Source organism: Leucoraja erinacea, chromosome 30 (assembly GCF_028641065.1).
Source record: "Leucoraja erinacea ecotype New England chromosome 30, Leri_hhj_1, whole genome shotgun sequence".
NCBI lineage: Eukaryota > Metazoa > Chordata > Chondrichthyes > Rajiformes > Rajidae > Leucoraja > Leucoraja erinaceus.
In genome coordinates this window covers 11,637,023-11,744,087 of record NC_073406.1, presented here as the reverse complement: position 1 = coordinate 11,744,087, position 107,065 = coordinate 11,637,023, and the positions used below count along the sequence as shown (strand labels likewise).

Sequence of the window (107,065 nt, the reverse complement as noted above, 5' to 3'; positions counted from 1 at the left end):
AAGAATTTTATATATTTCTAAAATATTCCGTCTCATCCTTTTAAATTCCGGTGAATACAACCCCAGTCGACCCATTCTTTCGTCTCCCTGAAATGGAGGCACAGAAGATTGCAGAATGCTAGAATCTTCAGCGGGTCAGGCAGCATCTGTGGCGGTGGGTTGGTGGTTCTGGGGATGTTAAACAGGGATAGGTTTGCCCAGAAAATCAGAAAACAATGGGCAGGAGGCCAGGCATTGTCTTAACTTAGACTCAAATTACATTTAAATAATCCATTTTACAATGAAACCCTTAGAAATGCTTTAAAAACACCTAAATTAATATATGTATTGGAAAGAACTCCAGCATTTTGTGCCTATCTTAAATTAATATATGGTTGGATAGACTTGGAAAGATTAGAATAAGTCTTTATCAACCAACAAGCACTGAGAGGATTTTAAGACATCATTTTAAAATTAACTGGATATTTCAATCTGTTACCTTTACTACCATCACAGACACATAGAGTCACAGACACATAGAGTCACAGACACATACAGTAAGGAAACAGGCCCTTTGGCCCACAGTGTTCACACCGTGTTTCAAATTTTAATTTTGAAAAGGGCATTTTCACTGCCCTTTACATTCAATATCTTCTTATGCTGTTGTTAAACCCACTTAGAGAGCTTGAGACTTAATACGAAGTCTTCGGGTGAATTTAATTTGTAAGCCGTTGGCGAGTAGCCTAAAAATAATGCTTGCCTTGTTGATCTCTGTTAATTTTACCACCAGAAACAGTGCTTACTGAGACAAGCTGCTGAACTGCTGACAGCAATTTCCACAGCAAACCATGCAAGCACAGAAATCTCTGACAATGGTTAACGGTGATAGCTTACTATTCTACGGCAAAATCAACTCCCATGTCAATATTCAATTACTAAATTACTTTTCTAATCCGCTTCTTCCTGATTCCCTCTTCAACCGTAATGATAAAATTCTACCCCAGCAGGTATGAGACTAATGCAACTATATCTGTTTTCAGACCACTGAACGGTCCTTCCATGAACTACGAGATAGTCCCGATCTTCCCGCCTACCTTCATTGCAGACGCTGCACTTTTCCTCTGTAACTGTTGTGCCACAAGGCTGTATGTAACACAACATTCTGCACTCTGGTGATTATCTCTTTGTTCTACCTGTTGTACTTTGTGTATGGCTTCATTGTACTCATAGTACAATCTGATTTAATTGGAGAGCATGCAAGCATAAGTTCGGAACACGTTTAGTGTAGTTTAGAGATACAGCGCAGAAACTTGTTCAACAGCCCACCGAGTCCGCACCGACCAGCAATCCCCATACACTAGCACAACCCTACACACTAGGGACAATTTACAATTTTTACCAAAGGCAATTAACCTTCAAACCTGTACATCTTTGGAATGTGGGAGGAAACCGGAGCACCTGGGGAAAACACACGTGGTCACAGGGCGAACGCACAAACTCCGTACAGACAGCACCCCGTAACCAGGATCAAACCCTTGTCTCTGCAGCTGTTAGGCAACAACTTTACCGCTGCTCCAGCATGATCGATGTGGTGATAATAAAGCATATCGCTACTAATTCCACATCACCTTTCATTTTTCCATTTTCAAAGGAAAAAACTATTTCAACTTTCTGCAGTTTGACGTATATAATATGATTCAAAAATGATTGGAAATGCGGTTTCACTCCCATGTCCATTGCTGTACCTGAATATGGAATAGAAAAGTAGACCTGTTTGGTCTGACCGACTATCGAGACAAGAAAATAGAAGTCTTAGCGTGGGCTAACTGTTGATTGACTGTTGAAAGAGAAGGATTGGCATTAGGTCCAATTCTGCAGAGCCATGTACTAAAGATAATTTAAAAAAGCCACGATTGAAACCAGCATTGACAAATTCAGGCCATCATGTTATAGAATCACACAGCAGTAAAACAGATCATTTGTGCTCCATGCCCACACCGACAATTGAATATGTGGTAAGATTAGTATCAAAAATTAAAATAGAACGTTCATGTCGTCATAAGGAATGGGAGTTAAATTAGGCCATTCAGCCCATCAAGTCTACTCCGCCATTCAATCATGGCTGATCTATCTCTTCCTCCTAACCCCATTCTCCTGTCTTCTCCCCATAACTTCTAACATTCATGTTAATGAAGAATCTATCTATCTCTGCCTTAAAAATATCCACTGAATCTTCCAGTTCTTACTGCTACAATGAAGAGCTGAGCTACAGTTTGTTGGCTGAAAAACCGATGAGAAGGACTTGCGGTGAGGTATTTCTGAGCTGAAAGGATCTGATGGTTTTCATCAGCAGCTTTTTGTATTGCACACCTGCCTACACAAGCCCACAATTGCGAGTGACCCAATGAGACTTTTTAAACTTGCTGACTCTTAACCCAGTGCTGCAGCAAATATTGTAGATGTGTGTAATCCTTGACAGCTGTGACCTCCAGCATCTTGCGGTTAACCACAGTTGTAGTGGCGCAAACTGGGCAACCAGCTACAAGAGACAAAGATTCCCTGACAGGACCAACAGTTGAAAGGTAGATGCGTCAACTGTTCAAGCTGCACTTCATCACACAGAAGGTCTCATACTGGGAATGAACGTTTGTTGCTCACATTATAACTTGTAGATAACCATTTCCCAGAAAGTGCCATTTCTGGTAAGAAGAGGCCGACTCGGTAGGTCCACGCTGCGGAGAGAGTTTCAACCGCCACGGCGCGGGAGTTTCGATCACCCCGACGGTGGCTACGATCGTCGGCTGCGGGAGCTTTGATCGCCCCGACTGCGGATGGCTAGACGTCCCCGACTGCGGATGACTAGACGTCCCCGACCGCGGGAGAACAAAGAGGAAGAAGATTGAACTTTATTGCCTTCCATTACAGTGAGGAATGTGGAATCCACTGTGGTGGATGTTTACGGTAACTTTGATGTGGTTGTGTGTCTTGTTGCTTTTCACTTAGTATGGTAACTCAAATTTCACTGTACCTTAATTGGTTGTCTGCATGTAGAATTTTGCAAACCTTCACTATGTTTTATTGTCCATGAAGTTATGGAGTTCTGATCTTATATCATGAGAGGAATAAATTGGGTAGACACACAAAGTCTCTTGCCCAGAGTAGAGGAATCGAGAACCAGAGGACATAGGTTTAAGGTGAAGGGGGAAAGATTTAATAGGGATCTGAGGCGGAACCTTTTCCCACAAAGGGTGGTGGATGTAAGGAATAAGCTGCCAGATGAGGTAGTCAAGGCAGGGACTATTGCAGCGTTTAAAAAGCAATTAGACAGGTACATGGATAGAACAGGTTTGGGTGGGATAAGGGCCAAACAGAGGCAGTTGGGACAAGTGTAAATGGGATATGTTAGTTGGTGCGGGCAAATTGGGCCAAAGGGTCTTTTTCCACGCTGTATTACTCTATGACTCTCTAAGTTGGATGGCCCACAGAACAACATCAATTGATCTAAATCCCCCCACCCCCTTCCTGCATATCCTCACCCTCACACATCCAGGTCCCGTACCTGCACTGCAGACAGCATTACAGCTCAGACACATCCTTCCATCTGTATCAGGTTGCACTGCCGGTGATCCGGGGTCCTTCCTCACCAAAGTTCTGAGGATATTCTGCAGCACCTGAACTTGCTTCCAGTGAAGCCAACCCCTTGGCCCATTTCACCGCCAGAAGTGAGCATGAATAAGCTTTGATGTACTCAATAGGGACTGTCTGGAATGTGTGGAATGTGGCTCTGGACAGTTTTGGCCATGAAAGCTAATAACTCACACTATGGATCATGCATTGATCCCTGATACTGGTTATAGATTGATAGAGTCATATGGTTGATGTTAATTTATTTTGCTGTGTCTATCAGTTTTGTTGAAATGTTTTACTTTCTGCTCCTTATTTTATGCCTAGAAGAGAAATTCATCCTCTGTTAAATGTGCTAAATGTGTGACGTTGTAACATTAAATTACTGTATGCTCCTCAAATTCGGTTTTACTGATTTCATAGCAACACCTCAGGGCCATTGTCATTTAATCAGGCCGATCCAGTCACTGCAATAGAGGGGAGGGACCAGCAGAAATTGGCTTTGACCTTATAGGAGATGAAGAGGTTGTAATGGACTGGAAACTCAATGGGAAAGACATAAAAATGTCATTAGCAGAACAGTAGGAAATGAACTAGATCTCATTGTACCCCTAATTTACAATCATGATTTAGGGGTTGATAAGTCTCTCACTCTATTAGAGGTCAATAACACCCAAAACGTCACCCATTCCTTCTCTCCAGAGATGCTGCCTGTCCCACTGAGTTACTCCAGCATCTTGTGTACATCTTACCATTATATCACCTCAGTTCTTTTCATCTTCCACATAAAAAGCATTTTATCGGGATGCATCACAGCATGGTTTGGGATCAGCTCCATCCGAGACCGCAAGAAATTGCAGAGAATTGTGGACGCAGCCCAGACCATCACACAAACCATCCTCCCTTCAATTGACACCATCACGCTGCCTTGACAAGGCCACCAGCAAAATCAAGGATGAGTCGCACCCCGGTCACTCCCTCTTCTCATATCTCCCATCAGGCAAGAGGTACAGAAGTGTGAAAACACATACTTCCAAATTCGAAGACAGTTTATTCCTAAGTATTATCTCCAATAGCTTCTTGATGTGAGGCTCAAAATCCTATAATTTCCTGGATTGTTCCTATTCCCTTCTCAAACGAAGAAACAAAATTGTCTGCTCTCTAATCTCCCTCGCCTGTGGTTTCAGATTCAGATTCAGATTCAGAAAACTTTATTGTCTGTCATAACAGAAAATCTTCTTTGACGTGGCTCAACATACAGACAGAACAATGTACTGATAAGCAGTCATACAACACAGATTTCTACGAGCACACACAGTGCATATAGATCTTAAAAGCAAATATAAAAATTAAAAACTGTAAAGATAGACAAGATAAAAGTTGTGGATACGTGTAAAGTGACAATGCTCCAGCAATCTGCTCTCTTGCCTCTCTCAATAATCTGGGATACATCAATACAGGCATGGGGGTTGACTCCACACTTATGTAAGGGACTCAACAGCACTTTCTTGATCTCAAAATGTCCTAATATATCAGTATACCTCACACTGATCTCACTATTGTCTGAAGATAGTGTCTCGTCCTGAAACGTCACCCATTTCTTCTGCCTATCCCACTGAGTTACTCCAGCTTTTTGTGTCTATCTTCACTATCCTACATCTCCTTCGCCTTGATAAACATAATTGAAATGTATGTGTCGGAAGGAACCGCAGATGCTGGTTCACACTGAAGATGGACACCAATTGCTGGGGGGGGTGACTCAGCGGGCGGGACAGGTAATGAAGAAAGAATGGGTGACATTGTGGGTCAAGATCCTTGTTCAGACTGAGAGTCAGGGGAGAGGGAGTCGAGAGCTATGGAGGGGTCAGGTGCAAAAACACAAATCAAAGTAGACAACGATAAGGAAATATAGAGTGGCTCATTGTTAGCTGAGAGGAAGGTGACAAGGAGGCATGCAATCAGTAAAACTAATCAGAAGGACAGTGAAACTAGTTGGATATCTAGGGTGGGGGGAAGGACACAGAGAGAGGGAAACCAAGGGTTACTTGAAGTTAGAGAAATCAATATTAATCTCTGAAAATCTTACACATGCTTCCGATTTCTTTTTGACCAAATTTACAACATATGTCATCATCCAATTTTCCCTTTCCTTGCTATCCCCTTCCCTCCTCTCTACTGGAACATGCAGGGCCTGAACAGCTGGTCTTAATCAACAACAGCTGCTCCTAATTTGCTCACCCTAACTCCTACCTAATACTGGCTCAATGTTGTTTACTCCCAATGTTGTATGTTCCACCAAGATCCAGGCTTATTTTTATTCATAACTATGATAGAATAGTGATTCCTGCTCCCAAAATTCTCTTGCCGGGCTCATTTCCCAATACAAGTCCATTATGGTCCCTCCTCTTGTTGGATTCTCCACATACTCCACATAAAGAAACCATCTTGCATACACCTAACAAATTCTGCCCCGTTCAAAGCTTCAAGGGGATAGACGGCGGCACAATGGCGCAACTGTAGAGTTGTTGCCTTACAGCACTTGCAGCGCCGGAGACCCGGGTTCGATCCTGACTACGGGTGCTCTCTGTACGAAGTTTGTACATTCTCCCCGTGACCTCCGTGGGTTTTCTCCGAGATCTTCGGTTTCCTCCCATACTCCAAAGACGTACAGGTTTGTAGGTTAATTGGTTTGGTGTAAGTGTAAATTGTCACTCATGCCCGTCGGATAGTGTTAAATTGCGGGGATCGCTGGCCGACGCAGACTCGGTGGGCCGAAGGGCTTGTTTCCACGCTGTATCTCTAAACTAAACTAAAGATGAGATGTGGTGAGGGTTTTTGGAGCCCGTGAGAGCTAATCTGCTACAACGCTCCTGCAGTTTCTCACATTAGTTGCCAAATGATTTCTAAGCTGTTTATGAGAAAATGGTAATTGTAGATTTTTGTTTTGGAAATTCCTACGCTCTTGTGGCCAGCACATTCATATGAAACAAATCAGAGTCATCCATTCTGATTCAGCAACATTGAAAATGTTAAGATGATCATTTATAACATCCCGCATGTTGACTTGTCCTTTTCTGAAAGTCCTTTCCTAAACTATGTGCCATGTAAGTTATGGGTCTGGCATTAGATGACAGTTCAATGAGATGTATTGCCTTACATGTTACAGAACAGTGCCCTGATTATGTTCTCTTACATTGGCACGTATGAATTGATCTCATCAATGAAAAGGCTTCATTAAAACAACAGATTATCATATCATATTTTGAGGTAAAGAGACCGTGACAGTCAGAAATGTGGAAACTTTAATTTGTGTAATGAATGTCATCATCCACGACCATCTGCCTCGCTGCAGGTCTCATCTCAGATCTTGAATCATTTAGAAGGGATTCAATTCCTCAGCTTACATGGCAGTCATCTTCTGCACGGATGAGCTGGGTTTCAATGAGGGGTGCAGGGGAGAGCCACAAGGGACCAACCGCATATTTCGAAGCTATAAATTCTCTACTCTTCGAAAGACACTCAAGCTCTTATCCTTCCGAGTCAAGAGCCAAGATGCTCACACTGAACCAAGGTCTTACTTTTCCCACGCAAATACAGAAGGCACTGATTCACACTGAGGCAGAAACGGAGTCAATGGACCACGCTGGTACATGAGGGTAAATAACGAGTGGCCGCAGAGTATTCAGCTGCCAACGCCACCGTTGGTTGATCTAGTCTCTGCGTTTCATCAATGCACATGTTCCAAGGGGGATAAAGTACATCAGTGAGAGCTCGATCAGCCGGAGAATCATAACACGGTGGCGCAGCGGTAGAGTTGCTGCCTTACAGCGGCAGAGACCCGGGTTCCCACCTGACTACGGGTTCTGTCTGTGCAAAGTTTGTACACATGGTCAAGTCTTGACAGCAAAGGTTATCCATCTTACAGTGGATAAGTGTGGAGTAAGTCCCCATGCCTGTTGGGATGTATCCCAGATTATTGAGAGAGTCAAGAGAGCAGATTGCTGGAGCCTTGACAAAGATCATGGTGTCTTGGTACAGAAAATCCCCGTGACCTGCATGGGTTTTCTCAGAGAACTTTGGTTTGCTCCCACACTCCAAAGCCGTAGAGGTTTGCAGGTTAATTGGCTTGGTATAAATGTAAATTGTCCCAAGTGTGTGTAGGATAGTGTTAGTGTGCGGGGATCACTGGTTGGTGTGGACCTGTAAATGTGCTGTATCTCTAAACTAAACCAATTGGAAGGGATCGTCAAACAGGCAAACATTTCATGTGAAACCTACAAGCACCTTTTATTAATACATTTTTCGGTATCAGGCTTTGTTCTCAAGGCCAGCATTGAATGTCCATTCTTAATTGCTTTTGAACTGGGAGGGTTGCTGTACCGTTTAAGGGTCAACTACATTATTGTCCAGAGCCACTTAGAGACTGACTTAAGGGCCTGTCCCATGTGAACGACCTAATCCATGAGTTTAGAAGACCTTAGGTGAGTTGAAAAAAATGTCAAGGTCGTGTTGACTCGCCAAAGTTAAAGACCTCCTACGACTATGTCTGCGACCTCCTACGACTATGTCTGCGATGTCCCACGACCCCCCTCGACCTCAGTCTTCCACACCTAAGGCCAACTATGACTAGCTACGAGTGGAAATGATCACATGATAAAATGATGTCATGTTTGTATTTTTTTTCTCGGGCCAGTTACCGACCTACGACTACCTGCGAGTATAAAGTATCCATTTTTTTCCATGACGACCTCTTTTTTACTCGTGGACATCTTTTATCAGGCTCGAAAAAACGACGCGACCTACTTGAGGCCACGAGTACGCGGAGAAGACTCACGAGCATGAGGAAGAGTTACAAAGACCTCCTACGACCTTCTAAGACCTCGTAGTGACCATACTGCGAGTATGAGTCAACGGCAAACTCGGCAGAGGTTGCCAATTAGGTTGTGAAAGTGGGACAGGGGCTTTAGAGACTGACTGACAATGTGTCAAGTCAAGTCAAGTCAAGACAAGTTTATTTGTCATGGCAGGTCACCGCCTGGCTGGACAGTGGTAGCACTGCAAGATGGTGAAAAGAAAACTATCAATTTAACAGCCATGGTCATCCGCTCAAACTGATCCATACACCATGCAGGTCGTCTTGATATTGGTATTAGTTTATTATTATCACGCACCAAGGTACAGTGAAAATCCTACGTTAATCCCTATTTTTATTTTCTTCACAATCTCATCAATTTTCCCCACATTCTTCCACCCACTTACACACGTTACAGTGATTATTTAAACTACCAACTAACAGGAGTTCGATATGCAAGAGCGCCTGTGGAGGAAACTTGCACAGTCGCAGGGAGAGCATGCAAACTCCACACGGTGAGCGCCAGAGATTGGGATCAAACCCAGGTCTCTGGGGCTGTGTGCCAGCGGCTTCACTAACTGGGTCACTGTACCACCAGAAATACCCTAGATCATTTGATTCATTCGTTCAAACCATCACAAACCTTGCTTCGTTTGCATATGAAGTAAAATCTGCTCAAAAAAATATTTTTAAATGGTGCAGGTAACCTGCGTGGTCTGTTATTATATATTCACGAATGAGGCACTCAGCACCTTTTCTAAAAAAAGGTCGGTAACGCACGGTTTTACTTTGCCATGAATTCAAAGTGCTTTCACGTGCTTTTTTAGATGTTTTATTGCACAGCGGGGATTCACTAACCTTTTGGATTCAGGACTCTACCAAAGCTCATCTGCTTTTTGTTATGCTAATCATTTTAGCATAGCTGCACCGCATGCTTTGAAAAACTATTCTTCCCAGAAATTGTTTTCTATTTCTGGCCTTCTTTTAATATACGTTGCTCCTGCCTTTCCTTCTAGAATTCCCCTTTTCATTCCAAAACATGATAATTTGTGTTCATTTATAACTGTGCTGCATTCACAGTCTTCCAGCAATCCACCTTCAGATAATCCCACTGAACCCGTCTGAAGAAGGGTTTCGGCCCGAAACGTTGCCTATTTCCTTCGCTCCATAGATGCTGCCGCACCGGCTGAGTTTCTCCAGCACTTTTGTCCACCTTCAGATAATCCCACTGAAGTCACAACAGGAAAATGACTGAGAGAGAAAAATCAAAGATCACTCTGCATTTCCAGATGGGTTTAGGAGTTCCAGAGATAGATGGATTACATGTTTGACAGACTGGGTTAACAATTGGGCAAAGCATCTAAAATAAGTTAATTGCTCTTGACTAGGGCCCTGTTTGTGAACATGAACCCCTCACAAACAAAGGGAATGACTAAGGAGCTGCCAATGGCAATGTGATAATGGGACACAATGAAAGCTCAACTGGGGTAGAATTATAAGAACGATGAGCCAACCAAACCACTCTGTTCAACCTGAGAAAACGGTATGGCGTTTCATGCAGTTTTATTTATGGAGATATATTGCGTGGAAACAGGCTCTTTGACACAACAAGTCGATGCTAACCATCGATCACCCGTTCACACTAGATCTATGTTATCCCACTTTTCGCATCCTACACTCCAGGGGTAATGTACAGAAACCAATTAACCCACAAACCTGCACATCTTTTGGAGTGTGGGAGGAAGCCAGAGCACCCATTCCTAATTGCCCCTGCACTGGTGAGGCAGTCAAGACTTGACCATGTGTCAGGTGTAGGCCAAACATGGCTGGAGTCAGGTGTAGGCCAAACATGGCAGGAACAGTAGACGTACTGTTCTAGTTACCACACGATAGAAGGATGTGAGGGGAGAGGAGATTCACCAAGGATGTTGCCTGGGATGGAGCTCCTCAGTTACATGGGGAAACTGGATAGGTTACTTTTCTTTTTGGCTGGAATGGAAAAGACTGATAGGAAACCTGAAATAGTTATAATGGAGGACACATTGGGTCGATAGAAGGCTACGCTTCCAAGTAGCAGAGAGATATCTAAAAATAGAGGGCATGGGGTAAGGAGTTGGGGGTTTAGAGGAAATCCGAAGAAGAACTTTATCAACCAGTGGAAGGTTGGAGCCTGGAACGCACTGCCAAGTAGGTGCTGGAGACTCTCACAACACCTAGGAAGTATCTAGATGAACAGTTCAATCATCAATACAGGGGAGGCTATGGTCCAACTGATGATGAATGATAAATACATTCTTGATGGTGGTGCAAGTGCCATTTTTGTTTCATAGACTTAATGAAGTATATCAGTGAACCAGATTGTCTTGTTTTACCTTAACTTGGTTATTTCATGTTTCTTTTGTGAAACCCATCTATTACTAGGTTTAGATTTTCTTTTAAATTCCAGACAGAATTAATTATTTGAATTTAAATTCCTAGCTGCTATGATGGGATTTGAACTCATGTCTCTGAATCAATGATGTAAATTCTAGCTACCAGTCCAGCAACTTAATTGGAACCCGAACCTAAAAATGCCAATCATTGTTACATGGGTTGGCTACACTTGACTTAAAGTTGTGGCAGTTTCCAATAATGTGTCACGTAACATTCCCACACCAATCATATATAAAGTTGAAAATGACTTATTTTGCCATTGTGCTCTTTTCCATTTTGACATATTAATGTGGGAGAATCTGACAAATCCCATGGTTGTAATGATGTACGAGTCCAACATTCAGTTTTATTCAGATATTAAGGTTGTTGCTGAGAATATCTTTGCTGTAATATAAAACAGAAAATACTGAAAATACTCAGCAGGTCAGGCAGCATCTGTGGAGAGAGAAACACGATTAATGCTTCAGGTCCATGAACTGGGAACTGCTCTTCTTACAAGTTCTAGGAGTAGAATTAGGCCATTTGGCCCATCTAGTCTACTCCGCCATGCAGTCATGGCTGATTTGTCTTTCCTTCTCAACCCCATTCTCCTGCCTTCTCCCCATAACCCCTGACACCCACTCTTGGAGCTTAACTGGGACACCCATCACGATCAACCATCCAAGGGTGGCCTAGAATCTCAATGCTGGTGCATGTAGATTGAAGTATGAGGCCATGGCACATTATGTATAATATATCAGGACGAGAGGGTGTGAGCTATAGGCAAAGGTTGCGCAGGCTGGATCTCTATTCCTTGGGGCACAGGAGGGTGAGGGGTGATCTTATAGAGCTGTATAGATGAGAGGAATAGATGTCTCTTGCCCAGAGTAGGTGAATCGAGGAACAGATGTCATAGGTTTAAGGTGAAGGGGAAAATATTTAAGAGGAATCCGAGGGATAACTTTTTCACACAAAGAGTGGTGGGTGCATGGAACAAGCTGCCGGAGGAGGTAGTTGAGGCAGGGACCATCCCAACATTTAAGAAGCAGTTAGACAGGGACATGGATAGGACAGGTTTGGAGGGATATGGACCATGTGCTGGCAGGTGGGAGTAGTGTAGCTGGGGCTTGTTGGTTGGTGTGAGCAAGCTGGGCCGAAGGGCTTGTTTGCCACATTGTATCACTCTATGATTTTACATTAACACAAGCCTTTTGTTCATTATCACCACTTAATTTAAGGTCTTGCTTCACCACAATTCAATTCTCTGTAATTCTTTGAAATTGCTCCAGTATTATTTGCAGCAGTGAATAAATTGGGGAGAATGATAAACCTGTTCCTATGGTGCTCACATAGAATGTGGATTTATCCTGCAATCAATAGCATCTTCTGCAGCAAAATAAATACAGGCGATCACCGCATTACAGCGATTCGGGTTCAGAAGTTCACCCTTACAAACCACTCCCGGAAACTTTGACATATAGAATATAATTTGCTCTTACAGAATTTTAGTTGAGAAAAGGTAAATGAATAAACACAATATTAAAAATTTCAATTTGCATATCTTGGCACATGTATCGATGACAGTTTAATATTTATGGAATTTTGCAATGCTGACTGTTTTTGCAAGGAATACAACACACCCTCTCCCCATAACACAGGCGCCACCTATAATGGCAAAGTAGCTGAATTTCACATAACCAAACAGCACCTATACAGAAAAACATTGCTACTTCTTCTGTGGAGGGAATGGGCAGCCGACAGCCTTCTTCAGATATAGAGCAGACGTGCCCACAAACAAGTCTGTTCAACATTACCCTGAATCGTTTCCAGCAACAACAATAAAAGGTCTATGGTAAAATGCCCACCTTCAAGAGAATCGCAGACTCCTGGAGAGGAGGAATGGGTGATGTTTCGGGTCTCCAAGGGTCTCGACCCAAAACGTCACCCATTCCTTCTCTCTAGAGATGCTGCCTGTCCCGTTGAGTTACTCCAGCTTTTTGTGTCTATCTTTGAACAGCCTCTTGGTCACCCATGTTAACGTCAACGTCTGTGCTTCCACAGCATTCTGCCAATAGTCCTGAAGAGCATTTTTGGATGATTTGACAAGGTGAAAGGTGCCACCTACATTCAGCATCTTATCCTTGGCTAAAGAACGATAATGGGACAGACCACCCGCCAGTTGGCCCCCACACATTGACAAGGTCTTGTGCACCACAGTGGGATCGTGCAAGAATGTGGGCAGAAGACATAAATAATCTTTGACAGCTGGCTAAGCCATTCACTCCACTCTGCCAGAAATTTTAAAGTTGGCAAAGAACTTAAAACAATCTGGAATGTTTCAGATGCTCAGAAACAACTACAAAGATTAAAACCATTTGGAAATTTTAAGCAAAGATAATTTAAAAAAAAAACGAGTTTTAAAACATTTACACGAATTCAAAACATTAAATAATCTAATTTAAGCCAAGTCTCCCAAGTCTCCACGTCACCCATTCCTTCTCTCCAGAGATGCTGCCTGTTCCGTTGAGTTACTCCAGCTGTTTCTGTCTATCTTTGGTGAAAACCAGCATCTGAAGTTCCTTCGCACACAAATCTCCTTGACTGATCTCCTCCACTCCCTTGGTACCAGTACACGTACAGGGATTCCTCACTGCAAGCAACACAGCAATGTGCTGTAATTTCATGCTCTGATGCACAATCTACAATGGGTCCAGCACCTCATTCAAAGGGTGTTAAAAGGGTGTTTTACAGGCCATCTATAAACATTATGGAGCAATTGAAAGAACTCTTGGGATCTAAGGACCTCAGCGTACAGTCCTGGTACAGGTACATTCATTCGGAGCCAAATATATTTCTCCCCCTCCACAATCAGTCTGAAGAAGGGTCCCAACACAAAACATCACCAATCGATGTTCTTCAGAGATGCTACCCAACCTGTCGTGGTACTCCAGCACTGTGTCCTTTGTATAAACCAGCATCTCCGTTTCCTTGTTTATATTTCTCAGCCACTTGATGGAACATTAAAGGAAAGCAGATTTCAGAACAGATCTATGCATCTAATATTCAAGTTCTCCAATGGGGATTGTAGCACTTCTAATTATTTTGACACACTTGGAGATCATAATTTCTTCTCTCTTGCAAAAGGGTGTCGTTGCTCTTCAGTCAAGACTGAAGGGACAAGTGACCCACGTCATTCCCAGTGCACCTGTCAATAGTAAAGAGGCTTGGTGGTCACCTCCACCTCTTGTCATCCAAAACCTCCACAGTGGGGAAGTCCATATTGAGAGATAGATCCAGTTCATTGTTTCATTGACCAAGATATATATATTTTTTTTTTCAGAAGCAGGCTTGCAGTTCATCTTCACCATGTGGGACCCAGGATACGTTTCTGCTCTCGGGTGGGAACTTGTACGAGAGGTGAAAGAAAGTAGTCTGTGGACCCGATCCAGAACCGTAAACTTAGCCACCCAAAAGGTTCCGCTACACAATCACAGAGAGTTGCTGGTCATAAGGTCATGAGTGATAGGAGCAGAATGAGGCCATTCAGCCCATCAAGTCTACTCTGCCATTCAATCATGGCTGATCTATATCTCTCTCCTAACCCCATTCTCCTGCCTTCTCCACATAGCCCCTGACACCCGTACAAATCAAGAATCTATCTATCTCTGCCTTAAAAATATCCATTGACTTGGCCTCCACAGCCTTCCGTAGCAAACAATTCTACAGATTCACCACCCTCTGGCGGTGGGAGATTGCAACCTTCATGTGGTCCGCTCTGTTTCGACTAATGCAATCAACCCGACGTGCACAAGCAAATAAGATGAAATAGAACAAGTTGACCAACAACCAGGTTGTGCACGCCATACTCAAGAAGAAGACCACCCTCTGACTAAAGAAATTCTTCCTCATCTCCTAAAGGAAGTCCTTTAATCCTATGACCTCTTGGTCCTGGGCTCTCCCACTACCCACTCACCCACTGGTGTCTCATGCATCTTTGGACTGATCCCTCACTCTGTTCTGCTCATCCGGTAAAATGTTATTTTGACTGAGGCAGAATCCACCAGCAGTGCTCCAGCTGTCTAGCCAACCTCCACTTTGGGTGAGATGAGATATTATTAAACTTCTCGAGAACAACAATCTGTCTGGTGCCCATATTACCACCCATGTAATGACATAGAGATGATTCTGCCCCAGACATTAAAACCCAGTACATAATGAGGTGGTAAAAAAATTACATACCAGAGCATTAAAATATGCAAACTCTTGTTATTCATAAAAGTCCCACTGTTGGAAAGTCAGCTTTGAGAGAACGATCCAGTTCATTGCATCAGGGTCCCGGATTTTCTGTTAAAAATCAGACAGATCCTCTTTGATCTGCTTGGGTCTGGATTTAACAGCAGAAGATCAAGATTTTCAATGCCATTTAAGAGCAGATGACATAGAAAAAGGCACAAAATGCTGGAGTAACTCAGCGGGTCAGAACAAAAGGAATATGTGACTTTTTGGGGTCGAGACCCTTCATCACACTGAGAGTCAGGGAGGGGAACACTAGAGATATGGGAAGATACCGAACAAAGCAGAACCTACATTGATGACTCAGGAAAGGTGGAGCCCACAATGGTGCTTTGTTGGCTGGGGACGAGGTGATATCAAAGGAATATAAACGGTGCCATTAGGACTAGGGTGGGGGAGGGATGGAGAGAGGGAGTGAATACAAGGGCTACTTGCTGCTACCTCATGCCGTTGGGGGTTATAAATTGCCAAAGTGAAATATGAGGTGCTCAGAGCAGGGGAATTGGATTTCAACTTGAAGGCTGAAACCTCCCAAACTTCCACCAATAGAATAATACAGAAAGGAGCCAGCACATTAGTGCCACATACATTGAAGGCCCATCCAAGTAATTCCATTCCATCTGTGCTCTCCCCATTCCCGTAATTCTCTCCCCTGCAACTACCTACCCAATTACATTGTCCGCGTTTTTATTATTTTTTTGTCTGTGTTTTTATGTAGTTTTTGTTATTTTATGTCGGGGTGTGTGTGTGGGGGGGTGGGGGTGGGGTGCGAGGGAGGGGGAAACTTTTGAATCTCTCCCTGCACTGGAGACCCGACCTTTTCTCGTCGGGTCTCAGGTGTCGTTTTGGCCGCAACGAGGAGCGGCCTCCAACGGGAAGAAGCCGGGGACTCTGGTGCCGACTCACCGTTGCCGTCGCGGAGCTGGCCGAGACCGGAGCGGGTGGAGCGGTGGAGGAGCGCTGCCGCTGCCGCTGCTGCTGCTGCTGCTGCTGCTGCTGCCGATGCCGCTGCTGCTGCTGAGTCGGAGGCTGCTACTGCGGGTCTGCGGACGGCTCGGACGACCCCGCGCGGCTCCCTGGAGGGAGACTGCTTTTCGGGCTGCTGCAACGGCGAATTCTCCCGCCCGTGTTGCGGGGTCGAAGAGCTCCTGGAGCGGGGCCTGACACCACTGCCCCGCGCGGCTGGAATGGCCGCGGACTCTGCGAGCGCACACCGGGGGCTCCAACACCAAGACCCGGTGTGCGACCTCGCACCACCCGGCGTGGCTTTAATGGCCGCGGGACAATCGCCATCGCCAGCCGGGGGCTATGACTTTGACTCTGACATCGGGGGGGGAGAGAGTGCAGTGGAGAGATAAGTTTTTTTGGCCTTCCATCACAGTTATGTGATGGATGTTTATGTTAAATGTAATTATGTTGTGTCTGGGGTCTATTTGTGTGTAATGTATGGCTGCAGAAACGGCATTTCGTTTGGACCTCCAGGGGTCCAAATGACAATTAAATTGACTCTCTCTCTCTCTTGACTCTCTTGACTCTCTACATGTTGAAGTTTATTATTGAATCTAAAGCAACTGGCACATTGGCACAGCTAGTGGAGCCACTGCCTCACAGCGCCAGGGGCCTGGGTTCGATCCTGACCTCGGGAGCTCTCTGTGTGGAATTTACACATTGTCCCTGTGACCGCGTGGGTTTCCTCCGGGGGCTCCGGCTTCTTCCCACATCCCAAGGATGTGCGGATTTGTAGGTTAATCGGCCTCTGTAAATTACCTCTAGTGTGTTCGCAGTGCATGCGAAAATGAGATAACATAGAACCAGTGTGAGGGGCAGAATGGCCTATTCCTGCTTCCGGTTTTAAATTTTCTTTTCCCCCCCTCTTCCCCCTTCCTACACCCCCTCCCTTTTTTTTTTTTTTTCTTTTTCTTTTTCAAAGACTTTATTCAACACATCAAATAATACAACAGATCAAGTCATACACAAAACGAACTTACATTATCTTGTGTCATTATAGTACAACATTACAATCATTATTCACAATACTCTCAACCCCACGCGGTGACCAGCGCCCATGGAATACCTCCAAAGTCCCCACCCCCTCCCTTTATCTCCCTCTCTGTCTCTCTCTCTCTCTCTCTCTCTCCCTCTTTCCCTCTCTCCCTCCCTCCCTCCCACCCTCTCTTGGAGTGATTCATACATGTTCATAAACACCATAAACAAGATTAAAAAGCACCTTTAAAGTAGCAGCATGTTTCAAGGTACTTCAGACAGATATTTATTGTCAGGCCAGCACGAGAGAAATTAGGGTAGTTGAGCAAAAACGTAACAAAGAGATTGCTTTTCATTAAGGGAGGAGAGTGAGATCACAGTTGATCTTTTCCTCAGTACCACTTTATTCTTGATTCTGTCTGAAATACATGCTGCAACCAAACCTCCACAGCAATTATTGTCAGAGAATTCCAAAGATTTAGCACATTCTGGTTTAAAAATGCCTAGCGAAGGTTCTCCAGAACTTACAGCCCAAGCAGGTGAAGGCAATGTCACCAGGAGTGAAATAATTGATGTTAGATGAGTACAAGAAGCCAAATAGGAACAATTGCAGAGATCTACGGGTTGGGTTGGGTTGGTTTGGAGCAGAAATGGAGATGTTGATCAACAAGAACTGGGATGAAAAGTGCCTGGGACATAAAGAGCAGAATTTTGGATAAACTCGTGCTTGGTAACTTTGGAATGGTCAGGTACAGTGATACCGAAAGCATAGCTGAGGGAGTCATGGGTTTATAAGCTGTAGCAAGGCTGTGGCTGCATGGTGTTGCACAGATGGAAGTACGGAATCATGGCCATAAGGTAGATCAGCCATGAAAGATCACATCAGAGTCAAAAGTCCCAGGGAGAACCTGGTTCAGTTTCAGACGATTGCCATGATGATTTGGCCAGGGAACATGGCGAGAATCAAAATCTCTTTGATGTGCCAGAGAGGTGTCGAGATACCTAGTGTGAGATGTATGAGATAGAGAAAGAGCAGAGACAGGTGATTGTGAAGTAGAGATGGGGTCTGCTCTCTACGTATATGAGCTGGAGCTTCTGAAAGGTCTGCAGATGAGCAGGTAAGTGAGAAATGGAAGGAGATCATGGGTAGATCTTTGTGGATCTTCAGAGGCTGTGGTGGGAGAGAATCAAGCAGAATCTCTGCATATGGACCTGACTGAGAATGGATGAAATATTCCCATCTAGTTGACTTCCAGAAGAGAAGCAAAGACAAAAGATGGATGTTGAAAGATGCACCTGGGTGGAGGAGAGATGAAAAAATATAGAAAGCCATTTGCGACTCTGATATGGTCACCATTAGTATTGTGGGAGCGGCAGTAACTCGAATGGAGAGATTCAGACTTGGAGTTGTCGATAAGAGGTGAGGCTCCAACAGGCAGTGATCAGGGTTACAATGGCCATGGATGGAGTAATTGGGAAGAAGGGTAGTTTAGTTTAGTTTAGATTAGTTTAGTTTAGTTTTAGTTGAGTTGAGTTGAGTTGAGTTGAGTTGAGTTGAGTTGAGTTGAGTTGAGTTGAGTTGAGTTTAGTTTAGTTTAGTTTAGATTAGTTAAGTTTAGTTTAGTTTAGTTTAGTTTAGTTTAGTTTAGTTTACTTTAGAGATACAGCAAAGAAACAGACCCTTTGGCCCATTGAGTCCGCATCAACCAGTGATCGTATGTACACTACTTTCAATCTACACACGAGGGAGACAATTTATCAAAGGCAATTAACCTACAAACCTGCACGTCTCTGGAATGTGGGAGGAAACATACAAACTCCCTAAAGACCATATCCATAGTCAGGATCAAACCCGGGTCTCTGTCGCTGTGAAGCAGCAACTTACCGCACGCCACTGCACCGTCATAAATTACAATAATGGTGCGGCAGGGAGTGGTGGAGGCTACAGCTCTCTCTCTCTCTCCCATATGGACCTAAACCAGATACCGATGGATTTTTGAAAAGAAAAATGGGAACCTGACTTAGCAACGGATTAGCCGTGATGTCATTGAATAGTTCAGCAGGCTAAATGATCTTCCACTGCTGCCTGTTACCCAAGGATAATGAGTGGTTTTGGCAGTGAAGAATAAGCCCCAGCTTTACACGACCCAGACGCCTACATTAATTCAGGTCAACATTCATGAATGGTTGATTTTGCACTTCTGTCCAAGGTCTAAAGTTACATGTCTATCTTGTTAATAAATCTCTTTAACATACTTTCAATTTGGCCTTTGAAGTCTACAATCAATAACTAGAATTTAAATGTGATTTATTTGCAAATAAATCAGCACTGCTAAAAAAATCCATCAGGTTTCTCATTTAAAAATCACAAATTGTGTTGAATCCTCTCAAAATCAGTTAACCCGTAACTAACTGTTACTGATGAATGCTACCAGGACTTTATGTATATTTACAGATCAAATGTCTTTAGGAAAATCTCATGGGATTGCCAGAGGAATCTTTTTGATAACAAATGCCCCTGATGGGAACGTCGGCTAAGTTTGCGGTTACAAAGTACAGCTATCGATGTGGATTCTACATGTTGATCTTGCCAGCAGCTTCAAACCAGGTTAAATCCTGATCATGTTTCTAAGATAATGGTAAAACATGTTTGTAAAGGTTGGATGGACATTGAAGTTTCTCAGTTGGAATTCATTCTGTTTTCAGGAACCCAGGAATCCTTCCCTTTGGATCTTTAGTAAGTTCCTTGTTTTCAGTCTTTCTGCTTCAGTTGTTGTTCCATTCTCTGTCACTGTTGAAGCTGCAAGTGTCATAGAACCAGATGCCCTTGTAACCCGTCGGAGCTGGGGAGGGGATTGGTCAGGAAGGCCCGAAGAAAGGTCCCGACCTGAAACAACGTCAACCCATTACCCTCCACAGATGCTGCCCTGGCAACTGAGTTCCTCCAGCTCAAGATTGCATCATCTGCAGTCTCCTGTGACGCTGGATGGATTGGTCACTGTGTGCGACTGAAAGTACATGGTGCTGATAAGTTCATACGTTCTAGGAGCAGGCCCATCAAGTCTACTCCGCCATTCAATCATGGCTGAACTATCTTTCCCTTTCAACCCCATTCTCCTGCCTCCTCCCCATAACCCCTTCGCTCTTATGGTACTAATCTACTTGCCCTACGCAGCATTTCAGAAACAAAGCCCCAGAACTTTAGGGTGGCACAGTGGCGCAGTGGTAGAGTTACTGCCTTACAGCGCTTGCAGCGCCAGAGACCCGGGTTCAATCCTGACTACGGGTTCTGTCTGTACAGAGTTTGCATGTTCTCTCCATGACCTGCGTGGGTTTTCTCCGAGATCTTCGGTTTCCTCCCACACTCTAAAGACGTACAGGAATGTAAGTTAATTGGCTTGGTGTATGTGGAAAAATTGTCCCGAGTGTGTGTAGGATTGTGTTAATGTGCGAGGATTGATGGTCGGTGTGGACTGTATCTCTAAACTAAACTAAACCTGCACCTGAAGCTAGATGGCAGTGCAGACCCAACCTTGCCTCTTGGGTATGGAAGGTCAGCTTGCTTGGTCCACCGTATGTGGGACAGCTGAGGTGAGGCGAATTCGCTGAGTTTGGGGACGAGACCAGATTCAGGTTTATCCTATCTTAAGGTAGACACAAAAAGCTGGAGTAACTCAGCAAGGCAGGCAGCATCTCTGGAGAGAAGGAACGGGTGACGTTTCGGGTCGAGACCCTTCTTCAGACTGGTTAGAGATAAGGGAAATGAGAGATATGGATGGTGATGTGGAGAGATAAAGAACAATGAATGAAAGATATGCAAAAAAGTAACGATGATAAAGGAAACAGGCCATTGTTAGCTGTTTGTTGGGTGAAAATGAGAAGCTGGTGCTACTTGGGTGGGGAAAGGATGGAGAGAGAGAGAGAGAGAGAGTGCCAGGGCTACCTGAAGTGAGAGAAATCAATATTCATACCACTGGGCTGTAAGCTGCCCAAGCGAAATATGAGATGCTGTTCCTCCAATTTGTATTTAGCCTCACTCTGACAATGGAGGAGTATCGTAAACCTTGCTGAAACAGAATAAGCAGATTCATCTAAAGCCTGAGGAAAATATTTCAAGTCTGTCGGTGTGATGCTCTCCACAACATGAAGGTGTCTTCTGAAGGTACACAAAAAAGCTGGAGAAACTCAGCGGGTGCAGCAGCATCTATGGAGCGAAGGAAATAGGCAACGTTTCGGCCCGAAACGTTGCCTATTTCCTTCGCTCCATAGATGCTGCTGCACCTGCTGAGTTTCTCCAGCTTTTTTGTGTACCTTCGATTCTCCAGCATCTGCGGTTCCTTCTTAAACACATGAAGGTGGCTTCTATTCTACTTCCACCTGTCACAGTGTGACTCTGGCAGTCACCCAGGTACCTCTATGTTTAAGTTTGTAGGAAGGAATTGCAGATGCTGTTTAAATCGAAGATAGACACAAAATGCTGGAGTAACTCAGCGGGACAGACAGCATCTCTGGAGAGAAGGAATGGGTGGTGTTTCAGGTCGCCTCATCCCGAAACGTCACCCATTCCTTCTCTCCAGAGATGCTGCCTGTCCCGCTGAGTTACTCCGGCGTTTTGTATCTACCTCTGCGGTTTAGCAGCCCTTTTGCAGCAGTAACAACACTGTCGTTACTGGAGGATAACTCGGCATTTGACATGATGAAGGGAGCTCCCTCGTGAGTGGAGTGTGGGAAGAGTTCCATCCCACAGACTCTTGCGTTATCAGCTACAATGTTTAGTTTAGCTTTAGTTTAGAGAAACAGCACGGAAATAGGCCCACCAAATCCACACCGACCAGCGACCCCCGCACCTTAACACTATCCTACACGCAATAGGGACAATTTACACTTATACCAAGCCAATTAACCTACAAAACTGTACGCCTTTGGCATGTGGGAGGAAACCGAAGATCTCGGAGAAAACCCACGCGGTTATGGGGAGAACATACGTACTCCTTACAGACAGTGCCTGTGGTCAGGATCGAACCCAGGTCTACTGGCGCTGTAAGGCAGCAACTGCGCCGCTGTGCCACCATGCTACCCACTGAGGAGCAAAGATGACTTTAAAAGAGGAACTCATCCACTTTGTACAGTCAATCGTGGTGAGTTGTAGGTCAGGTGTAGACCAGACGAGGACTCAAATCTTCAGTCCTGTGTAATACTGTTACTTTTCTATTTATTTCCTCTCTCAGCATTTCCCATGAAAGGCACTCAAGAGCTTCCTGGCTGCTTGCATTTACAGCTGGGAATTTCCTGTGCTGCTGCATGGGAATTTCCTGTGCTTTCCGCTATGTCTACAAATGATGCAGTGTTTTTGCACAGTTTTCGTTTTAGAGATACACGGTATGGAAACAGGGCCTTTGGCTCTCCGAGCCCACAGTGAGAATTGATCACCCGTTCACGCTAGTTATCCCACTAAACACAAGGGGCAATTTACAGAGGCCAATTAACCTACAAACCCATGCATCTTTGCTATGTGGGGAGGAAACCAAAGCACCCAGAGGAAACTCACGTGGTCACAGGGAGAACATACAAGCTCCACACAGACAGCACCCGAAGTCAGGATCGAACCCGGGCCTCTGGCGCTGTGAGACAGCGAGTCTACCACTGAGCCACTGTGCCTCTCCTTGCTAAGCTCAGGCCTGACTCCGACTCGCCACCAGTGAGCCTCCACATGTTCCCAACTGCATGATATACGTCCAGAGCCAATAGACAATGTTGCGGGTCAGTGCAGACGTATTCATTCCTTAGAGACTTTCCTTTGACCTAGAGAGACCACACGAACATCCCATCAAGACCAGTTCTTGATCTCAGCTGAGCAAAATTAGGAAAAGCATGATTATTGTTTGTTGATTTTTTTGTTAACTCTTCTTCCAGCAACAGTGTATTACATTGATCTGTAGATTCTCAAAAGGGTGACCTGACCAGGCAAGAATGAGTCATGTATCTCTCCCACTCACTTAAGTAGGTGTAGTCAGAGTCATAGAGTCAACAGCTCCAGTTATCAAGTATCATGCACACCATTCCTACACTAATCTCTGCGTTCACTCACCTACACAATAGAAGCAATTTGTAGTGGCCAATTTACTTACCACTCTGCCTGCCTTTGGGATGTGGGAAGAAACTGGAGCAACTGAAAGAGATCCATATATATGGTTACGGGAAACTCCAGTATCCGGGATGTACCCGGGATCAGGATCAAGCTTCCATTTCTCTTATTGGTGCCATTGTGCCATTCTATTGTGCAATAAAGCCAAGCAGCCCTTTGCCAGATAAATATGAATTAAATGACTTACAGGACGGTCGCTGCAACCAAAACCAACCACAATGTTTAAAGTGATGTATTTCACAAAAATCTAAATGATAGATTGCCTTATTCCCGTCAGCTGTGGCATTGACAATCCTCAGGGGAAAACTCACCTTGGGTGGCAGCTCCAAATGGGCAGTTGTGGCTAGCAGACAGTTTAGACTTTAGACTGTAGAGATACAGCGTAGAAACATGCCCTTCAGCCACCTGGTCCACGTTGACCAGTGATCAACTCTTACACCAGCATTATCCTACGCATTAGGTACAATTTACAATTTAATCGGAGCCAGTAAACCTACAAACCTGATTGTCTTTTGTGTGTGGGTGGAAACCAGTGTACATCTTCATGTGCCTTTGTTATAGTTTTTGCATCTGATGACCCTCGTGTGATGCCCGCCTGGATGTTTCATCATATCTAGCAGGTCAGGTCGGGGGGAGTTCCCCCCACCACGAGTACCATGTGATCCCGTGCGACCTGCTCCATGGTCCGATAGTCGGCGACTAAACCGTCTCCCCCACCTGGTTTTCCAGGTGAGGAGGGGGCAAGACCAAAAACAAGACCTGTCAAAGGGCGGATGAGCTTCTAGCGAGCCAACGGCCATCCGCACTTCAGTTGAAGTTGCGTTCACTGTCATACATAGCATTGTAAGGAACGTCGATAAAGCACACTCACCAAGATCCTATACTTCCAGCGGCGGAAGTCCGCAGGAACTGGAGGACAGAGATGTGTGGTGCGTCCGTCACCGTTCCCGTTGGAAACCAGCACCTCTGCGTCGCTAATGTTTTCAACGATGATGAATGCGGGTGTCAGTGCACCATCGCTAATTGCCTCATCGCTCGTGCTACAGTGCTGCGACTTCCCAAGGGGTCAAGGTTCAACCTGAGCAGTCACAGTGGTTCCCTCAGACGTTGGGTCGGTTTAGAAGATCAGTCTGCTTACGGAGGGAAACTCCGTAAGCAGACTGCTTTCAGCAAGCAAGATCTTGGCAGAGGCAAGGAATGCCTCTCAGTTTCGCCAAGTTAATAACACCGTTCCGAGCCCGCCTGGACAACCCAGATGCAGGCAGCCACGGAGACCTCAGATCTCGGTTCGAGACGAGGACCCCACCTCACAAACTTGACCATTGGCAGACCAATGACCTTTTCCCTCCCCACTGTGATAGTTTATAATTTAGAATTATAGATAATTTAGAAAGGGCGAGAAAACATGCACTGGGATTATAACATGGAATTAAACTATCTCTGTTCCACCCAGTGCCAGATGTGTAAGGCATTCGGAGCTGCCAACACTGCTGGCTTGGTGCATGCTTCAACCTAGGTTGAGCTGAAAGAGGCCATCCCGCTTCTCCAAAAGGGAAAGTTCACTGCTGACACCCAGGAGAGGGGGTGGGGGTGGGAGGTGCAGATGTCTTCATGGTTTGTTGAAGCCATGCGTGATCATGTGTGTTTTCATGTGGAGCCCTGTGGCGTTGGTGCGTGTCGTTGGGAGAAATGCTCCACCAGCAGAGGACACACACATGCACCAGGCATTTTGTCTGATCAACTAGACTATCTGTGCCATCCTACGGCCAAATGTTTCTTGCCTCAAACTTTAGTATCGCTGGCCACTAGCAAGCCCTATACATGTAGGTCTAATTCATTGATATAAATGAGAAGAAATAAGGCATTGAGTACTAAGTTGGTATGGAATCCAGCCTATAGCAGCCTCATAGGCACAAAAATATTCATCACTTTTGGCATTTACCTGGAACTAGCGTGAGTAGGTGATCGATGGCCAGCATGGGCTCGATGGGCCGAAGAGCCCGTTTCCACACAATATCTCTAAACGAAACCAAAATTTGGCCCAAGATAGTGCTGGAGTAACTCAGCAGGTCAGGCAGCATCTCTGGAGAAAATGGATGGGTCACATTTCGGGTCAGTAACTTGGGTCTATCTTCGGTATAAACCAGCATCTGCAGTTCCTTTCTACACAAAATTGGACCTGCCTGCCAACATTTAGTGACAGGTGCGTGAGAACACTTAGGTCCCCCTGTACTTCATTCTCTAGTTTGATCATAATTTGCCTTTTGAATCCTCTTTCCCGTCAGTAGCTTCACATTGGTCCATGTGAAACCCTGTTTGCCATGTTTTCACTCAATCACCCAAACCAATCTCATTGTAGAAGTACAATGTGCTCTTCACAGCATGACCTTCAACCTCTTTCTGTTTATTTTCATTAAACTTGGAAACCTTATATTTTATTCACTCCTCCAGGGTCATTAATATAAATGCGAAACAATTGAACGTCAAGAACTTATCCAAAGTTGTGAGGTCACATTAACCTTCATGTAATACCTGATGCTACTATGCATATCCTTTTCCCTCCACGACGCTTCTACAGTATTCAAATATATTGTGGGTATTGTCTGTACGAAATTTGTATGTTTTCCCCGTGACTGCGTGGGTTTATCCCTGGGTGCTCCGGTTTCCTCCCACACTCCAAAGACGTACAGGTTCGTAAGCTTATTGGCTTCGGTAAAGATTGTAAATTGTCCCTAGTGTGTAGGGTAGTGTTAGTGTGCGGGGATTGGTGCGCTCGGTCAGCCAGGAGGCCAGTGTCTCTGAACTAAACTAAATTGCGTCTGTTTCTGAAACTATATTTTTTCACATCCCACCAGTCGTAAATTTGTCTGTTTTTGCAGGTGGAAATTACTCGCGTTAAAACATTCAACACGTCCGACAGCATTTAAGAAAGAAAATATTAGGATTTCCAGCAGACCCATTCAGTACTGTCCATGCCTGAAACATTAATATTTTCCTTTCTTTTTTTTTTATGCTGTCAGTTTGCTCAATGTTTCCTGTACTTTTTCATGTGCTTTGCATATTTCCAACTTACAATTTTTTTTGTTATTTTTTTCCAATTGATATTCAGGAGTTTATAAATCCCCTAAAGCAGGAACTTGCCTTACCAACCTTAGCCCACTGGAGAGCTAACGGAGAAACAGTATATTGGAAATCTGGTCACAGTTCAAATGCATGAATGGCGTAAATCTGGCGTGTACTCTCTGTAATATAGAGGTTGCAAGACTAATCTAATCAAGATCATTAAAATTGTCAAGGGTCTTCATTTTAACTCTGTTCCATTATGCAGTGAATGCAAAGAAACTACAAAGCACTGGGACCTTTTCCTTCTGCGCTGTTCTGTGCGACTAATTCGTGCACAGAGAACTCTCACAGCCAGCGATCTGATAATCTTTTAATACCAATTAAAAGTACACGCCACGCTGTGTAGAAACGACATCGTTTGCACTTTCCCCAAGGCATATATTTACAATCTGATGTTTTCATCAGTGTCCCAGCATCAAGCTCATCAGTTTGGGAGAAATCATTCTCTCTCCTCATGATTTAAATAGTCATCCTACTAGTTCCGCTGTTAAAAATGCATCCCTGTATCACTCCATTATCACATCTTGCCCAGCCTACAATATACACAATACACAATACAATACACAATACAATTTATTTGTCACTTGAACCTCATAGAGGCTCAAATGAAATGTTGTTTCTGCAGTCATACACACAAGAAAAAAAGACCCAAGGCACAACACAATTTACACAGACATCCATCACAGCGCATCTCCTCCTCGCTGTGATGGAAGGCAAAAAAACTTATCTCTCCCCTGCACTCCCCATTCCCCTCCCGATGTCAGAGTCAAAGCCCCCAGTGGGCGATGGCAATTGTCCCGCGGCCATTAACGCCGCGTTGGGTGATGCAAGGCCCTGCTCCGGCTCTTGTTGTTGGAGTCCCTGGCGGGCGCTAGCAAAGTCCCGCAGCCGTTGAAGCCGCGCCGGGTGATGATGTAAGGCCCCACTCCAGGTACTCCTCAACCCCGCGACTCGGGCGGGTGAAGTCGCCGTTGTGGAAGCCCCGAAAAGCGGTCTCCCACCAGGCACCCACGGGCTCCCGGTGTCACTGTCCACCGGACCAGCGGTAAGCCTCCGAATCCCCGGGGTCGGGTCGCAGCAGCACGCCACCACCGCTCCACCTGCTCCGAACTCGGCCAGCTCCACGATGGTGAATAGGTCCGCAGCTCCGCGACTGGAGCCCTAGGTCGTTCCTGCCGGAGGCCGCTCCACGTTGCAGCCCCAATGACAACGGAGACCCAACAGGGAAAAGGTCGGGTTTTCCGTGCAGGGGAAAGTTTTTAAAAGTTTCCCCCCCACAAACGCACACATACCCCACACACACACACACACACATACCCCATCAAAAAAAATAAAAACTACATTAAAACAGGACAAAAAATAACAAAAAGACAGACGGACTGCAGAGGCCGCTGCGACGTGAATATGCCATTATGGGCTCCACCCTTCCTTGGTCATCTCCTGACTTCATTCAGTCTGAAGAAGGGTTTCGGCCCGAAACATTGCCTATTTCCTTCGCTCCATAGATGCTGCTGCACCCGCTGAGTTTCTCCAGCACTTTTGTCTACCTTCGATTTTCCAGCATCTGCAGTTCCTTCTTAAACACTTTGTCTACTCCACTGCGAAATCTCCTCAAGGTATGCCTACTTTGAAGAAGTTCTCCTGCTCCCTCCGAAGACAGTTTTACAACCATCAGTCTGAAGAAGGGTTTCGGCCCGAAACGTTACCTATTTCCTTTGCTCCATAGATGCTGCTGCACCCGTTGAGTTTTACCAGCACTTTTGTCCACCATCTCCTGACTTCCCTGACTTGTTCTAGCCTTTCCTACCTCCAGTTAACCCCTCCCCCCCTCCTCTCTACTTTCAGTCTGAAGAAGGGTCCCGACTAAAACCTCCTTTATCTCCAGAGATGCTGCCTGACCCGCTGAGTTACTCCAGCACTTTATGTCTATCTTCAAATAGATCATGGCTAGCCCATCCTTGTCTATTCACCCATCACTGATTGCATCCTTGCTAATCCCACCAAACAAATAACTGTGGAATTTCTTCCTGAAAATATCCATTGATCGCTCTGATTAGTCAGCACCTGTTTGTGATTTCATTTCTAAATGGCCCGGCATGATTGTTTGCATCATGGACCTTCGCTTTTCATTGACCACATGAGGAAATAATTTCATAAATTTCATAAGGACATGAGCTCATGAAATATGAAATTTATGAAATTTCCTTATGAAATAATTTTCCTATCAGGCTTCCTCTCCATTTTAAAGATCTTGATTTGATTATAGTTTAAATCAAATTAAATTAAAGGGATTGCATGTTCGATTTATGTGGAGGCACAAGAGACTGCAAGATGCTGGAATGTTGAGCAAATAACAAACCGCAGGGGGATCTCAGTGGGTCAGGCGGCATCTGTGGAGACGAAGATCCCAACCCGAAACGTTGTCCATCCCCTACGATACGATACGATGCGATGCGATACGATATAACTTTACTTATCCCAGGAGGGAAATTGATCTGCCAACAGTCATAAAAATGCAAAATATATGAAATGACGAGTGGAAAAGATTGGGTGTGTGCAAAGATTGGGGAGGGGGTGGAGGGGAGTCAGTCCCAGTCTACCCCACGACAGAGAGGGGAGGAGTTGTACAGTTTGATAGCCACTGGGAAGAAGGGTCTCCTGTGGCGTTTTGTCCTGCATCTTGGTGGAACCAGTCTGTTGCTGAAAGTACTCATTCAGATGCTGCCTGATCATGTATTGTCTTTCCGCTGACTGGTTAGCACGCAACAAAGCTTTTCAATGTACCTCGGTACACATGACAATAAATTAAACTGAGCTGAACTGCTCTGTTGCGTTCCTCCGGTTGTTTGCTTTTGTTCCTCATGTTTATACAGTCTAATTTCACACGTCAAGCACCTTCCTCCCCGTCCGTGGCAGAATCTGTGGCTCCAACATTAGACTCAGCAGCTTCCTCTGAAAAAACAGAACCAGAGTGGAACAAAGCCATCCTTGACCTCAGGGACTGCTTCAGAAGAAGAAGAAATCAAACCAGGTTCGACTCAAGTTATTTTAAAGGCAAGAAGTTAATCTGTACCAGGTGCGTAGGGAAGAACTGCAGATGCTGGTTTAATTCGAAGGTAGACACAAAATGCTTTAGTAACTCAGCGGGTCAGGCAGCATCTCTGGAGAGAAGGAATGAGTGAACTTTCGGGTCAAGACCTTTCAGTCTGAAGAAGGGTCTCGACCCGAAACATCACCAATGCCTTCTCTCCAGAGATGCTGCCTGACCCGCTGAGTTACTCCAGCATTTTGTGTCTACCTTTAATCTGCACCAGGACTGGCAGTGTCAGCAAATAAATAACACAGCATTCATGGTTGATAGGAGAGGTACATGTGCACCAGATGTTGCTGAACAAACACTATATCAGGGCAGATCTTGGCTCCAGTTAAATTCATTGTTCTTACTTATTCATGTTTGTAATGCCAAAGGAAGTAATGTGCATTTCAGTGGGAATGTAAAGAACATTTCCATGTATTGAGCTCTTTGAACCTTTCGACTTTTTTCGACAACAGTTCTCGGTTTTAAGTGACATCCTGCTCATTCCCCTCCAGTTCACCCTCCCCTGACCCTCAGTCTGAAGCAGGGTCTCGACCCAAAATGTCACCCATTCCTTCTCTCCAGAGATGCTGCCTGTCCTGCTGAGTTGCCGCAGCATTTTGTGTCTATCTTCAGTTTAAACCAGCATCGGCAGTTTCTTCCTACACATCCCGTTCATTGTCATCTCTGGAGTTTGAGTCACTTGGTTGTAGGAGAATGGAATAATTATAAGACTCCTTAAAGCTTAGCAACCTTATTCACCACATGCTCATTGCCACGGAAGGCTGTGGAGGCCAAGTCAATGGATATTTTTAAGGCAAAGATAGATAGAGTCTTGATTAGTATGGGTGTCAGGGGTTAAGGGGAGAAGGCAGGAGAATGGGGCTCAGAGGGAAAGATAGATCAGCCACGATTGAATGGCAGAGTAGACTTGATGGGCCAAACGGCCGAATTCTGCTCCTATCATTAATGAACTCCCGGACCTGCTGTGCCAGATGGAACTCTGTCAGAATGGGCATTAAAAACAAAAGTTTCAGAACCAAGGCACAGAGAAGCCGATGCAACTTCAATTGCTTATATCTTTGACTGATCTTTGCATTCAGTGAGTGTGATGCAAGCCAGCCCACTTACACCTCCTCATAATTCCTTCAAATGGAATTGCTCTACGCCGGGTGTAGCTGTCAGCAGTATGTTTTAGAGATGCAGCGTGGAAACAGGCCCTTTGGCCCACCGAGTCCGCGCCGACCATTAATCACCTGTTCACACTAGTTCAAGGCTCAAGAGTCAAGAGTGTTTTATTGCCATATGTCCCAAACCGAACAATGAAATTCTTACTTGCAGCAGCACAACAGAATATGTTATCCAACTTTCTCATCCACTCCCTACACGCTTGGGGCAATTTTGTAGAGGCCAATTAACCTATAAATCCACAGAATTTTGGGTTGTGGGAGACAACCAGAGCACCCGGAGGAAAGCCATGTGCACTCACGTGCAAACTCCACACAGGGCAGCACCAGAGGTCAGGATCGAACCTGGTTCCTCTGGCGCCATGATAATAGCGAAAGCTTCCATGGAAGAGAAAGGGAGTTCAAGTAGGCTTCCTGCCCATTCACCACAAGCAGGATATTAACAAAAAGTAGCTGCTGGTGAAAATGTTTTAATATTGGAAGTACCTCAACAATGTGCACAAATCTCCAGCTCTACGACCACGTTTTAACCCTCGTTGTCACCTTCCCCCTCAGCTAACGGTGACCCATTCTACATTTCCTTGATCATCGTCCCCTTTGATCTGTCTTTTCACACCACACCCTTCCATATTTCTGTGTCTCCCTCTCCCCTGGCTCTCAGTCTGAAGAGGGGTCTCGACTCGAAACGTCACCCATTCCTTCACTCCAGAGATGCTGCCTGTCCCGCTGTTACTCCAGCATTTTGTGTCTATCCTCAGCCTAAACCAACATCTGCAGTTCCTTGTGTTTAAGAGGGAACTGCAGATGCTGGAGAATCGAAGGTTACACAAAAATGCTGGAGAAACTCAGCGGGTGCAGTAGCGTCTATGGAGCGAAGGAAATAGGCAACGTTTCGGCCCGAAACGTTGCCTATTTCCTTCGCTCCATAGATGCTGCTGCACCCGCTGAGTTTCTCCATCTGCAGTTCCTTCCTCCACAGGTTAATCTCGATTTATCCTTCAGTAATCTCACCTTCAGAGGATGCCGTCGTATGATTCACTTCAGGTTGAAAGCACAATGATACTTTGTGGTTGAACACTGCAGAACAGTAAAGGGTTACGTGTTACACAAGGAATCGGGCTTCCCACCAGGTCGGGAGACTTTCACAGTGAAAGGGATTTCATTGTTGAAATGGAAATATGAAAGCCATCGAGCATGGACAGTCAAAATAAAAAATAAAATGTAAATTAACCTGCTGCTGCTGCACAGTGAAAACTGGTCTCAGTGTAGTCAGATGTGTTCACTTGGGAACAAAATTTACTGCAGTGTCAATTAACTCCTTTAAAAACAGCTGGATAAATATCTGGTTAGTACTAGGATTGAGGGTTGTGGGGATAAGCATAGAGGCAGATAATTAAATACTCCTGGCAAACACTGATTCCTTAAACTAAGGATGGTGCCTGGGGGAATATTTCCCATGGAATGCAGCTGTGGGCAGAGGTTTTATTCAACGGATTGTGTAAAATGCAGAATTAGATTCATATTCAGGAATTATATATATGTGTTGAGGAAAATTATTGAGTAGTGGCAATGTGAAAGGAGGCCATTCAGCCCCTGGAGTTCATACCGGCTCTGTGCTTCCACTCAAATACTAACCCAACTCCATTTTCAGCACTAAAATAGAGTCTGCCTCCACTATTCCCCCAGTTCCCCAATCACTCACTGTCATTCCTGCTAACCTCCTTCACTAAGTGACCCTTTATTTCTGTCCTGCTGACAGCACCCGTAGTCAGGATCGAACCCGTGCCTCTGGCATTGTAAAGGGCCTGTCTCACTTACGCAACGTGTTGAAAATTCAGCGGCAACCAGAGAGACGCCACGACTGTTTGGGTGACTGAGGAGATGACACACGACCATACGGGCGACACCCTTGCGACATGTCGCGGGGTGAGGCCTGTGTGGTCGTGACCAGTCGCCCAAAGAGTCGTACCTTGTTCTGGTCGACGCTGGATTTTCAACATGTTGAAAAATTTCGACGACCTGTAACAACCTATGACGGGTGCCGGCAGTCGCCAAAAAAGTTGAGTAAGTGGGACAGGCCCTTAAGGCATCAACTCTACCACTGTGCCACCATTTTGTAAAGTTTCATCATGACTTCCATGCTCTTGTGCTCTTCTCAGGAAGCCCAAGTCGCATATGCATTTTAACCTCGTTTAAAAGCTGCCGTACAACTTTCAATAAGCTATGCATACTGTATATTCCCCCCAATCTCCGCTCTGCGCCTCATTTTTTGACCCATTCGTTTATACTTCCTAATCTCATTTGTCGTACCAAAATATAAGCATTTATCAGCATTACATTTAATTTGCCAGGTCTCTGCCCTGTCTACCAGAAAATCTGTGGCTCTTTGAGGTCTGTTCCTATCCTCCTCACTGTTCAATGGCCTGTTCCTGTACTGTACTATGTTCTGCTTTTGATTGCTCAAAGTGGACTCAACCTGCCACAACCTGTTTGATCATTATCTGTAGAAGGAACTGCAGATGCTGGTTTAAACTGAAGAAACTCAGCAGGTCAGGCAGCATCTGGTGGAGCGAGACACAAAATGCTGGAGTAACTCAGCGAGACAGGCAGCATCTCTGGAGAGAAGGAATGGGTAACGTTTCGGGTCGGGGCGGGTATGAAGAAAGGTCTCGACCGGAAACATCACCCATTCCTCTCTCCAGAGATGCTGCTCGTCCCACTGAGTTACTCTGGCATTTTGGGTCTATGGTCTGTTTGATCATTACCTTCTCCAACTTGTTAAAGAAGGAACTGCAGATGCTGGAAAATCGAAGGTACACAAAAATGCTGGAGAAACTCAGCGGGTGCAGCAGCATCCATAGATGCTGCTGCACCCGCTGAGTTTCTCCAGCATTTTTGAGTACCTTCTCGAACTTACTTCCCACACTGTTTCTTACATGTGGTTTAATGTTCTAATGGCTTTATCAGTTTCCGCTGTACACTAACTTGTCACATTTACCCAAGAATTGTTTAACGTTCCCAGGTCTGTATCAACCTCCCTCTTGAATACTTTCGGAAGACTAGATCCAACGGGAAAACAAGGAAGAAACTTTCACCTTTTAAATCAGCTACTGTCTGCAAATGACAATAGGTGCCAATTTCAAAATAGGACAGTTACCTGTAATGTAACAATGAAACACCATCAAACTATTGGAACAATTATAAATAAGTTTTGAAATATTTACATTATGCAGAAAATCATACGGTAGACGTGATCAGCATGGATTAACCATGAAAGAATTGAAAGTCCAGCCACAAACTTAGTTTTGTGCACTACCCATCTGATGAATTTAATAATTACTGAATAATATGGTGGGAGATTTAATGAATTTCCTGTTTTGAACATGATGCTGGGTTCAAAGATTACTCAAATGCATTCTTGATTCCCCACGAATGCTCTGTTGCATCAAATTCTACCATTAGAAAACCAACTTGTAGTCATGCACAGTTAACATGAAGTTGTGCATTAGCTCGTTCTTTACTTATTTATTTTCCAGGCCACCAGCTTAGCTGGTAAGGCCAGCATTAATTACCCATTCCTAAGTGTCCTTGAGAAAGTGATCATGAGACACCTTGTCGAAATACAGCAGTACTTCTTCAGTTTAGTTTAGTTTTAGAGTTATAGCGCGGAAACAGGCAGTTTGGCCCAGCGAGTCCATGCCGACCAGCGATCCCTGCACACCAACAATCTCCCACAAACACTAGAGACAATGCTCAATTACACCAAGCCAATTAACCTATAAACCTGTACGTCTTTGGAGTGTGGGAGGAAACCGGAGATCCCAGCAAAAACCCATACAGGTCACAGGGAGAACGTACAAACCCTATTCTCATTTGTATGACAGCAGATGGTGGAAAGAGATGGATTAGGAGTGGGCAGGGAGAGTAGGAGCTGGCAGACAGGAGAGGGCTGATGGAGAGGGTGTTGCAGAAGGCATATAGAAACATAGAACATAGAAATTAGGTGCAGGAGTAGGCCATTCGGCCCTTCGAGCCTGCACCGCCATTCAATATGATCATGGCTGATCATCCAACTCAGTATCCCGTACCTGCCTTCGCTCCATACCCTCTGATCCCCTTAGCCACAAGGGTCACATCTAACTCCCTCTTAAATATAGCCAATGAACTGGCCTCGACTACCCTCTGTGGCAGAGAGTTCCAGAGATTCACCACTCTCTTTGTGAAAAAAGTTTTCCTCATCTCGGTTTTAAAGGATTTCCCCCTTATCCTTAAGCTGTGACCCCTTGTCCTGGACTTCCCTAACATCGGGAGCAATCTTCCTGCATATAGCCTGTCCAACCGCTTAAGAATTTTGTAAGTTTCTATAAGATCCCCTCTCAATCTCCTAAATTCTAGAGAGTATAAACCAAGTCTATCCAGTCTTTCTTCATAAGACAGTCCTGACACATCCAGGAATCAGTCTGGTGAACCTTCTCTGCACTCCCCCTCTATGGCAATAATGTCCTTCCTCAGATTTGGAGACCAAAACTGTACGCAATACTCCAGGTGTGGTCTCACCAAGACCCTGTACAACTGCAGTAGAACCTCCCTGCTCCTATACTCAAATCCTTTTGCTATGATATACAGTGCCTAGAATTGCCAGTTGCAAGGTGGGTGATCAGGGTGTCACAGAAGCTGGGAAAATATTCCCACGGCCGCCTTACCTCAGGCCTTCTAACCTTGCATCCCATTAACCTTGGACAACTATTCCCATCTGCTAATAGCTCTAGATCAGCTCCGACCATTGGCACAGCTGCCTGCTGAAGCTTGCATTAGCATCAGGCATAGTCCCAGCGGCCTTTCAGCTGAAAATCAGGAAATACCCAGGAAGTGTGTCGAACAGTCAATCTTTTTGCTAAGTCAACCCCTCACAGATCTAATTACTAAATTGGCTGTAAATTCAGCTTCAGCATTGGTTTGCGGTTAGCTCAGTATCAGACGAACTGATTCAAATCCAACCAGGCTTTCTAAACATCAGAAGCTTTCCCATGTGTTTGCTCAGTGTCTGGGTCACACAGGCACTTCCATTATATCTGCCCTATTTTTCAGCATACTAATATCTAGCCGCTGCTGGTCCAGTACCCAGGGTCACCCTCCCCTGACTCACCACAGCAGTTTCCCAACGCATGCACTTTACATTTACCTGAATGGGCCATTTGTGGATGCTGGTTTCCCACTGTTTTCTTACCAGCATAGAAAGCTTCCCAAAACCCTTGGTGCTGTTGAAAACACAAGGTTAATTTCTGAATCTCTCCCTTTCAGATTTCCAAAACCAAGCAACGCTGACCATGCATTTTAATGGGTAGTTGATAAAGCTGCAATGAAAAGCATAAAGAAACTGGGGGGCCTGGAGAATTATAGGATTAATTTGCCAGACCTCTCCATGGTACAACAGATAGAGCAGCTCCAGGAACCCTAGTCCAATCCTGACATTGGGGGCTGTCTATGTGGAGTTTGCATGTCCCACCTGCGACAGCATGGATTCTCTCTAGGTTTTTCTCCCATGTTCCTAAGGTGTGCGGGTTGCTATGTTAATTGGCCTCTGTGACATGTCCAAAGATATGTAGCGCCATTCGTTAATTAGCTTCTGTAAAAAATTGTAAATTATGCCTTGGTTTTTTTTGTTTTTTGTTTTGTTTTGTTTTTTTTGTTTATTTTATTAGAAGTTAATACAGTACAAAACAGTACAGTGGAACCTAATTTTAGGTGCCAACTATGTCATACCGTAATCCATTCTATGTACAACCTCTAGTTTTATGTTATGCGAAGGAAGTAAGTAAGACAAGAAAAAGAAAACAATAGAAAGAGGAAGAAGTGGAAAAATAGATGGTAGAGAGTAGAAAAACGTGAAGTGTGTATATAAAAAAGAAAAAAGAAGAAGAAAAAGTGGAAAGTAGAAATAGGAGAGAAGGCCCCTTAAAAGAGAATTTTTCAAATCTGTATTTGGAGATGTAGATCTATCCACGTCATGAACTGAAATCAGCAATCTTTACGGTACCGCTGCATCACATGATTCCAAAAAGTCGATGAAAGGAGACCAACTCCTTAAGAATTGGTCATATTTATCTATTAGTCGGAGTCTCATTTCTTCAAGGCGTGCTATGTCCATCATATTCCTAATCCACATTTTAACAGTTGGTATGGTTGTATTTTTCCAAAATTTAAGTATCAATTTCTTTCCAATTATTAACCCATAATTAAAAAAAACATTTTGGTCTTTATTTAAATTGGTATCTTCTCCTATTATTCCAAATATAATCCATTCTGTTTTGGGTTCTATTCTTGACTTGAAAAGCTTTGTAAATATATCAAATATATCACTCCAAAATTTATTCAACTTTGTACATCCTACAAATGAATGTGTTATATTAGCGTTTTGAAACAAACATTTATCGCATCTGGGAGAGACGTTTGGATAAAATTTATTCAACCTCGTTTTTGAATAATATAGTCTATGTAATAATTTGAATTGAATTAAATTATGTCTTGCATTAATAGAACAGTTATGTGTATTCATCAAATACTTTTCCCATCTATCCTTCGAGATCTTTATCATTAGCTCATGTTCCCAATCTTCCCTTAGTGCTTCTGTTGAGGGTGATTCTCTATTTAATATATTATTATAAAAGTATGATATTAATTTTTGTGAATCAGCCTTAATATTCATTGCTTCTTCTAAAGGGTCTAAAAATATAGTTTGAAATCTATGTGTATATTTCTTCATAAAGTCACATACCTGTATATATTTAAAATATTGATTATCATTCAATTTAAATTTTAATTTTAATTGTTGAAATGATAACAGTTTGCCCAATTCATACATATCCCCTACTTTCCTAATCCCCAGTCTATCCCATTGTTGATATGTGTTGTCGATGAGAGAAGGTTTAAATGCAGGGTTGCTCAATAGTGGGGTTAGTACTGATAAATTATTATTTAATTTCAAGGATACTTTTATTTGTTTCCAAATTATCCCTTGTGTGTAGGATAGTGCGAGGTTTGATTATCCTGCAATGTCTTTGGAATGTGGGAGGAACCTGCAGCACACAGAGAAAACCTGCACGGTCTCGGGGAGAATGTACAAACTGTGAGAAGAAACGCAGTGAAGATTCACCAGATTGAATTATGCGGGAAATTAAAGAGACTGGGATTTCAATCTAATTCTGGAATAAGAGGCAGCCTCATTAATGTGCGCAAAATTCTTATCTCACATGGCAGGATAGATGCAAGGATGATCTTTCCCCAGGCTAAGCCGTCTAGAAGCAATAGGAGCTGTCTTGTAATACAGGGTTGGTTATTCAAGACTGAGATAAAACAAAATGTCTTCTCTCAAAGAGGGAAGATTGTTTCAGGACTGGAGGCCTGTGATTGGCAGTGTGCCTCAGGGATCAGTGCTGGGCCCATAGTTGTTTGTCATCTACATCAACAATTTGGATGAGAATGTACAAGGCATGATTAGTAAAGGGCCTGCCCCACTTTCACAACCTAATTCTTTCATCCCAACCATTTTTTTGCTCGTGGACATTTTTTATCGGGCTAGAGAAAACGGCCCGACTTACCTGATGCCACAAGTACCTACGGCTAGCATAACGAGCCGCTACGATATATCTATGAACTCCCACGACCTCCTACGGACTCGTTACGAACATTCTGCGAATTTGAATCAGGGGAAAATTCGGGACAATTCGTGAATTACCTCGTGAAAGTGGGACAGGCCCTTTTGTTTGCAGATAAAACTGAAGTAGGTGGTACTGTAGACACTGACGATGGCTATCAAGGCTTACAGCAGGATCTTGATCAGCTGGGAAATGGTTAATGGTTTACAAGTTCACAAGTTATAGGAGTAGAATTAGGCCATTCGATCCATCGAGTCTACTGCGCCATTCAATCATGACTGATCTCTGCCTCCTAATCCCATTTTCCTGCCATCTCCCCATAACCCTTGACACCCGTCCTAATCATGAATTTGCCTATCTCTGCCTTATAAATATCCACTGATTTGGTGGAGTTTAATTCAAATAAATGTGAGATGTTGCATTTTGGGAGGTCAACTGGGCCAGGATCTTCCCAGTAAATGGTCGGGTGTGTTGTAGTCCGGAGGGATTGAGGCATACAAATACATAGTTCCCTGAAACTGGTGTCACAGGTAGATAGGGTGGTGATGAATCTTGGGGATTCTCCACCTAAACCAGCTATAGAGGCTCTTGCACTGTTCAAAACTGGGATGGATAGAATATTGGATGTTAAGGGAATCAAGGGACATTGGGCTAGCACAGGCAAATTGACCTGATGATCAGCCATCATCTTATTGAATGGCAAAGCAGACAAGAGGGGCTGAATGGCCGACTCCTACACCTATTCCTTTGCACTTATGTCAAGGCTGCGGACCAGATGGATTCATTTAGGCAAGAAGAACAGTCTCTACACCCAAGAAGAGATATGACAGAAATCCTCGAAATAGGTGCAAGGTTTCGCAGAGACAAGTGGGTGGAATTATTTTATATCAGTCGATAATTAAAGAACAGAAGGTTTTAAATCATCAGCAGAACATTGGCGGGGTGGAACGGTTTGCCACAAGCAGTGGTGGAGGCTGCACCAATTGAATGAAAACTGGCAAAACACTGAAGGACTAGAATTTTAATGGGTCCACGGACGGGACTGGCGTAAAACTCTTGAGTAATTGGCAATGCCCAATGCTTGCGTCTCCAGGATTTTTCCTGGGGAATATATATCCACCGTCAGCCAATAACTTTGCTATGTAAGCAGGCCAACAAACCATGAATGCTAAACACATCAGCGCTCGAGGGGGCTTTTCAAACTGAGTTGTGGTTCCTGTCAACCACGTTTTATAAAGCATCAGACTTCTGTCGCACTGAGGGAACATCATACCTGTGTGGGAGCTCTATAGGTCTCTGTACAAACTTCCTGCCCTGGCCTCATTCCCGTTCTAAGTTTTCCTTATGTAAATATTTATTCACCTTTCCCCGTTAGGCATTATTTACACAAAAAGATTTCTCTTAACCTTTCCCTTCATTCCTCTGGTGTTGGGGCTAATTCTGAGACCCCTCTTCTCCAGTGTGTTGGTGAATGAACTATTACCATCGTTTCCATCCTGCGCCATAGATCCTGGTTCATTGTGTGAGCCTTATCGGCCAGCTATGCCATTTCTATCCCATATCTATAACATGGCCCTTTACTTCCCCAATACAAAAATTATTCTTAATAATTTATTATTATTCTCTAGCCATTGATCATCAAGTGTTGTATAAACTACATCACATAGGAGGAGATTAAATCATTAAAGTTTTATGTTAATGCAATGCTACTAGTTAGATATAGCTCTAGATTTGAGAGTTAGATATAGCTTGTAGGGCTAATGGAATCAAGGGATATGGGGAGAAAGCAGGAACGGGGTACTGATTTTGGATGGTCAGCCATGATCATATTGAATGGCGATGCCGACTCGAAGGGCCGAATGGCCAACACCTGCACCTATTGTCTATGTTTCTATGTTTCTATCTCAGTGTTGGACATGAGAATCAATGAGCAGTGAAGACCAAGGAGTTGAACTGATTTGGGAATAGAGGATGTAAATGTGGTTAGAGCTTCTTGCTTGAGTGGACAGCCAACTAAATCATGGAGCAGATGATGTAAAGGACTGGTTTTTACTTCCATTCATTACTTTTATTCTTGTTTATTATTTTTAATATCATCACAAGTACTGTATGTATGGTATGTATACTTGTACTGAACAAGTATCGGTAGTAGGGAAGGCAAATTCAATGCTAGCATTTATATCAAGAGGAGTGGAATACAAGAAGAGAGATGTAATGCTGAGGCTCGACAAGACGCTGGTCAGGCTGCATTTGGAGTACAAATTTAGGCCCCATATCTGGGGAATGATGTGCTGGCTCTGGAGCGGGTCCAGAGGACATTTACAAGAATTATTCCATAAATGATTCCAGAAATATGGTGAGTGCTTGACAGTACTCGCTGGAGTTTAGAAGGTTTAGGAGGGACCTCATTGAAACTTACAGAATAATGAAAGGCATAGATAGAGTGGATATGGAAAGGATGTTTCCCCTGGTGCAATAGTCTTGGACCAGAGGTCATAGCCTCAGAATTAAAGGGTGTTCTTTTAGAAAGGAGGTGAGGAGGAACTTCTTTACTCAGAGAGCAGTTAATCTGTGGTATTATTTGCCACAAAGGGCTGTGGAGGTCATGTCAGTGGATATTTTTAAGGCAGAGATAGACAAATTCTTGATTAGAATGGGTGTCAAGGGTTATGGGGAGAAGGCAGGAAAATGGGACTAGGAGGAAGAGATCAGCCATGATTGAATGGCAGACTTGATAGGCCCAATGGCTTAATTCTGCTCCTATCACTTAATATGAGAGGTATAAAAGTTTAATAATAGCAAGGAAGAAGGTGTTCTTGATTCTAATGGTTTGTGCATTCAAGCTTTTGTATCGTCTGCCTCGCGGGAGAAGGGAGAAGAATGACTGCGCTGTGGGTGATCATCGAGAGTCATACAGCATGGAAACAGGCCCTTCAGAACACATTCTCAGCCGTCCCTATACATGTACCTGCCCAAGTGACTTGTAAATGTTATTGTGCCTGCCTCAACAGCTTCACTCACCCACTGAGTGAAAGGGTTACTCTTCAGGTTCCTAATTAAATCTTTCCCCTCTCACCTTAAATCTATGTCTGCTGATTCTTCATTCCCCTACCCTGGGTAAAAGGTTATGTGCATTCACCCTATCAAAACCCCACATGATTATGCGCCTCTGTAAGATCCTGGCCTCAGCCTCCTGCGCTCCAAGGAATAAAGTCCAAGCTTGCCCATTCTCTCCCTGTACCCCTTGAGTCGAGATAACATCCTTGTAAATCCCCTCTGCACTCTTTCCAGCTTAATGACATCCTGCCTATAGCAGGGTGCCCACAACTGAACACAATACTCCAAATGTGGCCTCACCAACATCTTGTACAACTGTAACATAATGTCCCAACTTCGATACTCAATATCCAAAGGATGAAGGACAATGTACCAAAAATCATCGTTGCTACCCTATCTACATCAATAATTGTCCTTAATAATGTTGGCTGCTTTCACGAGGCACAGATTGTAGGGGGAAGTACTGGATGTGATTGGGATTGCACTGAGCCAACAGAGACTCAATGGGCTGAATGGGCTCCTTCTGTGGCATAAGGAAATATGGAAATGCATGTATATGCCTCAGTTTAATGTCTGTAATCCATTGTTCTTGTTAATATCTTATAGAAACTTACAAAATTCTTAAGGGGTTGGACAGGCTAGATGCAGGAAGATTGTTCCCGATGTTGGGGAAGTCCAGAACAAGGGGTCACAGTTTAAGGATAAGGGGGAAGTATTTTAGGACCGAGATGAGAAAAACATTTTTCACACAGAGAGCGGCGAATCTGTGGAATTCTCTGCCACAGAAGATAGTTGAGGCCAGTTCATTGGCTATATTTAAGAGGGAGTTAGATGTGGCCTTTGTGGCTAAGGGGATCAGGGGGTATGGAGAGAAGGCAGGTACGGGATACTGAGTTAGATGATCAGCCATGATCATATTGAATGGCGGTGCAGGCTCAAAGGACCGAATGGCCTACTCCTGCACCAATTTTCTATGTTTCTGTATCTAGTTTGCAATAACCAACCTGCAGGTGTGTTACTTTATTTGTTTTATCTTCTCCTGGGGGACCAAATTGTGTGGCACTTCTAGTTAGTTACAATAAGGTGTTCTCAAAGCTTCTTAAATAGGTACCATGTCACTGCTTTAATTGAGATGCCCCTGAGAACTCCCATTGGGCCTGATGCTGGGCCAAGATCATTACTTCACTCCACAATCCATTGGAAAGTTTTTTGCTGCAGTGTGGGCTGTGGGTTAACGTTGAGGAAACCTAAGTACAAGCAGCAGCCTGTGGGACCCCCCTAAGTCAAGGCATGTAAAAAATAAGACCATGAGTAATAAGTTCAAACGCGAGTGCAGAGGAAATGCCTTTATCCTGAGAATAGCAGGAATGTGAAGCTTGCCAGCTTGCAGAGTGGTTGGGGGGGGGATGATGTGAAGAAGAGGGAATTGTATTGGGCATGTGGATGTAGTAGGTGAAGTGCCACAGTGGCGGAGGTGGACCTGGTGGGTCATGAAGCCTCTTCCAGTGCTGTGAATTCATGCAAAATAACAATCCTCTGTCCAGAGCCCTACTCTGGAGGGTCTCGACCCGAAACGTCACCCATTCCTTCTCTCCAGAGATGCAGCCTGTCCCACTGAATTACTCCAGCTTTTCGTGTCTATCTACCCTTCTCTGTTAATAGCTAACAGGTACGCTGCAGCTAAACTCTATCTATATCCCCGGAGGGTCCTCTGCACCGACCCTCGCAGTCATCAAACTGCTACAGATCCTCCCTGGGTTACCAGTGCTCCTATCCTGAGAACTGTTCATAAAATGAGTGATGACCCTCTGCTCTCTGAGCCAGGCTTGTAACCATGCAATCTGACCTCTCACCCACAGACAGCGTGAACTCTCGGCCCATCTGCCTGCAACAAACTCCTGTGGTGCATTTTAAAGAAGAAATGCTGCTTCGTGTAACTCCTTTAATTAAAAACAGCTTATCTCTCACCAGCGCACTGGCCTCGGCTTTTATCAGCTGCCGATTTTTATTCCATTCACAGGATACACTGCTGACAAGACCGGCAGTCATTCCTACCCCTAATTTACCTTCAAGTTGACTGGCTTATAAAGACACCTCAGTCAACCAATGTTCCGTGTGTCTGGAGTTAAGTATGGACCAGACCAGGAAAAGATGGCACAATTTACTGAGATATTTCAGCTAATCATATGTTTTATTGTACAACGTTCCTGCAGTTCTACCATCACTTGGCTTTTCTGGACTATTTAATTGATTGAACTTTCAATTCCCAGATATAGGATTGGTTTTGAACGAGTTAAATGGTTCACGGGTCAACCGTAATTCAATGGTAATGCCACATTCCAAGACATAGGTGGCATGATGGCACAGCAGTAGAGTTGTTGCCTTACGGCACCAGAGACCCGGGTTCAATCCTGACTACAGATGCTATCTATACAGAGTTTGTATGTTCTCCCCGTGACCTGCGTGGGATTTCTCCGGGTGCTCCCGTTTCCTCCCACGCTCCAAAGGCGCCCAGGTTTTGTATGGCTTAATTGGTTTGGTAAAATTGTAAATTGTCCATAGTGTTTGTAGGATTGTGTTAGTGTGCGGGGGTCGCTGGTTGGTGTGGAGCCAGTGGGTCAAAGGGCCTGATTCCATGCTATATCTCTAAACTAAACTAAACGTTGTTTCAAAGATCATGATGAGCTCTTTATGACACTGAGGCACCTATTGCCTCTTGGATCATTTAACATCATGGATGACATCTGGCTTTACGTAAGACTGAAAGAAAGCTGTGAATTCAATGATTAAACAAAATGAACGGAAGAAATTGAAGCACGGTAGAGCATTTGATAAAACAGTGAAAACATTTTATTTTATAAAAGCTTTCTGTAACTACAGATGTAATATTGTTAACACAAAGGAACACGGTTTCAAATATGTTTTGAGTTTGATTTACAGAAGGCTTTATATCCAACCATTAAAGTGTTGTGGTGTTATACCTCAATGATGTCTTAATAGATAACAAATAACTTTATGCGTATCCACATCTCTAAATGTTTCAAATCTGCGATTTCTGCTTAATCTCATTCCCTAATGGATAAGTTGAAAGAGAATTTGAAGTGAATTCCAAAGTCGAGCTTTCAGATTCAGGAAACACGACAAAAAACCTCTGTTCCAAAGGTGTGTTCGGGTTTCCTCAGGGAGTCATGAGCATTGATAACACAGTGGCAGCATGTTGAACACAATCTCAGTGACTAAACTCCCCACACCCTCCCGACTAAAAGGGAAGGAGATATGAGCAATTGCAATACGAAAGTGGCCTCTTCCAACAACTGTGATCACCCATAGAGATCTGGAGTCAGCTCCCACTGGAAACACAGAACTTTTTACAAATAAAAGATAGATACAAAATGCTGCAGTAACTCAGCACATCAGGCTGGACCCTTCCTCAGACCTGACCCGAAACGTTACTTCTCCATTTTCCCCAGAGATGCTGCCTGACCTGCAGAGTTACTCCAGCATTTTGTCTCCACCTTTTGTATAAACCTGCATCTGCAGTTCCTTTTGATCACATTTCTACAAATGAAAATTGGAGTAAAGAAATAAAAGCGCACGCAGACTGTTGTAAATTGTTATTTTGACATTAATCCAACTTTTGGAACAGAGATTTAAAAAGCAGAATGTGCAAAAAAAACACTCAGCAGGTCAGGCAGTATCTATAGAGAGAGAAACAGAGTTAACTCTTCAGGTCAAAGATTGGTTAAAATAACTTTCTGATGAAGGGTGTTGGACCTGAAATGTTAACTGTTTCTCTACCCATAAATGCTGCCCGACCTACTGAGAATTCACAGCAGTTTATGCTATGGTTTCAGGCTTCCAATATTCGCAGATTTTCTTTTATTTTGGCGCAGAGATGCTTCATATGACTATTTAAAAAGGTAGAAAAACATTAAAATGGGTCTTCTGCAAGATTAATGCTCAAAGTCTTGATGCAAAAGACAATGTTCCTGGGGTTTTGCACAGTCTAATGCTGGAAGATCCAAACGCTGGCATCGTTCTGGTTGTCTGAAACCAATACGAGACAAAACACTATTATCTCAAGAGTTCTCGGAAGCTGGCGAGATCTATGGATCGCATTAAATTTAGCAAATACCATTGCCTTTGGGGTTAGGGGGGGAGGGGTGCATGAGAGGCAAGTCCGCCAGGGTTGCCACTTATCCATTTGGTAGAGCCATTGTAATCTGACAAACATCTCAGCTTCCTTTGGGGATGGTTCCTCCATGCTGAGAGGTTAACCAACAGTCCAGTCATGCGTATCCCCATTAACAGGCTTGCACTGAGGATAGCTTCTCCATGCCAGATATGAGGTCACCCACCACGCACTCTCCCCCTCATTCACCCATTTATTTGCTGCTTTACTAACTATGAAGAAACACTTCATAGAAAGCTGGAGAGGAACGCAGTGATTGACTCAATGGCATCTTCAAGAAGGGGGGGGGGGGGGGGGGGGGGGGGGGGGGGGGGGGGGGGGGGGGGGGGGGGGGGGATGGAGAGATTGTCCAGCACCAGTGCAAAGAGACAGGGATGTTTTCATCGCTGTGAGAATCTCGTCAGGGTGAGCTGGTGCTTGGCTCTCATTCAGTCGATGGTTCCAATCCAATGGGGGGGCGGGTGAGCGTGAGGAGAATCTTGTTTTGTGACAGAGGGTGTGAGCGTAGGGTCCGGCTGGTTCAATGCACCAGGCACGGATATCATCCACTGGGGATACCCAGGAGCTCGGAATTAGGTCTCCGGCAGACCAGGAAGCAGGGGGAGCCAGTCACTGCAAGAGTGGCTGCACTTGGAATTTAGCTATCAAAATTCATTTTGCTACGTAGTTAGCTAGTGGTTTTTGTTTAAGGTTCATGCCTTTAAATTGCAGGTCTCAATTTGAGGCTCTGTGGGAGGATCTAGGAGGTAGGCGAGGGAAGTGAGGATGGTAGGCAGGGAGGGAATTGGCCATTTTGAGCTTATGGTGTGCTGTGATCAGAGAGACTGTGGCTAGCTTCATCTAGATACACCCAGCTCCTTCCCGTGACTCGTTCCTCTGACCACAATGTTTCACAGGCCATAGCCAATGTACTGAAAAGAGGGGGGTGGATTCCTGACTAATAGGACAGTCCGTCCTGGAGCAAGTCCCAGGTAGATGTTGAGCTAGACACAGGCCAGTAGTGCCAGCAGGGCTAACAAGATTGCACTGGTGCCCTGGGCAGCCCAGGCGCCATTGTCGCAGGGCAAGGTGTTGAGGTTAGTGCAGTGGTCCCGGTTCTGGCCAATGCAGGCCGCGTAAGCCATCACGTGCGGGATGTAGTTCTGCTCGTGTACGCTGTGGAAGAGGTGGGCCATCGGGCCCTTCGCAAATATGGCCACGTCTTCCCCTCCGTGTGTTTCGTGCCTCAATGGTACGGCCGACTGCGCCTGGTAATGGTTCTCATCTGTCAAGTGGCAGCGGAGGGAGGGGGGGGGAGGGAGGGAGGGAGGGAGGGGGGGAGGGAGGAAGGGAGGGAGGGAGGGAGGGAGGGGGAAGGAGGGAGGAAAGGGGAGAGAGGGGGAGGGAGAGAGGATAGAGGGAAAGAGAGAGGGAGGGAGGGAAGGAGGGAGGAGGGAAGGTGGAGAAGGTGGGTTGAGCAACAGAGGGGGTGCAAAGGGGAAGAATGGGGAAAGCAGCGGGGGGGAGGGGAGAGAGGGAGAAAGGAAGATGAGAAGGCACGGAGTGCAAGGGATGAAAGTCGAAAGGAAGAAGAGAACAACAGGATTAGACAGGGAAGGAGAGAGAAAGAGAAGCAGACAACAAAAAGGGTGATGGAACAAGGGTGTCAATGAAAGGGGAACAAGGAGGAAGAATGAGCAGAGGGCAGAGAGGGGAAAGCGGAGGGATTTGGGTAGTAGGGAGACAGAGGGAGTGAAGAGGAGGTATAAAAAAAACAACAAAACAAACTGTTAGAATAAACCTCCTCCTGGGTTGGTAAACATGCACCGCCTGCTGGATGTGATGTAGTCTTGTGGACCAGATTCAACGGCAAGATTAGGGGTGGCACGGTGGCTCAGCAGTTGCTGCTTTACAGCGCCAGAGGCCCGGGGTTGATCCTGACTATGGGCGCTGTCTGTTTGGAGTTTGTACGTTCAGCCCGCAACCGCATGAGTTTTCCCCGGGTGTTCCGATTTCCTCCCACACTTTAAAGACGTACAGTTTTGTAGGTTCATTGGTTTCGGAAAAGTTTGTAAATCGTCCCTCGTGTGTAGGGTAGTGTTAGTGTACAGAGTGATTTCAGCCTTCTTTGCTCCAGAGGAACCAGTCCCAGCTAACACAGGCCCAGCCTATAACGCACGCTCTCTAGTCCAAGCAACATCCTTCTAAAGCTTCTCTGCACCTCTCTAGCTTAATCGCATCCTTTCCTTGCTTTCTCTAACATGGCGATCAGAACTGCACACAACATTCAAGGTGCAGTCACACCAGCGCTTTGTACAGCTGGGATGTGCCATCCTAATTCTAGTACTCAATGTGCAGGAAAGAACTGCTGATGCTGGTTTAAAACGGAGATAGACGCAAAATGTTGGAGTAACTCTGCAGGACAGGCAGCATCTCTGGAGAGAAGGAATGGAGAGAAGTCTGAAGAAGGGTCTCGACCTGAAATGTCACCCATTCCTTCTCTCCAGAGATGCTGCCTGTCCCGCAGAGTTACTCCAACATTTTATGTCTATCTTCTATTACTCAATGGTCTGTTTGATAAATCATGTCTACCATGTGTATTCTTCGTGCGGTTGTCTAACTATGTTGCCCCTTTCAGGAAACTATGCAGTTGTACTCCTAAGTGTCTCTGTCATACAACTTGCCCCAGGTCCCTGTCATTTACTCTCTTAATCCTGCCTGGTTTTACTTCCCTATAGGTATCACCTCATGCTTGCCTGAGGTAAATTCTATCTGCCATTCCTTTGCCCATGTTCCCAGTTGATCTAGATCCTGTCCTAACCTTAGACAACCCCTTCAACATCCACCACACCACGGTGCCATCTGTCATGTCACTGCACACACAGTCTCATGTTTCTCAGCTTCCCAGTTAATGTTTATCGATTTCATGCTTTTTAAACGATTTTCCCACGTCTATCTTTACCAACTCGCCCCCATTTTCCAACGTAGTTTGCTGCATTTAATTTTAAGATGCTGTTCTGCTGTTTTATTGTTCTGACAAATTAGATCATATTATGTGTTTAAGAGGGAACTGCAGATGCTGGAGAATCGAAGGTTACACAAAAAAGCCGGAGAAACTCAGCGGGTGCAGCAGCATCTATGGAGCGAAGGAAATAGGCAACGTTTCGGGCCGAAACCCTTCTTCGTCTGAAGAAGGGTTTCGGCCCGAAACGTTGCCTATTTCCTTCGCTCCATAGATGCTGCTGCACCCGCTGAGTTTCTCGAGATCATATTATGATTGCTCTTCTCCCGTAGCCTCTAAAATTATCATATAATTATTTATCCGCATCTCATTGCATAATTGGGTTAGTTATCTGCAATTGACTGTAAAGTATGCTAGTCTATCTAATTTGAATATTGTAAATAACTCAGAAGACAAATGCAATTCCAGATCTAGGAATTTGATATATCTTTTACTTTAGTTTTGTCTAGTTTAGTTTAGAGATACAGCATGGAAACATGCCCTTTGACCCACCGTGTCTGCACCGACCAGCGATCCCCACACATTAACACTATCCTGCATACACTAGGGGCAATATTACAATTATACAAAGCCACTTAGCCTACAAACCTGCACATCTTTGGAGTGTGGGTGGAAACCTGAGCACCATGCAGGTCACGATAAAAACATACAAACTCCGTGCAGACAAGCACCCGTAGTCAGGATCGAACCTGGGTCTCTGGCGCTTTAGGGTAGCAACTCTACCCTGCGCCACCGTGCATCCAGTTAACATCTCACAGAGGGATATCGGGTAAAAGCATGCTACATGACAGAACTCCCAATTACAAGAAGTTTATCTCATTGCCCAGACAAGACCATTCCAAAACTTACTGATTTCACTCGTTGAAACATTTGCCCTCTCTCCATTTTCCAAGGCATAGCCAGGTCCATTTCCGTAGAGTATCGAGGTGAATGGCCTGTTGTCCACATCACTTAAATACGGAGCAAGGCCTGGGAGATAAAATAAAAGAGTCTGAGAAAGTGACACCTACCAACACGTCATGTTTCCTCAGCTCACAGGCGAGCGAAGATTTTATGAATCCCAAAATCCTGGGGCACCGCGCGCAACCGCACATCACTGCCTACGCCACCACGTGCCATGCGAGCGTAATGCACGGCATTCGCGCATCACGTGCACGTCACGACACGTGCGTCGTGACGCTTAAATGATGTCGCGTAAATGACGTGCAAATGACGCCCAAGTGGGACAGGCCCTTTATAGCGCTTGTTGCGCTGGGGACCCGGGTTCGATCTCGACTACGGGTGCTGTCTGTATGGAGTTTGTATGTTCTCCCCGAGCCTGCGTGGGTTTTCTCCACGATCTTCAGACTCCTCCCACACTTCAAAGACATACATGCATGTAGGTTAATTGGCTTGGTGTATGTGTAAATTGTCCCTAGTGTGTGTAAGATAGTGTTAATATGCGGGGATTGCTGGTCAGTGTGGACTCGGTGGGCCTATTCCCATGCTGTATCTCTAAAACAAAAAAAAACTAAAACTAAAAATACGCCACAGCCTTGTCTGCTTGAGAGAAGGAAATTGCTTTTGCTCAATGCACAGCCTCAGATCTAAAAACATTTCATGGCCAAGCAATAACTCAGTCTTGGAAGTGTAAACGTGTAAATGGTTTTAACGGCAAAACCTCTGACCAATTTGCAGACATTGGATCCCAAAAACAGCACCATGATGGGTTGAAGAATGTACATTGAGCAGGGCTCTGGCAAATCACCCTTGCACCTCATACATCGGCGAGACCAAACGTAGACTGGGCGATCGTTTCGCTGAACACCGTCGCTCAGCCTGCCTGAACCTACTTGATCTCCCGGTTGCTAAACACTTTAATTCCCATTCCCATTCCCACACAGACCTTTCTGTCCTAGGTCTCCTCCATTGTCAGAGTGAGGCTAAACGTACATTGGAGGAACAACATCTCATATTTCCCTTGGGCAGCTTCCAGACCAGTGGTATGAATATTGATTTCACTAACTTCAAGTAACCCCGGCATTCCCTCTCTCTCTATCCCTCCCCCACCCAAGTCACACCAGCTTCCCATTTTCACCCAACAAACAGCTAACAATGTTTCCTTTATCATCAATACCTTTTTGCATATCTTTCACTCATTGTTCTTTATCTCTCTCCATCATCGTCTATATCTCTCATTTCCCTTATTCCTAACTAGTCTGAAGAAGGGTCACGACCCGAAACGTCACCCAATCCTTCTCTTCGGAGACGCTGCCTGTCCCGCTGAGTTACTCCAGCTTTTTGTGTCTATCTTAGGTTTAAACCAACATCTGCCTTTCCTTCCTATACACTTATTTGAGTTGTTCCCCTAGCAACATCTATAGTATATCTACCTAAGGATTTAAATGGTCTCACTTTAATCCATTGTCTGAGAGTCAATGTCATCATGGTGTTATCTCTTTGCTTCTATAGTTAAAGGTCAAATGGTTTTATGGGACTTGTTGTTATGGGATTTGAATTCAAGACCTTCTGTTGTGTCTTGTTGATTTTTTACAAATATAAGTGCATTATGACCAACAGGGGATCAGAAAACCCACGTGGTCATGGCGTTGACAGACAAACTCCGTACAGATAGCATCCATAGTCAGGATTGAACCCGGATCTCTGGCGCTATTAGGCAGCAACTCTACCGCTGTGCCACGGAGCCCTGTTCAAAGTATCCATCCAAAAGTGGTTGCATTTAAAATGCTTAATCAATCCTGAATAACGCTCCAATATTTAGCATCACTAAACATTGGGCTCCGTCTTAGTGTTCTCCATTTTACCCTTTCCACTGCCCGCATCTTTTTCAAAACCACAAAACAGTGGAAGAAATGTGAAATAGGATGCTTTCAAAACAACAGAGCATGAGGAGACGGAATGGGTTGAGTTCAGACCATTGACCTGGCAGCTGGGATGCAGGTAGTTTCAAGGCTGTGGAGTGGGGCCAGTGGTGACTCAAGAGTCCGAGGGCAAGATCATTGGGTGAGAGGGACTAGAACAAGAGGCAAGTGATGGAGCTTAGTGAAATTCTTGCGCAGAGTTTCCCAACAAAGGCAAAGTCGCCAACGATGGGCTACGTCCCTGGGCAATGCACTAACAACACTCATGCTGGCGAGCACATCGTGGAATTTCTCCAATGATGCAAAGTGACTCCGCATGTCTGAAGAAGGGTTTCGGCCCGAAACGTTGCCTTTTTCCTTCGCTCCATAAATGCTGCTGCACCCGCTGAGTTTCTCCAGCATGTTTGTGTACCTTCGATTTTCCAGCATCTGCAGTTCCTTCTTAAACAATTGATTGTTATCATGTTTCTTCTCCTGGAAAAATGCATATCGAATACCATGGCTATGATATAATTGGCATTCTGCGATTATATTTCCCGCTAAGACTCTTCACATCTATCCTTGTGTACACTGCGAATGCGCTTTTGGCCTCCTTCCCGTTGTTTTTTGGCACTGGTTGTAGCAGGAATATTTTGAGTGATAACAGGACCAGACATCTGAGACTGCTCTCTTCCCAGGGTTTCAATATCTGGCTCCACAGAGCACCATCATAAAAACATGCAATATTTGACTTTGATTTGAGTTTTAACCCTGAAAGCTCCCCAATCCAATGCAAATGATCTGTTCCACCACCTGTTTAAGAAGGAACTGCAGATGCAGAAAGCAGACAAAAATTGCTGGAGAAACTCAGCGGGTGAGGCAGCATCTATGGAGAAAAGGAGTAGGCAACGTTTCGGGTCGAGACCCTTCTACAGACTGATGTCGGGTGGAGGCGGGAAAAAGAAAAGAAGAGGCGGAGACAGTAGGCTATGTGGGAGAGCTGGGAAGGGGGAGGGGAAGGAGAGAGAAAGCAAGGACTACCAGAAATTAGAGGTCAATGTTCATACCGTTGGGTATGAATGTCCACCACCTTTTGAAAAAGTTGAAATAATGGAGTTAAATTGCCTGGGGCACCAGATTAATTGCCAAAGTCACTGTGTTGGACCACAAGTAGCCTAGTCCTGGACTTGTATTCACTTCATATACATTCTCAGCTGTTCCACTAGTCCTTTACTGCCCTACATGTCCAATGGATAACCAAGCCTTGCTGCCATCATAATGTCATAAGGAATAGTAGGATTAGGCCATTTGGCCCATCAAGTCTACGCCATTCAATCATGGTGGATCTATCTCTCCCTCCTATCCCCATTCTCTCCATAACCTTTGACACTTGTACTAATCAAGAATCTATCTATCTATGTCTTAAAAATACCCACTGACGGGCTCCACAACCTTCTGTGGCAAAGAGTTCCACAGATTCACCACCCCCTGACTAAAGACATTTATCCCCATCTGAGTCACCTCCTTCCTAAAAGAACGTCCTTTGATTCTGAGGCTATGATCTCTAGTCCTAGACTCCCACTAGTGGAAACATCCTCTCCACATCCAAGCCTTTCACTCTTCTGTATACGAGTGATACTATGTTTCTGTGCTATGCTTGTTAAATATTGCTGAGGAGGGATGCCAGTTTTGGTAGAATGAGTGAGATCCAAATGAGAGGCTGAATGAAGGACATCCCTGCTGCTCAAAGACAGAGTTCCTGCTCAGTAATGTCCAGAGAAGATGGAAACTGCGAAATGTCCCAAGAGTGAACATCCTTTGTGCTGGGTGAAGAGAGGCTAACAAAGGTTCTTATTGCAAAGACCCGTTTCCGTGCTGTATGGCCCTATGACTAATTTGAGCCCATGTTTGTGCTCTGAACTAACCGTCCTTGGATCTGTGAGGCACCAGTTACAATGGCTGTGCCGCTAAGTTGCCCAACGTCAAGGCAGCTCACAGCTCAGATAAGCATGAGACCATGTAGCAAATTGATCAGTCCCTTTCAGCTGGAAACTGGCCACCAACAAATGTTGATCCCCAACACATTTGGCCTCAGCAGCAATTGAAGCGTCAGGTTCCTTCACTGAAGGAGAGCAGTTTGATACTAGAAACATGAAACATAGAAATTAGGTGCAGGAGTAGGCCATTCGGCCCTTCGAGCCTGCACCGCCATTCAATATGATCATGGCTGATCATCCAACTCAGTATCCCGTACCTGCCTTCTCTCCATACCCCCTGATCCCCTTAGCCACAACGGTCACATCTAACTCCCTCTTAAATATAGCCAATGAACTGGCCTCAACTACCCTCTGTGGCAGAGAGTTCCAGAGATTCACCACTCTCTGTGTGAAAAAAGTTCTTCTCATCATCTCGGTTTTAAAGGATTTCCCCCTTATCCTTAAGCTGTGACCCCTTGTCCTGGACTTCCCCAACATCGGGAACAATCTTCCTGCATCTAGCCTGTCCAACCCCTTAAGAATTTTGTAAGTTTCTATAAGATCCCCTCTCAATCTTCTAAATTCTAGAGAGTATAAACCAAGTCTATCCAGTCTTTCTTCATAAGACAGTCCTGACATCCCAGGAACCCAGGAATACTGCATTCCCTCCTTCAATTCACCCAGTTAATTAGTGGATTTCAAAACCACAAGCTCTTTGACAAAATTCCCAGTGGCACTGGGAGCATTCCCATTGACTGCAGCTTCCCTGTGATACATTTATCCTGAGACTCGCCACGGTCTGTGGGTTGGAGCTTGAATGACTTACTTCAAATGATTGTGTCAACATGCTGAGCAGACAAACAGCGTGGCTTTAAGTTGACATTTAGGTTGACATGTAAATGCATTCAAGATGCATTGGTTTTTCAGTCTGGATTAATGCGCTGGTAAATCTATTCCCAAATCCACAGCAGCAATTTGGTTACATAAAAGACTCTTTATGCTCAATAATTGGTGAATCTGTGGAATTCATTGCCACAGAAGGCTGTGGAGGGCAAGTCAATGGATATTTTTAAAGCAGAGATAGATAGATTCTTGACTCCGGGTTATGGGGAGAAGGCAGGAGAATGGGATTGGGAGGGAGAGATAGATCAGGCGTGATTCAATGGCAGAGTAGACCTGATGGGCCGAATGGCCAAATTCTTCTCCTATCGCTTATGAACATAAACATATAATTGGCTGAATGACAACAAATTATCAAGTTAGCTCCTGAACTCACCAAATATATTGTTTCCTCGAAACGTGTAACCGCCAAACATAAAGACGTGAGAATGATCAGCGGTGACAACTGTTAATGTATCAGTGTCTCTCGTCAATGTGCCAGCCCTTCCGATGGCTTTGTCCATCTCCACTGCTTCAAATAGGGCCATCTTAGCTTTGCCTTCATGATGCCCATGGTCTATCCTGCCACCTGCAGACGGAAGCATTCATTCATTAGTATGGGACGCAGCGACAGTGCCCTGTAATGCTTCAGTGTTAAAGAGGGGAATGACCACTCTCTGAAATATTGTACAAAAAACAACTAAAAGTCTGAAAGATCAACAACAAAAGCAAGAAGCCCATCCCAACACTGAGGGCTTCCGTAATGAAGGGATGTGTTGCAAAGTCTAGCGAATGGTGTTGGGATGTGGCTCAGTCACACTACAGTGACTGATCACTATAGATCATGGCCTTGCTACAGCCAGTGGTAGGGGCACCTGCAAGCAAGATTGGAAATGGGTCTGAGCTGGGGCTGAGATATCTGCAAGAAAGATCCTGGTGTCAAAAGGTGGTGATAACTTCTGGGAAGATCAGAGCTGGGGTACAGAGAGGGGGTGATGTCAAAGCCTGCAGTGAAGGGAGTGGGCAGAGAGTGTGGGCGGGTGGGGCAGGTGTTTTCTGGCTTCTGAACCTTCAGCGATTCAATTGGTGTAGAAGTGGGTGGGTGGGTAGAGGGGAGGGATAGGCTCACTATTATGTGAAATGGGAAAACAAATGATCGCATGTAACCACGTAACCAAAATTCCCATGCAGGGACCACCATTAGCACTCCATTCGCCTAAATGTTGGCCAACCATGGTCACACCTGAGACAATTTGGTTTGACTTTTTTAACAGGGATGAAATAATTCACAATTTTTCTGATATCCAGTTCCATCTGCAAAATTAAAACAATTTCCTTTGATAAGTTGAAGGAGAGGGGAGGAAGGGGATGTGGGGGTGGGGCGGGGGACCAAACACCACCAGCTACCTCTGGTGTCAGGGGAGGACAGTTGCTGGACTGGAGGGATTAATGTGACCCCATGCACTGCTAAGGTGGAAACTGCTTCACTGGTGAATTACTGCAGGAAATGCCCGGACAAGTTTCCAGAGTCTCGGTAAACCACCGGCAGCCAAGCTCTGCTCCAAGTACAGCCAATGTTCACCAGGTAGAGCCAAATTTCAAGGATGGAATGCGGCAAAAGCAGCACTGAGATGCTGGAGGACTGTGACTTGAGGTCGGCCTTGTGCACAGAGCCAAGAACATGTGGCTTTGAGTGTAATCTAAAGGTGGCTGCCGCTCCCATGCCGTTTTAATGGACTTCCCTGCTTCTGACTTTCCCTTCGGAAATAAGGTTGAGGTTGGTGGTGACTGAGCCACAGGTCTCCTCACACACCAGAACACTCAGGCTGCTGGCAGTCTCTCCCACCCATTTGAAACTTTGTGCCATCTTCTTGACAAAAATATTAAAGGGAATTTTCTTGCTTTTCTGTTCCCAAAGTCGAGTTCCTGCCGTCGGGATGGTGCATCCGAATAAATAGATGGCGGAGCCAACATCAGTTCCGACTCTAACTATAATGTGTTTTCCTAAATCACATCATAACCTGTGGTATTTCTGAATCCAGCCCTAACTGCAAGACCTAACTTGTAATGTTCTTAACCATTGCGTGAGAGATTTCAAGTTCTAATTCTGACGCTAATTATTCTGAACTTTAATATTCTGTGTGTGTGTGATATTATTCTGTAATATGCTGACCTGTAATATTCCTTGTCGTCAATCTCCCCTCCACCTTCTCCTGCCTCCCCCCCCCCCCCCCCCCCCCCCCCCCCCCCCCCCCTCCCCTCCCTCCCCTCTTTCCCATCTCCTCTGTAGCCCACTTGGACGTGCACCTTATTTATCTGGCACCTCTTGCATCAGGCTCATCGGACTATTCATGTACACTTTGCTAATCGGGGATGTGCTTAGGTAATGCAATACTCTACTGGACTGTATGCAAGAAATTAATTTCACTGTGCATTTGCACATAGAAACCTAACGCTAATGCAACATTGAACCTCCTCTCCCTTTCCACCCATATTCCTTCCTCAGGCTTCACAATCCATGCTTCTCTCTTTATCTCACACCTTTTGCCTTTTCATCTCTGGCTTACGTCCAACCATCTACCTAACAAACGCCCCGCTTATCCGTATCCACCTATATCTCGCCACGTGTCTAGTTCAATCCTAGCAAAGATATTCCCCCGTTTGTAAAGCAGCCACACACTGACCTTCCACAAGTAAGAAGAAGCCTTTTGGATTCTTGCTCAAAATCCTGATGGCTGCTGTTACCATCTCTTCGAGCGAAGGGTCAGAAGTTTTATTTCTCTCCAACTCGTACTGCAGGTCACCATGTTCAAAAAGACCTGGGAAATAGAAGCAAGAGCTGAAGGGCTGAATTCCCGGTCGTCAGAAACATTATTGGTTATGGGTTTACCAAGATCAACACACATTGGAAACAAGGCAATAATAATCTGAAGCAAACTATTTCAAAGTACAATGGGTGGGTTGTCCCAGGTATCCTGGGCAATATTTGTGCTGAGACCACTGACCATAATTGAGGCCTTACTGTCCATGGAGCTGGGGAGGGGATAGGGCAAGGGTTCCCAACCTGGGGTAAATTTACCACGTGGGGTAAATTTCACCTACCTAGGGGGTAAATTTTGCCCAGGGGATAAATTTGTTGATTCTGGATTTGCACACATTTTTTCTCATTGACTGACTGTGTTTGGTTCTGGTATACCGGTATCTGTTCATCATTAGTTGTTCATAAATAAGTGAAATAACATTGTTATGGTGCTATTAAAGTTGCCAGGGGTAAACGGGGTGAAAAAAGGTTGGGAACTCCTGGGATGGAGGCCAGGATTTGGCACGGGAAAGGGGAATATGACCCAGCCTAGGAACTCAACATTAGAGATGCTGAAATGTAAACTCTTCCCCATTATTGTTGGTCGGCGGGACGGGGAACCCGCAAGAAGACTCGTTGGGTGGTGTAATTCCGAAGTGGCTGGAGCGGTCCGGTGCAAGGAGAGGGTTGAACCGGGGTTAAGACACCAGCGCCTTCAAGGTCAGCTGCTGGAGGCGCCCCGGTACACGGCTGAGGATGGCCAGGCCAGAGGAGACGGACGTCCGACCGGATGTCGGATTTTGAATAAGGGGGTGCCAACATATGTAGTTTATGAGAAAATAATTTCACTGTGCAGTTGGACATGTGATGAATAAAGCATTGAATGAACCATTGAATCATTTTTCCCCGAGCCTTCCCCAACTAAATATTTCTGTCGTCTTGGCAAAAAAAGGATAAAGTCAGCAAAATAATTTGAGAACCAATATTATTTTAGAAGCCACCTTTCAAGCCAATTAATCCCTTCGAAACAAAGCTGGACTTCACCAGATAAAACTCAGTTATACTTACCCATTAAATGGTCCACTTCATTCAGGTCAAGTTTCTTCAGCTGCTCTCTGTTCCAGATGTAATGAGCTTTCTAAAGAAATGAGAGGATCCGATATTGGGTTATCCACAGAAAACCACGAAGAAACTTATCAGCGGCAAACACTGCAAACTCTCAGCAGGTCAAACTGCTGGAGGAACTCAGCAGGTCAGGCAGCATCTGGTGGAGGGAGAGACAAAATGCTACAGTAACTCAGCGGGACAGGTAGCATCTCTGGAGAGAAGGAACGGGTGAAGATTCGGGTCAAGACACTTCTTCAGAACATCAGTCTGAAGAAGGGTCTCCACCCGAAATGTCACCCATTACTTCTCTCCAGAGATGCTGCGTGTCCCGCGGAGTTGCTCCAGCATTTTGTGTCTATCTGTGATTTAAACCAGCATCTGCAGTTCTTTCCTACACATCTGGTGGAGGGAAATGGACAGTGGACGTTTCGGGTTGAGACCTTTCATTTGGAGCATGTGTCATGTTAATTCTCCATTCCATTCTCACTCTGACCTCTCTCATGCGCTCTTAGAATGAGGCCCTTTATAAGCTTGGGAGGCGATATCTCTTCTTTGATCTGGTTGCAGAATACAGTGGAACAGGCAGCATCTGGGTGAGATGCAATCTCAAATTCTCCAAATTTGGTGACTTACTATCTCTGTCCAAGCCAACATTTCCACTGTAATTTATCCATCTATGGCAGTTTGTCTCTTTACTAATACAATCTGAGCTTCCAGGTCTTAGTGGAAGCAACATGTATCTTAAACATAAACATTTTACGAATCACCCACTGCCCTCCACTGCTACTTTAACTACACCTCCTCCCATTCTGCCTCTTGCAAAGGTACCATCCCTTACTCTCAATCTCTCTGCCTCTGCTGTATCAGCTTCCAAGATGAAGCTTTCCACTCTTGGACATCCAAGATGACCTCTTTCTCCAGTAAATACTGTTATCTTCTGTTGGTATGGATGCAGCCCTCACCTGTGTCTCCTCTGTGTCTCACAGATTTGCTTCCGCTCTCCCTATCCCCAGAAAGCACAGTACCCCTGGTCATCATCTTTCACCCTACCATCTTTCTCATCCAACACATCATTCTCTGACATTTCCACCACCTTCAACATGATCCCACCACCATGCACATCTTCCGGTCGACATCCCCTTTTGCTTTCTGTAAAGACCATGTGCTCTGCAACTCCTTGGTTTGCTCATCCCTTCCCAACTAATCTCAGGCACATTCCCTGGCAATTACAGGAGGTATAACACCTCTCCCCACACCTCCTCTCTCAGTTCCATCCTGGGACCCCAGCAGCCCTGGCAGGTGAGACAGGGGCTTATGTGCACTTCTTCCAACCTACATCTACTAGATTTGATGCTTACAATGTGAGCCCCTTTACATCGACAAGAACAAAGTAGACTTAATGAGGGGGGACCTCATTGAAATGTGCCAAATAGCGAAAGTCTAGGGCTAGAGGTCATAGCCTCAGAATTAAAGGACGTTCCTTTAGAAAGGAGATGCGGAGGAATTTCTTTGGTTGGAGGGTGGTGAATCTGTAGAATTATTTTGCACAGGAGACTGTGGAGGCCAAGTCAACGGATATTTTTACGGCAGAGATAGATAGATTCTTGATTAGTACAGGTGTCAGGGTTATGGGGAGAAGGCAGGAGAATAGGGTTAGGATGAGGGTGATAGATCACCCATGATGGAATGGCGGAGTAGACTTGATGGGCCGAATGGCCTAATTCTGCTCCTATCACTTATGACCTTTTAATCAAACAGCACCTGGTATCGAGCCACGGAAGAACTTGCCTTAAATTGGGCTCCAGTGTTAAACAGTTTTTTAAATAATAATGTGGGCGGATAATGGTACAGCAACTAGGAATGCAACAAAGGAAGCTGAAGACGGACAACAGACCTGGAGAAACACAGCGTTGAGGTTGGGACTGAGTTTTAGGATTGAAGATTAAGTCTACTGCATTCAGTGTTGTTTACCTTAAAGATCATGCAAGTTGGACAACAATTTGCAAAAACAAATTGCAAGTGTGTAGCAAAGAACTGCAGATGCTGGTTTATTCGAAGATAGACACAAAATACTGGAGTAACTCAGCACGCCAGGCAGCATCTCTGGAGAGAAGGAATGGGTGACGTTTCTTCTGAAGAAGGGTCTCGTCCTGAAACGTCACACGTTCCTTCTCTCCAGAGATGCTGCCTGGCCCGCTGAGTTACTCCAGCGTTTTGTGTCTATTAACGAATTGCAAGTAATTTGTGGGTTCAAAACTGTAGGTCAGTAGCAAAATTCCAAAAGGAGGTAAAGATATATAGGAAAAACAGATTTGACAACAATTTGAAGGGAGAAAGAGATGCAAAAAAAACTGATGGAGAAATGATGTGCAGGCAGAAGAACAAAGGAAATAATAACAGTATATATGTGATCCAAGGTGGGTCCACCTCAACACATCCAACTTTAACCACCAGAGAGCAATAGTCACGAGGGTAGATATCTCAATGATTTAATGAAACCGTTTATGCAGCTATTTGTTGGACTAAATTGACAGCCGACCTTGTCCTTTTTCGAGTGTTTCCATTCCTCCACCAGGTTCTTTCCATCGAGCCGGGAGCCGTTAGCTTTCCACTCATTGGGATATTCAACATCAGGAGTGTCCCTTGGGAACATGTACTTCCTGCCGCCACCCATTATCACCTGGTTCAGGAAGAAGGAATCAATGGAAACACGTCACATAATTGGTTACGACATGAGCGAATGCTTGTAAGTTTCGAGCCAAGAGTGCATATTTCAGAGAACATGACAAGCATGGATCAGATAAAAGCAATTTATTTGCAAAAGCTCTAATTCTCCAGTTAATTATAGCCTGAGAGAATGAAGCTCTTGATGGATAACATCTAGGAAGGGACGTCTGAAGGAACTCTCCACCACTAAATCATCCAAATATCTCCTTCGAGCATGAACAAAGCCAATCTAAACATCGTTCTCAGGAACCCTGCGTGCATTTTGCCACCAAAAAGTTGCATGGTATGTGAGTCTCGTTAGAAATAATGCTAAAGATTGTCCACAATATAAAACAATAAAACTTAAATTCATCAAAAACAATGGAGAAGAGCAAGGAGTATCTTAAAAATGGCAAGGACTGGCATTGCTGCAATCCTTGCTTTAAGGATTTTTGCAGCATGAACAAGACACAGATCGGGATTTAGGTGTAGGGATGAATAAAAGAGGGATAAGGGTACATGGTGCAGGGGTGAACAATACAGAGGCAGGGGTACGTGGTGCAGGGGTGAACAATACAGAGGCAGGGGGACACGATGAAGGGGTGAACAATACAGAGGCAGGGGTACATGGTGCAGGGGTGAACAATACAGAGGCAGGGGTGACAGGGGTGAACAATACATGACACGATGAAGGGGTGAACAATACAGAGGCAGGGGTACGTGATGCAGGGGTGAACAATACAGAGGCAGGGGTACATGGTGCAGAGGTGAACAATACACAGATAGGAATATATGGTGCAGGGTGAACAATGCAGAGGCAGGGGTACACAGTGAAAATACATGGCTCAAAGGCAAGAGTACAAGACAGGGTATCATAATGCAGATACACGGTGCATGGACAGGACTGAGTGGGAGAGATGGACACCACAGTGAGATGGAACTGTAAGTTACCATAGGATCAGAACATTGGACCATGGATTAAGTATTAAGAATAGACACCTGCCTGCTTTGGCCAATTCCAGGCTTGCTGATAGACCAAACTGGGCAGCCCATGGGAAAGTGATACTTGTTTTACTCGTCATCTACCACTGACCCAATTCCCAGCACAACTGTACTGATACACAGGGGTTAAAAACCCTCCCTATCTCATCGCTGACTTGGCATTGAATGAAATACCACCTTCAGAGGATCCCAATGGGAAGCGAATGCCAAGTTGATTGATTGCCATTAAGATGGTAACAAACACTTTTATGGCCAAGAAGCAGTAAATATACTTGGCAGACATCCCCTTGCAGATGTCGTTTACAAAAACAACAGGTTTCTTGATCTCTGCACATTTTCAATTCTGCAAATGAATCAATCGCAAGATTGTTCCTACGTAACAGATTAATTCAATTGAAACAACATTTTTGCTTTGCCTTTGAGACAACATTTACGGGTGGTTCTCATGAATATTTATCCTTCTCTGTTCAACTGGAGGAAGATACAACAGTTACACAGCCAAGATCACCATTTATGGATGACCAGACTTCCAGTAACAAATGATGTGTTGTCTGCAGCACAAGCCATGGGACCCTTGACACGGATGCATTAAGGGGAAGGCATCAAGAGCACTGGTTCAACTTCTTGACTTAACTGAAGATAGACACAAAAAGCTGGAGTAACTCAGTGGGACAGGCAGCATCTCTGGAGAGAAGGAATAGGTGACGTTTCAGGTCGATACCCTTCTTCGGACCGGTTAGGGATAAGGGAAACAAGAGATATAGATGATGATGTAGAGAGATAAAGAACTATGAATGGAAGATATGCAATAAAAGTAATGATGATAAAGGAAACAGGCCATTGTAAGCCGTTTGTTGGGTGAAAACGAGAAGCTGATGTGACTTGCGTGGGGGAGGGGTAGAGAGGGACTACCGGGGCTACCTGAAGTTAGAGAAATTAATATTCATACCACTGGGCTGTAAGCTGCCCAAGCGAAATATGAGATGCTGTTCCTCCAATGTGTGTTTAGTTTCACTCTGACAATGGTGGAGACCCAGGACAGAAAGGTCTCTGTGGGAATGGGAAGAAGAATTAAAGTGTTTAGCAACCGGGAGATCAGGTAGGTTCAGGCGGGCTGAGCGAAGGTGTTCAGCGAAACGATCGCCCAGTCTACATTTGGTCTCGCTGATGTATAAGAGTTCCATCTAGAACAACGGATACAGTAGACGAGGTTGGAGGAAGTGCAAGTGCTCAACTACTGCTCTGGAAAGCAGACAAGCCTTTGGAAAAATATAGAAGTATAGAAATCTACAATTTCCTGTCGTAATCCAAACAATGCTTGCCTTTATTCGAGATTCATTTGGCACTACTCAGCAATCGATTCACTTGAGATTGTTGAACAGTTCCAATAAAGCCAAGCGTCATCCTCAGGAATGTTGGAGAGAAAATTACTTGGAAAAGCATTTTAATAGGTTGCTCCTTAGTCTCCGGACTGTTATTCATTCAGAAGGTCTGGGCGTAGGGAACAACCCCAGGATCATTCACTCATGATTGCTAGTCGGCATGGACTCGACAGGCCGGTTTACATGACGTGTCTCTAAAGGTCTAAAGTATAAAATCTCATCACATTTTAGTCTTAGTTTTAGATACACAGGCCGTTCGGCCCACCGATTCTGTGCCGGCCAGCGATCCCCGAACACTTACACTAACCTACACACATCAGGGACAATTTACAATTTTACCAAGCCAATTGACCTATAAAAGCTGTATGTCTTTGGAGTGAGGAAGGAAACTGGAGACCCAAGAGAAAACCCACGCAGGTCACGGGGAGAACATACAAACTCCGTGCAGACAACACCCAGGATCAAAGCCGGGTCTCTAGCACTGTGAGGCAGTAACTCTACTGCAGTGCCACCCTGCTGCAATGTGTCTACACTGTCCACATTTCTATCATCTGTTGCAGAAGCAGCTAGTTTGCACACTTCTCCTCATTACTTGGTGGCTCTTGATTCAGAGGTCCCACCCTACAAGTCCTGTTCAATGACACTCACTTACCTCGATGCCAGGGATGTTGTAAATGAGCTGCTGCGCGATGTCCTTGCAGCCTTGCTCCAGTGCCTCATATGGCATGTCGTAGTCTGAGTACCAGTCCCGGTTCACGGAATGTGCGTAGGAAGCGCTGGGCGTGGCATGCTGCACCCGTGTAGTCGTGACGATGCCCGTTGATTTGCCTGGCAAGAAGGGTTAAGTAATGAGGCAACATCTAAGCCCTTATCCATCACCAGTTCAGTTCAGTTCAGTTTAGTTTATTGCCACATGTACCGAGGAACAGTTCACCGATGAACCCAGTGGGTGATAAAGTTTTGATGCAGCAGTAGATATCGTGAGTGGAGTTTTGGATGAACTGTTTTACACAGGGCGATCCGTGATTAACTAAGGGAGGATTTCAGTTTAGTCTATTGTCACGTGTACCGAGATACAATGAAAAGCGAGCAGAAAGACAATTCCAGCCAGCAGAAAGACAATACATGATTACGACTGATCTATTTACAGTGTGATAAGGGAATAACATTTAGTGCAAGGTAAAGCCAGCAAAATCTGATCAAGGATAGTCCGAGGGTCACCCAAAGTGGTAGATGGTAGTTCAGCACTGCTCTCTGGTTGTGGCAGGATGATTCAGTTGCCTGAAATGTTACTGTAGGAGTAGAGATGTAAGAATGTGGAGCGATTGTAATAGGTGGGTGTAGGTTTGCTTCTGTGACTCACACCCAATTAGTTGGGCGCCATCTTGGAAGTTTCAATCGCTCTCCCATCACTGACCTTGACCTCACGTTGTCAAGGGATAAACGTTGGAGTTTGTTCCTACTCTATTTCCCCTTTCTCTCCCTGTAAAACTGCACAGGCTTTTTGTCCCTGTCCTGGCCGGCCCAATGACAAACATTTGAGATGACGGAAAAATTCGAGCCCATTGTCTATAATGGTCTGAGGTCATGGCAAGGCCAATATGATATTTATGAACTGTGGCCAAACTGGCATGGTATGGTGTACGCCAAGCCAATCTGTGCATTGCCAACTACTACAATTAGCAGTGAGATGTGCACAAAATGCTAGAGTAACTCAGTGGGACAGGCAGCATCTCTGGAGAGAAGGAATGGGTGACTTTTCGGGTCGAGACCCTTCTTCCTACATCTATCTTTGGTTTAAACCTGTATCTGATGTTCCTTCCTACATCGACCTTCAGGTTAAACCAGCATCTGCAGTTCCTTCCTACAAAGTGAGATAAGCAGCCAGATCAGCTCTTTTCACTCAGAGATGCCCTTTACTTTTCAGTCAGGCTATGTAAAGATTCTGTATGGATTTCTGCACATTATATACATAGACTTCAAGAAAGCTTTTGGTAAAGTCAACAAACAAGTCCCTGCTGGCTGAAACTGATACTTTTCGAAATGAAGACAATTTTATAACCCAATTGGAAGATTGGTTGAGCAACATGGGGCAGAGAGGAAGGAGAGAAGTCCATACAATAACTGGCAGGATATAGCTAGTGGTGGCTCAGAAGATTGGGTTTGGAACTATTCACAACATCTAACAACTAAAGTGATGGGATTGAAAGCCATACTGCCAATAACACAAAGGTGGATAAAATATTAAACAAGGTATAGGGTAGCATTGAATGATCCAGACATATTTATCCATTAAGTGATTCCGTAGCAAATAAGGAGACAAATAAGAGGATATTTTATTTTCTAAAAGGTGAGAAGTTGGAAGCTTCTCTCCTCTTCTTTCAGTTATCAGATTTTTAGCAGTTACAAATTTAGATTCTAACAATTCCAGCACCTTTTCATCTCCTATCTACATCTCCTCTCGACAGTTCAGCTGCACTATTCAAGTATTTATCAATCAAAGGCAACATTTTATGGCACTGCCTATCATTTTATTCTCTCCACTTATACTTAAGTAGCATTTTAATTTCTAACCTTTCCCAGTTCTTAGTCTTCTCGTGTGGGGCGCTTGGTGAAGCAGCAGTTAGTGCAGCTGCCCCCAAGGTTGGGCACCCCTAGATTTCCCCACAACTCAAGGACATGCTGATGAGTTGAATGGCTGCTGTGAATTACTGCTTAATGCAGGTAAGCAGCAACTGGAACCAAAGGTAAGTTAATGAGCATCTGGGAGAGATTTAGCTGCAGGGCTGACTACAGGAAAATAAGGAAAGGGGGAATGGAATTGATGGCAATATCTGTCTAGGTCCTGATCAACTGAATGGCCTCCTATTGTGTTGTAATAGGCAAGACTATGATCCCTCCCACTGATGCAGAAAGCAATGAGAAAACAGACAGAAAATAGGCACAAAGAGCTAGAGTAACTCAGTGGGTACGGCAACATCTCTGGAGTTAGGGAATAGGTGACGTTTTGGGTCAGAACCCTTCTTCAGATTGAACCCTTCTTCAATCTGAAGAAGGGATCCGACCTGAAACGTCATCTATTCCTCTCTTCCAGAGATGTTGCCTGACCCAGCTGAGTTACTCCAGCACAATACCGTGTAAACCAGCAACTGCAGTTCCTTCCTAAACAAGGTAAAAAAACCAGCATGTTTGGATCGAGGCCATGCACACAACACTAACCAGCATCTTCTGCCCACTTCAGAATGGATGTCACCTCATTGCCAAAGGTGGTGTTGCACTGTTTACGCACTGAGGCCGCGCTCACACCCACGGTGCCTTCATTCGCCTTAACGCCACACAGGTAGGCCGTTGCCGTGCCAGCACTGTCAGGTACTTGGGCGTTGGTGTTATAGGTCTGGTCAATGCAAAAGAGAGAGGCACAGAAAGGTCAAACTTTATCTCTCCACTCCCTGAAGAACAGCACACACCTCATAAATCAACAAGCACTACCAAAGGAAATTCATGACAAATTCATCATGACATATGATTAAAATTGCCAGTCTCATGAGTCAGCCATAAGTATATAACCAACCCGCCTACAGCCACTGTTACTGGCAGAGAATAAGGTTATTGTCTTCAGGGACATTTATTATCAGTCGTTTCTGCCCGAAAGAAAATAAAAATCTTTTGCACTTACTGAAGAGAAATGCACACTGTTTCAATGATTACGATTTTTCTGACATTGATGCTTAGAAATTCTGGTGGACCCAATCGATAAGAGTTGAAACAGAGGTGTGACCTCGTCAGTGGTTGTCACTCCAGAGGAAGGATTGGGTCCGGGGAAGTATTATTGGACTCCAGCATTCAGTAGAGAAGGGGGGATTAGGTGTAGAATGGTGCATAGGATGCAAGGTGGAGACACTTACTGTCATGGAAGGGATGGGGAAGTTGGGAGATTGTAGAAGAGGGCGGCCTGGTGGCGCAGTGACAGAGTTGCTGCCTTACAGCACTTGCAACGCCAGAGACCAAGGTTCAACCACGACTTTGGCTGCTGTCTGCACGGCGTTTGTACATTCTCCCCGTAACCGCGTGGGTTTTCTCCGAGATCTTCGGTTTCCTCTTACACTCCAAAGACTTACAGGTTTGTAGGTTAATGGGCTTGGTATAAGTGTAAATTGCCCTATAGTGTGTGTAGGATAGTGTTAGTGTGCGGAGATCGCTGGTCGGTGTGGACTTGGTGGGGAAGTTTCTGCGCTATATCTCTAAACTAAACTAATCTAAACTTCCAGCATCAATGGTTGGACCGTGGGTGGAGAATGGTAAGCAGTTTAAGCACAGCCACTGGTGTGGCCATCATGAGGATGGTAGAATTTGCGAAATGCCCAGTCAATTTGTCAAATTAATTGTAAAATGCTGAAAAGAAAATCTTTATACAACTGGATTTATCAACTGTTTTAGGAAGGGACTGCAGGTCCTGGTTTAAGCTGAAGGTAGACACAAAACGCTGGGGTAACTCAGCGGGACAGGCAGAAAGGTCTGAAGAAGGGTCTCGACCCGAAACATCAACCATTCCTTCTATCCAGAGATACTGCCTGTCCCGCTGAGTTACTTCAGCATTTTGTGTCTATCTTGGATTTATCAGCTGATTTTTCCACTCACCACCTGAGATGTAATTATATCTATAAATTAGACAATGCAACTATTATTTATCCATGAATTGCATGCAGAAAGATGTTGGGCATGTTTAAAATATTTTTGCCCATTTCCTGTTGAAGTCCCGTCATTGGGAAATTGGAGTCAGGTCGTCTAGGTGCAGTTCATCCCAGCATTGTCTGTCTCCCCGCTGTTATTCTTGTCTGCGATGAGATAATTAATGTGTTTGACACTCACTGTTTTCTTTAAGTGAGAAAGTGGAGCAAAGGTTCATGAACTGCTCACCGAGGAAGAAAGAGAAATCTACACCGCACAGGGAGTTGGAAACGATAAACAAGGGAAGAATTATTCTAAACACTGACCTACTACTAATCTTTCCACCACAGGGAGCTTGGACGACAACTCAACGGCCTCCATGATCACAATGCTCAGCAAGGCTTGTGGCCACTCATGGCAGGGGCACCATCATTCCACTCCATAATGTCTTTGTAAGGACACCGAGTGCTGTAGCCCACTTTCCCCTCCCCCTTTGTCACCCTGCAACCCTGCCACCTCTCATGGCTCCTTGTACAACTGCAAAGGAGAGAGGTCTATTTGAGCCACCTGACGTACCAGTGCAGCACACGGGTGACGTGGCAGCTGTAAGCTCAGCAAGAGGCCGACCACGCCGCACTCTACCGCTTCTAAACAGGAAGGACCCAAGGTGACCATTTCTTATAGCGAGGATGACCAAACAAAATTTGTTTTGAGTGAATCCCAATTTGCCCGTCCAGCTACATAGATGAAAGAAAGAACACAGTTCAATGTTTTTAAGCAGTAACTGGTGAGGGGGTCAGCAGAACTCGCAGAAGATGATGAGCCACCTTTGAAAGAGCCACGTGTGGGAACTTGTCCATTTCCAAGAATCCTTCCTCTCCATTCCTGTTTTCCAATTGGCCCTTCAGAATACGAGCAGCGGTCACCGTGGGGATACCCATACCTGAAAAGGAACAAAGATGTCACGGCAGTGAAAACATCAGCATTCCTTTCTCTGCATTTTCCCAGATTACCTTCTGATCTCTAAGTGGTCCTATTGGTCTACCTCTGGTCTCCAATCAGCATAGGATTAATATATTTGGATGTTTGATGTCAGCATAGACTCAGTGAGCCAAGGCTTCCTCTTTCCACCCTGTACGACTCTATAAAAGAGTCACTATAATTTTTTTCCCAGTATGTAGGTGAGGGGTAGAATGGGAATAACGGGAGAGTGTGTTAAGGCGAAATTATCGGAAATAGGATTGTTCTGTAAACTGGCATTGACTTCATGGGATGAAAAGCTTCTGTGTTGTAAGGAAATTTGGAAATGAAATAAATCCTGGAACAAAAACCTAACATTGGTACAGAGACAAAAAAGCCACTGAATTGTTAAAAAGCTTTGGAAAAGTCGATCTACCATTCTCAGCAAGGCTGATGATACAGTTCACTCTTAATTGCTCTCTGAAATAGCCAACAAAGCCATTAAGTTCAAGTGCAATTAGAAAAGATAATTACTGAACTAATAAAGACAAATTGAAAGTTATTTAGCTACAGATATCCATAAATATGGCGTTGATGAAAATCTCCATACAACTTCGGCGGCACGGCAGTGCAGCGGTAGAGTTGCTGCCTTACCCAGTTGCACCAGAGACCCGGATTTGGTCCTGGCAACGGGTGCTGTCTGTCTGGAGTTTGTATGTTCACCTCATGACCTGCGTGGGTTTACTCCGGGATCTCCGCTTTCTTCCCACACTCCAAAGACGTACACATTTGTAGGCTAATTTGCTTGGTATAATTGTGAATTGTCCCTAGTGTGTGTAGGATAGTGTTAGTGTTCCCAAAGAAAGAAAATCCTATTCTGTTAAACACACTACTTGGGCACTGCTGGACTAAAGCCCTCAATGTGTAGAGATTTGCCTGCACCCACCAACAAATACACACTTTTGAATCACACTGCCCTAAGCCTCCGACATCTCATTGTCAGTCATGGCTGCCAGCAGTGAGCAGATACTAGACCGTCCACCACATACACTATTAAAGTCAACAGAGATAACTCATCAGAACTCGGTAATCCTCCAATATGCAGTACAGAATGCCACAGGAGATCCTTCTTCCATGTGTCTATCAAACTGTACACCACCCCCCCCCCCCCCCTTCTGTCATGGGGTGGACTGACCCCTCCCCCCCTTAAAACCCCCTCCCCTCCCCAAATATTTGCCCATCTCCAATCCTTTCCACTTGTCACTTTAATTTAATGTATCTTGTGTTTTATGACAGTTGGCAGATCAATTTCCCTCCTGGGATAAATAAAGTTCTATCGTATCATATCGAATCGTATCGTAATATCCGAAACGTACCATCCCCCAGGAAAAGAATAACATTTTTTGCAACGCCAATGTTGAGTTTTTGCAAGTTGAGGGCCTTTTTCAGTGTATCCTGGGCTTGGTTCCTCCAAAACGTTGGGTTCATTTCATGCACTGCAACGGGCAACATAAGATAATTAGATTGGAAAAACTTGACAGACTTGAGATATGGTTGATGCATCATTTCCGACACAAACTTTTTCCCACGGAGTATTTAAACCGTTCTATGTGCCCCTAATCGATACTGGTCAAAATAAAGAATGGGTTTTATCTGATACTGGTAAGTTATGTACTTTTTCTTGGTAACGTTTGTCCCGGTGGTGTAACAGGGAGTCCATCCATCTCACAGCTCCAGCGACCTGGGTTTGATTCTAACCTCCAATGCTTTGTGGAGATTAGATGTACTCCCTATGACTATCTGGATCTTCCCCCCTCCCCCCCCTCCCCGGTTCTCTCATTTCGTCTCACATTGAAAGTTAGATTAATTGACTACTATAGATAGCAGGGCGGCATGGTGGCACAACGGTAGAGTTGCTGCCTTACAAAGCTTGCAGCTCCAGAGACTCGGGTTCGATCCTGACTACGGGTGCTGTCTGTATGGAGTTTGTATGTTCTCCCCGTGACCTGCGTGGGTTTTCTCCAAGATCCGTTTCCTCCCAAACTCTAAAGATGTACAGGTTTGTAGGTTAATTGGCTTGGTGTATGTGTAAAATTGTCCCTTGTCTGTGTGGGATAGTGTTAATGTCTGGTGTGAGAGAAAGATCACAGGGAAAACATTGCTCAGTGTGCAGGCATAGAGTCAATGGGCCGAATGGCCTCCTTCTGTGTCGTAAAGAAAAATAACCATAATTATGAAATGGACGTTCTATCTTTATTTCCAAGAATGAAACTAGGGATACATGGATAGGAAAGGTTTAGAAGAAGAAAGATTTTACATGGATAGGAAAGGTTTAGAGGAATATGGATCAAATGCGTGTAGTTGGGACTAGCGTAAATGGGGATGTTGGCCAGGGTAGTTGGGCTGAAGGGCCTGCTACTGTGCTGCATGATTCTATGACTCTAGTGCAGTACTATATTCAAGGTAGTCATGAATTTCATTGGCAAATGAGATCAGGTATGGGCCTGAGAAACTTCACAATGAGAGGTCTCTGAGTGCCAACAGCTCAGAACCCCAGCATTTGATTCCATGGCAAAATAATGAGATGAAGATCCAAGCCCATGTTGAGGCAACTCCTGGACACACGGGTGCTTAACATGGGGGAATCCCTCTCTCCACACCCACAACAAACTTTATACATCCGGGTTTGCAGACCTGATCTTTATGTTAACCATTGGTAGAAGTAATGCGAGCCATATTTACCACTTTATTTCTGTGCAAAGAAAAGCATAAGCAGGGAGATAAATGCATTAGCAGTAGGGAGAAAGGAACACAGCTGTTTCCATCCAGATTTTTTTACCCAAAGACAGTAAGCCTTTCAACAGGAAATGAATCAATCATCCTTCATTTAGATCTGGAAATGGATTGTCCATATGCTGTAGGTAAAAATCAAGTAATTCGAGGCATTACAGACGGGAATAGACATGCGAGAATCCTTGCTCAGCTGCTGCGATTGCATGTTTCCAAACCACAGTTGACCCCAGGATGAGGTGCTCCCTGCATGTGGTGCAATTATTACTGGTGGTAATAATGTGCTGCTGGCGGAGAGAATGGATTTCAGGACAGCGAGAAGCTCGTGCCTATTCTAAGCATAGAAAGCAGTTAATTCTTGCCGAGGGTTCAAGTCAGAAAAGAAAGTCAGAGAGTCGGAATAATTTCCTCCCGGAAGCTGGAAATCCATTGCAGCAGTTGGCGGAGCTCAGCAGCAACGCATCAACCTGTCTCTGCTAAAGAGAACACATAGACCCACGCCCAACACATTCAGACAAATGAAGCACAAATGGAACATTAAATGAGATATGACAGGCCTCTCAGCTCCGCCTAACCTGGTGGTGGACGGCGTATCTGATGATAGATTCGTTTTTTCTTGAGTCCGACGGGTATATTGCCTATTGAAGTCGAAGAGAGGGGAATATGAAACTTCAATGAAAGGGATCACCTTTCTACAAAAGCAAAAAACTGCAGTGGTTATTAAAATGCACCCAGGCTTGGAAGTTGCAATGTAGCAAATGGCAAAAATGTGGGGGGTCGTGAAAGGAAATGCAGGCCAGAATTAAAAAATATATATATATATGGGAGAGGCTGGCCGTGCAGGATGTGGAGGAGGGAGGTCTTCTAATAACCTGTCACACCACAAGAGTTCACAAGGAGATGAGATAATAACAACACCATCTTCCAGGCGATGGACTTGAGGTCTCTCTAATAACAGCTTTCGTCACTTTTCACATGAAACAGGGAGTTCAATGAGGAGTCTGGTTAAAAATGAAAACACAATACCACCCCCAGGTGATGCTGTTTTCTGTTCCTTTTTGCTGTCGGATTCAATTCTTTACTCAGGGGACAACCTGAGGACATCACCCTGTTGTGTGCCAATACATACATTTTATCTGTGTAACTTTATGTGAGGTATACCACAGAGTTTGTGTGCTACATACAGATATCTAGAATTACATGGATACAGTATAATTACGGTTACATTGATGGGACGTTTGGAGAGAGATGGATGGGGCCAAATGGGGGCAGGTGAGACTATTGTAGCTGGGACATGTTGGCCGGTGTGGGCATGTTGGGCCTGTTTCCACACTGTATCACTCTATGACTCTCTGACTCTATGTATCACATCATACTTCAGTTTCAATGTTATTAGCCTGATCACTTGACTCCAAATGCAAGATTTAAGAGTCCAAGTCTCAAACTGCCTGTTGGCCCCGTTAGGGGGGCAGTGAAGGCAAGCCAGGGAATTCTTGATGGAGAAAGAGTTCCACAGTGAGGAATTCCTTCTTAATTCACCTGCGGGAAGGAAGGGGGAAAGAGGAAACGTGGCATCGAGGTTTCCATTTGAATAATGCCTGCATGTCTGCAAAAAGTGATGACGGGGGAAGAGGCAGGTTCGGGGAGGGTCGTGGGGTCTGGATGGTGGTGGTGGGCAAACACATCGCAATCACCCTTCAGGCTGGTCTGGGCAATGCCACCTGTCGGGGAGAAGGCCATGAGCTGCAGTGACAATGATGAACAAGCGAAACAACACAAGACAAATGAAACACGCAAGGTAACAAGATGAATACACACGGAAACAGACGGATGATTAATAGTTACACTGAACAAACATTATCACATTTCAATTAGATTCAAGGAGGAAGACCTTAGTTTTGCAAGCTCTCTGTGGCCACCTTGCACAAAGTCGCCTCTTCCTGCCAGCACCAAGTTCCTCTAACTCCGTTAGTGTGCTCTTCCACTTCCTCCCTTTCACAGTGGCAGCTATTCATTCCCTCGCAACAGCTCCCAGTCAATGTATTGTAATGTGGACTGAAGAAGGGTCCAGACACAAAATGTCACTTCTCCCAATTACTCCAGAGATCCTGCCTGACCCACTAAGTTACTCCAGCATTTTGTGTCTATCTTTGGTATAAACCGGCATCTGCAGTTCCATTTCATTACTGACGTGTGGTATATCTCTTTCACAAGCGGCTGCAAGGATTGCATCTGCTGGGCTACATGCTGAGAGCTGCGAGAATTTGCAGGACTTCAACAAGTCCAATGAGGCCGAAGATGCCACCTTCAGCACTGCGTTACAGAGGGGAACCCAAACATTTTTGTTTTGTGTTCGTGAGATGGAAAGCGGCAAGTCAAATCGTAGATGCCAATTTTATTTCAAAGTCAATAGAATTCACGGTTGAATTATTAAGTGACGCCATTCGAGAGATAAGAACCACTACTCCCCGACCATAACTACTGAACGTTTCTTCTTTGTTTTCGTTCCTGTTGCTAAAAACAAATCTGGCAATTGAACGCCGTGAGCCAACCATTATTTGGCATTGCACTGGGATTATTCTCCAGGAACGAGACCAGTCGTGGTGAAATGGAAGAGCTGGTGATAGCAGCACCGAGACAGAGGGCTGAGGAAGGATTAGATCCTCACGTGCTTCGTTCTGGACGAGGCAGAACCAACAGAGCATACTTCATTAGCTGACAATTTAAAACATGTTAACTTACAACACATCCAGGAAATTAGAGGCGATTGCCTGGAGAGTAAACATTTTATAAAACTAATTTTGATGAGATGTTTATACCTGGGATGAATGCGCAGATGAGATTCAGATTGGCAAGCAGTAGCAATTGAACCTTCATATTGTATTCTCAGAAAATTATATCTGTTTCCAATGATCCAACTCGCAGGGAGCTTTGCACCAAAGCTTCAGGTGTTCCCTAAATAATTAAAAAACAACAATATTTATTGAGTTTTATGTCATTCAAGAGAAGCCAAGAGTCGAGAGTGTGTAATTGTCATTTGTTTTGACAACAGAACAATAAAATTATTTATTTTAAGAAACATTTAGACAGGTACATGGATAGGACAGGTTTAGAGGGATGGGGCCACATGCGGGCAGGTGGGACTAGTGTAGATGGGGCATGTTGGCCGGTGTAGCCAATTGGGCCAAACTGCCTGTTTCCACGCTGTGAGACTATGACTCGATGACTTAACAGGCCCATAGACACAATACACACAGGTAACATGTAGTCATTGTTCTTCAAATTATTTACATTTCTATAAATTAATAACTGCAATACTTGTCCAAAACCTGAAGTCATTAGTGCAAATTCAGACCATAGAAGTTCATAGTTGTGAAGTAGTGTTCAAGGTTCAAGATTCAAGAGAGTTTATTGTCATGTGTCCCAGATAGGACAATGAAATTCTTGCACAACAGAAAAAAAAGTAGGCATAAATAAATACAGAACAGAACTGATCAGTGTGACCATATACCAATGAATATCCTGGTGTTCAAGACCCTGGTGGTTGTTGGGAAGAACCAGCAACTTTTACTCTGGGTAAAAGATTCTGTGCTTTCACCCTTCACAAATTTAATATTAGGAGAGAAGGCCGTAAAAGAGGTAGGGGTGCGACAAAGGCTGTGAAAGGTGACACAAGTGATAGATGAATACTGGTGAAGGAGGGTTTAATGGGTGGAGTAAAAGGGTGTCAGTTAAGGAGAGAAGAGGACGTCAGATGAACATTTAAAATGAAATATTTAATCCATTTCTCTGCCCACAATGATCTGCTCAGCTATTTTCTCGTTTTTATTTCAGACAACTGCTGACGGACTCTGCTGATAGCTGATAACCGACACCCCGAACGTTCAGTCCCTCTGTAGCGCTGAACCATATTATCATCCTAGGTTGTCCTCAGGCTGTTGGAGCGCACCTGACATCAGCGATCTGCCTACTCACAGAGTTTTAACCATTATATTAATTCTCACAGGACCCAATCCTTATGAAATAAACAATCGATCTAGTATGATAATGCACAATCGCCTAAATCGACATATAACAATTACCTTAACCTTGACAACGAAGGCAGCCATTTCGCAGCATGTGAATAGATAGTTATGCAGTGTTTGATTTTGCGGGATTTACACCATTCTGGACATGCCAGCAGGCCAAAGTGTAAAGACAACATTATCCCCTTATCATGTATCCATACACTGCAAATAGATCAATTGTAATCATGTATTGTCTTTCTGCTGACTGGTCAACTTGCAACAAAAGCTTTTCACCGATGTATAAAGGTATTCATTGTACCTCGGTACACCTGACATTAAACTAAACTAAACTAAACTAAACTGTCCCTTAGTAAAAAAGAGCTCAGTATGTTCCACTTCATCCAAACCCCAGCTTCATGCAGGAAAATAATTATCCAAACTCTCATTCTTTTTCAATAAACTGAAGAAAATAACATTGAAGGCCACTTGATATTCCTCAAACTGGATTACACACTGGAATCGAATTAATACCTCCCATGCATCCAAGTAGTTGCTGATTGATAATCCAACTCTAATGGGGTTTTCTCACGGGGCGACTTGACGCAAGAGGTAACCAGAGTTGAACATCGTGGGAACCTCGTACGATAACTGTAAGGCATTCGTGGACCACCGTGGACCACCGTGGCGCTAACGGTAGGTACTCGTGTAACTTGTTGACTCGGGAGAAAATTCAAGCAAGCTTGAATTTCTCCAAGAGTGACTTGTACACTTGTGGTTGAACATTGAAACATTATATGGACGTAGTGGCCAGTGCGATATCCGTAATAACTCTTGCGTTTACCGTGGGAACTCCTGCGAACGGTGAACCCGGAAGCTGGACAGAGGGGACAGAAGGTGAGCGGTGAGCGCTTTAATCTGTGTTCTCACAAACTTAATTCATAATCTGTCTTTTTTTAATGCATTGACTAATACATCACTCTGTGATTCGAAAGTATACAGATAGGACATATGGAGTGCCGCGTGCAATGGGAGCACAGCCACAATTCCGTGCTGAACAGGTAAACAATTGTCTTCTGTGGGATTGAATTTAAAAAATAAAGATTTGCATCCGCATATGGACATCAACTTATTCATGAGTTATGTTAATGAGATTCAAGAAAATAACTATAATCTTTAAAAGGGACTTTACTGAAAGGTCCCGCATTTTTATGGTCCGTGAGAAATTTTTCACATGTACTTCTTAATTTCCTTCTAGAGACACTCACCATCACCACTGATGTTTACAGAGCAGCAGCCTGCTAGAATTCCATCGTTGCCTTTTGTTTACAGAGAGGGCAGTGCACAAACAACATTTCAAGAAGGGGCAGATGTTTCGCTGACGTCAATTAGTCCAGTTATCCCTCGGACGTTGAGAATTATTTATGTAGTCTTTAACCGTTTGAGTTTTAGTTTATTTTAGTTGTTGGCCACTCACCATTTTGTGTGACATCTAGAGTCCTTTATAAATGTCTGTATGTTAATGTGTGTTTTTTCCTCTTGGACATTACTTTGTTTCTGTTGGAGGCTCCGCATTTTATTATAGCCTGAAGTGTGATAAAGCTTTTAACTCAGCAGTTTGATTGTCACTGCTTGTTTACCTCATTAGTAAAAAATATATTTATTTAACATCAGATTGATGTCTGCAATTCTTCATTAACACATCACTACAAGATGAATGTCTCTAATGTTATAATCCCTCTCATGCTGAAACACAAAATAGTTGAAGGGAGGTGATATAATCCAATTTTCATTCTTTTTCATTTTTGAGTGTTCATTTGTGCCACGTGATGATTTAACAACACTTCACAGTTCACAATGTTCATTCAAGATTTAACGGGAAAGCTCGGGAGACGGACAAGTCACTCGCACAAATAACAGAAATGCCGAGTACCCGTGGGAACTCTTTATCTACCCCCCATTATATCGTGTGATATCGTGCTAGACCACGACCACTTCACTCTGGTTACATCTTGCGTCAATTCGCCCCGTGAAAAAGCCCCATAAGCAGGTAGTCTGGGCTGGCACCAATGTTATTTTATTAGGTTATTGTTTTGAACACATGCTGGACAAAAACCATGCAGAACAGTCCCAGCAATTAACAGATTTACACAATGACTCAAAAAACATTGCAGAGGGCATAATCTCAGCTGAATTGAACTATGCCCTGTATACAAACAGGGCCTATTGGATTATGGTGCTGTACAGTGGCGCAGCGGTAAAGCAGGCTGCTGCCTAACAGCACCAGAGACCGGGATTTGATCCCGACTACGGATGCTGTCTGTATGCTGTTTGTACGTTCTCACTGTGACCTGCATGGGCTTTCTCCGGGATCTCCAGTTTCCTCCCACTCTCCAAAGACGTACAGGTTTGTAGGTTAATTGGCTTGGTAAAATTGTGAATTGTCCCTGGTGTGAGTAGGATGGTGTTAGTGTGTGGGGATCGCAGGTCGGCACAGACTCCATGGGCAGAAGGGCCTGTTTCCGTGCTGTATCTCTTAACTAAACTAAACAAGAAGTTGGCCCAGGAGTTTAGGATGTTTTTTGGTCATACCTACATTTAGTTTACTGTGGCTCTGATAAATGGTTTGTAGTGAGAAAGTACTCAGAGCGGAGGAGAGGGTTTGAGGGTCCAACTGTGTGCTTGACATTGAGTGTTTTGTGAAGGGGTGCCACCTTTTCGCAGGTCTTCAAAGTCAGATATTGACGCACGGAGCCATGTGAAGTTATGCCCAAACCCATGACTTGCAATCTTATTCTCGGACCTCTTCAACCTTTCGTGTGGTAACTGCAAGTCTGAGTGGGGCCTTTGTGCTCTATCTAACGCTGAGCTAAGCTCCAAACCCTCCCACCCATCCAAGAGAAAGACCCCTTGCTTTCCCCTTAGCTCAGGGTTAGGTGAGATACAAGGGTTTCACACAGGCTAGCAGTTACCACACAAGAGGTTTGGGAGGTCCAAGAATAAGATTGCAATCATTGGTTTGGCCATAACTTCATACGATTCTGTGCGTCAACATCTGACTTTGAGAACTTAAGGGTGACATATGAATAGATTAATTCTCAAACTGTCTCTTACTCTGTTTCAATTCTCACTGCAATATATACATTTATAGACATATATGTGTGTGTGTATATATGTATATACAAACACACTGAACTTTTTTTTTTCTTGTTAATTATTGTATGGTGTTTACAGTGTACCATGTTAACCAATTCTGGTGCTGCTGCAGGTAAGAATTTAATTGTTCTATCTGGGACATATGACAATAAAACACTCCTGACTCCCAAGCACCTAAACTTGTGCGTAGGGAAGAGGGTAGGGCCGAAGATGTCCTGGTTGGGTTACTCATAGGCCTGGCCAAGCTGGCCATCCGCGGGTCACAGAGCCAGGCGGAAGAGGGCTCTGCCCGAGCTGCCTGCCTGCCCCTTTTCCGGGGTTACTTCTGCACCCGGGTGGTTTTAGAGAAGGACTACGTGCGGTCCACGGGGTCCATGGAGGGTTTCCAGGGCCGTTGGGCACCGTGGGGTGTGGGGTGTATCCTCAAGAAGCATTGTAGCATAGATGTTTGAGAATGTAGTGTGTCGATCATTTGGTGATTTTGTACTATGGTGGTGGGTGTGTTACCATGGTTTTGTTTTGTATTGTAATTAAATAAGTTATTTTTGATGCAAAAAAGAAGCACCCTAAACTCTTGGGGCAGATGATGTCCCAACATCCCCCGCTCATTTTCAATTGGAGTTGCTCAGATCACAACAATGAGAATGGCCATCGATGAACAATGTAACATTTCCATCAATGACGTTTAAATGGAGGAATAAACAAGGGTCAAGTTAACCGGAGAATTGCCTGATTTGGAAATGTGTGAATAAATCAGAAGGATCCAAATCCATTGAAGTGATCACAGTGTTGCTAATTCGGCTAAACTGTGCATGAGCAGGTGGTGAATTATTCGCAAATCTGCTTCACAAATTAGCTGCCGGAACTGCCTCCTGTTGCAAACAGTTCCAAAATAGAGAGATTTTCAGACCTTGTCCGAGTACCATCTCCATGTGTTGGAAGAGCTGCTACAATGGGTATCATATGCACATCAATTGGTAGCAAGCTACTGTAAGTATTCGGTCCTCTCCACTCACTTTCATTCCCTCCGCTACTTTTACATCATGGCTGGAGGTCATGCCATCAGCTGCATGTATTATGGCAATGCTTCTCGAATGGCATATCTCAAGTCTTCCATTTCTCCTGCCAGAAGGACAAACCTGACCTGCTTTTCGACAATGTTGTGGACTGGGACAATGGCACCCGTTGTTCTTTCATCGTCATAGGTTCATAAATTATAGGAGCGGAATTAGGCCATTCGGCCCATCAAGTCTTCTCCACCATTCAATCGTGGCTGATCTATCTTTCCCTCTCAACACCATTCTCCTGCCTTCCCTCATTCATCAAAAATCTATCAATCTCCGCCTTAAACATATCCATTGACTTGGCCTCCATAGCCGTCTGTGGCAATGAGTTCCATAGATTCACCACTCTCTGACCAAACAAATTCCTCCTCATCTCCTCATTATAGGTACATCATCATTGGTCATGTGGATGTCGCTCAGTACATCTCACAGGCTAGACTCCCCACCTTTGAGACCATCTACACTTCATGCTGCCTTTGGAAAGCAAGCCGACATATTCAAAGATCTTTCCCACCCCAATTTTCCCTTCTTCTGCCCCCGTCGGACAAACGTCACAGAAGCTTGAAAGTGTGCGCCACCAAACTCAGCTGCAGCTTCGACCCCTCTATTCTCAGGCTTCTGAACAAAGTAAATCCTCTCTCTCTGCTTAGATTATGATTAGTTGCCAGAGTAGTAACACTTTATATCAGCAGTTCTCACCTCAGTCACTTTACAGCTATTGGTCATGACTATGACATTGCCTTCAGTGACTGGGGAACAGGTCCAGGGGACAAGGATGATGAACCCTGTCACTATCTGGATAAATCGGCTGGTGCAACCCAACTGCTTGGTCTCCCCAGCCATGCCAACTACGCCCACTCCCAATGCTGACTCACCATTGGAAGGGATTTGGCACCAGGGGGATTGGCAAAGTTCACTGCAACCATATCAGTTCTCCGAGCTCACAGCTGATGGCACTGATTCCACTCACGACAAAAACACAGCATTAGTTGACAAACTTTCAAACTACATCCATTTACAATTACTTACCCACACCGGGCAGCACGGCGGTAGAGTTGCTGCCTTACTTCGTCAGAGACCCAGGTTCGATCCCGACTACGAGTGCTGTCTGTATGGAGTTTATACGTTCTCCCCATGACCTGCTTGGGTTTTCTCCGGGTGCTCCGGTTTCCTCCCACACTCCAAAGACATACAGGTTTGTAGGCTAATTGGCTTGGTATAATTGTAAATTGTCCCTAGTGTGTCAGATAGTGCAGTAATCACGGTCGGCACGGACTCAGTGGGCTGAAGGGCCTGTTTCCATGCTGCTTTCTTCTCTACACATAAACCTAAACTAAATAGTCTTCACTTTTGAACAACCTGTCAGTCAGGAGAGCAAACGTTACAAACTGCACACACAATTAGCTAATTAATGCCTTTGTTAATTAATTAACTATTTAGAAATTAAGGCATTTCACAGTTGTAGGTGGCCTTCAGTCAAAGGACTCACTCTGTGACCACCTGAATCCCAGGTAATCTTGCCTGCCATATCACGATCAACTTCTTTATTCTCCAAATAACCGTATCACTTTAACTGGGTGTTTTGGCAATAGTGACAATGTCATCCCGTTTTAGAAGACATCTGATGGTACCCAAGTGGTCCTCTTTTGAATATTGGGCTCTGTTCACTTACCTTAGCACACAGTCTGTTCATCAGTCTGTTTAATATAGTTTAGTTTACAGATACAGTGTAGAAATAAGCCTTCAGCCCACTGAGTCCATACCAACCAGCACACGAGTTCTATCCTACACACTAGGACCAATTTACAGAACCAATGAACCTACAAACCTGCACGTCTTTGCGATGTGGGAGAAAACCGCAGCACCCGGAGGAAACCCTTGCGGTCACAGGGAGAACGTGCAAACCCCACATAGACAGCACTCAAGGACAGAATTGAACCCAGGTCACCACCACTGTGCCGCTGAACATACTGGCTGGATGTCTTATTGGAAATCTTGTGCTAACTCTGGAAATCTGACCAATAAGTATGCAGTTCATCCATTTGTTCAGAAAAGCAGCCCAGAGATAATTTAAACCCCCTGCCCCCCCCCCCCCCCCCCCCCCCCCCCCCCCCCCCCCCCTCCCCTCCAGCATGCTTGCACTTACTAATTCCAGAAGAAACCAATACAAATTGAAAGGACTATCAGCTGCCTGGTAATATCAGGCCAGTGGAAGCACGAGAGTGTAGATAGAGGGGAGACAACATGCTCAGCCTTTCTCTGCAGGGGCTTAGAACTGCACCACTGCTTCTCCAGGCCCTTCACAAACAGCCTCATGATAGCAGCAAGGCCTGATTGCCTCTCCCCTTGATGGGAAAGCTTTGCTGCTCAGGCCGCAGTTAAAATTGCCTGATAACATCAACCCACAATATATCCCGTAAATTAAAATGGTAGGTATTAAACTTTCCACCACAGGAATGAAGCTGGTCCGAGAGGTCAGAGTGACATTCAACCATTTCCATGGCAACACTTAAAAGGCACGTATGCAGTGAAGTAACTTGGCCAGCTGTCGAAACATTACAGTTGCTAACCAATCCATCTTTCCTTTCTTTTGATGCCCGGGCGAGTTTAACTGAGTTTAGAGCCACCCAGACCCGCAAACTCCCTCAAGTTTGTCAGTTTGACACAGGCCACACTAAACAGTGAATAGACTCAGCCACAAAAGGGAGTTTCAGCACCAGATCACAGCATAAACTGGGCCATTCATTAAATCGGGCTCCTAGGAATCGTAGGCAGTGACACCTGTACTTGAATTTGAAGTGTTGTCACAGATGATGTTGTTTGAGCTGCTGGACAGGTCCCATCCAACGCTTCGTGAGATCAAAACAAGCAGCTGGCTGTAAACATGCATCAATGTAACCTGCTGGTATCACTGAGACATGATATGAAGGCATTAGTAAACACTTAAGCGCTTGCATTTATACAGTCAAAACCTTTGGCTGGGTTAACAAGTATTTAGTGTCCAATTAAGTTTGTTAGGAGTGTAATCACTGTTGAACTGTAGGAAATGGGGCATCAATTTATCCAAGGTACGTTCCAACAAAGAATTATGTGATTCAGGACAGGAGAACTACTTTGGTGATGTGACTCAAAAATATATATTGAGATGGAGAGCAGAGAGAACAACTTTACTCTACTTTGAAATAGTGCTTTGTGATCCTTCATTTCATCCAAAGGCCAGCGTGGCACTTCCAACAATGCCACAGCCTTCCAGTACTAGAGGCTCTGCATTATTCTACAATAGTCGTGCTCAATGGATTAGAACTGAAAATCCATTAACTTCTGACTGATAGTTCAACAAACAGTCACTTGTCACTACTCCTTAAACCTACTTTCTCTGAATCTCTCATTTTCTAGAATCACACCGAATTCTTTAAGTTAATTCATAAGTGATAGGAGCAGAATTAGGCCTTCACGTCCACACCACCATTCAATCATGGCTGATCGATCTCTCCCTCTTAACCCATTCTCCTGCCTTCTCCCCATAACCCCTGACGCCCGTACTAATCAAGAATCTATCTATCTCTGCCTTAAAAAATATCCATTAACTTGGCCTCCACAGCTTTCCGTGGCAATGAATTCCACCTTACACAAATCATTACCTTTGTTCGCAAACTATTCCAGGTTCAATTACCCATAATATAACAGATGACTCTATTTTTTTTATAGCTCAGTGGCATTGTTTCTAAACATGTGTTACTTAGAATTTGAATCCATCACCAGAATTTGTCTAGGGATCCATTTTTGACTGATGGGCCACAATGTGGAACAAATAACTGGCTTTAGAAAAATGTAATTTGACTGCAAAGTGACATCTCAGTCTGTTTCTTTAATCAACTTTACTGAACGTTAAACTCAGAGGAAAAATAAAGGCAAACATTTTTCTCAATCAATTGAACAAAGATGACCTTTGCGTAATTTTGAAACTAGAGTTATAATAAGTACAGCACGGGTACAGGCCCTTTGGCCCAACTTATCCATGTTGACAAAATGCCTTTCTCAGATGGTTCTAAACATGTTTTTAAGAATTAAAACGAGTCCCATTTGCCTGCATTTGACCCATATATCTTCATGTAGCTGTCTAAATCTATATTAACGGTTGTAATTGTACCCACATCCTCTATCATTTTCTCTGCCAGTTATACCCACTACCCTCTGTATAAAATACTTGTCTTTCAGATGCTTTTTAAATCTTCCCCTCTCAACTTAAACTGAAGCTTTTTAGTTTTAGACTCATCTACCCTGGGAAAATGTTTATGGCCATCCAACTTATCTTAGCCCTTATAATTGTGTAACCTCTATGTGGTCACTCCTCTGCATCCTATGCTCCCTGCCTCCTATGCTCCCTGCCCAAACAAAACATCACCTATTCCTTTTCCTCAGAGATGATGCCTGAACCATTGGGTTACTCCAACATTGTGTGTCCATCTCCAAAATGTAGCAATTATTTATCTTCAGTGGTAAAAATCTTCTCCCACTCAGGTAAATGTAGTTTTGTATTTGAATATTTTAACTATTACTCCTACAATATTTTAATAAGAGTAAAAGGTTTTAATAATTAATTTGTCCAGTCCTTTCTTGAAGCTTTACCTGCTATACGAGGCTAATTTGATGACAGAGGGTTAGAATTTAGGTTGAGGTTTATTATTGTCACTTGTACCGAGGTACAGTGAAAAGCTCAGTAGTCCATAGTGTTTTGATTGGCACATATGTACATTGTTAACACGGTGAAATTCCTTTCCTTACAAAGCTGGATACAAGGAACTGCAGACGCTGGTTTACACAAAAGACTGAAAGCGCTGGAGTAACTCAGTGGCTCAGCCAGCATCTCTGGTGAACATGGATCGGTGATGTTTCTCAGACTGAAGAAGGGCCCCAATCCGCAATGTCAGCTAGCCACGTTCTCCAGAGATGTTACCTGGCCCATTGAGTTACTCCGTCACTTTGTGTCTTATTTTTCACAGTGAAAATCTTTTGTTTGCAAGCTATCCAGTCAGATAATACTGTACATGAGTACCATCAAGCCAAGTACAAGTACAAGTACAAAACACAGAGCAACTTGAAAGAGTGCCAAATATAGTTAGATTAGCAAGTGGAAAAGGGTGGGTCAATTGTATCGGATGATACGATACGATACGACAGTACGTTATTTATCCCAGGAGGGAAATTAGTCTGCCAATAGTCATAAAACACACGGTACATGAAACATGAAATTAAAGTGACGAGTGAAAAGGATCGGGGATGTGCAAGGTTTGGAGTGGGGGGGGGGGGGGGGGGGGGGGGAGTCAGTCTACCCCATGATAGAAGGGGGAGGAGTTGCACAATTTGATAGCCACATTGGGAAAATAATCTCCTGTGGTGTTCCGTACTGCGTCTTGGTGGAACCAGTCTGTGGCTGAAGGTACTCCTCAGGTTGACCAGTGTGTCATGGAGGGGGTGAGTCGTATTATAAGCTGTAAAATAGCTAAAGCTTCGGTTTAGGCTTATGATTATCGCAGGCACAGTAAAAAACGTTGTTCTGTTCGGTCCTCTTCTGGGGCCAGCACGCAAGAGTCGAGAGATAGTGAGAGCGATGTGAAACATGAGGAACAGAATGAAGATTACGCTGTGGGAGGGAAGGCAAGGTACGGATCCCATGGAATGAAAACTCTGCTGCTGGAACCCCGCTGGAGAGAACCAGCAGTCGCAGCTTTGTTCCATGGCAACAGCAGGTGACCTTGGCAAGTAATGGTGCAACTGGCCCCTGGGAAAGAAGATAGGGAAAAGGACAGGTTGTCCCGGAGGATAAGTTACATGGCAGGCAGCTGATATGAAATTCAGTTACATGCACAGAAGCAGCACCATATAACTGACCTTATCCTGATTCATGTGCAAGAGTGAAATGTCGTACTAACATGATTGCATATGGGAAATTATTATGGCACAAAGCAAAATATGTAGTTAACTGATCAAAAGACAGTCTCTCCGCAACTCCCTGGTTAAATCATCCCTTCCCACCCAAACCACCCACTCCTCAGGTACCACAACCGCAGGAGATACAACATCTGTCCCTATACCTCCCCCCTCGTCTACCTCCAAGGACCCCGACAGTCCTTTCAGGTGAGGCACTTGCACCTCCTCCAATCTCATTTACTGCATCCGCTGTTCCAGGTGTGAATTCCTATATATCGGCGAGACTAAGCACAGGCTCGGCGATTATTTCGCTGATCACCTCCGTTCAGTCCACCCAGACCTTCGTGATATCCCAGTTGCTAAACACTTTAACTCCCCCTCCCATTCCCACACTGACCTTTCTGTCCTGGGCCTCCGCCACTGTCAGAGTGAGGCCCAATGCAAATTGGAGAAACAGCACCTCATATTTCACTTGTGCCGCTTACACCCCAGCGGTATGAATATTGATTTCTCTAACTTCAAGTAACCTATGCTTTCCCTCTCTCTCCACCTCCTCCCCAATCCTATTTCTCCGACTAGTTTTACTGGCCACCTGCTTAAATTTCAATGATTGTATGCCTCGTTGTCACCTTCCCCTCACATAACAATGATCCATTCTAAGTTTTCCATAAGCTTTGTCCCCTTTGATCGCTCATTTTCACACCTTACCCTTCCATATCTCTATGCCTCCTTCTCCCCTGATGCTCAGTCTGAAGAAGGGTCTCGACCCAAAACGTCACCCATAATCTCCCTGGTCTTGTGTTCTCAGCCTTTCGTGAAAGGTTGAATGTGGCAGATAGGTTTAGTTTAGTTTAGTTACGAGATACAGTGCGGAAACAGGCCCTTCGACACATTTGGTCCGCACCAACCAGCGATCCCTGCACATGAACACTATCCTACACACCAGGGACAATTTACACTTATACCAAGCCAATTTACCTACATACCTGTATGTCTTTGGTGTGTGGGAGGAAACTGAAGATCTCAGAGAAAATCCATGCAGGTCATGGGGAGAACGTACAAACTCCGTACAGACAAAGCAAGTTGCGGAGGCCATCGGGCTGAGGCAGTTTAAGACGGAGAATGCTGTTCAAGGGAGTATCACTGATAAGAAGAGACGAGAGTTGCCATGGGAATAGGTGAGCTCCGGCTCCCAAAGGTGGGCACGAGGAAAGGTACGTTGAGCTGTTTTGATGGTGTTAATTAGAAGACAGTTTCCACTCGCGATTCAGGCACAGATTTAAGAACATTGAGCAAAGATAAAGATACATTATTTTACACAACAGCTGGAATGATCTTGAGCGCATGACCTGACAGGATGACACATGAAAGCAGATTCAACCCATAACATTCAAAAAGTAATTGGACCAGTATTGAATAAAAACTATTTACAAGGCAATGAGGTAAAAGTAGGACCCCATCTGTAGTGGGGAAACAGAAGGGAGAGTGGGATTGTTTGGGTGGGTTAAGAGTTTGATGGGGTGATGGGGTGGGCATAGAGGGGTGAGATTGATTAAGCAGCTCTTTCAAAGAGTCAATGATCTGAATGGCCTCAAGGTACCCTCTATCAGTCTCTGCTTCTCGGCTGTGATGATAAAATAAAGATTAGCATTTATATTCCATCGGATCACACTGCGCCGTTTCAAAAATGTTCGCACAATGGTTTATGTATTGCAACTATGCTAATTATTGAGCTGGCAAACATGAAGCCGCATCAAATGCTGCGTTAAACCGCAAATTGAAGAGCTGTTAATCTATCATCACCTTCTCCCTGCCTCTCCATTTATGCGGCTGATATAAATGTTATGAAAACGTTGTGCTTTTCTTGGATTACTCAGAGGATTTATGACAGTCTCTCCACACTTAAAAATGTCTTAACTCTGGTGAAACAAATTTCAATCAGAACCACATGATATGTTGGCCTGCACTTAACGTCAGGGACCGATGCATACCTGACCGAAAAATAATGAGTACAGACAGAACAAAGGGAGAAAAAGAGAGAACAAAGCAGAACCTGGCATTGGGGGGAGGGGGGGGGGGGGGGGGGGGGGGGGGGGAGGAGGGGGGGGGGGGGGGGGGGAGGGGGGGGGGGGGGGGGGGGATGGGGGGGGGGGGGGGGGGGGGGGGGGGGGGGGGGGGGGGTGCCAAGAACAAAGGGGGACCATTGGGGACTAAATGGAATACTTTGTAACATTGTGAGTGCCCTCTATGTGGCCACTCTTTGCATACCATGTGTATGTGAAACAAAGAATCTCACAGTGACATGTCATATGCGATTATATTAATAAAGTATCACTCATTTATTCTTTAATTCATTTATTCATGCATTAACTCATGAACATTCAATAATGGGGCTTGATAAGATGCACTTAGAAATCTGGAGTGCAATGGATAATGTCTAGTAGAAATAAGCACAGGGTGTCGGAGATGCAGACAATTGGAGAGAGGGGGTATTAGTACGTATTACAAACAAAACATGTAAACCAAAACCAATGCTGGAGCTTCCCCAAACTACTGGGGATCTGGAGAATAATCGTTAATTATTGAATATATCATCTGAGTACCGATTGCTCATCGAGCTCATGGATACACACTGCATCAACATAGACACTTCAGCCCATTAAATCCATGGCGACCATCAATCACACATTTTATTACTCCCACAGTCCTGTCAGCTCCCCCTCAGATGTTACCACTCACTGAACACCAGGGGCAATTTACAGGAGCTAATTAACTTCCCTGCCCACTTTGGGATGTGGGGGGGGGGGAAACGGGAGCACCCGGAGGAAACACACACGGTCACAGAGAGCTCTGGCCCGGAGAGGCAGCAGCTCCATCAGCTGCACCATCATGCCACCCAGAGATCTGGACAAGAGAGTCACGAGTCACGAGTGGTTTATTGTCATATGTCCCAGATAGAACAATGAAATTCTTACTAGCAGCAGCACAACAGAATATGTAAACAAAGTACACTTTAAACAATATAATAAACGACAGGGAAAAAAAGTTCGGTGTATGTAAATATATACATACTCACAAATACACATATATATAGATCATATATATATATACACACACATACACACACACATGCATACATACACACAAAAATAACAAACAATAATCATACAATAATAACCTATGTAGTTCAACAAGAAGACAGAGGATCTTTCCCTTGTCGTTAGTGTTCACCTTGCAATGTAACATTTAGCCCCAGTACTTGCAGGAATCAGTAGTAACACACTTAAGCATGGAGCCATTTAATTGTGTGGTCCAGCACAATGGAGACCTCAAAGTTATTTGGCCTCATTGCCAAGCAGGAGAGTGTTTTATGGCACAGATGTGAATTATTGGGCATTTTCAATGGAGTTCAAACACCAAAGATTAAACCTCAGTGATTTATGATGCCGCAAGAGGCTGTAAAATTCAGAGAGTTCAGGTTGGTGTGACTGCTCAGCTCAGGTTAGCTTTGAATTTCAATAAAGTGCAGGAAAAATCAGGGAAGCACAAAATGCACAAGGTTCAATGACCTCATGATTGAAGAATTCAAGAGAGAGTTAGATTTAGTTCTTAGGTCCAACGGAATCAAGAGATATGGGGAGAAAGCAGGAACGGGGTAGTGATTTTGGATGATGCCACGATCAAATTGAATAGCGGTGCTGGCTCGAAGGGCCGAATGGCTTACTCCTGCGCCTATTTTCTATGTTTCTTTGTTTCTATGTTTCTAAGATAATTGATGGAAGAAAACAGATTAAAACCCCAGTATCTGCTGCACTCCAGACCTTTGGCTAACGTGCTGGACTAATAAGTGAATCGGATATCGGATCATCAGGATTTCTGAACGATTGCCGTCCAGGGCAGCACAGTGACGCGGTGGTAGATTCACTGCCTTACAGCACCAGAGACTCTGGGTTCAATCCTATCCTCGAGTGCTGTCTATACAGAATTTGCACGCTCTCCCTGTGTCTGTGTGTGTTCCGCTTTCTTTCACATTCCTATGACCTGCGTGTTTGTTGGTTAATTGGCTTCTGTAAATTGTCCCTTGCGTGCGGAATAGAACTAGTGTGTGGGTGATCATTGGTCGACGTGGACCCGGTGAGCCGAAGAGCCTGTTTCCATGTTGCATCTCTGAAAAAATGGATGCTAGATAATCAGAGATATGCTGCAATAAGAGAGTCTTGTTTGACCATGTCCTAAATCTTATATTTCAATTTTGTATCGCATTGCCATGCCTCTGCGAGGAAAGGCATAGTCTGCGATAAACACCTTTGAGCTGTGACTAGCTTACAAGTGGTTACATTTTGCACAAGTGGTTACATTTTGCACAATTGCTGGTTGATTTATCCGTGCAAGTAATGGAGTGAAAGACATAAAGCAGTCAATATTAATTTGGGTAAATAAGGCAGCAAGTTCTATGTAAAATTCGTTAGAGCACCAACGCCTACCAAGGATAATATGAACCCCTGGCTTTACTTTCTACCATTTCGGGATGTTAAAAGAGGTACAGGTTAAACAACTGGCCATATTCCTGTGCTACCTGAACAAGACCACCTTCATTCAAGCATGGATATTTACCAGATTACCCCCAAATTGCATTAAATTCAATTTGGTTGCTACTTTAATCTTACTCGTATTGACGAGATCCAATTTTATCTGCATGACATCTCTGCCTTGCTGTTTTTGCAAATTCCTCCTCATTAGTGTTGCATATTAGGAACTCCGTGCATTGGGGAGATGCCATTGAATGCCCTGGAGAGGAAATAGGATTCCCAGATCATGGCCGCAATAGAACCATAGACTGGGTCGGTCAATCATTCATTCTACATGTCCCCCTTTATCTATCATGACTAATGCTTCACAGGCGGTCAAACTTTAATGAAAACTTGTGAAGAAAGAAAGGAGAAAGTGCTCTTCAAAAGATGTCTTTAACTCTCAACCATTGTCTCTGAGGAATGAGGATGCATATGGTACGAAACATCAATAGTAATTAAATAAGAATTACAAATTCAGTAAAATACATATGTTTGCACTGCCTCGTGACAGTTGTTTGAGAAGACCCACTCAAGATGATGCAACTCGAACAGGCTGAGATATCAATTTATATTTTAACTGACAATCAATTGCTGTCAGCTTCATTTGTAACCATGGGTACGTCTACGGTGATGTATAGGCTTCAGAGTTGGGAAGAACTGCCGTTCCACCACCATCTGCATGGGACTTGAGTCATTTGCTCTCCTCAATTTGAAATGCAGCGAGCACAATCAGCAGTCACGTGCCCACGTTTGCCAACGATGCAGGACTGGTGACATAGTAATCGGTGTGAAGGGAGGCGTAAACTGTGGAGAGGCTTTGCTGGGGTTGAAATAATCTGTTCACAAAAAGTCACAGGAAGAGGGGGGAATAAAAATCAAATATGCGAGTGTTAAGACTTTGTTTCTCCGAGGGCACAAGTACAGAGAGAAGAAATGTTATTTCAGCTTTGCAAAGCCTTGAATATATCACATGTGGAGCAGAGGGTACAGTGCCAGGTGTCGGAGTTTAGATAAGTACATTGAATCGAGTGTAATGCAGAGTCAGGAAACTGTTGCCAGTGTGTTCAATTATGTTCAAAGAGGACATAAGAGACCATTTCCTGGAGAGTTATCGTAACAGGGAAGTCATAATTTAGTTGATATGAAATTCGTTAAATGTCACAGAATGTTTCATCATTAATATTCTGATTAGGAGACAGTCATTCTAAACGCTATTCTAAACTGATAGTCCAACCCACTGCTGAAGGACTGCTGCACTGATCTTTGGATCTCTCTATCTACGTAGTTTAATTTATAGACAATAGACAATAGGTGCAGGAGTAAGCCATTCAGCCCATGGCTGATCATCCACAATCAGTACCCCGTTCCAGCCTTCTCTCCATATCCCTTAACTCTGCTATCCCTAAGAGCTCTATCTAACCTTCTCTTGAAAGCATCCAGTGAACCAGCCTCCACCGCCCTCCGAGGTAGAGAATTCCACACACTCACAACTCAGTGTGAAAATGGCTTACCGCTTATTCTTAAACTATGCCCCGTGGTTCTGGACTCCCCCAACATTGGGAACATGTTTCCTGCGTGTCCAGTTTTACAACTTAGCGAACCTGTACGCCTTTGGGAGGAAACTGGAGCACCCGGAGAAAACCCACGCGGTCACAGGGAAAATGTACAGACTCCGTACCATCACCGTGCCGCCCACTGGAGTAACTCAGCATGTCTGGCAGCATCTCTGGAGACCATGGATAGGTAATGCTTTGGGCCGGGACCCTTCCCTTGACAGGAATAGACAAGGCTTTGCTTTAGCATATTTTCCAAAATAACTGGGACCGCAGGCACTGATGAAAACCCTTTGGTCGTGAACTGAGATGTTTGAGCAGAGGTCACCTGAATGGGACTTCCACCACAGCAGTCTGTAACAGAGTCATGAATGGCACCTTCTCAACAACATCTACTGCTGCCTGAAGTCCCCTCACGCCCTCTCAGAAGAAGATGGAAAAGAGCAAAGTGCAGTGAATGGTAACCAACGGAAGCAATCTGTGTGGAGCAGACTGGGCAGTAAGTTGCGTAAGGCCCAGCGCTCTGTAGAAATAGCAAAGGGGAGTCCTGTAAAAACTCTTGGGAGAGTTATTCCAACACCTCAAGCAGATGGTTTATCTCCGCGTTGGCAGACAGCTGAGAGCAGATGGTCTCAGAGGAAAGGGAAAGGAGTTGAGTGACTGAGAAGAGAATAATGACGCATATCTTAACAAGGAAGCATTGCCACTCAGCTGGCACCAGCCTACACAACCTGGTTATAATGCACACTTCATTACAATGAATGAGGGAAAAGAATCACTTACTTCTCTAGTCTATAACCGGCAGTCCTCCTGTATTCCAAGGGGTGTGTTGACGATCTGTGAAGCAACTGGTGACCGGCCTCAGATTCAGAGCAATAAAAACATTCGGGATCAGCCTGAAAGCAGAGCAGAGGTTGAGTTCGTGACTCTGTGGTGCAGTTATGTGTTTATAGTCTCTTCTTTAGAATAACAGTTCGTCCTCACAGACATACACAAAGAATTTGGCTTTCAGAGCAGAAACAAAGGGTTTCAGGACTGACCTAAATAATTCCTGTTGAGCAACTTTGGCTGTTTTCAAATTGAATCTTCCTTTGGCACGTTGGGAATGTTACAAATTGAACTCGCGATTGTAATTGTGCAGGACCACTGTACTGCCACTAATGTGCGGATCGTTCAGGAGAATAATTAAGGTGCCTCAATGAAGGGTCGGGGGAAAGGCTGGGAAATAAAAAGATCAGACACAGGAAGTGAGCCGGAGGTCTCGCACAAAGCTGTGGGGGTTTCCTGGGGCATTGGGGAGGCCGGGGGTTGTGGGGGAGCGAGGAGTTTCTGAAGTTGCTTCAAAATCCTGTTTCACAGCAAGGATAAACACAGCTGAGCAATCTTTTAATGTGGAAATGTCAAGGATGTGGCAAATGCACTGAAAAAAGCAGCACAGCATTAACAGACTAGAAACAGAGAAAATAGGTGCAGGAGTTGGCCATTTGGCCCTTCGAACCAGCACCGCCATTCAACATGATCATGACTAATCATCCAAAATCAGCACCCCGTTCCTGCTTTCTCTCCATATCCCTTGAATCCATTAGTCCTAAGAGGTACGGTATATCAAACTCTCTCGTGAAAACATCCTGTGAATTAGCCTCCACTGCCTTCACCTACTGAAGCCTGTGAAGCCACTACACTAAACTACTACTAATATCTACTACTAATACTAGGATATAAAGATCAGCACATCAGCAGTACTTTTGGAATTTTAGTTTGAGTTTAAGTTTAGTTTATTGTCAAGTGTAACAAGGTACAGTGAAATTTTTGTTGCATACTAACCAGTCAAGTGGAAAGGCAATATGTGATTACAATCGAGCCGTCCACAGTACACAAAGACATGATAAAGGGAATAATGTGAATGACATTTAGTGCAAGATAAAGTCCAGTAAAATGTAAATAAAGATAGACCGAGTATTTCCAATGACGTAGAGAGTGGCTCAGGACTGCTCTCTAGTTGTCGGTCGGATCAGTTGCCTGATAACAGCTGGGTAGAAACCCACTCTGAATGTGTGTTTTCACACTTCTATACCTCTAGTCTGATGGGAGAGAGGAGAAGAGGGAGTGGCCAGGATGTGACACATCCTTGATTAAGGTGGTAACTGGTGTATATGGAGTCAATGGAAGGGAGGTTGGTTTGTATGATGGTCTGGGCTGCATCTACAATTCTCTGCAATTTCCAATTTAACATTAACATGTTAACAGTGGCTTAGTGAAGATTGTGCTGTGTCTCTCACTCTCTCAACCAATTTTTGTTGCGTCCTCTCCATTTGTTGTTGTCTTTCCTCCTCCTCTTGGTATTGATTCTATATTGTCACGTGTATCAAGATACAGCGATAAACGTTGTTTTACACGCTCGTCTGGCAAATCATGACATGCATGAGTACAACAGGTAGTGCCAAAAGGGGAAAAAAACAGAGTGTGAAGTAAAGCTGCAGAGAAAGTGCAGGGTTTTTAAAAAGGGCTATGGCTGCAATGAAGATGGTCGGAAGATTGGGAATTCATCCCTCGCACATAACAGGTCTGTTCAAGAGTCTGATAACAGTGGGGAAGGAATTGTTCTTGAATCTGATGGAACGAGCTTTTGAACTTTTGTATCTCCTGCCCGATGGGAGAGGGGAGACGAGAGTCAAGTCAAGTCAAGTTCAAGTCAAGACCTGCGACCAGGTCCGTGATTACGTTGGATGCTTTGCCGAGCCAGTATGAAGTATAGATGGAGTCGATGGGTGAAGGCTGGTCTGCGTGTTCAACTGGCCTACATTCACAACTGTGCAATCGTTTGCAGTCTTGGGCAGAGCGGTTGCCATACCAAGCTGTAATGCATCTGAATAAGATGCACTTTATGGTGCATCTTAGAGATTAGTAAGTGTCATCGGAGACATGCGGAATTTCCCTTACCTTCTGAAGAAGTAGAGGGTTTGGCGTGCTTTCTTAACTGTACCATCAATATGGTCGCACCAAAACAAATTATTTGTGGTATTTACACAATAGAACTTGAAGCTTTCAATCTTCTCTATTTCAGCACCACTGATGCAGACCGGAAAATGTACCCCACCCCACTTCCTGAAGCCTATGACTCACTTCATTATTTTACTGACATTCAGACAGAAGTTGGTATCTTCACACCGCACTACTCAGCTATCTCTCTCTCTCCTTCCTGTACACCTTTTAATCATCGTTTGCGATCTGCCCACTACAGTCGTGCCATCTGCAAACTTCAAGTTAGACTTGAATTTGGCCGCACAGTATTGAGTGCATTGGGAGTATCATAAGGTGCTTGGATGCGGCTTTGCAAGCCACCGGAGTTGAGAATTATCCCAGTGCTTGTTCTATCTGCAGTCTATGGGCCAGGAAGTCGAGCATACACTTGCAGTGTGGGGTGCCGAATCCTTGGTCCAGGAGTTTGCAGACGGGGTTTAGTTGGAATTATAGTGCTGAAGGTGGAGCTATAGCCAACAAATAAGAGTATGATGTGGATGACCTTGTAATCCAGTTGTTCCAGAGATGAGTGTTGGGCCAGGGAGATGGGGTCTGCCATGGAACTGTCGTGACGGGAGGTTGAATTGCAGTAGAACAAGACTGTCTGGGAGGACGGCATTGCTGTGCATCAAGATCAGCCACTCGATACACTTCATGATGGTGGATGTCAGGGCGGTCATTAAAGCACTCAACCTTCTGTGCCTTTAGCACCAGGATGATAGTGGTCTCCTTAACGTGGACAGGAACCTCGATTGGAGTAGGATGACGTTAAAGATGTCTGTCAAATAGTCCTGCAAGCTGGTCCACGCAGTCCGCTGGACAGGGTTGGCGACTCCAGATTCTTCCCGCGGATTCACTCTCAGGAAGGCCGATCCGACATCCACCGCAGTGACCATGGGTACGGGTGTACCCTCGGCCAGAACCATCCCACCGACCTTCTGCTCAAACGTGCATAGTGCACATTGAGCTTGTCAAGGAAGGATGCGTTGATGTCGATGTCACAGGTCTCCAGCACATTGCTGAGTGTCAGCTGCACTGCTGAGATACATTGAGATACACAGAGGTCGTTCAGGTGAACGTAACAGATCCTATGGTGTCACTTTGAAGGTGAGCTTGGGATTATATCATGGTTGGAAGTAAACGTTCTAGACACTAGAAATCAAAACTGATATTACTATTCCACTCATTTTCCTCATGGAACAACTCACTCATCCCAAAAAAAAAGATAATACACAGCAGGGAAGGCAGCGTCTGCGGAGCAAACTGAAATGTTGCTTCTGATTCTCACTCCTGGCCTGCTGCGTTTTCCAATATTTTCTGTTTTGATTTTCCATAGTGTTCCAGCTAAAATGAGAGTTTAGTTTAGTTTAGTGATACAGTGCTGAAACAGGCCCTTTGGCCCATCGAGTCTGTATCGACCAACAATCCCCCATATACGAGCACCATCCAACACACCTGTGCATTTACAATTTTTAACCAAAGCCAATTAAACCACAAACCTGTACGTCTTTGGAGTGTGGGAGGAAACCAGAGCACCTGGGGAAAACCCACGCAGGTCACGGGGAGAACGTACAAACTCTGCCTAGACAGCACCCCGCAGTCAGGATTGAACCCGCGTCTCTGTCGCTGTAAGGCACAACTCTACTGCTGCGCCACCCTGCTTCTCTCTCCTGATATACTGATTTTCCAGCATTTTCTATTTTAATTTTCCATGGTACTCTGACTAAAATTAGTTATTACTTGAATGATTGTTTTTTTTTAAAACATATTCTTGTCCTACCAGAGCTTGCGACGTGCGGATTGTCTGCCACGTTTACCACAGTGATGAAATTCCAAAAGATCTTTAGGAGACTCAAGAGCAGGGAGAAACTTGGATTAGCACTTCTTCAAAAAGACAGCACCTCTGAGAGTGTGGCTCTCCCTCCTTGCTCCACTGGGACATCAGCCTGCACTTTATCTCATTTAGTTTCCAACATGAATCCTCTGCTCAAAGTCTATCGCCTCAGCCAACATTTCCCCTCAAGAACATCACAAAGGAAAATGTTGTGGTTCGGGCAAATTGACTAAAGTGGCTTTCTACGTTAAAACAGTAAAGATGTTTTCAAAATACATTATTCTTTGGAAAGCGCACTCTAACCAACCAATGTTCTGAAAAACATTCCATGAATGCAAGTGTCCCTGTCTTCTTTATATTTCTTCCTGCATCCAGACATTCCATCTGCATCCATCTTCATTGGATATCTGGTCAAACGCTTACACTTTCACAATCACAACACAGAGACTACCCAGGCAACCCAAGAGCCACAAGAACGTTTGAAACAGAAATAGAAGGGGGTCAAATGGCCCACACAAACCTAGCCCATGATTTAATTAGTATATATAACAGCACAGCACAGGAACAGGCCCTTCGGCTCACAATCTTTGTGCCAAACATGATGCCAAGTTAAACCGATATCATCAGCATGTACGTACATAATCCCTATCCCTCTATTCCCTGTGCTTTCATGCGCCTATCTAAAAGTCTCTTAAACCCCACTGTCGTATCTGGCACACCAACACCCCTGGCTATGCATTCCAGGCCTCCACCACTCTCTGTGCAAATAACCTGCTCTGCGCATCTCCAATAAATTTTACCCTCTTACCTTATAGCTATGCCCTCTAATGTTGGACTTTTCCACCCTGGGGAAAAAGTACTGACTGCTATCCTATCTACGCCTCTCATTATTTTATATACTTCTATCAAGTCTCCCCTCAACCTCCCATGTGCCAGAAAAAAATTGGATCATGACTAGATCTGCACTTGCCTACACATTTCTACACACCAGAACTGGCAACAGAGGCTCATCCTCCATTCTCCAAGGTCAATTTATCCATGCTCGGGCAAGGAGCTCAAAACTGGACCATTTAGTCCATGTGTGGTCTCATCAAAACCCTGGGCATCTTCAACCAGACTTCCCTCCTCTAGTTTTCCAACTCATTCAGTAACGGATGTATCATTTGCCACCCTAACTACTTGCATTTACCAGTTTCTCTCTATTTAAAAATATTCTAAATTATTATTAGTCCTAGCAAAATGAATGACCTCACATCCTCCCACATTATATTTCATCTCACACCTTTCTCCCGACGTGCTTGCCTGTCTGCATACCTTAGCCGGTTCTCTGTACCCTCACAGCTGATTTTCCCAATTAGCTTGCTGCCGGCAGAAAACTTCGCTCCATAACAACCTGTCCTTTCATCTGCAATAATAACTATGTAAAGTAAATAGCTGGGGGGGGGGGGGGGGGTGCAACATTAGCGCCCCACTATGAAGTGCCTGCTGATGTGAAAATGACTTGTTTATTCCATCTTTCTTTCCTGCCCTCCAAATATTTTTCCATGTTAGTATAACCCCACCAGTGGTCTTAACTCCATTTGCACTGTGAGAAGCCATGCGTACATGGGTGAACGTAACACTCAGTGGAGCCAGAGCCAACAGCACAATGGCCAATTCACTTCACCCCTTCAAGGGGTCCATAGTGTTGGGTTCCTCTCATGATATGTTCTCATGCAACAGCCCACAGCCAAGACCCAGAAGGGGTCTGCTTCTCCTCCAATTCAAAAGTAAGTGGCACCTCGGCTCCTGACTGCTTCTATTCTGGGCTCCTGAGTAAACCTCTGCTCTGGATCTTTGACTTAAACCTAAAAGGACTGTCTGTCACCTACTAAGCAACTTCATTGAACAATGCCAATGCCCAGAGTAGGAGTGATGGTATTCAACCACCCGGAGGTTGATGCAACTATGTTAACCAAATTATCCAATCCAACCCTCTGTTTGAGTTTAGTTTGAGTTTACCTTTTGTCAGGTGCACCAAGGTACAGTGAAAAGCTTTTGTTGCGCGCTAACCAGTCAGCAGAAAGACAATACATGATTACAATCAAGCCATCAGTATATAAGATACATGATTAAGAGAATAACCTGAATAATGTTTGATGCAAGATAAAGCCTGGAAAGTCTGATCAAAAACAGTCCGATGGTCTCCAATGAGGTAGATAGTAGTTCAGCACTGTTCTCTAGTTGTTGGTAGGATGATTCAGTTGCCTGATAACAGCTGGGAAGAAACTGACCCTCTAATATTATTTTTCAGGGAAAAGTTTAATGTGGGGTCTTGCAAAATTGTAGGTGTTCTTGCAAAGGTTTTACGTTGGATTAAAGTACAATTTATTGTTATGTGCGTCTGTCTGAGTCTATACACCCGTGATGCTGCAGCAAGCAAGTTTTTCATTGTACAAGTACCGTCCTTGTGCAAGGGACAATAAACTCGACTTGACTTGAATCATTTAATTCTTCACAGAAGCTATTTATAGGCTTTAATTCAGGTACCAATTGTGGTTGAGAATTCTGCAATGTAACCTGCCCTTGGATTACTTCGGTAACCTATTATTCATCATTTGCAGTTGACAGTTTAATGGTTTGCTATGTTTCACCTCCGTCTGAGTGGTGGCAATTACACTGGGTGCTTTTTCAGGTTTTGACACGGCAGACGGCAAGGCTTTGAAATTAGCTATTAATCTCATTACAGCCGCTCGATTGTAATAATTAGTCGTCCCAAAATCCACAGAGAGTCAGAAGGAAGACACAAAAAAGCTGCAGTAACTCAGCGGGACCGGCAGCATCTCTGGAGAGAAGGAATGGGTGACGTTTTGGGTCGAAAACCATCAGAAGGATGCAGACATCAAACACAGTCTAATGACAGATTGACCAAAATGAAGGAGGAACCCAAAACTTAAAGACGAGGAATCAAGAACTAAAGGGCATGGGTTTAAGGTGAGAGATGAAAGATTGTTCATTGTTCACTGTTATCCCCGTGACCACGTGGGTTTTCTCCGGGTGCTCTGGTTTCCTCCCATGCTCCAAATATGTACAGATTTGAAGGTTAATTGGCTTCGGTAAAATCTGTAAATTGTCCCTAGTATTTTGGATAATGCTTGTGTACGGGGATCTCTGGTCGGCGCAGACTCAGTGGGCAGAAGGGCCTGTTTCCGCGCTGTATCTCTAAACTAAATTTAATAGGTACCAGAGGGGCAACCTTTTCACACAAGGGTGGGTATATGGCACACATTTCCAAACAGTGGTTGAGGCAAGTACAATAATAACATTTAAAAGACATTTGCACAGGTGCAGAGAAGGTTCACCAGACTGATTCCTGGGATGTCAGGACTGTCTTATGATGAAAGACTGGAAGACTGGTTTATACGCTCTAGATGCATTTTGTTGTCTCTGTTATACTGACTGACTAGATTTTAGGATCTGATTGATTGAGAGGGGATCTTATAGAAACTTACAAAATTCTTAAGGGGTTGGACAGGCTAGATGCAGGAAGATTGCTCCCGATGTTGGGGAAGTCCAGGACAAGGGGTCACAGCTTAAGGATAAGGGGGAAATCCTGTAAAACCGAGATGAAAAGAACTTTTTTCACACAGAGAGTGGTGAATCTCTGGAACTCTCTGCCACAGAGGGTAGTTGAGGCCAGTTCATTGGCTATATTTAAGAGGGAGTTAGATGTGGCCCTTGTAGCTAAGGGGATCAGAGGGTATGGAGAGAAGGCAGGTACGGGATACTGAGTTGGATGATCGGCCATGATCATATTGAATGGCGGTGCAGGCTCGAAGGGCCGAATGGCCTGCTCCTGCACCTATTTCTATGTTTCTATGTACATGGATAGGAAATGATTACAAGGATATGTCAAACACAGGCAAATGGGATTTGCTTAGATGGGCATCTAAGTTGGCATGGACAGGTTGGGCCCCTCTTCCCATTCTGACCCTCTCTACATTCTGCCCCTCTCCCCATTCTGCCCCTCTCTCCACCTCTTCTCCGCACTGTGTGGATATCATTGGAAATCTGCCTGTCAGACGGCAGAGGTTCTATTCGTAGGGAAGGCACCGCTCTGAGGAAGCATCGCAGCAGAATTTCCAGCCCATGAGATCACTGCTGCACTTTAAGAACTTCCTATATTTCTTCGTGTGGGATCAAATCTTGCTGGAAACAAGGTACGCTAATGATCGCAAAAACTGGCTACACAGTCTTGGGAATCCGTGGCATAAACTGTGATCTCCAGACACTGCTGTGGCACTCGTGTTGCTCTCTGCTATTGCATCAGACAGGTAGGCTCACCCTAACACTTCAAATTATCATTAGGCTTTGCTGAACTTGCACATTCATCACACATTAAACACACTACAGAAGAAGTTTAAGCTGGTAATTATCCCTTAAATTATCTGTTAATTTTAATGCATCTTAGCCGCTACTGAAAAGCAATAATTGAAAGTGTACACAGCTTCACTTGTGCTAAATACTACTTCAAATAGCTTTTGTGTTCCACCCCATGGTAAACGTTACTCAAGGAACTGAGCAGGAGAGGCGACATTTGTGGAGGAAAACATACAGATGCCGCTTAGGGTCAGGAACATTCTTGAAAACTGGAATAGAGAGGAGAGAGCTGGTAGACAGAGGTGAGGGGAAGGGGTAGGGGCAATAACTGGCAATGTGATAGGTGGCTCCACCTTAAAACATAGAAACATAGAAAATAGGTGCAGGAGTAGGCCATTCGGCCCTTCGAGCCTGCATATGATCATGGCTAATCAATATGATCTTGGCTGATTATAATGAGAATAATTGACCGATTAAATGTGTACAAAGCAACTGCAGATGTTGGTTTAAACTGAAGATAGACACTAAATGCTGGAGTAACTCAGTGGGACAGGCAGCATCTCTGGGGAGAAGGAATGGGTGACATTTTGGGTCGAGACCCATCTTCAGACTGAGAAGTTGGCAGGTGAGTCAGATTGCGGAAAGAAAGGGTGGAGATAGATTCAAAGGCTGGAGGTGAAAACAAAGGAGAAGACAAAGGGCTGTAGATGGTGGAATCTGATGAGAAAGGAAGGTAGGTAGGTAGGTAGGGAAGTATAGACCCAGAGGGAGGGGTGGTGGTGGGAATAGTTGGTGGGGGGTTGGGAGAGAGGTGGGTAATGAGCAGATGAACTTGGGCAATTCAATTTACTGAGATTAGTTTAGTTTAGTTTAGAGATACAGCGCGGAAACAGACCCACCGAGTCCGCGCCGACCAGCGGTCCCCGCACATTAACACTATCCTACACACACTATGGATAATATATATTCATAGAAAGCCAATTAACCGCCAAACCTGTACGTCTTTGGAGTGTGGGAGGAATCCGAAGAAAACCCATGCCGTCATGGGAAGAATATACAAACCGTAGCGGATGTGGCATCGAAGAAGCCAAAGCAAAGAAGTCGAAGCCAGATAGCCGAATGGAAACGAAGCCGAAACGCCAAATAACCGAAAGGCTGCGTGGCCTAAAAGCAAACTCACCGAATGGCCGCTCTGACGAAAAGTCAAATAATGGCTTGTGTGGGAAAATGACCCCCACCTTCCCATCTCCACCGGCCAGTGATGTGATGGACGTGGGTGTCTGGAACAATCGCTGACAAGTCCCGCCCCTCAGAGACGTCATGTCCGTTATTTGACTTTTCGGCAGTGCGGCATTCGGTTAGTTGGCTTGTAGCATCCCACCATTTCGGTTCGTCGCCATTTCGGCTTTGTTTCCATTCGGCTATTTGGCATTGACTTCTTTGCTTCGGCTTATTGTCCTTTGACGCCACGTCCAGGTACCCATGCAAACTCCACAAAGACAGCACCACCCATGTTCATGCCTTTGGTCAAAGATGGTCCAATTAAACTTGTGGAAAGGGTGGAAATTGGTAATGAAATAGATACAATTCACAAATTGGATCTGCATGGACGCAGTTCCAATGCATTTATTGATGAAGGGGAGAAAGAATTTTTGGAGTGCTACCGGGGTATATTTGGAGCAAAGTGTTCAACTGAACCAATGTTCCACCGAGCAGAGAATATTAGTTGAGATGAATCCATTGGGTCTCTATTCGCGGATGGGAATGAAGTGGAAAGATACTGGATGTCCACGGTAAAGATGAGGTGATGGGTTAGGGTTAGGGAACGCTACTTCTTTCACCTACCATCACCTAATTCTTTCCTGACCTCAATTTCTTTCCCCTCTATTGCGCCCGATATCACTTCCCTTTCACCATCTTTACATCTGGTAAAGGAGGTTGGAGACTCAGGTGCCACTCTCCTCAGCCTCTGGTTCCATCAGCTTTTCCTGGATGTCAGCTTGATGTCAGATGGGGGGGGAAGGGAGGGCAGGGGGGAGGGTTAGGGGAAAGGGAGAAGGGGAATAGGCAGAGAAGGGGGGACAGGAGAGAGGAGAAAACACAAGAGGGGCAGAGGGAGACGAGATCGGAAGAGGAGAGAGAGGAGAGGAAAGAGTACAAAAGGAAGAAGGGGGAGGGAAGAGGGTGAGATAGATGGATTCTTGATTAGTATGGGTGTCAGGGGTTATGGGGAGAAGGCAGGGGAATGGGGTTAGGAGAAAGAGATAGATCAGCCATGGTTGAATGGCGGAGGAGACATGATGAGTCAAATGGCCTAATTCCTATCACTCATGACCTTATGAAAAGATGTATGAATCAGATAATAATCATATGAATCATATGGATCAGATTTATGTACATAAATGGAGGAGAGAGTGTGAGCAGCAGGTGGGAAGGAATAGAGGAAAAGGAGGAAAGACAGAAGGAAGAGGAGAGAGTGGGGGGCAGTAGAGAGAAGAGAGGGTGGAGTGGGCAACGGAGAAGGGGAATGAGAAAGGAGAGTGGAGCATGGACAGCATAGGGGAGAGTAAAGGAGGGAAGGTGGGGAGGAGGAGAGAACAATAGGGGAGGGGTGAGAGAGTGAAGGGGGGAGAGTGGGGAGGAGGATGGTGTGCGGTGGGGAGTAGAGGGGGGTGGGAGTGGGGGGGGGGGATTGGGGAGAGGGGAGAGGGCTAGAAGAATGAGTTGAGAGGAGATAGAGGGCGATGGGAGAGGAGGCGAGAAAGGGTTGGAGGGAGTGACCGGGAGTTAATGAAGTGAGATAGTTGATGGTTGGGGGGGGGGGGAGAGAGGAGCGAGGGGGGGGGGGGGATAGAGAGAGAGAGAGGGGGGGATGGAAGGGGGGGGGGAGAGAGAGGGTGGCGATAGCAAGTGGGGGACGGAACGAATAGTGGAGGCGAGGACAGGGAGAATACGCTGGGAGACTTTAACATATTCCGTTCAGTAAACATATCAGATTTCTGATGGAACAAAAATAACGGGAAATACTAGGAACACTCATCGTGTCGGCCAGCGTCTGTGAGGAGAGAAGCGCTTTAATGTCTCGGATGCGGGACAGTCGTTGGGAACCGACACCGTAACAGGTTTTTGCCTCCACAGATGTTGCCTGAGGCACTGCGTGTTTGCGGTATATCTGCTTTTAGTTCAGACTTTTTGATTATAATTTTTTTTTCTTCTAATGCTTATATTCCTAATTTCTTATATTTAACCTTTGGTTATAATCTTTGCGCAGTTTGATCCGATCACCGCTGCAAAACAGGCGAGAAAAATCTGGTATAGATAGATAGATATGTGCCCCGCGTCGTAATAAAATTTACCAGCTCCGGGCATCAAGGCATGAAAGTTAGCAAGTTACGGAATTCAATAATTTAGAAATATAGTAGATTCAAATTATCTTCCGTGGTACTTAAATTGGGGAATATTATGAGGGGTCTCGACCCGAAACATCGCCCATCCTTTCACTCCAGAGATGCTGCCTGTCCCGCTGAGTTACTCCAGCATTGTGTCTATCTTCGAGGAATATTATTGTTGAAATTTGTTTCAACAGGTCACTCTGCTCCGTTTCTCTCCCCGACTCTTCTGCAATTCAGCCACGACCCGTCAAAAATGAAATCTGAAACAATCACTAAATTTCCTCTCTATTCCCGATATGGATTTTTTTTTTTTTTTGTAAAAGTTCAGTTCTAACACGCGAAAACACAATGCGCACTGCACGCATTGCATCTAGAATCAAACAAGAAATCGTAAACAGATATTACTCATTAATTCATCAGATGTAAAACGGAGAATAATTCCAACAAGTTGTGGGTAAAATGCACTTGGATAGTTCTGTAGCAACAACAAAAATCGTGATGTACTCACCTGCCCAGGAGTATCTCTTTAAATCAGTTGATATCAGCTGGTGAAATGAGAGGTACCGGTTCCCTTGTGAAATGCAAATGCGCTCGGCGAGAGTTGCCTGTGGAGGGAGCAGCGAGTGCTGAGAGTCCCGGTGTGCGGGCTGTCTCCTTTATAGCGAGGGGGCTCATCTAGCCTTGGCAGCCAGTCTCCCTGCCCTTGGGGAGAGGAGGTCTCACACACTGCCATTTTCTGGCAGCCTCCCCCCCCCGCCTCGTTAAATGTTTGGCCAGGATTTGCTCAAAGGCGGAGCTCCACCTACTGCCGGGTTGTTGGCTGCGATTTCTTCTTTTCCCCAGAAAGATGTGAGAGGCGCAGAGACAGACCAGCATGTGAGGCAGGATTCCTGGCGGAGCCACACGACCGCCTGTGGGAATAAGTTGCAACCGTGCGCACTTAACTGCGACCCAGTCGAACGAACTCAACACAAACTGCTCGAAACCGAATGATTGTCGAGATAGGGAAGGGACGTTCACTCTGTGTCTCTACCCACAGATGCTGTCTGGTCTGCTGAACTTTTCCAGCATTTTCCGTGGTTATTTCAAATTTCCAACATCTGCAGTTTGTTTTAATCTTGGATTGTAAAGTCTGTGTGCGTGGTCTGTACCTGGCGGTGCTCCCACCATCTTAAAATTACACAAAATGCTGGAGTAACTCATGGGTCAGGCAGCATCTGTGGAGAACACGATCTGTAGAAGCCTCTCAATCTGTAACATAGCCGACCCATGTTCTCCACAGATGCTGCCTGGCCCCGCTGAATTACCCCAGCACTTTGTGTCTTTCTTGATATGCTAGCACCTGCAGTTCCTTGTATCTAAGTCATTCCATCCTATCCAGCCCTCAGCAGCTGTATTCATTTCCCTTAAGGCCAACATTCCCATGATTCTGATTTCCATTTCCCGATATTCCCAGAAATGGACGATGGACTCTTTCCCAAGGGCTTCAGAATCTCCATCTGTCTTTCTTCCACCTCCTTTTCCTGCTGCACCCAACCTTCCTTACACCTCTCTACCAGGAATGGGGGTAAGGATGGGAGTAAGGATGGGCCACTCAGCATTAAATCTGTTTTGCCTTTACATTCTCAAGAGGGCTAACGTTCCACATCATCCACACTTACCCATTGTGTTCAAAGCCCCCTGATCTCAAAAAATAATCTTGTCTTTGAATATACACAATCTCTGAGCCTAAACAGAACTCTGGTCAACAGAATCCTATGGATTTTCAATCCCTCTATAAAGTGATTGCATCCCAGCTCTGTCTGAAATGGCCATCTGTCTGTCCTGGGAATGTGTCCCGCAATTAAAATCTGTCTTGGACTAGTCTTAATTTTCACACTCTTTCTTTGCTGCTGAGAATGGGGGAAGCTGATTGTCAAGAACTTCTACTTCCTTCAATCTCTCCTTTGCCAAGTTAAGTTTATGGTTTAGCGATACAGCGTGAAAAACAGGCCCTTCGGCCCACCGAGTCCACGCCGACCAGCGATCCCCGCACATTAACACACACCAGGGACAATTTGACATTTATACCAAGCCAATGAACCTACAAACCTGTAAGTCTTTGGAGTGTGGGAGGAAACCGCAAATCCACGGAGAAAACCCACGTGGTCACGGGGAGAATTTACAAACTCCGTACATACACCTGTAGCCTGGATCGAACCCGGGTCTCTGGTGCTGTAAGCGCTGTAATGCAGCAACACCTACCGCTGCGCCATCGAGCTGCCACCATATCCAAGAGACCGAGCCCTTGCTCCATGCTTCCCAACATTGGAATTAGTGGCCACACAATGCCCTTGCCAATTTCCTGTGTGCAGGACCTCTCCGGGTTACGACAGCATTCCTTTACTGAGAACTGTTCACAACCTGAACTGCTCGTAAATCGGAAATGTCTCTGCCTGTCAATGCATTTAAATCGAAACATAGACCAGCCAGCGTTTAACTCAACATCCAG

At 44.7% G+C, this 107,065-nt stretch overlaps 1 protein-coding gene across 3 annotated transcripts; it reads right to left on the bottom strand.

Annotated features, from left to right (window-relative positions):
* Window positions 1-44,213: 44,213 nt before the first annotated feature.
* Window positions 44,214-105,388, bottom strand: alpl (alkaline phosphatase, biomineralization associated). Of its 3 annotated transcripts, none has more exons than XM_055659436.1 (14): window positions 105,083-105,388; window positions 92,752-92,864; window positions 74,509-74,644; window positions 72,265-72,327; window positions 70,276-70,395; window positions 68,767-68,882; window positions 66,491-66,665; window positions 63,924-64,099; window positions 60,721-60,861; window positions 58,143-58,212; window positions 56,959-57,093; window positions 54,672-54,863; window positions 49,429-49,548; window positions 44,214-46,842 (listed from the first exon to the last, which is right to left on the bottom strand). In XM_055659436.1, exons 3-14 carry the CDS (start codon window positions 74,564-74,566, stop codon window positions 46,562-46,564), a joined length of 1,647 nt encoding a protein of 548 aa, XP_055515411.1. In that variant the 5' UTR covers window positions 74,567-74,644; window positions 92,752-92,864; window positions 105,083-105,388; the 3' UTR covers window positions 44,214-46,561. The 3 variants fall into 3 exon arrangements, with proteins under 3 accessions (XP_055515411.1, XP_055515412.1, XP_055515413.1); XM_055659437.1 differs by lacking the exon at window positions 105,083-105,388 and adding an exon at window positions 94,909-94,931; XM_055659438.1 differs by lacking the exon at window positions 72,265-72,327 and having other exon boundaries at window positions 105,083-105,383.
* Window positions 105,389-107,065: the final 1,677 nt, after the last annotated feature.

Bases quoted from the DNA above. Each gene is read 5' to 3' on its own strand.
- alpl (XM_055659436.1), bottom strand. From the start codon at position 74,566: ATGAAGGTTCAATTGCTACTGCTTGCCAATCTGAATCTCATCTGCGCA. The intron at 58,213-60,720 runs GTCGGCTGTCAA...TCATTTCTTTAG, and splicing joins AACACTCGAAAAAGGACAAG to AAAGCTCATTACATCTGGAA. The intron at 54,864-56,958 runs GTCAGTGTGTGG...TTCCGTCTGCAG, and splicing joins CTTCTTCTTACTTGTGGAAG to GTGGCAGGATAGACCATGGG.